Source organism: Lycium ferocissimum, chromosome 11, assembly GCF_029784015.1.
Source record: "Lycium ferocissimum isolate CSIRO_LF1 chromosome 11, AGI_CSIRO_Lferr_CH_V1, whole genome shotgun sequence".
Classification (NCBI taxonomy): Eukaryota; Viridiplantae; Streptophyta; class Magnoliopsida; order Solanales; family Solanaceae; genus Lycium; species Lycium ferocissimum.
In genome coordinates this window covers 15834083-15978261 of record NC_081352.1, presented here as the reverse complement: position 1 = coordinate 15978261, position 144179 = coordinate 15834083, and the positions used below count along the sequence as shown (strand labels likewise).

At 38.0% G+C, this 144179-nt stretch overlaps 2 protein-coding genes across 5 annotated transcripts; both read left to right on the top strand.

The window, feature by feature from the left end:
* The first annotated feature begins 1253 nt into the window (after window positions 1–1253).
* Window positions 1254–1868, top strand: LOC132038065 (uncharacterized). The gene has a single exon (XM_059428791.1). It carries the CDS (start codon window positions 1254–1256, stop codon window positions 1866–1868), a length of 615 nt encoding a protein of 204 aa, XP_059284774.1.
* Window positions 1869–38027: 36159 nt separating this feature from the next.
* On the top strand, window positions 38028–139188 carry LOC132036890 (stress-induced protein KIN2-like). Of its 4 annotated transcripts, none has more exons than XM_059427297.1 (6): window positions 38028–38272; window positions 71129–71197; window positions 71409–71465; window positions 137172–137240; window positions 137443–137499; window positions 138879–139188. In XM_059427297.1, exons 1-6 carry the CDS (start codon window positions 38219–38221, stop codon window positions 138951–138953), a joined length of 381 nt encoding a protein of 126 aa, XP_059283280.1. In that variant the 5' UTR covers window positions 38028–38218; the 3' UTR covers window positions 138954–139188. The 4 variants fall into 4 exon arrangements, with proteins under 4 accessions (XP_059283280.1, XP_059283279.1, XP_059283282.1 ...); XM_059427296.1 differs by lacking the exon at window positions 38028–38272 and adding an exon at window positions 70143–70294; XM_059427299.1 differs by lacking the exons at window positions 38028–38272; window positions 137172–137240; window positions 137443–137499 and adding exons at window positions 70143–70294; window positions 138593–138661.
* The last annotated feature ends 4991 nt before the right edge of the window (window positions 139189–144179 follow it).

Sequence of the window (144179 nt, the reverse complement as noted above, 5' to 3'; positions counted from 1 at the left end):
TGATAAGGTTTGAGAAAATATGGAAATATAAATTCTAATCTAGAAAGCAAGTAAATTGATCAATGGCCACAAGTAAGGAATTAAGGAATCTATTTCTCGAAGTAACGATCCAATCTATTTCACGAATTATAAATAATAGCAAGTTTATGTTAATTAGCCTCGGATAATGACTCTAAATTAACTTCTCCCGAAGATTAACTAGACTACCCAATTGAAGATCCCTCAAGCAATTAGGAGCATTAAGAACACCTGAATATGGCTACAAGTGGTATCGCCTATTCCTAGGTCAATTTCCATTAGATGAGGGTTAGCGCCCCAAATTCATGTTAATTATTCTATCCCAACCCCGTTCTTCCTCTTCCGAGTTTCAAACAAAGTAAATGGGCAAGTCCTAGGGTTAGCTACTCCCTTGAGAAACGTTGAAAAATAAGAATAGTTAAAATAACAAGAACTTACTTGATTAAAAATAATATCGATGAATAAATAAGCATAATAAGAGTATCAATCTTAATTGTCACCAAGAAATTCCCATAAACAAGGATTAAATAAAAGAAAGAAAATATACATAGGAACCCTAGCCTCCACACTTGTGTTTTATGCCAAAAATGTCTAGGAATTGTGGCTTATGAAATATTTATAGGTGTAGGAAAAAGCCCAAATAAAATAAGCGAGTCCAAAACAAAAAGGGAATAATTTTAATTAGGAAGTATGGCTCGTGAAGGAGAAAACAAATTAAGCCAAGCCAATAATCTTGTATGCTTATTTGCTACCACGTAGAATGACTTAAATTCAATTTGCATATTGTGAATTTGAAATATTCTTAGGCTTTTCAATCATTGCCTCAATCACGATGTCCCTTTCTTGTCTCCTCTCTTTTCTCTTTCCGGTAACATTGTCATCCAAATTTGCTCCCCGTTTTGCTAGTAATTAGGCTTTTCCTTATTTTTTTTTTCTCTTGCTTCAAAGGCTCTAAACATAATTCTTGAAGTAAGCCTTCCCACGTAAATTCTTTTCTCTTCTCAATCTCCGTCTTTTTATCCAATTTTCTTTAGATTTCATCTCCATGTACCTACAAAGTACAAATATACTATTAAGCACAAATCACTATATTTAGTACCCAAATGACTATTAAAAGTATTAAAACGTGAGGCAAATAATGAGTAAATATATGCATTTTTGGCCGAACATCAGATACCAACAAGCAAGTTGGATAGAAAGAGCCTCAACATGTGATCCACATGATTATTGGGGGAATGGACATTCCTCAAGGGCCAATAATGAAGCGCACCAAAGTTTCCATCACTAGAGAAAAACTTACACGGAGTTATGACCCCGAGAGTCCTATCTCGTTCAGCGACGAGCATATAGGAGGCATCATTCAGCCCCACAACGATGCACTGGTAATATCTGTCCTTGTTAATAAATTTAGAGTTAAACGTGTTTTGATTGATCTAGGTAGCTCAGCTAATATCATCCGATGGATAGTCATCGAGCAGCTGGGACTACCAGACCAGATCGTGCCAGCAGTCCGAGTCCTCAACGGGTTCAACGTGGCCTATGAAATGACGAAGGGAGAAATCAACTTACCTATCAACACAGCTGGAACTATACAACAGACCAAGTTGTACGTGATAGAAGGTGACATAGGATACAATGCATTATTTGGAAGACCATGGATTCACAACATGAGAGTGGTGCCCTCAACTCTACACCAAACATTAAAGTTCCTGACCCTAGAAGGGATCAAAACCGTTCATGGAGAGCAACAAGCTGCAAAAGAAATGTTTGCGGTCGAGGAAGCGATTTCTGCAGCTAAGGTTCCGGTGTTGAAGGACGGGAAGTCGAACAAAGGGGAAGATGCCAAATAGCAATCACAGGCCCCGATCCCGGTGTCCTTGGAAGATCGGGAAAGGAACGCACCAGATGAAGAAATCGACTTTGGGATCCCGAGATCCTTCGTGGTACCCGATGATTCAGACGCCACTAAGTCAACAGTCGAGGAACTTGAGCAAATCATACTGTTCGTTCATCTACCGGACAGGAAGGTATACCTGGGCACGGGGTTAACCTTCGAGCTCAGGAAATTTTTTATTGAATTTCTTAAAAATAACTCCGATTGCTTTGCCTGGTCTCATTTAGACATGACAGGTATCCCACCGGAGGTGACAACTCACATGCTGAGTCTGGATCCAAGTTTCCCTCCAGTCAAACAAAAAAGAAGGCCACAGCCCGAGGTCAAGTATGTGTTCATCAAAGGCGGTATCTAAACTCCTTAAAATAGGACCCATTCGGGAAGTTAAGTACACGGATTGGTTAGCTAATATTGTAGTAGTACCTAAAAAGGGAAACAAGTTTAGAATGTGCATAGACTATAAAGATTTAAATAAGGCACGCTCGAAGGATTCATTTCCTTTGCCCGAAGATCGATAGTATGATCGACGCTACGGCAGGCCACGAGATACTGATTTCCTCGAAGCCTACTCCGAGTACAATCAAATATAGATGGACCTGGGGGACCGAGAAAAAACTTCTTTTATGAGTAGGTTTGGCACATATTGTTATAATGTAATGCCTTTGGGCTTGAAAAATGCCGGTGCCACCTATTAGCAGCTAGTCAACCGCATGTTCGAACACCAATTAGGAAAATTAATAGAAGTTTATATAGATGACATGGTTGTTAAGTCCCTGCGAGCAGAGGACCATTTAAAGTATTTGCAGGAAACTTTTGACATATTAAGGAAATACAACATGAAGCTGAACCCGAGGGATTGAGATCAACCCGGACAAGATAAAGGAAATGGAAGACATCACCGTGATTGATGACATCAAAGGGGTGCAAAGGTTGACCGGGCGAATAGGTGCATTAAGTCGTTTCATCTCTAGATCCTTGGATCAAAGTCATCGATTTTTCTCATTGCTGAAGAAAAAGACTAACTTTGCCTGGACCCCCGAGTGTCAGAAGGCTTTAACAGAACTCAAAAGGTATTTATCGAGCCCACCTTTGCTACACACACCAAAGGCAAACGAGCAGTTGTACCTGTACTTGGCGGTATCCGAGATAGCGGTAAGTGGCGTCCTGGTTCGAGAAGAAGAAGGTACGCAATACCCAGTTTATTATGTGAGCAGAACTGTCACACCCTAACAATGGTAGGGCATGACGGGCACCCGACTCTCATCAGAGTCGAGCGAACCCTTAGACATTCGCTGTATCAAAACCTGTCATTTCAAAAACTTTTAAAAACATGAAACTTTTCTAAATAGAAATCATTATCTTTATGACGATTATGAAAAATTTCAATCAAATAAGTACTTTAAACCAATTGAAATAATTTAAAATACGTACTCTTTTAAAATCCACAAATGACTCAACTGACATCACTTTGTCGACATCTCGACAAATATACCATAGGACACTTTGTCTGCGAAGTCTCTAAGAAGTGAAGCTAATATTATGAGTCGGGGACGGGGCCATGACATACCCATAATTATGCATCTCTATATATGACTCGACATGACTCCCGAATGAGGTGGAACTTGCCAATCCCGGTGACGTCCAAGCATTCTAGCTATACACTTAACTGCCAAACAATGCGGGGGCTGGGCATGAACGCGGCGTCCCCGGCAAAAGGACGTCGGTATGGACAATGTCCGAGTATGCAAGGTGGTAACAAATCATAATCATAATTTGATTTAGGAGAGAAGAAATCACAATCTAACTCAATACCTGCAGCCTTTCGCTGGAAGAAACAAAAATGTGTACACGAAGTCTCAAAATAATCTTTAAGTAAATAATGCAATCCAACACAAATGCCGCTTCGACATGTTAACGAATGGTCCGCCGGACAGCGAAAACCGCTTAGGCTAGTATCACAATAGTCCCTTCGGACCGGCCACTTCCGCATAATAATAATGGCCCTTCGGGCGGCCGCTTCGGCTTAATATCACAATCATGTCAACACAAACTCAATCCACAAGTATCAATTTCAATTCATATCATAAGTCACTAATCAATTCATCACAATCCAGCTTATTACCCTTAGTTTTTCATAAGAAGTTATCAAATTTGTATCTCACTAGACTCGGAGGACATACTTCGAGTTTGAGGGTAGAATTGTTATGAAATTCTTACTACCTATATTCTACTCAATTTCATCTTATGGCCTTACCCAAAGAATAAATGATCATGTCAATACAAAGGGATGATACTATGGAATGTAAACATAAATCGTAAATGAAATGAAGTAGTAAAATCTCGCACCCCCTTCGGAGTGGTTTTGAAAATCAAACTTTGTGTTTTCTTTAGTATAAAACTCGTTTCCTCGAAATCATTAGTAAAACCATATACACAACTCAACGTGGCACTTTATGGGTGTTTCCTTGAACGAATAGGAGTACAATATCGATAAGGCATCACAAGAAACATTTAGACCTTACTCGTCTAAGAATGGAATCATATGGAGTACATATAGAACGAATAATAACAAGAATCATGCCAAAAGAAGAAAGGTTTGCCTTACATACCTTGTCGCTTACGTGATTAGCTTAACTTATGCTTCCAAACACTAGACAATATACAATCAAGGTAAAGGAAACCGTAGACAACTTGAAAGAGGTTCATATACTTCTCTAAGCTCGTAATTAACTTCCGTAAATTCGGGCGGATTTTCCCCCGAAATCTTCGTTTCCCTCTAATTCCAATTCAATTTAACAACACAATCAGCAACCAACAACAACAACAACCATCTCATATAAGCCTCTTTAAACTCAAAATATCAACTTCCAAAGATATACACCAAAACGAAATTTCAAGATACGCTTTGTATACGATATCTACATTCACTTTATTCTCCCAAATTCAAGAACACCAACTTATCAACAACATCAACAACAATATCAACAATCATTTTATATCAATATCCAACTAATTCTATCCATTTAATCATACCAAAACAGCCCCCAAGTCATTTGATATCCAAAAATTATAACCGAACTTTCAACGTCATTTTCTCTATTCTAACCCGTCAAATCCATCAATGATCATGGTAAGAACATCATTAACATCTTAAACATACCTTATATGAGCAGCCACCACGAAACCAACATCCCCCAAGTTCAACTTTTAGCTTAAAACGACGACGACAACTCGTACTACACTTTATCCTTCACGAGCCTCGGGATTCGGGGCCTCGAACTTGATCGATTCTCCACTTTCTCTCTCTAACTCTCCTCTCTCCCTCTCTAAAAGTTTGTGGACTGCTTGATGTATAAATGAATGAATTTTTATGACTTTATCCCTTATATATGGGTCTTGGGTCGGTTCCCACCGACCTTGAGTCGGGTTGGGCCGAGCCCACTGCCCAAAGATTACCTTTCTGTCTTAAAACGTCCATAACTTTTTATCCTTATGTCACATGCAGGCCCACGAATTATGGTTGGAAAGGTATTTCAATTATCTGCAACTTTCATTTTTGGAGTTTTCCCAAATTCTCAAATAATGATGGGGTTATGGCCTCCGAAGTCGATCCCGAAAACGTAACTTAAAAACATCTTTTTGGAGGGCTTCCACTTGGATTTGGCTCAAGGATCCTTCTTGAGTTGTGTTTAACTTCACATATATTATCCATATAACTTGTCATATGTCCTTTATAAAATCTCGACATGTGGACCCCACCTCAGCTTACGATTACGAGGGCTATATATCTTTTAACGTATCATTCCAATCATCTTACGAATTCCAAATATCATACTCATGCTATCCTCATGCTAATACAGTAGAATTTCATCCTTTATACTTGTAATATTTGCTCCTCCTTGAGCTCACATTAAGCCGTCTGCAGCCTTAGTAACGCGAAATTTTCTGGGGTGTAACAAGAGCTTTCTGAACCAGGTAGTGACACTTAGAAAAGTCAGCACTTGCTTTATTGAGTGCATCAAGGAAATTAAAACCTTACTTCCAGTGTCATCCCATATGTGTCGTAACGTCATACCCCTTAAGGAATGTTATGCATATACCCGAACTCTCAGGCCAGTTAGAAAAATGGGCTGTGAGATTAGCGGGTACGATATTGAATATAAACCCCAAACTGCTATCAAATCCCAAATACTAGCGAACTTCGTGGTCGACTTTACGCCGGCCATGATCCCCGAGGTCGATAAAGAATTACTCCTTACCTCGGGGACTAGTTCGGGGGTTTGGACCTTATTCACAGACGGTGCTTCCAATGTGAAAGGGTCCGGGTTGGGGATCGTTCTCAAACCACCCACTGGTGATGTAATAAGTCAATCTATTAGATTTGTTAATTTGAATAACAATGAAGCCGAATACGAGGCTATGATTGCAGGTTTAGAACTGGCCAAAAGCTTGGGCGCTGAGATCATTGAGGCCAAGTGCGATTCCCTCCTAATGTTCAATCAAGTAAACGGCCATTCGAAGTCAAGGACGACCGGATGTGGAGATACTTAGAAAAACTATAGGTGATACTACATCGATTCAAAGAGTGGACGCTAGGGCACGTGCCTCGGGATCACAATAATGAGGCCGACGTCCTGGCAAACTTGGGCTCATCGGTAGAATCAGAAGGATTCAATTCCAGAGCAGTGGTGCAGTGGATGAGTTCAGTCATCGAGACCAGCCATGCTGAGATAAATTCGACCAGCTTCACTTGGAATTGGAGAAACAAATACGTTGACTATCTTGAAACAGGGAAACTGCCATCCGATACCAAAGAATCGAGGGCCCTTCGAGCTAAAGAAGCTAGATTTTGCCTGGTCGATGGCCAGTTATACCGAAGGTCATTTTACGGTCCCCTGGCAAGGTGTTTGGGGCCAGGAGAAACCGACTATGCTATGAGGGAAATTCACGAGGGGACTTGTGAAAATCACTCGGGAGCCGATTCACTGGTGCGCAAGCTGATCAGGGCTGGTTACTACTGGAACGAGATGGAGAAGGACGCAAAAGCCTTCGTCCAAAAATGCAACGAGTGCCAAAGACACGCTCCATCGATATATCAACCGGGAGAGGAACTTTACCCGGTCCTTTCCCCATGGCCATTCATGAAATAGGGAATGGACATAGTAGGGCCTTTGCCCTGGGCTCCAGGTAAGACAGGCCTTTGCCCTGGGCTCCAGGTAAGACACATTTTATTTTACTTATGACTGACTATTTCCCTAAGTGGGTTGAAGGACAGGCATTCGAGAAGGTTAGAGAAAAAAAAGTAATCGACTTTATATATGACCACATAATCTGTCAATTCGGGATACTCGCGGAAATTGCATGTGACAACGGGAAGCAGTTCATAGGCAGCAAAGTCAGCAAGTTCTTTGAAGAATACAAGATCAAAAAGATCTTGTCGACCCCGTATCATCCAAGTGCAAATGGTCAAGCTGAATCGACAAATAATATCATACTACAAAACTTAAAGAAAAGGTTGGTCGGGTCTATGCACAGGTGGAAGGAGATTTTACCAGAGGTTTTATGGGCATATCGTACAACGGTAAGATCGAGTACTAGCAAAATACCGTTCTCCCTAATATACAGAATCGAGGCACTAATACCCATCGAGGTTGGTGAGCCAAGCTTAAGATTTCAGCATGCTACAGAGGCATCGAACCGCGAAGCAATGACTACTAGTCTAAATCTAGTAGATGAAAAGAGGGAAGCTGCCTATGTCCGGTTAGCAGCTCAAAAGCAAAGGATGCAAAGATACTATAACCGAAGGGCCAATCTTAGGCATTTTCAGATTGGGGACTTGGTCCTGAGGAAAGTCACACTCCACACTAAGAATCCCAATGAAGGGAAATTGGGCCCGAATTGGGAAGGACCATACAGAGTCACCGGCATTACCGGGAAAGGTTCCTATCAGCTCGAAACTGAAAATGGAAAACAACTTCCAAACAACTGGAATGTGGCGCACCTAAAATGGTACTATTGCTAAGGTATGAATAACTTTTACTTTTCTGTTCTTTCAAGCCTAACCATGCAGGCATACATCGAAGTGGACATCGGAAGCAGCATAATGTAAGTAGAGAAGTCATAAACTTAGGACTGAAAGCACGTGCTACACTCTTTTTTTCTTCAATCGATTTTGTCCCGAGGTGGGTTTTCCGGAAAGGTTTTTAATGAGGCAGCGCCATACGGCGTGCTACTAAAATTAAGAAGACCGGTCAAGAACTGGGGACTGCCCACGTCGGATCAATAGTACTCGAGCCCTCACACTTCGGACTCCAGTACTAGGGGACTATCATACCCTGGGCAAATCGATACCTATTTAAAACCAAGGCTTGAATGATAAGATTTTTTGTAAGGGCCAAACGATCGATTGAATCATACCCGACTAGTTTACTCTTGCCACGGCAACTATTGTAATCACGTCTCCCGGTTCTATCAATAAACGTGAAATTTTGAAGAAATATCGTTTTGGCTAACACAATTCCTTTGCATTAATATTACATTATATCGGACCCCCGAGTATCCAAAATGTGCAAACTAAAGGGCTATGGTCTAAATTGTTAAAGACTACGGTCTAAAAACCCGAAGACTACAACCCAGCTTGTTTAGTCGACTACGGTCAAAATGAGGTCCGAAATCATTGAGATTCTGATCCGATCACAGAATATGACTCAGAGACGTCTAATTTCGCAAACAGAAAAATGTGGCATGCTTCATTAACTTGTTAACGGTTAACAAATAACCTCGGTATCGTCTGAAATTCGTACTAAGGCAATATCGTGTCGGTAACACTTGAGACTGAGTCACTACCACCTTAAATTTTATTTTTTGCTAAGGCAATAATGCATACTAAGGCAATAGTGCATATCGGACAAGTACTAAAACCAAGTCAATGATTATTCTAATCTTTAAGCACAGAAGATAAGGAATATAATGCAATAAAAGACGGTGATTAAAACCGAGCAAAAACTTTGTTATATATATGTCAAAATTTATAAAGGCTCAGATAACGGCCATGAGTTTCAAAAAGCAAAAAGAAATCTAAGGTTCATGAGCCTAATCTTCATCTGAGCCCTCGGCTTCACCCTCATCCGAGTCAAGGTCACTGTCCGACCCCTTGGGATCATACTTGGCCTTCGCCTCTACCTCGATCCTCTTAGCCTCTTCGATCTGGCCCAATAAGTCTATCCCGGTGGCATAAATTTCTTCTAAGGTCTCTCTTTGGGATAGACACCGCATATACTTGGCCCGAGTATCGCTCTTTCTCTCAGCCGCGGTTACATCAGCTTGGTACTGAGCCCACATCCCATTAAAACTCGAGATTTGGCCCAGGGCTCCATTATATTTAGCCCGCGGATCGATATTATCGCGGCCAAAGTTGTCCTGCTCTAACTCGGCCAAGGCAAGTTTCGATCGAAGTTCAGCAGTTAGCTTCGACCTCTCATCAGCCTTCTTCGTCATCACACAGAGCTGATCCTTAGCTAATGCCAAGTCCTCCTTAAGAGCATCTCACTCGGAGGCAACTCTATCCATTTTTCCTTTGAAGGCCTCGAGCTCGGGCTTAATCTCGTCGAGCTCAAACCGAAGCTGGTCGATCTGGGTGACATACTCCCGGGCCTGAGAAGGAGTGGCGTTAGCATCAGCTATTAACTGCTTATTATGAACTTCAAAAGCCCTTACTTTCTCTGCTAGGAGGTCATGCTCCCGTTTGACCTCGATAGCCTCATTTCGGGCCTTCTCCAATTCGGACTGAAGAGTGAAGGGGTCGGGTAAGCTCGAGATAAACTCTAAGTTTTGCTCATAAAGCTTCCCGAGCGATTCCATCTCTCGAGTTTGCTTCTCGAGCTGAGCATTAAGATGGTCCACCTCCATCCTTAGTCGATGGAGGCTTTCATGATGAAGCACGGTGTACCCGGTTTAAGGCCTGCTGGGCCTCGTTAAAAAGGCAGGAGGCGTTGACTACACTCATCTTCTTTTGATCCTCCACGGTCAAAAGAGGGAACAGATAGTGTCACGACCCAACCCCGTAGGCCGTGACTAGTGCCCGAGCCGGACACTCGTATACACTCGTTAACTATAATCGCTCCACAACTAGCATGATAACGAACTTATATATATATATATATATATATATATATATATATATATATATATAAGGCAAGACGTCGTCTCAAAAACCTCCGCATATATACACACATCACGAACCCGTCTCCCGAGGAGTTACAACTGTCACAGATAACATCACACATAAGCCGGCAAGGCTATCATAATATAGGGGAACGTCCCAGCCATACACGAGCCGACAAGGCTACCATAACACACACAACTTCCAATACATATATATATACATACGCAAGCCGACAAGGCTGCCACTACACACAACATCCCAAAACATATATACTCGCAAGCCGACAAGGCTGGCACCACGAATGGGAACGCCCCAAAACATAAGTCATACGTACACAACCGAACGCAAACTATATACAACCCACACATATGTCTACGGACCTCTAAGAGTAACAACAAGAATATGACGGGACAGGGCCCCGCCGTACCCCTGAATAAACATATACATATATCAGGAGATCTGTGCCAAAAGTCTAGACTTCGGAACAACGAGCACTCCAAGACAGCTGAGTAGAAATCCTAAGCTGAAGGGTCACCAAAGCGAGCATCTGTACCTGCGGGCATGAAACGCAAATTTCCCCGAAGAAAGGAGGTCGGTAGAGAGATATGTACCGAGTATATAAAGCATGAAATACATTAAGAAAAATCATAACTGAAGTAGAGATTTCAGGAGACAAGTATAATAGCCAAGAAGTCATTGTACCTGTGCCTTATAAAACAAGTCATGCATATCATTATCATATACCGTACCCGGCCCATCGTGGGACTCGGTGAATAGTCATATCATCATATTATCATATACCGTACCCGGCCCATTATGGGACTCGGTGGACATCATATATCGTACCCGGCCCATTATGGGACTCGGTGAATAATCATATCATTATATCATCATGTCATCATATCATCATATCATCATATAGCGTACCCGGCCCTCTAGTGAGGGACTCGGTGGATAATGTAGTAAAATGTACGTGATAACATACCCGGACCGGGACTCGGTGAAAGATGTAACAACCATATGCACGAGCAAAGTAGTGAGTAACAATATACAACTAGATCACCATCTGAGACTCAATCGACAAGTAGATTAACTAACACTCAAGTATCAGACGATAGTCATATTAAGGAAAGTCTCAGGAACCATAGATATGTATCAAATCAATACGAGACAAACTTTATGAAAGTTAAGGACATTACTTATTCTGACGTAATCCTTTAGGAATAGGAACCTCTCTATATCCTTTACTATCCAATCATATAGAAGACTCGAGGCGTGGCTCGACCACTCTAAGAATTCTAACATCAAGAAGTGAATAAGAATCATAAATCATGCTCGAAACTTATGAATAGAATTGCCCCGAAGCTCATATCATATCTTACTTACGTCTAGGACATGCCAAAAGAAAGAAGGGATAGGCTTTACATACCTGTTAGCGACTATCCGTAAATCCGTTCGCCTCGTCGCTCTTTTAGCCTATTTAATATAAGAGTAACGTTATCGTTAGTAGCTACACTTTCTAGTTCACTAATCTATAGCCCATTGTTTATAGGACTTATCCTTTAGCTCACACATTCTCGTTTTAGGGTTTTCCTATTAGTTACAGACTTAACGAAAATTGGGCAGCACTTCCCCTATATATTCGCCTATCCCGAATTCCCAATTACCCTCCCGCTAAATACGAAAACACCAACCACAACATATGAATATAATCATACCTTCAACTCTTGCAATTCAATAAGAATAACAACATGTTCATATCAACACAACTTCAACCTTAACTTTCTAATTCTTTCATTCCTTCACCATATAGTCCATGATAACAACAACTATAATGCAACTTAAACTTAATTCTCCTTGCCTAATTAGAACAGCCCCCTACACGGCTCAATTTATTTTTCACATCAACATTTATAACTCCTTATATTCATCACACAACTACCAATTTATACAAACTTAAATTGTCTCCAAAATGTGTATAAAAAGAGGTCAAATCTTACCTTAATCAACTTGACTCCAAGGATCAATTCACGTTGCAATCCTTGAATGTGTATAACACCTTGAAACCTTAATTTTTCTCCTTCACTTTCTCAACGCTCGGCCAAAGCATTCATGGCCGAGAGCTTTTTTTTTTTTTTTTTTTTTTTCAATTCTTTCTTTTTCTTTGTTCTTGATTCAACTAAGGTATGAATGGTGATTAAATGAGTCATTTGATGATACATATATATATATATATATATATATATATATATATATATATATATATATATATATATATATATATATATATATATATATAGTCTCCCAAGCCCTACATGTGCCCCCCCCCCCATGACATCTTTTCTCTTTTTAAAAAAAAAAACAAATCGGGTGGGGCCTACTTTATTAATTAATCTTAATTAATTTAATTAATCACTAATTTTTACTTAGTAATCTAATCACAATTAATTAATCCCTAACCTCCAATAATATTTCTATGCCAAATAAAATTTATAAGCACTTGTGCATTAAAACAAAATCGGAGGTTAAAAGTCTCTACCTCGTATCCCAAAATAGTCTTGTCCTTAACTTATCGCGATTAGCTTAAAATATCCCAATGTACAAAGATATGGGATATAACAGATAGCTAGCCACCCCGTTCGGCCTGGACAGCATGTTCATATCAGCTGGTACCATAAACGAGTCTCGCCTTTTTCGGTTCGGTCTACACTCTGGGCTGAAATTTTTTTCTCTAATCGAGGACCGGAGTTAACCCCAAATCTATTGGCTACAGGAATGGGTAGATGGCCAAACCCTGAATCGTCCTTGGCCATGGCAGCATCCTTCTCGGTCATTTGCCTTTGATTTTTTAGCTCTCAGATTGGGCGGCCATTGATCGAGGCGGAGAGTCTTGTATGCAAATAATGGTCTCAGTCGAAGCCACAGCTTGTATGGGAAGGACGGAACCTATACCATATAAAGGTGGAATGCAAGGTACCTTTGAGATCGAGGCAGTGATGTTCGGCAAAAAATGCATATATTTAGCCATTGTTGGCGTAGCTCTCGATCTGGCAGCTGCAGCTATCTCCTTCCTCGTTCCTTGACTGAATGAAGGCTCGGTGATAGCCTCCTCTAGTACCCCCGCTCCAGACCCGATGGTTTCCAAACCCACCAGTTTCGGGGCACCATTTTTCGAGCCTGACAGCTCTCGGTTTGTACTTTCCACCAATGGTGGAATGGTTTCTATCGAGCTTTTCAGCTCTTTGTTGGTGTTTTTCTCAAAAGGCTGGTGCCTGACTAACACGACGCCTTCATCATCAGAGTGATTCTTGAGTTAGTCAATGACCTCGGGGTCTAGAACCAGGGCCCCAATATCTCCTTTTGAAGCCTCATTAAGGGTAAACTTCAGCTTCTTTCTACCCTCGAAAGGAGCACCAGAAGATTCGGAGGGCTGTCTTTTTTTCTCACTCCTCTCTTCCTCGGTGGCCTTGACCCAGAATTGCGAAAGGGTAGGGGGCTTAGAATATTGCCCCTCACCGGTGGCCTCAACATCGGCTTCATCTCTCGAAGCCTCTTCCTCATCCTGCCCTTGGACCCTGGTGGCTTTTGAAATGCATGAAAGTAGAAAGAACGAAATAATTAAATGAATTATGGCATAATATGAAAGGAGGTAGAACAACACCTCGGTCAGAGACTCACCATAATTCTCAGCCTCCCATCTGCCTTTGGATAATAAACGCCAGTTACGTTCAACGTAAGTAAGCTGATTGCAATTTTTCCCGATCCATTCCTCCAAGTTAGCGACCGCGTTGAGGGTTCAGGGAATTGCTGCAAACATATAAACAAAGATAAAATCATCACAGATGGAATATTAGAGGTGCCATTTAGCTGTTTAAAAATATAATTCACTTACGGTGCGGGTTCCACTTCTCGGGAAACAGCATCCTATCGGTAGGGATGAGATCCTCGGTCCTCACCCGGATGAATTTTCCCTGCCAGCCTCGCTCCCTATCCTCATCAAGGCTAGAGAAGGGAGCCTTCCTTTCTCATCGGGTGAGCTTAATCATACCACCCCGAAATACTCGAGGACTATACAACTAGAGGAGGTCATTGACCGTGAAAAGCTCGTTCACGTTATTCGCAAAATAACGGAGGAGCGTAACGATCCTCTAAAATGAGGGGTGGATCCGACCGAGACAGATCTCGTACCTCTCACAAAAGTCCACGATCACCAAATTGAGTGGACCAAATGTGAAGGGATATGTGTAGACACTCAGATACCCCTTCACGTGGGTCGTGATGGCTTTAGCATGCTCGGGAATAACGACCTCTTTGTCTTCCAAACCACAGTCCTTCCTGACCTGCTCTAGTTTATTCAGGAGAATTGTGCAAATGTAGTCTGATACTTTAGCACCCCGATCCCCTTGCTGAGAAGGCCTCTTGACCTTGAAATCCTTGGTCGTAACGTAGTCACATGGGACATAATCTGACAATTTCGGTTCCGATTTTGGAGCCGAGGAAGTCTCACCGGTTTTGGCTTTCGAGGATTTAGTCATTGTTCTAAAAATAGCAAGGTTTGAAGGTTTGGTTTAAAGGTTTGAAGATCTGGGAAGATTTGTTGAATATATGATGTTTGGAGTATGAATGTATGCGTATTCAAAGGCACGATGGTAATTTTTTAGAGTGAAAATTCTAAAAGTAAAAAATGAAAGGGAAAGCTTGACTTTTATAGGGAGAGGCCGAGACAGTTGAAATTTTAACCGACGCCTCACCCAACCAGGTCATGACGCGTGGTTGGTGTCAGAGCGATATGACAGATGGGACGCTTGATCTTATCCACTTATCATGAAACTTACAGGGGAAGAAACCGGATCTACTTCCACTTCCCGTCGCTTCGAGCTATCTACACACATATATACAGGTGAGATCGAAGCCAAAGCTGCCCTCGATTTCTCGTCGTGTTAAGTAAAAATTCGCACCAAAGGTCCCATAGTCGAGATTTCAACATGGTCAAGGATAAGTATGGACATTGATACAACCGAGATCGGAGGCGGTTGAGTAGACCAAGTATCGATCATGACCGATTGCGTCCCGAGCGGACTAAGAAGACCAAGATGGAATGAGAAGCAGATGAACATTGGGGTCGTTGATAAGATGTTTGATTTTTCATGCATTACTTTAAAACTTGCAGGTCAAGGTAACCTTGAGTCCGACACAACGAACACATAAACGAAGGTAAAGTTCAAACGGAGGTTAGAAGCCAAATGCATTCAATAAAAACTGGTATAAGGCCAGTCGACAATTTCTACTAATTTTCTTCATATAACGAATTCCCGATTTCCTCGGTTACATCAGTTCAACAAAACAAAAGGACTAACTTATATCCCTAAACTAGAACAAAAGGGAATCCCAAATCGGTATAGTAAACCGAAGGTTAAGAACTTCGGCATATACCCTAGGGTGCTAATACAATATAAAGCATCGGCTAAATAATCCCAGGACTATCCTCGGGAGCAACCGAACCAGCACTGTTTGGGCCCGGCAGATCTTTCTCGTCAAGAACGATCATCGAGGGTGGTCCATGACGAGGTGTTTCCCGTCGAGTATCCATAATATGGTGTGTTCTGACCCGAGAGCCTATCCCAGAGGGAATGGTCGAAGTGCTTGTACAGACTCGTCTACTGGACATTCTCATCGACGCAGAAGTAGTTGTTCTTCCCCTAACAGCGGCACCCTCTTCGACAATGTTTTTTCCTTTTAAAGATCTTTTTATCCGGGGCCCTAAAAATTGAAGAGTCGAGGTTAAAATATGAAATGAAAAAACTAAAGAATTCCACAAACAGATTTAACATTACCATGGTTTTTGCCTTTCCACCCTTTGGATGCCATGTTCTTCCAAGAACGGCCTACATTGCGGGAAGCGCCTAAAAGAGCAGCCACCCATTCAAAAATAGTGATTATGAGCTCAGGCTCGATCGGATTTGGGTTCGATTCCATATCTCTGGAAAATCTACGGATAGGGGATGGTGGAGTTGGACTGTACGAATCATTATGTACCGATGTAGCCATCCCCGATCATAGTCGTCTTTCAGATCTATGAGAGCTCGAGTTCCACAAGGAAGCAGATGGACTATGCCCCCTCGGATTACCTAGGGTACATATATGTGTATCAGATGGTCGAGGGTAAAAGAAGCCCCGGCTATGTTGGATAAAATTTTGAGACAATACACGAGCCTCCAAATCTGTAGAGCAATTTGGCCAATACAAACGTGGTATCGACGACAAAGGTCCTCAATCACTTGAGGAATGGGAAGAGAAAACCCGATGGAAAAGGGGTAGGTATAGGTCATCGAATAACCAATAACATGATGATTGATCCTTACCCCAGTCTCAACAGGGTGGACGTCGACATCCATACTAAGGTTGCAATCATTCCGAACCACGGGGATTGTAGCATCGTCGATAAAGGATTCAAATTTCTCCACAAAATAGAGATGAGAAGATATTTTGCAATCATTTTCATATTTGAAACCGGCAGGGAGAATGTCCGCAGCAAGAAACTCTAACTCCTTCTTGGGTTCGGTTGCTCCTATCGCTAACAGCGGGGGTGATAAAGAATGGTCTGCACTTTGGATTAGCAACGGTTGAGAAGTCATGATCAAGATTAAAAATGTTGTGCCAAGGAGTGAAGAATAATGGTTTAAGAAAAGCTCTAAACTCAAAAGAGAATTTAGAATTTGTAAGCAAAGGTTTTTTAAAAAGATGAGGTTTAGAGTTTTAGTTCAAAGTGCATGGCAAGAAGGAAATATATGGGCTTTATATAATGGGGAGTGCACAAGGTTTTTCAAGGAGTTAAGCACTCTAACAAGGGGCGGGTTCCCAAGAATGATTAGGCCGCTGAAGTAATTATGAACTGGCATCGGGCAGAGTGTAAGGATTTGATGGGAACGTCTTTTCCAAGGCGGTTAGGTACGGCCTACTCGATTTTATCCAGATCCATTTCCCAAAGTTGTCGCTCCCCTCTAAAAAATGGGGAGACTATCTGTATACGGGTAAAATTGAGGACAATATATCCTCGGTTTCCCGATAAGGAAATTAAAGATCATGATGATCATTGCTGGATCAGATGAGTCCCAATCGGGGTCAAAGTCAAGTGTTGGATCCTAGCCGAACCGACCACATCTGGTCCCGGGTTGTTGAGTTCGGTTAGAGCCAGATATCGAGATAGGATGGTAAGGCGGTTGATCATGATAAGTGAGGGATCGAAATATCCTCCATCAGCCGGATATTTTGGCACCGATCTCGCTCGTTAGTTACTAAAAGATTATGTACCTTATTTAGACTTGTACCACGGTTAGGACTCCTCTACTATATAAAGAGGAGGCCCCCCTTTACTTTAGGCAGTTCTTTTCCACACGCATAAACCTGAGAAGCAATACAATTGTTAGCAAGTGTTCATCCATTTCATCCATTTTTCTAAGTGTTCTATCATTGTTCATTGTTCATTCTACAACCACTATAGCACGATCTCGATTCCCAGAACCCGAGGCCAACCATTGCTTTAATGTGGTTTGATCGTTTCTTACTCGCATTATATTATTATTTATTGTTCATAGTCATTTGTATTAAATTAAACCGCATATCCTTAGCACCGCGTACAAATTTAATTGTTATCCATTTTAAGGGTAAACAGGTAGTATATATTTGGAAAAGATTAAGAAACATATATGACAAAAAAAAGTGTAGTAGATAGCAAAATTGACTTCATTTTGCACGTTACTCGCTTAAATGCTGTATTTAGTGGATGTGTCGTTGGTCAGTTGTTGTACACATGAAATTGTAGTGTCCACGTAAGGAAAATGAAAAAACGAGAATGATGTGTACCATTTGAGTGGAGAGCAATTGGTATTCTAACTTATGAGAGTGTGATGTGTGAGGTGTTTGTGTGTGTGTTAAGTGCTGTCAATTTTGTGGAGAGTGTCGTGTTGTGTGTGTATTGACAGTTTGTCATGGTGATTATAAGGGATATTGCACAGTAAAGACGCAAAGAGTTGCCTCTAAAGATGTGGCTTAACGGTGTAGGATGAACACCATGAGGTTTCGGTTCAATTTCCAGCAGAGATAAAAATACTAAGTAATTTCTTTTCATCTGTTTTAGTCTTGGTAAATAGAGTTACTTGGGGGAGTTGACCAAAAGGCCATTTTGAAAAGTTATTTTGCCAAAAGGCCATAAGTGTTTAGAAATTGGTGCTTTGGCCACCATTTATGACGTCAGCACGTCAGAGAACTGCTGTGTCAAATCCCAGCCCCAAAGTTTTGAAAAATACACTTTGGCCCCCTCAGCCCCAACATTTTTATTACCTAGAATAGAAATAAAAAACAAAATATTTCAATCCAAAAGCTCCCGTTTTTTGCTTATTTCTGACCTTTTTTTTTTGTGAAAAATTCTGGCTTTTCACCAAATAATCGGTCCCCAACGACGGCAAGCTTCCATAGTTCAACCATTGTTAGTAAAATCTGGTAGAAATCGTTGAGAAGGAGCTTTCCTCATTGTTGTAAAAGCTCATTTTTCTGGCGAAAATTTTGGCCTCATTCTGACATTCCGTCACTTCTCCATTCAAATACCTCGCTCGTAGAACCAAGAGCTTTATCCTCGCTTCTTTTGGTTCTCAGATATGGTACATGCCTCTCCGGTCAATAATAGACCACAATCAAAGAGTCGTCGACTGCATAGACCAAAGTCATAGTTTATTATATATTTTATTATGGCGTCAATTGCAGAATATATTATAGTAGGTGGTGATTACATGGGTGAATGGGAGGAGACCCTAAAATGTTGGAATTGAAATTTTGTGAGCAAGGTGACAATGCCGATTGCCGTGCGTCGCAATGGTAGGTATAATGACTTGGTCACGAGCGTAATGGAAAGCGGACAGTTAAATTGTGAGCCTAACGACTTGCGCATTAGTTATATGATTAATGCTTTCCCCACTAGGGGAAAAACCCATCCTTATTTCACAACGAATGATAGGCAGGTGGTATTGTACATGTTTGATGTTGATGTTGGTGATTCTAGGCCTGTTTTAAGAATAAATGTTGTTGAAACGTCTCAAGTCAGTTCTACATCAATGCCCCCCCCCCCCCACAATGCACCCACCACCGGCAATGACAACACGAGGGTTTGGGGTGATCATTTTATGGATATGGATGATCCTGATAGTGATAACGAAGAGTATGATGGGGGTGATGGGCAGTCACCAAGTGGTTCACAAAGCAACTACAACTTCAAAGGATGGAACTGGTTTTTACTGTGGGCAAACATTTGAGAACAAAGAGTATTTACAGGTTTTAATGAAGAAAGTTGCAATAAAGACCCCGTTTTGTTTTAAACCAAACAAGAGTAGCAATAATTATTATAAGGTGGAATGCACCTCTCTTGGTTGTGGTTGGATATTGCGGGCCAATAAGTACGACAACTTGGATAGGTTACAAGTACATTGGTAATTACACTTGCCGGGTTGAACACGTTACGAGCACTCACAAGCATGCCTCAACAGCTGTCCTTGCATCAGTCTTGATGAATGATTATATTGACAACAAAGGGATAACGACAAAGGAAATTTAGAGGACGGCTTTTAGGGAGTTCCATTGTAAACCAAGATATTGGAAGTGTTGGAAGGCAGGTGTAAGGGCTAAGAACATGGTTAGGGGGATACCGGTGTCACGACCCAACCGGAGGGCCATGACGGGTACTCGGAGCGGATCTACCGAACACCTCTTAACATACTTCTCATGTACATATCTAAGTGGACCTCAAAAGATAACTTGAAAATATCATAATCTATAAGGGCATGAGTTCAAAGATACAACATATCTATACAACACATCTATATAATCGCCAACAACTGTGCTCATATATACGAACTGACAAAGCTACCAAAAATGATATACAAAAATATGAACCGATGAGGTTACAGAACATCTAACTATATACATCTGCCTACGAGCCTCTACAAGGAGTACAAAACATCATAAGGAGGGGACAGGACCGGACCCCGCTATGCCCATATGTACACAAAAGAATAATACCGGCTAAACTGTAGCTCCAGGACAAATGGAGCGCTCCTGTGCAAACGCTGATGAAGCAGCCTAAGGGTCCGGTCCGTCTCCCTGTCTACCTGCGGGCATGAACGCAGCGCCCATAAACAAAAGGACGTCAATACGAGTAATGTACTGAGTATGTAAGGCATGAATAATAACATAATAAAAGTATGAAAGAAGCATGAGATAGGAGAAATAACTTGTACATTTGATTGCCTCTCAAGGCGGATATCATGCATGCTTAGCTTTAAAAAAATATTTTTCATACATATATAATATAAGTGGGAAAAATACATCAAAACACCCCTAAACTATACCCAAAATGTCGATATCACACTTAAACTATCATGTCGTCCCATTACACACCTTATGTACAAACTGATATTTTTTACTCCCTCAGAGCTGATGTGGCATAAAAAATATTATAATTAAAAAATGGGAGAGTGAAATGTAATTTTAATAATAAAAAAAAACTAATTTTAAAATTTTAATATTAAAATGAAAAATTATAATTTTTTTAAAGAAATTAGAGACATAATTTTTTTTTTAAAATCATTCCTTCTCCATTTCAAACCCCAACCCCCCCCCCCCCCCCCCCCCCCCCCCCCCCCCCCTCAAAACCCACCCCAAACCCTTCATCTTCATCTTCATAAGCACCACTCCCACCCCCTCCCCTTTCTCCACCTCCACGCCACCCCACCTCCTCCCCGCCCTCCACCTCCACGCCACCCCACCTCAACGCCCCAAACCCTTCTTCTTCTTCATTTCAAAGCCACAAATAAAAATTCAAAAAAATCCAAAATTAAATGAGCTTCTTCATTTTCCGATCTTCTTCATTTTCCGGTCACCAAATTTGCATCTAATCTACCTATAAAATAATAATGAGCTTCAATATTTTCCGGTGAGCTTCCATTTTTTCCGATCACCAAATTTGCATCTAATCTACCTATAAAATAATAATGAGCTTCAATATTTTCCGGTGAGCTTCCATTTTTTCCGATCTTCTTACATTGCACGAACTGCCCTTCAAATGGGCAATGAAGAAATTGCACGAACTGCCCATTGGCAATGAAGACATTGCACGGCTGCCCTTCAAATGGGCAATGAAAAATTGCAGGAATTGCCCATTGCAATGAAGACATTGCACTATGCTTCAAATGGGCAATGAAAAATTGCACGAGCTGCCCTTCAAATGAAGACATTGCACGGCTGCCCTTCAAATGGCAATGAAAAATTGCACGAGCTGCCCTTCAAATGAAGACATTGCACGGTCGCCTTCAAACGGGCAATGAAAAATTGCACGAGTCGCCTTCAAATGGGCAACAATTAAGAAATTGCACGAACTGCCCTTTGGGGGGTGGTGGGAAGGTGGTGAAATGGGTGGTGGCAAATTTGGTGGTGGCGGATATGGTTGTGTGAAATTGGTGGTGGGAGTGGTGGGTTTTGTAATGAGTGTAGAAGAAAAGGAAAAAGAAAATAGTGCAAATCAAAAAGAAAAAAAGAAAAAGTACTGAAAATAATAAAATTTATTTTATTTCCACATGGCGCTGACGTGGCATGCGAGTGTGGAACACCACACGCTGTGAAAGTGGTATAATACTTTGCAGGGGGGAATTAAATTCACTTTTAAGATGTTAAGGTGTGTAATAGGTCGCTCGTATAGTTTAAGTGTGATATCGACATTTTGGGTATAGTTTAGGGGTGTTTTGATGTATTTTGCCAATATAAGTGTTAGTGCTACAGAACGTGCTGCCCGATCCATATATCATATCATCCCGCGTTCGGGGCATCCTGCGTCCGGGGTAACATCATAATCTTCCTACTGCAGTGATGCGCACATCTAAGTGCCTGCCCGGCACTATAGTGAGGCCCAAATAAAAGTCAAAAACCTATCGGAGTGACATAAGGTCGGTAACCTCTGATGTGACATTATGGAGTCATTATCATCGCTATATCTCACCTTGAAGGAAAAACTACCATAAGATGAGATCAACAAAGAATGAACAAGATCAAAATCATGAAACAAAGATCAATAATATCCCAAGAACATCAAGAACTATAAGCTTTGAAATCTCTAGAAATGGAATCATCACCATGTAAGACATTTATCAACATTATCATAAGAATCTTAAGAATCATAAGCTTCTAGCATTTTTAGGAATAAGGATATTATGGATATTGTGTGTAGGTTCACCATAAAGGAATCATGCCTTAAGAAAGAAAGGTTAGCCTTAACATACCTTTGTGTCTCCTTAACTACTTAACGTTCTCCTCCCGAGCTCGCAAATCTATATTCAAGAGGATTTATACTAAGATTAAGTCTTGGAAACACTCATAATTTAAAACTAGAGTAACTAATGGACTAACGGAATTTGGGCAACACTTCCTCTATTCCATCTACTTCTTCCAAATTCCAAATCAACTCCCAACACCAATAACAACATTGACAATTCCATATTTAAGAGATTAGATACAATTTACACCTAAAACAATCCAAAACATCCTTCCAAATTTCATTCACAACCAACACAATTTCCTTCATTTTTTTATGACTTACTAATCCCCAAATCAACTCAATATAAGAAAGAAAGAGAGAATATACCTTAATCTTGAAGAACCCTAACTCACCTGACCTTGTTCCGAACCGAAACCACCATAAACTCAACTAAGAGCAAGGATTATCATCATCTATAAATTAGCTTGGTGTTTTCAAAGCTTGATTTCCACTTGATTTGTCTTAGGATGTATATGGATGAGTAGAGAGAGCTTGAAAGGACTGGAAATTTCTTATTTTGGGTGTAACTAATGGTCCAAGTCGTGGCCCTTTTAACATATAGGAGGGAGAAAATTTCCAAAGCCTGCAGTTCGACAGCAGGGTCGATGGTCCGTCATCCAGTAGACAGTCCATCGACCAGTCGAAGGTTCATCGACTTGCAACCGTCGAACAGCGGCAGCCCCTGATTCTCGCAGAGTTTTTTGACGGGCAGGTTGACGATCCGTCGACTAGTTGATGGCCCGTCGACTTGACCGTCGAGTTACTCTACTGCAATACTCAGATTTTCTGGTTTATTTCGCCTCCAATCTTCCGATACTTGTTGTTAGCAACTTAAAAACCTGCATGTGTGGAATAATCATGTAGAATCTCTTATAACCTTGATGATAACCTCACTTACTAGCTTCACATCGGCTATCTTACGGCGAAACTCAAAGATATAAAATACAGGGTATAAAAATCGGATCACGGGTATGCTTGCTTACCGGCTTATTCGTACATGGTTGAAAATTCAAATCCAGGTTCCAGAATTTGCATTAGTCCTGATGATGCGGACAGGTTCAAATATTACTTCATAGCTTATGGAGCTTGCATTCGAGGATATAAACACATGCAAAAGGTTATTGCTGTTGACGGCACATATTTGTACGGCAAGTATGAGGGTGTGTTGTTGTCCGCCGTCGCACAGGATACTAAGAACCATATCTATCCAATTGATTTTTGCGTGGTGGACAAGAAGTGTGATGAATCCTGGACCTACTTCTTCGAGCAGCTAAGGTACATAATCGCCGATGAACCAGACTTGTGTATCATCTCTGATAGGCACAAGAGCATAGCGAACGGCGTTTCCAGAATTTTTGAGCATGCTCATCATGGACTATGCATGAAGCATCTTGGTGATAACCTTCAAAAAAATTTCCAATATGGAGATTATTTTCATGTGTACTATGATGCAGCAAAGGCATATGGTTACCAAGAGTTCAATAAACATTTTCAAAGAATCAAAGGATAAATGTCCCGAAGCTACTAATCGCCTCGAGTTTGATATTGGATTTGACAAGTGAAGCAGGACATATTTTCCAGCAAATAGGTACGATGTGCTGACCACAAACATTACGGAGTCGCTAAACTCAATGTTGAGGGATGAAAGAGAGTACCCTGTGACTGCCTTATTCACTTCCATTCTAGGAGGTTTGCTGAAATTTTCAGGCAGAGACGTGCAGATATCAGCAGTTTAATCAATTTATTTGTGCCTTCGGCTGAAAAGGCGCTAAGGGAAAAGATGAATGAGGGTGACTGCTTGTTTTTCAATAATATAAACAGGGATGCCAACGAGTTCACCGTAGTCAGCAGTGGCCTAATTGTCAAGTCAATCTACTGAACAAAACATGTACTTGTAGAGAGTACGACTTGGTGAAATTACCGTGCGCTCACGCGATGGCAGCCTTGAGATTGAAGTACGGACCTGATTATGGTTCAAGCATCTACGAGTATTCCTCGCCCATGTATAAAGTTCAGTCTTACATTCTTGTATTTGGTGAAACTATTAATGTAGTCCCTACGGAGTCAGAATGCTAAGTCCCAGAGAAGTACGCAAACATGTATATTCCTCTACCCCCTTACGACCCTAAACTTGGAAGGAAGAGAGTGAAGCATATTCCTAGCGTCGCGAAATCTTTCAAGTCCAAGGAAAGTAGCAAAGGGACGAGAAACAAGTGCTCGATTTGCAAGGGGGCTGGTCACAAGAAAACAACGTGTCAATATTTGAAGGAGCATCCCACTTGATTTTTTTAATTTTAATGTATTTTTATTGTATTAGTTCAATATGAATCAACTTTGTTTTAGTCTATCATAGACTCTATGCGTGTTTATAATAAACCAATCCGTTGGTCTATAATAGTTCATAGTTAGGAAATTAATCTTCCTTTAGGAGATCTATATTCCCCAATTAAAACCCTTATCATGCGGAACTGAGTAGCGTGATGATTACATTTTCAGAACACTGGCGTTTCATGTCTAATCACACTGATAAAATATAAATTTACACGACACCTCTATGCCCATAGCCACGTGTCTCTTAGCCATTGGGTGACGGTTCACTTAGCCGATGCAAACAGTCTTCATATCTTCCCCATTCCTTATTTCCTCCATTTCCATAGAAATTCCAGATCATTCATCTCCAAAATGCCCAGAAGACTCCGCCTTCCTAGGCACCCAAGGCTACAAACTCCATCATCAGACGTTCTTCTACTACGAAATGACTTCGAACGACTCTTTAGAGGGCTGGGAGAGGACAAGTAGAGATTGACAAGGTCTCCTAGCAGGATTGAGAGATTTCTGCGTGTCCTCTTGTAGGAGAAGAATATCGACCCAGATGCCCTCATAACCCCCCCCCCTCCCGCAACCCCCCTGCAAATCCCTAGACTAGTTTAGTTATGTAGTTTTAGTTTTTATGTATATTTTCATTTTGTTGTAAGTTTTTTGCAAAGCTTTCGTTGGTGAAAGTTGTAGATGGAAGCGATGGGCTTTCATGTATGAAAGCTTTTAGATGTTTTTGCTGTTATGGTTGGGGGTTGCAATGAAATGAAATGTATGGTTGATGTTCATATTTCTTGTGTTGTGTTTTATTTATGTCCTTTTCTGTTTGTTGCATTTGTTTTCTAACCGTCGAAATAAAGCTAAGTGTTACTGGGTCTATTAATAAACATAACTATAGTAAAGAGCCATGATCAATAATTACTCATTGAGACGGTCTATGATGGACCTTCAAGGTTGATTATAAACTACGGGAATAAAGGTTTTTATTGGAACGAAAAGCTTGCTAAATTTGCACAAGTCCAACAGACCAAAAAAAAAAAAAAATGAAACCCCAAATCTAAAAAAGCCAGAAATAAATAAAATAAAATAAATAAAAAGACTTGATACTATTTAAACATTATAATAACACTTTAATACATCATATGAGAGTCCCCATCCATTAGACGCATGATCAAAATAGTTTTAGGACACCTAATGGTCCTTAAATCACTAATATTAGTCTAAAAAAGCCAAAAATAAATAAAAAGACTTGATACTATTTAAACATTATAATAACACTTTAATAAATCATATGAGATTCCCCACCAATTAGACAGATGATCAAAATAGCTTAAGCACAAGTAATGGTAATCGTATCACTTCTATCCAATTAGTCTGACAATAAGTTGTCGTTCTCAAAGCACAACCTTGTTCTAAGGACAACATTACTTGTGCTTAAGGTCTTTTGAACATGTGTCTAATTGGTGGAGACTCTCATATGATGTATTAAAGTATTATTATAATGTTTAAATAGCATCAAGTTTTTTTATATTTTATTTTTGGCTTTTTTAGACTAATATTAGTGATTTAAGGACCATTAGGTGTCCTAAAACTATTTTGATCATGTGTCGAATGGATGGGGACTTTCATATGATGTATTCAAGTGTCATTATAATGTTTAAATAGTATCAAATCTTTTTATTTTATTTTATTTATTTAGTGCTTTTTTTAGATTTGGGGTTTGGGGTTCTTTTTTTTTTTTTTTTTTTGGTCCGTTGGAGTTGTGCAAAATTAGCAGGCTTCTCGTTCCAATAAAAACATTTATTCCCATGGTTTATAATAAACCTTGAAGGTCCATCATAGACCGTCTCAATGAGTAATTATAAATCATAGTCGTTTACTATAGTTATGTTTATTAATAGACCCAGCACACTTAGCTTTATTTCGACGGTTAGAAAACGTATTTATTACAACGGTAATAAAATAAAATATTCTTAAATTTACAACGGTAACAATACACCCTTCCCTATATAAAATCGACTCAAAATTCAAACACCTTCATTGTCTCTTTTGTTGATCAAACACCTCCATAGTCTCTTTTCTTGATCAAACTCCACCATTATCTTTTTTCTTGATCAAAACACCCAAAATGTCTCAGCTATCCGAAACATCTCAACCACAAGATCCCGACATTTGTTTCTGCGGTGAATACACTGTCTTGAAGACATCACGCACCCCAAAGAACCTAGGTCGCAGATTCTTTAATTGTGCAGTTGGAACTGTAAGTTTCTAATTCAAAATGTATGCGTTTTTATATGGTTTCAGGACAAAAAACTCTAATTGATTGCTGTTTGTTTCAGGATTATGGTGGCTGTGACTATTTCAGGTTTATTAACCCATACCCCAACAAAACACCAAAAAAATTTCAAATGAGCCCAGGACCTAATAGGAGCCCAGGTGGACCTGAGACACCAACATCAAAAGGCTTAACCAAATATGAACTGCAAAATAGGCTCAGAGAATCTTTAAAGAACGAGGAATTACTTCAGTCGTTGTTTAGAGAATCTAAAGAAAAGAAGAATCACTTGAAAGTTATGTTGGGAGTTCCCAGTTAAATTGAGAGGGATGAAGTAAAACAGAGGTTGATGGTGGCTAAAGAGAAAGAGAATAGACTAACGATGCTTTTGTATAGTTTATTAGTGGTGTTTAGTATATGGAAATATGTAATAGGGCTGTAGTGGGACTGGGTATTTCATTTTGGCGTATGAAGAATTTTGGACAATATGAAGCGGGTTTTATTTATATGAAAAATATATGTGTTTGTCCTCAAGCGTTATAACATCTCTATTGAGTTTGTGTATAAACTTTATTCATAGTCGATAATAGTATATATAAACTCACAATTGATGATCAACAATCATCGTAGCGGATAATAAGATTTCATGTCGTCGATAGATAATTATATTAAGAACTGACCACTACTTGTAAAAACAGTCATATTTGAAGACATACAGGTTCACAATGAAACAACACACTTAGATACACAATAGTCAAATTAATTGTTTGTTAAAACAATCATAGTTGAAAACATCCAAAATATTTATGCGCATCCAAATTTAAAAGGCAACAACACAATTATATAGAAAGGTTTCAATGATCTCACCTTCACATAAATTAATCCAAAACAGTCAAAATTAATTATTTGTTAAAACTGTCAGACATTAGTACTTATTGTTTGTCATCATCCACCACACACATTCAACAAAAACTTAATTGTTTGTTACAACCCAAATAACCAAATTAGTTTTCTGAAGAACCATTAATCTGGGCGAGGACGCCCGACACTGCTTTTTCAGAGTCAAACTCAACATCAACTTGACTTGCCTCACTAGCATTCTTCTCATTAACCTTAGCAGGGACATCTGCTTCTTTTTCAGCTTGAGCAGCTGGCATAGGGAACTTAACCTTCTCAACCTTCTCAAGTTTCTCGACTTCAGAAGCTGGTCTAGGGATCTCAACCTTTTCAAGATCAACACTAGTATTCTTCTCATTAATACGGGCGATTGGCACGTAAACATCTTGTTCAACCTTCTTAGTCTGGTCTAGGGAGCTCAACAGTTGGCTCAGCACCTACATTCAACTTATTGATAGCAGATGGTTCCACAGGTGCTTGTGCTGCATTTTTTGGACATAATTAAAAAGAATGCAAATCGTATACAACACAATTACAACAAAAAAAATTCAAAAAGTTCACCTTTCTCTTTGACAGTCTCCTGATTCTTCTTCTTTGCCTTCTCGCTCCTTCTAAATTTTTCTGCCTCCACATAAGCGAGAACAACATTCAGAGACTCCTCCATCTTCACCAAACGCTGTTGCAGTTCTACATGCTCTATCGGCTTTGATGGGCACCCACTTGGTGCGGCACGACCCCGAAGTCCCAATGCCAGCATTACCATCAAAATCTTCTAATTGAATATCTTCCACATCATATGAGGGCTTCTTGGACTCCTTTTCGAACCTACTACGACGCTTCGAGGAGTATCCTCATCAGAATTCTCCTTGGGCTCCTTTCTCAACCTACGAGGAGCCTTCGAGCCATTCTTTGATGTAACCAATATGGTCAAGCCTTCTAATCAATCTTCAATTTATCTATGATGGGATCATCAACCTCATCATCAAATGCCAAGAAGTCTTTCATGTAATCCTGCTCCATCTCACGCATTGTGGGATGATGTAAGGGTGCACAACCTATAAATACGCAAACCATTAGCATTTAGTTTATATTTTTGCAAAAACCTTGATAATAGACTCCAAATTTATACCTGTGAAATTCTCCCTCCAATACTAAATGGATCACCTTCAGTAAATCGCTCTATTTTTGTGGTGTGCCACCTAAGAATTCTAGGAATAGGCATAGGAACCTCATCTGATTTGCCAGCATGTAGTACAAGTGTGGGGAAAGCTTCATAAGTACAGACCTCTAATAACACAAATAATCACTGAGTGTAAAAATAAATAACACATAGTCTATAATCTACTACACCAAAGGGTTCATAACATGTACCATGAGTGCCCAGGGGAAGCGGTAGAGAGCATATGATGGTGTCTTCTTATCAAGGTGGGTTTGGTAGTGCCTGCGAATGTCTACCTTGTCCATCAAGTATTCCAAGGTGAGTTCAAAGGATTCCTTTCCCCAAGGATAGCTCTGGAAGAATTCCAAATCGTCATCCATTTTAAACCAATCAGCATCCACACCCCTGGACACATCTTTGGCCATCAAAATTATATGGAGGCACACAAGACAACATTTTAGCTTTTTTTCTTTATTTAATCTAGGTCCTCTTATCACCGATAATAGCTTGCCTGATGTAATCTTCTTCTTTCGAGTAACCTTTGCGTAGAATTCTGCCGCTTTCTTAATTGCCCTGCCTTCTCTAGATTAGGAGGGATAAGATCCACAATTTAAACCGGTGATCAACGCAAACTCCTTCAAGCCAAAACACGCAGGCTTATCGTTCACGAGGAACCACATTTCACGCTTCTTTTTCTGGACCACATGACGAAGAAGCATATAGTGGATCATCGGTCCGTTGAAATTGATGAAGATTTTTGACAGCTTTCTAAAGTGACCAAAACAGGAACGCTTCCACTTTTTCCTTAGTTTTTGATCTCTTAACACATTGTTCAATTCAACAAACAACGACAGCCTACTCCTAACAGAAACTTTTGTTGCGAAACATTTATAATCATCCAGCCAATTGATCAAGCCATACTTTTCAACGTTAATTGTCTTTGCACAATATGTCAAGGACAAAGGGTCAACATCTTCAGCAGCACTAGAGTGTTTTGAACCATGCTCAGATACACTCTTAACTCTACTATCAGCTCTATCTCCATCAACACTCCCTCATCAATGGGGTCTGAGTGGGACGCACTCTCAACTTCTGCACTTCTTTTTCTTTTTCTATCTCGGCTAAGTTCTTTACCTCTTCTATTTTTATCCTTACGATTCGCATTAGAACGAGTTTCAACCATAGCATAAGAACGGGGAAGTATTTTTCCTCCTCTGCCTCTACACCTAGGCATTTATACGATTTATCTACAAACAATAGAGACGTTGATCAACCACGATATAACAATAATCGACCAAAAGTTTATTAATAGACCATATATAATTTCAAAAAGCAAAAACAGAAAAACAAAGACCGAAACAAGCAAAATAAGTATAAATAACACACATTTTGATGAAAAAACACGCAAAACAACAAAGGTTTTGAAAAAGAGCAGATCTTTATGAACACTAGTTTTTTATCAAGATCGAAAAAAAAAAAAAAAAATCAGGGCAATATGGAGCTCAAAATGCTCCGACGGAGTTGCAGAGTTAAAGAAATTACCTGTTTACGACGATCAAGGCGTATTGGAACTTGGGAGAGAGGTGGAAGTTTGAGAGTTCCAAGCTAGAAAGAGAAATAATGAAGAGAAAGGGACGGATGAGAGAGGGGGGGGGGGTGTTTGTGTATGTTATTAGAAGTCAACTGGACTTAAGTGTATAACTTAAAACTTTCAATCTTTTTAAAATTATGAAAAGTACCCATACCTATTTTTCTAAACCCTAATACCGAAAAATAATTGAAAAAGAAAATGAGTGGCCGTATTCCCAATTATAACTTAGAAGTGGCCTTCTATACAAATCTTCTCGAGTTACTTGGTATTTGTTGCTGGTGGGAGGTGGTAGGCATCCCCTGAAATTATTCGAGGTACGCGTAAAATGGTCCGGACATCATGAATATAAAAAAGCTCTTTTTAATTTCTTTATTAACTAATTAATTTTAGATTAAACAAATTAATAGTTATACTGAATTTATATATCATTAAAAAAAATATTAAAGTTACTAACTTATTTATAAGAATTTAAATTAAAGAATATACTTTAATTTTCCTCCTTAAAATAAAGACAAAATTGTTATTTTAGAATACGACTCTTTTTTGTTTTAATTTTCTCAGATCAAACCTACCTATAAAATAAAATTAAAAATATATATTAAAATAAGACCTAAAAGGTATCTAAATAATAAAAAAAAATATATGAAACAATGAAGGCCGAAGGGAGGGTCAAAAGCTAAATTACATCAATTGTCATATGCCAACGTTCAACTATCACCGTGTACTTAGAACAGGATATGTTGAATACTCCCTCCCATCCATTTTACTTGTCATTTTCTTTTACACGTTCTTTAAAAAAATTGTAATTAAAAAAATAATTTGACTAAAAATTTCTTATCACTTTAATATCTCTCTAGCTTCCAAGCTATATAAAACATAGTCAGCAGAGGTCAGTCTATCTGGCCTTTCCTCGTGTAAAGGACTACTTTTGCATCGGCTCTCTCTCGTTATATAATTACCGAGGTGAAAGCTGCTCTCTCAGAAGTCAATTTCCTCACCACCTTAGTGGGACTAGTCTAAAAATCTTTCCTAAGAACTGTCAAGACCCGTCTATTCTTTTATCACAATTTTAACACTACACTTTTTATCACCACATTAATCTTTCTCCACATTTATGAAACAAGCGTAAAACTAGAAAGTAATAATTAATATTATGTTGATTTTCTGAAGTGAACTATTTTGAACCTGTTATTTTTTATAAGAACGACAACCAAACTGGACACGAGGGAATATCAACTAAGATTCACATAATATCTCCATTCATGCGAGTTCGGAACCTAAATGACCTAATAAATGAGCAAAGTAACAAAAGTATCTCAAGTTACAGAAGCACCTTTAACGCACGATTGTTATGCGTTATACAATGACTAGGCTAACCCTATTAAGACCCGTTACCCGAGCTTTAAAAAAAAAGTTAAAAATAAAATAAAAATCTTTCAATAACGCACTAAAAAGATGCGTCATACTAGCGCCAATTTTTTTTTGTTTTAATCCATCAACAAGTCAATATGAATTCATTTCAACGGCGAAGCGGGCACAAATTTTGCATTTGGACTCAGCTGTTTTAGAAGGAAAAGACAAAACGTTTGACAACAGTATGTGTTGTTAAATAAACAATATTTCTAATTTAAATACATTTATCCATTTTACTAGAAATTAAAATATTACCATTGTTGAAAGGTGAGAGCCAACTTTGAAACGGTTCTTTGTAATTGCTTAACGGTTCTTTGTATTGCTTTTTACAAAGTGTTATATATATATATATATATATATATATAGTTTTACAAAGTGTTATATATATATATATATATATATATATATATATACTTATGTTATGTGACACACATGCTTCCCGACCCAAACTCAAGATATAAAAGTAGATATTTTAACTAAAGAAATATAATTTGTGTTAGTACAAGTGTACAACAACAACCATATACCCATCAGAAGTCAAGTGAGTAGTTATATGAAAGCAAAATTTTCATTCCACTCCTTTAATATTTTAACTTCCATTTTGATGAAATTATTTAATTCAAATCAAATTTGGAACCCGAATTTGACATTATAACTTATGTATCCTAATTTTCTGAAGTTATTTAGTTCTAAATAAATAATCTATACATAGTTAATGAACTTTTAAGACAAATACATAATTTAACTTGTGCAGCAGATGGAGCTACTCCTCTCTTAATCGTGGGATTAGGGGTTCGAACATGGATATGGAAAAAAATCTTTGGAGGAAGCGCTCCCCCGAATAGGCGCGATGCAAAGGCGAATTATCCGGATTAATTGGGCTCAAATGCGGATATCGAGCACCAATCAGAAAATCAAAGAACGTGAAAAATGAGGTAGGAGGTTCGATAGCTTTTGAAAAGTAGACTTTAAAAATAAAAATAAAAAAATTGACTTAAATAAATAAGATTAAGACCTAAAAGTAACTAATTAAAAAGTTTTAAAAAAAATTGAAAATTATTGTGAGGACTACAAAAGTCCCCAGGCTCGATAGCTTTTGAAAAGTAGACTTTAAAAACAAAAAACAAAAAAATTGACTTAAATAAATAAGATTAGGACATAAAAGTAATTAATTAAAAAAAATTTTAAAAATTGGGAAATTATTGTGAGGACTACAAAAGTCCTCACATTTGCTCTTATATAATATAGTAATATAATACAGCTCAGCTAAAGCAAATTTATATCATTCTCCATCCCTTTGTCGTTAATAAATAATGAGACAACGGTTCTTTGTAATTGCTTTTTACAAAGTGTTATATAACTATTATATATAAGTGGCTAAGGAGGACCAACACAGCATCACCAACTTGTACCAAAAGCTTTACAAATTGTGCACGCAATGAATGCTTGGACCATAAGCTATATAACTTGTACACTTTACCTAACTATTTTTTTTATCCCGCGTGAACATATGTCATAGTACTTAATATTTATTCCCTTCTCATGTATAGACGTATGCACTTTAATTTTAATTCTCCGACACATTTAATTTCCTCTGTACACTTTTACTTATTCACTTTTGACTTTTCACGCTCTTGCTGAATATTTATTCTCTTCGCATTTATAGACGTATGCAGTTCAATTTTAATTCTCTTACACAAATTTATTTCTTCGGTGCACTTTTACTTGTTCACTTTTACCTTTTCATGTTCTTTAAGAATTAATAAATCTCACGTGGATATATGTCATAATACTGAATATTTATTTTCTTCTCATGTATACACGTATGCACTTCAATTTTAATTCTCCGACACATATTTATTTCCTCCGTGCACTTTTATTTGTTCACTTTTAACTTTTCACGTTCTTGCTGAATATTTATTCTTTTCTCATGTATACATGTATGCACTTCAATTTTAATTCTCCGACACATATTTATTTTCTCCGTGCACTTTTACTTATTCACTTTTGACTTTTCACGTTATTTAAGAATTAATAAATGAAGTACCCCCTTCGTCCCATATTCCTTGGCCACATTACTTGACTTTTCACGTTCTTTAAGAATTAATAAATGAAGTACTCCCTTCGTTTCATATTACTTGGCCACATTACTATACTTGACTTTTCAGGTTCTTTAAGAATTAATAAAAATGAAGTACTCCCTTCGTCCCATATTACTTGGCCACATTACTAAAAATATATATTTATTTTTCTATTCTATATTTTTCTTCTTCTTATATATAAACGCCCAAGGTAGACGAACACAACAACAATAAGTTGTACAAAAAGCAACTGAAATTGTATTTACAAGACTAACATGCCAGTACATTTCGTGTTGAACATTAATTCTACCTCTTGGGTGTTTTACTTTTTAAGTCCCCACAGGTCCAAGAATGTCTTAATTGTCCTTTCATTTCCTTCATTTGGCACGTACTCCCTCTGTCTCAATTTAAGTGTCTACGTTTGATTAGACATAGAGTTTAAGAAATAAAGAAAGACTTTCAAATATTGTGGTTCTAAATTAAAAATGTGTATAATATAATAAAATATCCTTTGAATCTTGTGATTATAAACTTAACATATAGGATATTTGAATTGTCAACTTATTAAATATAAAAAGAGGCGGACATAATCAAAATAAGATAATTTTTATTTTATTTTTTAACAACAAACATCCAAGTGGACGAACACAACAACAATAGTTTGTACAAAAAGCAACTGAAATTGTACTCTAAGCCAGGACTAACATGTTTACATTTCAGAAATTTAACATTGATGTTACCTCTTGTGTGTTTACTTTTTAAGTCCCCACGTATCCGCAGTATCTCAATTGTCCTTTTATTTCCTTCATTTGGCATATACTCCCTCTATGTCAATTTAAGTGTCAACGTTTGACTAGACACGGAGTTTAAGAAATAAAGATAGACTATCTTGTGATCCTAAATTAAAAATGTGTACAATATAATAAATATCCTTTCAATCTTGTGATTATAAACTTGACATATAGAATATTTGAATTGCCAACTTACTAAATATAAAAAGAGGCAGATATAATCAAAATAAGATAAATTTTAACAATAATTGAGAAATTAAGGGGAAAAATAAGACAAAAAGGAAAAAATATGAGACTACTAAGGAGATAATCGCGTATCCTTTGCAAAATACAAACCATAAAGACTAACTAAATTGAGAACTAAATGAATCATGTATTGGGCTCCTTGCTAGTTATATATATATATATATATATATATATATATATATGCGCTTAGTACAGCTAAGCTAAAACAAATTTATATCATTCTTCATCCCTTTGTCGTTAATAAATAATGAGAATAGCCATAAATTTCCCCCTAAACTTGTCTCCAAAACTCACTTTAGTAGGGATCTAGTAGCTCAGTTAGTTGACTACCTGAGCTTTCACCTTATTGGCGAGAGTTCAAATCTCCACGTTGTAATCCCACCCCCATTTCTCCTTCCCCTACCCCTATATAATAAAAATATTTTAAAAAAAAAACTCTCTTTAGCAATTTAATCTTATCGGTGTTTATATACACCCGTAAACAACTTTCAAGTAAATTAAATATCACCTTATATACGCAATACTAGTTTCATGATTAAGAGGTTATATACACGCGCTACATAAGTGTCATCTCAACGACACGTCAGGTAATTACTAAATTCAATTTCCAATTGTTTTTTCTTACCCCACGTCATTTTTTTCTTAGACATCGTCATCCCCTCCGTTTTACCCATTGTCTCCGGCGATATCTCCGGCGAGTTCTACTTCGCCAAGGTTCTTCAAGCAGCTGTTTCCTCCGCTGTCTCTCGCCAAACACCACGACCACCACGCTCCACAAGTTCTCCTTCCCTGTTCTCTGAGCTCCAATCAACACCCACAACAACCCCAGCTAGTTTGCTTTCCTTCATCACTGACAGGCCTCGTCGGAGACGCCATCTCCGACGAAATTCAACCATTAACGAAGCCAGCAACCACAATTTTGTTCCTCTTTGCGGGATCTACCAGATCTGAACGGAAAAAATGACTCCGGCGAAGATTTGGCCCTTGGTCACGGCCCTCTTTTCACTTTTACTCCATTTGCTCTCCGATCAATACCCACATGCAATTAATTCCATCCCCTAAACAACATAGGGACTCAATCTTTTTTCAAACATTAATCAATCATTTTCCAGAACGAGGAATTTGGTGTTTGAATTTAAATCTACTTCATCGGACTTTGAATTAATTAATGTTTGAAGTAATTTAGCTTCTTGTTCTGGTTCACCATAGATGGTGGATGATCTGTTCTTTGGATTTTCTTTGCCAGAATTTTGTGGTGAATAAGGGATGGAACAAAGAACACGAAGTGGGGCCCAATTATTTTTTCTCCTCAATTTTGTGCTATTTACTCGCTGGGGTTTTTTTTATGTGCCCCGTCAGCCATTAAGGTTGTATTTAATTCATTTGAATGTTGTTTAGGAGTGTATATAAATACCGATAAAATTAAATTGCTAAAGTAAATTTTGAAGACAAGTTAAGGGGAAATTTATGTCTTTTCTCATAAATAATTAACATTATGGTGACTATATTTTAAAATCAGTGCTATCCTTGTGAAAGTATAACTAGAACTATTCATAGCAATTAGCAAACATAAATAAAGTATACACAACTCACAGTTGATGGAAAATAAAGCTTAGATTTCAAAATAGCGATACCTCATTTAGGCGACTTTAATATGATAACACATCACTAATTGATCACTTGGTAATGATTTAATATATACATTAAACGTTTATTTTATTTATATGTCATTTTCATTAATCACAAAATTTTATTGAGGATAAAATGAGAAAAAAATAATTAATTGTACCTTGAACTTCTAAAACGATAAATAATTGAGACAATCATTTTTAATAATCACGATAAATAATTTGAGATGGAAAAAGTAATATCTAGGAATAGTCTACTCCCATTAAGTAGCTCCAGGACGAGTTAGCTCATTTATTACAAGTGGAACATTAATTAGGGAGTACTCCATCCGTCTCAAATTATTGTCGTAGTTATTAAAAATAGTTATCTCAAATTATTTATCGTTCTAGTAGTTCAAGGCACAATTATTTATTTTTCTCCACTTTACCCTTAGTAGAATTTTGTCATTAATATAGATGACACATAAATAGAGAATATTTAATGGAGAGAGATTATAATTTAAACATAAATAAGAGTAAATTTAGTCAAATATCTTTTTTAATTAATATTTCTTAAGAGACGTGTAAAACAAGAAAACGATAAATAATTTGAGACAGAGGGAGTAATTAAGACCATGGGACATGACATGATTTGATTGAAACAGAAAAAAAGATACTTGAAATAAAAATTGAAATAGGACATTTAGAATGTAATGTACATTTTTTTTAAAGTTAGCTTTACCTTTCAACAATGGTAATAATTTTAATTTGTTGTAAAATGGATAAATGTATTTAAATGAGAAATGTTGTTTATTTAACAACACATTCTGTTGTCAATCGTTTTTTTTTTTTCCTTCTAAAACTATTGAGTCCAAATGTAAATTTGTGCCCGCTTGGCCATTGAAATGAATTCATAATGACTTGTTGATAGATAAAAAGATTTTTGGTGGTTGTATAGCGCATCTTTTTAGTGCGTTATTGAACATTTTTATTTATTTTTTAAGAAAATTCTAAAGCTTAGATAACGGATTTTAACGGAGGCCGTTAGTCTAGTCATCGTATAACGCATAAAAATAGTGTTTTATCGGTACTCATGTAACTTTATTTTTATGGGGTACTTTTATTACTTTGTTCATTTGTTGGGTCATTTAGGCTCCGGACTCCCATTAATGCACTCATCTCATGTGTCGGTCACGGGTTCTCAATCTCAACGTCCTCCTACTCTTGTGGCCAAGAACGTATGTTACCACTTACCTTTACAGACGTCGGCATTGGATGAGCTTACATATCTATAAAAATACAGAGTCTTTGCAAAACAATTACACACATTCATAAGCAATTAGTTGTAAGATCTGCTGGAATTTCAGTTAATTGTGCCCACTATTAATTATTCCAAGTACAAACACAAATCATGGATACTTCGAAAATAGCCCACCAAGTTGGTCAAGCTCAGGGCCAAACCCAGGTCTGCATTACTCAATACGATTTTCATTTTTCTTCAACTTCTAGTAATAGGAGAGTGTGTGTGTGTGTTGATCCATTGCCCAGTGGTAGTTTTATAGATATCCTTCCTAACGAGGTAGAAGTTTAATAATCACCTTTAGTATTTTTCTTCACATAAGAAATTAAAAAAAGTTATTTTGGTCTTGTGTATGTTATACATTATTTCAGCTACTAAGTTGTTTGGCAGGAACTAGAACGTTTATGTTTAAGTTGTTGGTTATATAATTTCTTGTTAAGGAATATTTTACCTCTCTCATGAGTGGACCTATCTGGCACAAATTTATATTAGCTGTGTTAGTAAATTTTTATACACCGAACGCGTAAAAAAAGATCAAATATTTTTTCGTACAACCGACATACGTAGGGGTTAAAAATGATTTTAGCTACTACTTCCTATTTCATAGATAACACTTGTGAAAATGATTTTAGCTACTACTTCCTATTTCATAGATAACACTCGTGATACTGTTATGCATCAGGAAAGGGTAGTCAATTGATGGAGAAGGCTGGGAATGCTGTGCAGTCTACCAAGGAAACAACGCAAGAGGTTCAGACATTCTTAATTATTATTTGTATCGATCAGACATGATCAAATTGTAATTTTAACTAGAGAGTCTAAGTTAATGAGTTAAAAGTAACGGATTCAATTGAACCTACATAAATTGGTCTTATATATATTAGCCATTACAATAATTATCATTCTACTAAACTAATTTATGTACTGATATCTTTTCTATTTGGTGATCTTGATTTAGATGGTGCCGCAAGCAAAGGAAAACTACCACGCTGGGAAAGCCCGGGGCCAAGCCCAAGTCTGCATTGCTTATGCGATTTCGGGTCATTTGCACTTTTTCCCCTATTTTGTGTTGTTTTTTAATATTTGACGCTCAAGCCAAACAACTTTTTCGAGGGGTATAAGTTAATATTTTCACATCATAATATCACACCACATTTTTGTGCTGATTGCCCTTCTTTTGGGGTGGTCTTTAATTTTTGCCCCTCAAATTGGTGGTCTTTAATTTTTGCCCTTCGCTTAATACCCCGAGGTTCTAGGTTTGAATCCCAGCTCAGTAAGAAAAAGAACGAATTTTGCAAGGCAGAGATTTGGATTCGCAAGGCATAATTTTGCCTGAAGGTAAGGCAGAGTTTTGCCCAAAACACTGCCTTAAGGTAGAGTTTGCTAAGGCATAGTTTGCCTGCAGAACTCTACCTTAAGGCATAGTTTTAGAAGAAACTCGCCTCCATCAGTATAATTTGCTCGCAAACTCTGCCTTAAGGCAGAGTTTTGCAAGCAAACTATGCCCGATGGGGCAAAGTTTGTAGGCATCCTCTGCTTAGCGAATTTTTTTTTAATTTTTGCCTGAGCAGGGGTTCGAACCCGGAATCCTGAGGTTTTAGACGAAAGACAAAAGTTAAATACTTTTATTTTGATGAGCAAAAATTAAAGACCACCCCAAAATAAGGGCATTACTGTGAAGCCTTTAATAAATTTAGGGAAAAAGACATACAATGGCCAACAGGCCAAAATAATCCCACATTTGGCCCACATTTGGGCCTAATACTGTGAGCTAGCCAGCCGGCCCAAACTCTTCCCAAGCGTTGGCTGGCCCAGCAGCCCAAACGCCTTTAAAAAAAAAAAAAACACACTTAAGTTGCCACTAAAAGTCCGCCGCAAAAAAAGGACTAGTTGTGGCGACTAAAAGTCGCCACTAAAGATCAATTTTTTTTTTTTAAGTTGCAATTAAAAAAGTCTCCACTAAAGGTTAAAATTCATATTGAGCCTTCAACAAATGTTTCAAAACATGTATAATATGTGTAATCTTATATAGTGATTGAACTTTCAAAAAATATTCCAAAACATGTAGAATATGTGTATATTTATACGTTGATTGAGCCTTCAAGAAATATCTCAAAACATGTATAATAATACTTATGATACATTTTCTATACATATACAGTAGGAATACATATTCTATATAATAATGATACATTTTATATACTTATGATACATTTTCTATATATATATACAATAGGGATACATATTCTATACAACAATGAAACATTTTCTATACGTATGATACGTTTTCTATACTTATGATACATTTTCTATCATTTTCGATACATATTTGAATCATTAGTGTATAATCAATGTATAATGTACATATTAATGTATAATATATGTATGATTAGCAAGTATACGTTGATGATACATATTATGTATGGAATATGTATAATATGTGAATATGATACATATTATTTATGGAATATTTTCTATACTTATACATTAATGATACATATTTTATACAACAATGATACAGTTTCTATACCTATGATACATTTTCTATACATATACTTCAGGGATACATATTCTATACGATAATAATACAATTTATATACGTGTGATACATTTTTCTATACATATACAATAGTGATATATATTATATATACATATGATACAGTTTCTATACATATAATACATTTTATATACATATATAGTAGGGATACATATTATATACACATATGATATAGTTTCTATACATATGATACATTAGTTCATATATTATACATACTAAAGAAAAGACATAATTTCCCCCCTAAACTTGGCCTCACAACTCACTTCAGCAATTAAATTTAACTGGCAATTATTTACCCCCCCCCCCCCCCCACTAAACAACTTATACGTGAATTATTTTGAACCTTACGTGGCCCATACCAGTTGAGAGGTGGGTGTTGTTCACCACTCGCCTTGTGATAGGTCCAAGACATTAAATATATTTTTTAATTATTTTTATTTATTTATTTATTTGGTTTTTCTCTTCCTTCTTCATTCTTTCCCTACTTTCTTCTCCAAACCCATAGCTATAAGCTGCACATCCATGGCATAATTTATTTTTTCAATTATCAAATTCACTACACACACAGCGCCCATAATTCAAAGGGCTTCCCAACAAGATAGTTTATAGAAGAGGTAGACAATCGTATAGAGGAAAGAAAAGTTACCGGAATTTGATTTTCCGGTCAAAGTGGGACGATTTCAAACTCTATTGACGCCGCCATGGCAGCCGACACCAATTTGCTATGTCAAAGCCGTAACAGGGTCGCCCTTCCAAGATACGGGTTGGATTTTCTCAATGCCATGATTGAACATAGCCCAGAAAGGAAGCAACCAATCATCACAACCCCTTTACAACAACATCGTGAAGAACAACAACACAAAAATGAAGAAATTGCACAGTTTGTCCTTCAAATGGTATGGTCTTTAATTTTGAGGAAGAGCAAGAAGTGTATTTGGATGAAGTTTTTTCAATTTTTTTTCCTTTTTGTTTATTTCAAAGGGCCGTTGGTCATCAAATCAATTGCAAGGTAGAGATGGGCAACCACCCTTTAAAGGAAATCCCAATTTCTCTGATGCCTTATTCTTCAGAGCTAAAATTCAACGCAAACCCGTAATGGGTTATCCACTGGGTATGTTGTTGTTGTGATGGGTTATTGAGGGCTCAGATTTGTTGTATTAGAACAATGCAAGAGAGAAGAGCAAAACCGCCGGCGAGGATACTGGTGAGGAGATCGATTGAAGAACTTGGTTGGAGAGATTTGTGGCAATGGAGTAGACAATAAATAAAGAGGAGAGAAACAAAAAACTTAAAAGAAAAAGTGGGACCCACATATTTTATTTGTCTCAAAATAAAAAATTCATATAATTAAGAACAAGTACTAATATATCAAGAAAAAAATATTAAGAGTATTAATTATGTGTTGACCATTAAAAAGATGACATGTGTATTATTTTATCAGTTTTTTAATTTTTTTTTCCGTTTCACTTGCTTCCAGGAAGGTGAGTCCACTTTCTCTACTTGGGGGGATATTTAATACACTATCAACAAGAATAGGGGGTAAATAATTGTCAGTAAAGTTTAGTTGCTAAAGTGAGTTGTGCGGCCAAGTTTAAGAGTGAAATGATGTCTTTTCTCTACATACTAATGTATAATATATGTATGATTAGTAAGTATACATTGATAATACATATTATGTATGGAATATGTATAATATGTGAATCATTAGTGTATAATCAATGTATAATGTACATACTAATGCATAATATATGTATGATTAGTGAGTATACGTTGAAGATACATTTATTACACACAAATTACACAACAATTATTAAAACCTATGATACATTTTCTCTACATATACGGTAGGGATACATATTTTATACAAGAATGATACATTTTTTATACGTATGATACACTTTCTCTAGAGGTGTAAGTGCTGGTTTGCTTCCCCCTGGCCCTAGCTCAGACACTAGCTCTAAAGCATGCTTCACCTGGCACATGTGTATACCCTTCTCTAACCTAGAGATTCAATACCAAGAAAGTATTCCAACTCTCCTAGGTCTGTCATCTTAAACTTGTTCTGCGGATCTAGTCTCAATTTTTGAATGAGTGATAGACTACTTCCAATTACCAACTAGTCATCAGCATAGACTAATACCAGGACAATATCAATGCTAATTGTCCGAGTGAACAAGGAATAGTCATAGTGAGACTGCTTAAAACCAAGATCCAACAATGCTTGAGTGAGTTTAAGATTCCACTGTCCAGAGGCTTGCTTGAGCCCATATAAAGACTTGTGAAGTTTACATACTAGTCTACACTCCCCTTGGCTTGAAAAGCCATCAAGAATATGCATGTAAACTTCCTCTAATAGATCACCTTGAAGAAAGGCATTGTGGACATCCATTTGAAATATGAACCACTGAGAAGCTGCAGCCAAGGCCACCACTGATCTTACTGTGACCATCTTTGCAACTAGACTGAAAGTTTCCTTGTAATCCAAGCCTTCTTGTTGAGAGTATCCTTTTGCAACCAACCCGGCTTTGTATCTTTTGACTTCACCAGAAGACCTATATTTGACTCTGTAAACCCATTTGCACGCAATAGCAGTTTTGTCAGCATGAAATTCAACCAGAAACCAAGTGTGATTTTCTTTAAGAGCAGACAATTCAGCCTTCATGGCATCAACCCAATGTGGACCTTTGCATGCCTCTACATAGGATCCTGAATGGCTGAGTAGGCAGCTAAAGAGATCCTATTGGCAGGAGAGATATATAACACACAAAATGGGACATGGTATAAATATCAAAATTTTATGGGACTCTACAAGATGAGTCCAATCCATCTTCAAACTCTAAGGACTGTTAGAGTTTTCTGGAGACTACCTTAACCTAAACCCTAGCTCACGCCTACATAATGGGAACATATTCCCTTAAAAATACATCTCAACAGTTTCAGATTTTTTTTTAATCATGGAACATTCACAAAGGGATCATCTCAAATATCCTATAAACACTTGGATATTCACAAAGAGATTATTACTCATCTCAAAAATCCCATATACTTCTCGGGATATTGACAATGAGATCAATTTGTGGCTGGACTCTTCTTGACAATCAAATACTTCAAGAAGATCTACAAAATCCTTTCATGGAGATTAAATAAATCCCTAGAAAGTCCACACATATCCAAATCATCTTACATTCGAGAAATACGCTACTAACGGCCCTCGAATTACGAGAAAATTTAGAAAAGAAGAATCGGGGAAATAAACAAATTTGTACCCATAATATTTATCAATAAAATCTATGTTCAGATGTTGTAGTTTATTTTCACCATATTAAAAATTTTGTTGCAAATAAATTGGCACGCCCGTGGATTTGCCCTTCATATCTTCTCTCACAAATTAGATATGTCACATCTGGAGCCACAAAACTTGTAACGACCCGTTAGGTCACTTTGGATATTATGACTATTTTACCCCTGCTGACCCTTCCCTTAGCTTCATTAGAGTATATTCGACTTGTGGGGATGCGTGGCGCGATTCTCGAGCTATTCAGATGTGATTTGGGTGAGAAAATGGGATTTTTGGAATATCTTAAGTGTTTGGTTGACCAAAGTCAACATCGGGGGTAAATGATTTTTTTTTTGGAAGTTTCGTCGATTCCATTAGGTCCAAAATGTTGGTAAATTTTGACATTATTCTTGGTATGAGTCGGTTGTCCCCTTATCATGCGATCTTAGACTGTCATGCCAAGATGGTTACCTTCGCTATGCCGGGAGTCCCTAGGTTGGAGTGGAAGGATGATAATAGTCATGCGCCGGAGAGAGTGATATTATACCGTAAGACTAGTCGGATAGTTGAGAAGGGGTGTTTAGCATATTTGGCCTATGTTAGGGATACGAGCGCCGATACTCGTCCACTTAAGTTGGTGCCAGTAGTGAAGGAGTTTCTCGAGCTATTTTCGACAGATTTACCGGGTATTTCATGGATCGTGACATTGAATTTTGTATTGACTTGGAGCCGGGCACCAAGCCCATTTCTATTCTGCCATATCGCATGGCACCAATAGAGTTGAAGGAGTTGAAAAAATACTTGCAAGATATGTTGAGTAAGGGGTTTATTAGACCTAGTGTTTCCCTTTGGGGTGCTCTAGTGTTGTTGTGAAGAAGAAGGATGGGTCTATGCATATGTGTATCGACTATCAACTTTGAACAAGGTTACCATCAAGAACAAGTACCCCATTCCTCGGATTGATGATTTGTTTGATCAGCTTTAGGGTGTATCAATCTTCTCCAAGATCGATTTGAGGTCTAGTTATCACCAGTTGAAGATTAGGGCGGAGGATATCCCTAAGACAGCCTTCAAGACCCGTTATGGTCACTATGAGTTCCTAGTTATGTCTTTTGGGCTGATCAATGCCCAACAGCCTTTATGGATTTGGTGAATGATGTTTTTATATCATACTTGGATTCCTTCATGATTGTTTTCATCGATGATATCTTGATATACTCTCGTAGTATAGCGGAGCATGAGCAACATTTGAGGATTGTGCTTAGGATTCTGAAGGAGAACCAATTATATGCTATGTTCTTGAAGTGCGAGTTTTTGCTCGAATATGTGGCTTTTCTAGGTCATGTGGTGACCAAGGATGGGATTATGGTGGATCCTAAGAATATCGACGCAGTCCGTGATTGGATCAGGCCTACTTCAGTTATCGAGATTCGGAGTTTCTTTGGCCTCGCTAGTTACTATTAGCGTTTTGTAGAGGGATTTTCATCTATTGCATCCCCTTTGACCATATTGACTCAGAAGAATGTACCCTTTCAGTGATCGGATGAGCTTTCAAAAGCTCAAGACTTTATTGATTACAACTCTGATTTTGACTCTTCACGTGGAAGGAGAGGGATTTACTGTGTATTGTGATGCTTCATGGATTGGACTTAGTTGTGTTTTGATGCAGAAAAGGAAGTAATATCTTATGCTTCAAGACAGTTGAAGGTGCACGAGAAGAGCTACCCTACTCATGATTTGGAGTTGGCGGCGGTAGTATTTGCATTGAAGATTTGGAGGCACTACTTGTATGATGTGCATTGTGAGGTGTTTACTGATCATAAGAGTCTTCAACATATTTTCAATCAGGGGGATCTTAATTTGAGGCATCGAAGGTGGCTAGAGATGCTCAAGGACTATGATATGTCAGTTTTTTATCATCCAGGCAAGGACAATGTAGTAGCAGCCGCCTTGAGTCGCAAGGGGTGATTATGGGTATGTCACGACCCAATCCATCATGACTGGCACCCACACTAACTCCTAGTGGGCGAACCAATACGCTTAACCATCGACTCATTCAAAATCCATTTTTACTTAGTCAATTCATCTAGTTCACAATAAATTAAACGCAAGATTAAGTTAAAAGTGGTCATGCCATAAAACAATAATGTAAATGCGGAAGTCCTAAAAATTACAACCCCAAAATTCGAAAGTCACCGTACAAGGACTATAATCCAAAACATGTCTAAGGAATCCATAATCTTTTCGAAATAAATAAACATCAATGTACGGAATGGAAATAGACATTAAATAAAGGAAGGTCTTCGGGCGGCACAGCACGGATAGAAGCTCACCCAATCAATCGTCGGCAAATGGCCTCGAAGCTAAATATGAGGTCGAGTAGCATTCTGCGGGTCTGATACGCACTAAAAAAGAATGCAACAAGGTAGTATCAGTACAAACATTATGTACCGGTAGATATCATAGGCCGACTAAGATTAGTATTATGCATGAATCATAAAATCAATAAAATAGACAGACCAGTCAACAACGCATACTCAGATAGCCAACACCAAGTCAACCAATGATATTAACAATCAAGTCAAACGAAGCAAGCAATGGAATAAACCTCACAACAACATTCTCACTTATGCAGTCACTGATCACTCGTGTACATACATGTTAATTGGTGAAGTCTAGTGTTCAATCCTTTCACAAAGCGTCTGATCCTCTCCATCTCAGTAGGAAGCAACAGCATATCGGGACAAAGAATGAAAACGGGACTCATAAACAGCAACAGACGAGTTCCCTTGATCAATATTACCAAACTCATCCTTCTTCCTGTCCCTCAAAGTACACGGAACATACTTCTCCAAAAATACTGAATAGAACTGAACCCAAGTCAACGGAGGTGATCCAGCTGGCCTGCACTCCACATATGCCCTCCACCACAACTTGGCATTACCCAAGAACTGAAAAGTCACAAACTCAACACCATACTTGTCCACCGCCCCCATTTTATAGAGCCTCTCATGACAATCTATAATGAACTTATATGCATCCTCTGACTCAGTACCATAGAAAACCGAAGGCTTCATCTTAATGAACCTCTAAAATAAATCATGCTCCTCATCGGTCATCACCGGCCCTGCAACTGGCCTCGAAAATGCCTCAAAACCCGAAACTTCATCCAAGCGAGGAGCCATGGCTGCTGCATGTGAACTCTCAGAGCCTGAACTCTGTACGAAATTGGGGCTGCTATCCCTGCACCCCTACCTGCTGGAACGGCCAGTATCGCTCCGGTCTGTGCCAATTCGTGTAGCTAGTTCAGCACCTGAGCTATCGTATCTGGTAAACCTGGAGCAACTGCAACCCCTGGTGGAGCTGGCATTGCTGCTGGCTGAGCTGGTGCGGCTGCAATTCCCACAGCCTCATTAGAGGCCACTGGAGGCATACGATAAGCTGCTGGAACCCCGCCCCCAAGCGACGCTGCTCCTCTACCTCCACCTCTACCTCTGGCTGCTGCCGCGCGTGTTCTCACCATTTGTGAGAGAACAAAGGATATTCAGATACCAATTTGAATCATCCAGATACCAATTGGAATTAAGTAGCACGAAAGAAAGAAAGGAAGGGAATTTTCCTAGTGTCCGGTAGCCTTCTGAATATAAGTACAAACGTCTGTGTACCAATCCGCAAGAATCTACTAGACATGTCCTTGTACGATGAGATCGATGAACCTAATGCTCTGATACCAACTCTGTCACGATCCAACCCGCCATGACTGGCACCCACACTAACTCCTAGTGGGCTAACCAATACGCTTAACCATCTACTCATTCAAAGTCTATTTTTACTTAGTCAATTCATTCAGTTCACAATGAATTAAATGCAAGATTAAGTCAAAAGTGGTCATGCCATAAAACAATAATGTAAATGCAGAATTTCTAACTATTACAACCCCAAAATCCGAAAGTCACCGTACAAGGACTCTAATCCAAAACATGTCTAAGGAATCCATATTGTCTGAAATAAATAAACATCAATGTCTGGAATGGAAATAGACATTAAATAAAGAAAGATCTTTGGGCGGCCTGGCACAGATAGAAGCTCACCCTCAATCTGTCAGAAAATGGCCTCAAGCTAAATATGAGGTCAAGTAGAAGTCTCTGGGTCACAATCTGCACTAAAAAAGAATGCAGCAAGGTAGTATCAGTACAAACACTATGTACCGGTAGATATCATAACCGACTAAGATTAATATTATGCATGAATCATAAAATCAATAAAATAGACTGACTAGTCAACATCGCATACTCAGATAGCCAACACCAAGTCAATCAATGATATTAACAATCAAGTCTACCGAAGCAAGCAATGGAATAAACCTCACAACAACATTCTCACTTACTCAGTCACTGATCACTCGTGTACATACATGCTAATTGGTGTCTTTGCCCAGTAGATATGACCTGCAGGGGGCCCATGGTGTCCACGTACCACTCACTCCGGAACTAACCTCGGATCACGATCCCCTAATCTAGGTCACATCCTCACCCCTGTCAAATAGGCCCATAATCTAGGTCACATTCTCACCTCTTGTCAAATGTGCCTTTTCATATATATATATATATATATATATATATATATATATATATATATATATATATATATATATATATATATATATATTTATTGTCACATCACTTTCAATGATCGATTATCAAGCAGTATCTCATTTTCATCAAGAAGATCATATTAACTTCTCATCACAATTATCATCAAATTATAGATCACAACACATCGAATAATGGCATTAAGCCCACATTATCACTCAATCAATAGCGTATAGGAATTCTAACCACACATTATGCCCGAAGACTAGACATGCTTTCTTCTATCAATCTCATAACACATACAATCAACTAATCAAAGTCTAACTCAAGTAAGCCGTAACCTACCTCAATTACAGAGCTGGAACAATGTGAATCACTCCGCTATAGCCTTTCCCTTCCTTAATGCCTCGAAACACTCAAAATCTAGAATACATAAGGCTAAGTAAACAATTGTTCATCTAATCATTAACAATGTCAACTTTAGGGAAGAAACCCCACCAATTCCACCCTCTTTCAATGGAGAATCTAACTCTAGGTATGAATGTGCCCTAGTATTGATTACCACAAGTCACAATACGTTAATTCATGGTCTTTCTATTCATTTAAACCCTTTATCATCAATTTCCATGCTAAAGTTGTCACTTTTACGAAACCCTAAGTCCCAATTCACTATTAATAAGTATCTAGATATTGAATTCTCAAGTAAGAAGTAATAATTCATGCTTTTAAATGATAACCAATCAATAATACTCATAACCCACCAACTATTAAAGGTCTATTAAGTTCTAGGATTACTAGTCCTCAACTCACCGTTGTAGACCTATTAGAATGATGACAATCTTAGAGATAATTGCGTAATGAAGGAAGGAAGGGTTGAGACTTACCTCTTACAAATATTCTTGCCCTAACCTTAGAATTTCACCTTAGGTGCTCCTTGGAAACTGTTTTGGAGTTTTATGAATAAAGAATTTGGACGAAGTGCTTAAAAATTGGGATTACGCGATCGGCTGCAAATGGCGATCTCTCCGTCCGCGGCGAGTCTCGCTATAGCGGGCTGAGACCCGCTATAGCGGACACCCAACTCTTCCCATCTCTCACCATGGCGATCACAGGCTCGCCATGGCACAAGCGCTATAGAGGTCCAGGGTCCGCCATAGCGGACACCTCATTTCCTATAAGCCCACGGCGACAAAGAGTATGCCGCTACAGCGGCCCTACCACAGTGGTACTCCCTCCGTTGCAGCGGTGCCACTGAACCAGTGAGGTCTCTAATTGCACTAGTTTTGTACTTTACTCCCCCAAATTCATCCGAGGCTTCACAAATACAAACAAAATATGCACATCAATGTAGAAACACCATACGGGCTCACCCGTAGCCTCGAAATCCCCAACGGAGTTCTAATTTCCTACGTCGCCCCCCAATGGACTCAATACAACCAAGCAATGATCACAAATAAACCTAGTTTTTAGTTCTTAGGCTTTCACATTTGAGTTTCTATTGGCTCGTTCTACCCTTGAAAAGATTCTATTGGGAGGGTGATCCTGGACTTTCCATAGCGACCAGGAAGGTCATTACAGGGTAGGCTAGCATGTTTACAGGTTTGGGAGCGGCCGTTGGCTATGGATTTTCAGGCGTTGGTTAATAGCATGGTTAGGCTTGATATTTCAAAACCTGGCAAGGTTCTGGCTTGTGTGGAAGCACGGTCTTCCTTATTGGAGGAAATTAGAGCACGACAGTTCGATGATGCAAAGTTGTGCAAAATTTGAGATAAGGTGTTGAAAGGAAAGGCAAGAGAGGAAATTCTTGATGATGAGGGGGTTTTGAGGATCGTGGGTCGCATATGTGTCCCCCCAGGTGGGTGATTTGACTAGATTGATCATGGAGGAGACTCACATTTCAAGGTATTCTATTCATCTGGAAGCTTCAAAGATGTATAGGGATTTGAAGCAACATTATTGGTTGTGTAGTATGGAAAGGGATATCGCAGGATTTGTGGCTAAGTGTTTGACTTATCAACAAATGAAGTATGAACACCAAAAATCAGGCGGAATGACTCAGACGATGCCTATACTTGAGTGCAAATGGGAGAGGATGTTATACCCCGCATTTTCGGAGTATGAGCGTGACATGTGCTTCCTCAAAATTGACAATCATGTTGTTGCTACGTAATTTAAACTCTCGTTGATAGTATCGTATCCGTACTTTTGTATCTTGGACTATTCGTAAGTTGAAATGGGGCCCACACATTGAGATTTTTTTTGGAACATCTGAAAAGTCACATGAATCGCATACGTGGAGTTAAACACAACTCATGAAGGACCCTTGGGCCAAATCAAAGTGGAAGCCCTCCAAACGAATATTTTTAAGAAAACGTTTTCGGGTGACCTGACTTTGAGGGGTAAAAACGGTATTATAAGTTTGGAATTTGGGAAAACCCCCAGAAATACAAGTTGTAGATAATTGAATTATCTTTCCAATGGTAGGTCGTGGGTCTACAGGTGACATCGGGATAAGGAGGTATGAACGTTTTAAGGCAGAAGGGTCGAGTTGAACAGTAAATCCGGCCCAACCCGAATCCAATTCGGGTCAGGCCCATTACCCATGCTTTTTAATTACAATTTTCGGTATCTCTCTCTAATTTTCAGACCAAGAGAACCTAGAAAACTCTAGAGAAAAAGATGAGGAGATCTAGAAAGAAAATCAATTTTTGACCAAAATCGGAACCCCGAATCCCGAAGCCCATGAAGAGGAAAGTGTTCTACGTTGCGTTGCCTTCGATTTGAGCTAAAAATCAACTAAAGAGAAGAGGGTGGACGTGGTGGCTGCACACTTGAGGTAATATTAAGGTTCCTTTTCATTGCTAACAAGTTTATTTAAAGTTTTAACGGATTAGAACGGGAAAAATAGCGATATAAATTCGTCCGTTGGCATTGTGAATTATGGAATGAGATTTGAAGAGAATTTTGGATTAAAATAAATGTAGTTAACTTGTAGAATGTGGAGGATGTTGCTATTGATGTTGTTAGTATTAATTTCGACTTCGTTACGGAAATAAAAATTATGAAATAGTTATATCGCGAATTGGTTGGTTGGAAAATTTGGAAAATAATGTGTGGGCTATTCTATGGAATATTTTGGAGCTGGAAATATTATGAATAATTGTTGGTGTTTTTGTGATCCTTATGATGTAATGAAGGTTAAATGGTTTAAGTTGGCATTGAAATTGATTGTAGATGATTATGTCATTTTAGAATGATTTTATGATATTATGGAAATGAAGTTGTTAAAGTGTGGATTGTTGTTGTTGATTATGAATTGGTAAGTAGAAAATGTATGGTGATGGTTTTGTTGCATATGTAGGAATTTCGGGTGGAATATGGAATTGATGGAATTGTTGAATATTGGATATATGGCTTGGAATATTCTTGGCCTATGTTTGAATGATCTTAAATTAGTGTATGAATATGGAAATGTTGATATTGATTTGAAAGCGTAAAGTTGGATTGGGAGTTGTTGTCTTATTTGGAAAAGGAGATAATTCATATTAGAATGCGTTCAAATCGATCGTTGATGATTATTGTTATTGTTGTTTGGTATGGTTGTTGATATTTGATTAAATCTCGGGGATGTTGTATATATAGGGGAGATGCGCCCAAATTTTTATAGACAAGTATTGGTTAAGATTGAAATTTTAAGCCTTATGAATAGTCAATTGGTAAATGTGACCATTTGTAGGTTTTGGACGAAACGGGATTTGGATTTTGGCAAGCGTAAAGGACAAGAAAGGTATGTAAAGCTCTCCCATTATTTCTCTTGGCATGTCTTAGATATTTTAGGCTTGAATTTGGACCTCGGGGACAACTCTACTCCTCGGAATCCACGTTCAAAAACGCCCTTTTCCATCCGAGAATTGAATTGAAGAGTGTGTGAATAATTATAAAAATTGTCTAACCCCCTCAGAACTTGTGCAAATGAAATCCGATCACCTTAAAATCCCCATAGATGACGTTATGAAGTTTAACATACGTAGTTTACATACGCCACCTCATTTGGTCGAGGTGGGCTCACTTTGTCCGAATTTTTCCTAATATCCTATTTAAACTACCTTTAAATGGAAACTGAGGAAAAACTTCTAACTACCTTTCTAATTTCTAAAGAATAAGCGCTATAATTATTTTATTGAGTCTTATGGCCTACTTTGGAATTAAAAGCTGCTTGGAAAGACTATTCGACACGAACCACTCGATATCCGAAAGACTTATGTTTTAGTTATTGTCAAATGTTCGCTATAAGGTACGCCATTTGAGTTATGCTATCGAGTTTTACGTATATGTTTTATATTTTGATATACACAAATGACCCTGAAGTTCTATTTTGACAAGAATCCTCCGCGGTCTTTAAAAGGTATGTGCTATGCCTTGTCGGACCCTTTTTCATGTTATGTCATTTGATTATTCCGTCCGATCTCTGTATATGCTTTACATTTTATATATTGCATTTAGTTTCTCACTACTCCGCTCGTGGATGCCTCGATGCTTCCTTCACCGAGCCGGGCAGGGATACCGTTATCACGCGTATTCCGCGCATTGTTCGCGGGTGCCTCGGTGTGAGGGCGGTATATATGTACATGGGTTGTGGTGTATGATGTGCCATGTACACACTACGATATGATATGATATGGCCATACGATATGTTATGATATGTGCACATTTCGATACGATATGATATGTTGTGGCGCCGGCGTCGGGGGCGACCACTTTCGTTTGCTTAGAGTCTCTGCGGGAGCCGGCTATGGCATGTTTTACACTATGCATTTGCTTAGGTTTTATGAGTAAGCATTTACGATACTCGGTTATTACATTCATGTTACGTATCCTCTGTTCGGTTATGATTGTTTATCGTATTTTATGCTTTACATACTCGGGTACATATTCGTGCGACCCCACGTTCTTCGGGGGGGGCGTTTCATGCGCGCGGTACACCCGGATGAGTGCGGGCTTTGTAGGAGATGATCCGGCGGCGTTGGCAAGCTCCGTTTGCTCTGGAGTCTTCTTAGGAGTCGGACCATGCATGTTATGTGTTACGATTATCGGTAGAGACTTTGCGAACGAGTTGTGGGTTACGAATGTCAGTTGTGAGCGGCTCCATCAGCCGACGTGTCATTACGTATTTTGCATTAGATTTCATATGATTACGGATTCGTCGATTTGTAAACTACAAACGATGTTTCCAAAATATTTGTTGTACTTATCATTTTTGTCTGATTAAGAGTCCAAGAGTTTATGTATGTAATAAGAGTCAGTGGGTTCGCTCTACTCCGAATGTGGGGTCAGGTGCCCATCACACCCTAGTAAAATCAGGGTGTGACAAAGGATTTCTATGGACTTTGTGGTAGGATTACCACGAACTTTGGGGAAATTTGCTGCTATTTGCGTCATTATGGACCGTTTGACTAAGTCGGCTCATTTCGTACCTGTTCTGATGGTCGATACAGAAAGAGTTGGGTACACGAGGGGAGCTTAGTACAACATTTCACCCTTGGACTGACGGTCAGTCCAAGCCTACTATTAAAGTCCTTGAGGATATGTTGCGGGCCTGTGTGATTGATTTTGGTGATCATTAGGACCTGTTTTTGCCTTTAGCTGAGTTTTCTTGTATCAACAATTATCACTCGAGCATTTAGATGGCACCATTCGAGGCATTGTATTGTAGAATGTGTCGTTCTCTGGTTAGTTGGTTTGATGCATTTTGGGTAAGGCCTTGGCATATGGACTTGTTGCGGGATTCTTTGGACAAGGTCAAGTTGATTCAAGAGAGACTTCTTACAGTTCAGAGCAAGCAAAAGAGTTATGCGGATCGAAAGGTTTGTGACTTAGAGTTCATGGTTGGTAAGCGGGTTTCGCTGAAGGTTTCACCCATGAAGGGTGTGATGAGGTTTGGGAAAAAGGGCAAGTTGAGCCCTAGATACATTGGTCCATTCGAGATCGTTCAACGTATTGGTGAGGTAGCCTATGAGTTAGCTTTGCCTCTTGAGTTATCGGGTGTTCACCCTGTGTTTCATATTTCTATTCTCAATAGAACCATTCTGATGGTTCCCATGTGATTCAGTGGGATTCGGTGTTGCTTTATCAGAACTTGACTTTCGAGGAAGAGCTAATTGCTATTTTGGATAGACAGATCCAGAAGTTGAGGTCCAAAAAGATTGCTTCAGTAAAAGTTCAGTAGAGGCATTGTCGGGTTAAGGAGGCTACCTAGGAGACCGAATCAGATATGCAGATTAGATAACCCTAGCTTTTCAGTGATTCAGGTAGTTCGAGGACGAACATGTGAAGTGGTGGATGATGTAATGATCCGTTAGGTCATTTTGGCTATCTCAGCTATTTTAGTCCTATTGACCCTTCCCCTAGCTTCATTAGAGTATATTCGACTTGTGGGGATGGGTGATGCAATTTTCGAGGCATTCAAATATGATTTGGGTGATAAAACGGGATTTTTGGAAACACTTAAGTGTTTGGTTGACCAAAGTCAACATCGGGGGTAAATGGGTCTTTTTGGAAGTTTTGTCAATTTCATTAGGTCCGGAATGTCGATTATGACTTAGTTGAGTAGTTGTTCGGTTCTCGAGGGACTCGGGGGCATTTTGGTCTTTGGTTGGAAATCTAGTTTCAAGGTTTTTTGTGTTGACCGATTCAACATGACCTCGTTTGGAAATTCCTAGGGTGCAAGTGAGTTCGTAGCGTGTTTTAGGAGTGGTATGCATATTTGGTTCATGTCTGGGAGGTCTCAGATGAGTTTCGGGTGTCGAATCGAAGTTTGGGTATTTCATCATTTTGCTGGTTTTAGTGTTTTCGCACCAGTGAGTCTAGACTCACACCTGGGAGTGGTTGGCCTTAGGCCGCACCTGTGGCCTAGGGGGATTTAAGTGGACCTTGCACCTGCGAGGTTTGGGCCGTCGATGCGGACCTGCAGGAGCGAGGGAAGTTGCGTAGATGCGCTTTTTGCTAAACAGATTTAGATATTTATTCCCCATTTCATGATTAGACCTCTCATTCACATATTTGACATTTGGGAGCTCCGTTTAAGGGGATTCTAGAAGATTTTGCAGGATTCATCCATTGGGTAAGTTCCTAATTTTCGTATTTCGATTAAATCACAGATTATTAAGGATTTTCATGCTAGAAATCATGATTAGGATTGGGGAAATTTGGGGTTTATGAACCCTACACTTGAACTAAGATTTTCTTTAATTGAGCATGAAATTGATTTTGGATTTGTTTGATTTTTGAGATATAGACTCTATAAATCATGGGTAAACTATTTATGGAACAAATTTTCCATTTTGCCTTTTGTGGCTCAGAGTCCTATTTTGGGTGACTTTTTGGGTTCGGATTTAACATATACTAATATGAGTATCATTGGATTCGTATGACCTCCTAGAATAATAATTTGACCTTATTGAACCCGATTTTCCTATGAAATTACGATTTTCACCTTCAAAGTTGTGGGTTGACTTTTTAGACCCGAATTTTTTATAGGGTAATATGGGTATCGATTGACTCGTATTCTTATGCATAATCCGTGTTTGAACGGATTGGGACCGTTCGGAGGCTCTACGAAAGGGCAATGCCTTATTGTGATTCTCGGACTCCTACTCCAGACATGTTGACACCATAAAACTTACTTAAGCATCATGGTTGGTTAAAATTGGACTAATAAGAGGGGACAATGGGGTAACAAAAGGGGGTTCTGATACTTGTGAGGTGACGAGCACTTGTATCGGTTACAGTGTCATGATAAGGGTATTTGCGTAATTTTCATTGTATAGTCTAGTCTGAATGCCACTCTTTGGGCACTAGTTGATAGCATGGATTGATTTGTGTCTGTGATTGGGATACGAGGTCCCTTATTTGCTGCTTCTATGCTTATTACCTGTCTCATTGTGATTATGTTTTCTCATTATTCTTAAATACTCGTTTAAAAGTAGAAAAGAGCTAAAGATTGAGTCTTTATTGCATAGCTTGATGGCTTATTGTGTAGCATGTCATATTCATGCTTATTACAGCATCTCATGTGCATTTTCAGGATACTTGTGAAAGGTCCGATGGGTAATATTCCAGACGGAGTGATGATGGTATTTTGCGCTAGATTCGTTATATGACAAGTAATGTGGGCCCAAGGACCGAGTATCGTGATTGGAAGCTTAAAATGGCTGAGACTCGATGTGATCTGGGAGATTTAAGAATGCTGTGTTAGTATATGGACCTCACGAGTCCTCCATGGGTCACGATTCGTTAATGTTCGAACGTGTGTGTACCGGGAGATGGAAAAGGCCTTGCATTGCATTGCATTTCATATCATTGCATGTCATACTATCTCATTGATTCCTTGGTTGTGATTTGTTGAGTTGTTTCCTAAATTACCTTAAATGACTACTTGGGAGCTTGATGGACTTGTGGATTAGAAGCTTCACTTAAGCTTATAACCCGATATTATTACGCTGGACTAATAGCGGTTAAATTGTAGAAGTGGTAATCTTAGGCCGACCCTCGTCTCCATTTTTGTTAGGGTCGGTCGACGATGTTGCTGAGTACCCGTTGTTCTTTGTACTCACTCTACACATGTTGCACTCTTTTTGATGTGTAGATTTTGTAGCTGGTACGAGCTCCGCTTGAGACTTCGCCGGTTGTTGAGAAGGTCATTTCGAGACTTCAGGGTGGGGTACTAGCTCTTCTGTAGCAACAGACTCTCATTTATCATTTATTTCCTGCCTTTCATTTTCGGACAGTTTTGTATTTTCGAGTTGTATTCCCAGACTTGTATTCCTTTTTAGTTCGTTCTTGTACTAGTGACACCAGATTCGGTGATGATTGTACCTTTAATTCCACACTTTTATGATGATAAGACCTTAAAGACTTAAAAGTTGACTTGTATGTTTATTCTGCAATATTTGTTACTTTATTTGTTTGAGATTTGAGTTGGGGGTGACTTACTAACTCGAGGGATTTAGTGCCTTCAAGGCTCTTTAAATTGGGTCGTGACAAAACTGCACAAATGGAAGCTCCATTTTTATGGGCACTTCAAGTCTTGTCTTTGAGTTTCTCCAAGTGTACACTCTGACTAAACTTGAAGTAGGGGGCATTTGTAGATATCAAAATTTTATAGGACTCTACAAGACGAGTCCAATCTATCTTCAAACTCTAAGGTCCGTTAGAGTTTCTTGGAGACTACCCTAAACCCTAGCTTACGCCTATATAAAGGGACACATATTCCCTTAAAAAGGCATCTCAAAAGTTCCAGACTCATGGAACATTCACAAAGGGATCATATCAAATATCCTATAAACACTTGGATATTCACAAAGAGATCAAAACACATCTCGAAAATCCCATATACTTCCCAGGATATTGACAATGAGATCAATATGTGGTCGGATCCTTCTTGACAATCAAATACTTCAAGAAGATCTACAAAATCCTTTCATGGAGATCAAATAAATTTCTAGAAAGTCCACACATATCCAAATCATCCTATGTTCAAGAAATATGCTATTTACGGCCCTCTGATTAGGAGAAAATATAGGAGAGAAGAATCAAGGGAATAAATAGATCTGTACCCGCAATATTCATCAATAAAATCTCTGTTTCTTCATATGTTGTAGTTTATTTTCCGCATGTTAATAATTTGTTGCAAACAATGGGATATAAATAGGAAGATGTGTTTTGCTTGGACAATGTAATCATTCATCCAAATAGGAGGTCTAGAATGTCTAGTGGATTTTCTTACATCAGTAAGAGGCGCAGGAGGAATCATAAGGACAACTGGTGCAGCTGGAAGAATTGGTTAATCAAGAGGAGGCTCAGGTAAAATAGCATCATGTGGTACTTCAACAACATGCTCAGGAGAAGGTAATACAGGAGGACTAGAAATAAATGTAGGAATTTCTGAGTCAATGAAATCTAGAACTGGAAGAGAGGGGACCAATCAGAGGACTTGTCTTTAAAGGGAAAGATATGCTCTTTGAAAGCAACGTCTCTATTGACAAAGAACATTTTAGAGATGAGATCATAGAGGACATAGCCCTTCTGAGAAGAAGCATAACCAAGGTGAACAACAGGAATAGCTCTATGATAGAATTTATCAACTTTCTTGACATTAGTAGCATAATACAAGCTTCCAAACACTCTTAGATGAAGAAGAGAGATGGAGTTCTATCAAATAGCATCTCAAAGGGAGATTTACCCTTTAGTAATGCAGACGGCAACCCATTGAGAATGTATACTGTTATTGATACACATTCACTCCAAAACTGTAAGGGTACACAAGCCTGGAATCTAAAGCTTTTGCCATGTCAAGAATGTGTCTGCGTCTCCTCTCAACAACCCCATTTTGTTGGGCGTGTAAACACAAGAACTTTAATGTAATACTCCTAGTTCCTTCAACATATTGATAACTTGATCATTTAGAAATTCAGTACCATTGTTAGTCCTAAGAAATTCAATGGTACATGCAAATTGATTCTTGACAAACATAAAGAAATGTCTGAGCACTACTATAGAATCTGCCTTAGTGTGCATAAAAAAATCCATGTGTACCTAGAGTAACAATCCACCAATGTCATAAATTATCCTTTTCGATTATGAGAGGCTACCCTATAAGGACCCCACACATCGACATGCATTAGATCAAATGAATGAGAAGAGCAGGTAGTACTAAGAGAGAATGGCAATCTTGTTTGTTGAGCAAGATGACAGACCGTAGAAACATGATCCTTTAAGGAGGGACTTTGAATACCACTTATTTTCTTAAATACAAATAAAGGAGCATGTCCTAGTCTCCTATGCCAAATGAAACTGTCATTGTAAGATTTGATTTCAACAGAATTACAAACTATATTTTTAGAATTAACAGTAGTAGAGTTCAACAATGTAATAGCAGTAGCTGCTAATTTATTCAAAGAGCATGCTATAGGACCATTTTTGAGTGTGTACAGCCCATGATCCTCTCTACCAATCCCTATCACCTTTACACATGAGAGTTCATGAAATACACAGAAATCATGAAAGAATCCAACAAAGCACTGCCATACCGTTGTGATCTGAGAAATTGATAATAAATTGAACTTGATGTCTGGAATGTACAAAACATTCTGCACATACCTATTCTCAAAAACTGAAGCTACGCCTTTATGACTGATAGAGACTTGTCCTCCATTAGGTAGATTAACTTGGTTTTTATGCATACTTGTTAGTTCTTCCCATTTACTTAACAAGTTCAGATTATGCACCATATGATTAGATGCTCCAAAGATCTACTATACAATCACACTCAACTGACTTGGACATACAAGCAACAATATTACCTCATCCACTAACACTAGATGAGTTTGCAAAAGGATCTACTCCTTTTCCTTTGTTGAGCATCTGAAGAATTTTGTTGTACTGATCCTGAGTGAAGAAAGGTGTTTTAGGAAAGATGGTAGAGGATGAACTTGCCTTAGAATTGCCCTGCAAATCAAGTGATTGACCTCCTACATCAGTCATATTAATAGCATATGAATTAGAAGTAGGCATTCCTTTCTTCCTATACTTAAAATTTGCTGGATAGCCATGAAGCTTGTAGCAATTGTCCTTAGTATGTCTCTTGTAGTTGCAAAATTCTCAAACAAGAGTGGATTTGTTCACATAGTGCTAATTCCCTGTGTCTAGGTCTGAAATCACTACTTGTTCCACTACTTGTTGTTACGGTTGGCTTTTACGCGGTTTTGAGGCAAAGTTACTACGAGGTTGTTGGTGCTCTAATTGAATTTTAGTATTTTTTTTTTAGAGTCGCTACCTAATTTATTAAAGGAAAATAGGAAAGATTTTTCAAGCAAGGGAGAAATCATTTGGTACCAAAGTTCGAGGTAAGGGTTCTGGTGATCCCCTAGGGAAGGTTTTACGCACCCTAGTATTAAAGATCTATAGAATACGGTTGACCTACGAGCTTCAATGTGTGGTTAATGTACTTATTTGTTTACAGATGTTTAATTTTCGGCAAAAATTTCATTCATTTTCATATCATAATTTCAAGGAAAAATTTGGCAAAAATCCCCTTATAAAAGGGGTTTTTGGGTTTAAAAATCTATGTAAGTGTTCAACTCACTTTATTGCTGGACTAGGACACACTCGAAATTTCTCCAGAGTAGAGTCGCTACTATTCTAGCCCTAATAAGATGAGTTTAGTTCTTATAGGTTTTTATTATTTTATAAGAAAGTATGGAGTATTATCTCTATATTTATACATGTACATATGTAAGAAACAGTAAAGTTTTATTGAGTCCAAATTTTATTACTTTTGAAGCCCATAAGGTCAAACCATATTCCAAGCCCAAAGTCCATCACACCTCAATCTTAGTCCAAGTATATTTCTCTTTATTTTCAGTCCATTTGTTTTTGGGCTTCCAGGCCCAAATCAGTCACTATTTTTATCAGATTTTTGTTAAGTTCAAAACCTATTTACATCTTCAAAAATGTGCGATTCTTTATCTTTCAGTACATCGAACCCAGATTCAAAATGGTTCCTTGAGTTTACAATTTTTTTTTTTATTTCAACACAGTTTCAAGAAAATATCAAACAACTTGACTTTTATAATCACGAATGATAGCCCAGAATTTCATTACTTAGCCATTTTGAAGAACCATTAGATGTTGCTCCCCTTTTTTTTGAACTTAACCAAAATCCCATTTTTTATCACTAACCGTGTCATTAAGCCAATTTGAAAAAAAATAAAAATCAAGCTAAGTTTTGATTTGTCACGCAAAAATTGATTGTTATCCCAGTTTTTTTAAAATAAAAAAATAAAAAAAAAGTTTTAGCGACTTCCTAAAACACTAAACGTTGATTTCCTAAGTTCTACACATGCATAGGGTTTCAATATTTTTTGCAAGAGTTTTTACAAGTACATATACATAAACAGATATAGAGGAAAAATAAAGGAGGAAAGTTCAGGCTGGTGGGCCTACCCAAGCCCACAAGTAGGCTATTTTCACCCATAGTTGGACCTTCAAATAATTTAGCTTTCCTTTCCATTTTTCTGACGGACTCGATCACGAAAGAGTTATTGGGCCTTCAGCCCAATGGGTTTATGCAAATAGAAATTGCCCAAGCAATGATATTTCATGAAAGCAAAATGAAGGGGATATGGATTAGGACATGTTTAAACTGAGATTTAAAATAAAAGAAGACTTGTGTAATAAATACATATAAGGCATGTAACTCTAAAATGTACATCATTCAATGGAATAGGAACTCGACTAGACATACGTATACATATAGATTGGGGACAAGAGGAAATAGGCCCAAAATTGCAAGTAACTAAAGCCTTGCAACTTTGAAGCCCATATAAATCAAGACAGCATGGAAACAGACCCAACACCAAAAATAAAAAGAAAAGCCATCAAGGTCATTTTCTTGAACAAAAAATAGGCAATGCCATACAAACAAAAATATACAACTACCAGCCAATAGACCATGGGTACACACACACACATGTAGATACTAAAATAGCCCCAAAAGGAAAGCTTTCACCCTCTTGTTCCTGATGCCGCATAAGATCCAAGGGGTTTTTGTGAAACCCTGTGCATGCGTACACTGGGAAGGCTTGCCTAATCCTAAAGTGCTATTTGGCATCTCCATTTATGTGTTAAGCTTATGGTATATAGGAGAGGGAGTGTTCAATATTTGTATACAAAGCTTACAATAAGAAACTAGCTATACCTATCCACACACATAGTATACAATCAGTCGAATGTATGACACAATTAAGAATGTAACACTTTTTAGGAGACAGTCAGGCCTAAGTCAAATAATAATGAAGAAGAATTTCAAGCCCAAATAGTATCACTTAACAGAAATAAACAAACTGAGCCAACTATGAATCATACGTAGTATATAAGAGGAGGCCCAACAATTAACATGAAAGAAACTGGCCCCAAAATCCCAAACTAGTACAACATCAATTAATACCAATAGGTTTATAGGAGTGATATACATCATATGTACTGAATATACTAACTTCTATACACTTGTGAGGTGTATAGAATTTGGGTATACCTTGTATATCTGGGTATATCCTTTCATACATCATTGAGAAACAATCATACAAAGCAGATGGTAAGAAAACATGATAGGACTTTAAATGTTAGAGTTTTCAACTAGGCAAAGTAAAGAAGAATCAAGGAAGGGAGGAACATGCAAGGCAAACAACAATAGAATATATAATTACACAGATTTCTACTCTTTTTTTTTTTTTAAATACTCAGAGGGCCCCATGGGATGTAAGTTCATATGAGGGAACCCCAGCAGTCTAGAACAAAGGAGATTAGGCTGAGTTTGACTAGAAACTCAAAGCTTCATCACTCTTATTCCTGACCCTAGGTAAGTCACACCCATAGTTACTCAACATTAAGTGACAGCCTCTTACCAACTTAGTCTTTCAAATTCATGATCACATACTCACTATACACTACACTTGAGCCCATTTTCTGCAAACAGTTCTTTACTCAGACATAGACAGAGAGAAAAGGGTATGCAGAGTTGCAAGGCAAAGGCATAGACAGGCAGGATAATAGGCTTTAAAGTCATTTTAAACCAAGTAATATGTGATAGTGTTATAGTTGTTGCAAATAAAGACATACATTATACAGGACTGATTCATAAGACACTTTGTGAACAATCATCAACATATCATTTTTTCATCACATCTTACCAACAAAGGACTCTGAACAATCATCATAAGCCTCACATATCATGAATGTAGACCTAAAGATACTGAATCTGAATTCCAATACTTAAAACACATTCTGGGATCTTTTAACATGGAACTAATCAATAAACCTAGTGGCTTAAGCCTCATACCATAAATAATAGTTATCCAAGGGGATTGGTCACCATTAGACATGTCATTTTAGTCTTGGGAGATGCAACTTTAGTTTAGCCAAAACCCCCAAATAGGCTCATATGCAGTTTAGCTTTAAAGTTTATTAAGAGCGATATGCAGGCAGTTTCAAGTCATGCAAAGAAATAGACAAGTGTCATTATCAATTAAGCAAGAGACTCCCAATCTCAGACAAGGTGCAAAGATTAATCGGTATATTTCTTTACAGTCATTTAGCTAAAACAAGAAACAAGCATGATATTTCAAAACATCAGATCAAATAGAGACAGCCACAGGATAGGGGTTTCAGATTTGGACATGATTTAACTTAATAGGATCAAAAACATGGCTCAGATAGGATTTCCCATACTTAATATTTCTACAGTGTTACCTACCACACATGAGACATTAGGCTAACAGAACCAAACCTACTTAGACAGATGATAGAAAAGAACCAAGCTAACACTTAATCTTAAAGCATATTTAAGCCAACAATATCTAACCAACATTTAACTAACTCCTAACAGGATAGCAGTACACACATGATTAACTAACACAGTACATGTTTGACATGAGTAAACCTAAACTGAAATAAATTAAAGGGGGCATATTTGACCACATAGGTTTGATTAAAAAGGTTTATGCTTAACTAAGTCAAGATAAGCTATAATAGCACATAACATGATTTGACTAATCCTTTGTGTGCAGCATTTGATCGAGATTCGAACTTGGAGACCTTTTGCTCCTTTCACCTCACATTTAGCCACCGAATAAAGAAAAGAGATTTAAAATTTTAACTTAAGACTTGAAATCAAAGTTTCAAAGCAAAAAATTGCCAAAACTTGAGAGAATCGAGTTCTTTTTCAGTGAATATATGTATATCCCTTCAAAAGTCTCCCAAATAATGAGAAATAAGGTTCCTTATATAGAACCCTAGATCTGAAAAAAACCCAATCTCAACTCGATGTGGGACTTTGAAATTCTGAGAATTGTTTACTTTGAAAACCACACTCAAAGGCTGAGATTTAACTTTAAGAATTCACAAACTGTTGGATTCGACCAACAATGGGTCAATCCTCATGGTTTATCATGAACCAATAGGAATTTAGTATTCAAACTAAGTGCAAAAAAAAAAAAAAAAAAATTAAAGTTTTTCAGCCATAAGACCGTTGTAAAGGAGAAAGGTGAAGAAAAAGGAGAGATTATACCTTACTAAGGTTGCGTTTGGTGAGTTTGGAGACGGAGCATTAAATGTTTGTTCGATCCGGCCATGCAAGGCCTGAAAAGGTGTTGTACACCTGCTACTTTGCCAAATATGGCGAAGATGATGCAGGAGAGAGAAGGGACACATTGTGGAGTGCAGTTTTGGATGAAACCTTTGAAGAAAAACAAATGACCCGTTAAGGGGTCTGTTTGGCTGAGGACACGCCCTAAATCCTTAGGGCTTTGTGGGCCGGGTCTGGCCCTGTATTGGGCTGGGCTCGGCCAATTTAAGAGGGAAATAAAATAATCCGCCTATATATATATATATATATATATATATATATATATATATATATATATATATATATATATATATATATATATGTATAGGCGGGTGAGTATGCAAAAATTCAACAAATAGCCCAAATTTAAGACGATGTCCACTAATTGAATATTTAAAAAGTATGACCCCATTTAAAACTAATTGGTCAGATTTTAAAAGAGATAATAATAATCATAATAAATAACTAATTTTTTTGTCAAAAGACCTTAATTAAATTTGGCTAGTTGCCATAATTGGCTAATAACTAATTATTTTAATTAAAGCCGCTTAATGGCAATTTTCAAAAATCGATCACAACCACAACTTAATTAATTATGATAAAAAGCCAAATTTTATTAAATAAGAAATCAGGGGTTAAAATGATCAATTTACTTAATTAATCAATTTTCCTTGAATTAAATAGAGTAAAATACTTTGCAAATTGCTATTTTAACAATTTAGACAATTAAGTGAATAATCATGGAAAATTATCACTCTCTTTTTGGTTAATTTAACAAAAGTATACTAATTGTGAAAATACTTAAATTAATTTATAATATTACAGAAATTATTTTATCAAACAAAATTGGCAAAATATAGTCTAAATAAATTTTAGAAAATTATTTTGTCTTAAAAAAAAAACATATTTCCCTCCGTTTATTATTCAAGGACTCTGGGTAATTAAAGTAAGTTATGGGAGGTCAAAAATTAGGTGTCAACACTTGTTCTTCTGTTGTTCATATAAGCAAAAGGAGGCATTGTTCTCGCTCACTCATCAAAGCAACAGGTCACTTCTCTGAACCGACATCGATGAACCACTACATTTATTTCTCCTTTGGCTCTCAACATTGACAATCATAGATCTCAACATTGACAATCATAGAATAAGCTTGATTCACATTAGGCACGGAACAGTCATTAGCACTTGACTCTTGGCATGGTCATAGGACTCATTTAAGCTCATAAGAAACTGCCAAAGCTTTTGCAAGTGAAAGTGATCTTTGTACTGTTTTGACTCAGGATATGGACATGAAGGAGGTGGAATTAGGGCTTGAAATTCATCCCACAATTCTCTTAGCTTAGATAAGTATACAGAAACAGATGAGGTGCCTTGAGTTAATTTATGCAAGTAAAAGGCCCTAGAAACATTCACCCTGTCAAACCTTTCCCTAAAATCTTCCCACAACTTGTGAGCATCAGATACATGAATCACAGTGCTAACTAGGTCCTTGGTCACTGTGTTCATTATCCAAGCTAAAACTATAGCATTGCATCTATCCCACAATTCATGAAAATTAGGTTCATAAATTTCCTTTTTGCAACTTCCTAACACAAAATCTAATTTGTTTTTACCACGTAACACAATCATCAAGGATTTGCTCCTAGAGAGTAGTTTTGAGTACCTTGAAGTTAAACAGGGATGAGCATCGAACCTTAAATATCAGAAGGATGAACGTAAAACTAATCTTTGTGACAAAATTCCTCAACCTGCTGTGAGTTAGCATTCGAAGTTGCAAAAGTTGTTGCATTTATGACATTGTCACCATTGAGAGGTGTTTCTTCTACATTCGACATTATTGCGATCAATCAAGTTGTATCAGTTAGAATTTGCAGAAAGAAATGATCGATTCCTAGAGTTTAATCTCCAAATTTGAAATTCAATCCCAAATTTTGAAGGATTGCTTTGAATTTCACTAATCGTTGAAGAACAGATTCGATCGATCGAAATTTTTTCCAGAAAATTGAAAAATGGAGAAATCTCAAATAGCGATTTGCACAAACTCAATTCTCTGTGTTTTCCTCTTAGCTAAACTGATCTAATCTAGCCGAGAAACTCTGATACCATGTTAAAGAGCTCAGCCATGGAAATCAAAGAAGAAAAGAAGTAGAAACAAGGAAGGAGAAGAAGAGAGAATGGGAGCTTTGCTTTATTCATACACATAACAGAAAATATCTCAAATATACAAAGCTAACTGAGATTAAGAGATTACATGTATATATACTGCACTAACTGACTTGTAGCTAATCATCACTTAATTAATTAACTCACTAATTGACTGATAAGTAACTCCGAAAAAACTCAACTAACTAATGATTAAGTTATGTCCACCTTGGATCCACTGGGTCCCACTTCTTCAAATACACCCTATATATCATGTCAACACAAAAGGGTGTAATAATATCACTTCAAACTTTTTAAGGGCCATGAAATCTAGGGGTGGACGTTCGGTTCTTTGGTTCGGTTTTATCAAACTTCGGTTTGACTATTTCGGTTTCGATTTTTTGAAGGTGGACACCGAACATCGAACACCGAACCCAACTAGTTCGGTTCGGTTCTTTCGGTTTAGGTTTTTTGAAGTTTGGTTCGGTTCGGTTTGGGTTTTTTCAATTTGGTTTTTTTTTATATGATATTAGAAGCGATTCCATTTACACTAATTCATATTCTCAAAAGCAACAAAACATAAAACTAACAAATCAAAAATCAAATCAAAACAAAACGGATACACAGAACAAAACCATAACCATAATATAGGATTACTAGGTATTATATACATACAGTAAGAATAATTAAGAAAACACATAAAGGACATACATTAATCCTAAAGATACATCCTAGTCACCTTTCTTTATTAAGGATATTTGATTTTCTCAACTGATGTGGAAAATTAGGGATACAAAAGCAAAAGAGAGCTTATTACAATCATTTTTTTGCGCGGATTGCCCTTCTTTTGGGGTGGTCTTTAAATTTTTCCCTTCATATTTGTGGTCTTTAAATTATGCCCCTCATATTGCTGATCTTTAATTTTTGCCCTTCGCTTGCAACTCTGAGCGTTCATGTAGAAATCATAAGGTTCTGAGTTCGAACCCCGTAACATAAATTAAAAAAAATTGCAAGCCAAGGTTTGGGTCGCGTGTATGCGGACCCGTACACTTGTTAAGGAATTACCACCCCAGCGGACGGATCTCATGCGCATGGTAGAACATGGTATACATGCCGGTCCGTATAACTTTGGTAATTCCGTAACAAGTTTATGTGGGGGGCATCTTTATAGGCAAACTTTTAATGGGCAAACTTTATGCCGGACCGGCAGATAAACTTTTGAAGGAATTACCAAAGTTATCTTGGACCCCAGACATTATGCCAAATCGTATGTAGCATATATAAGTATGCGAGTCCGTATGCGCTTTGATAATTTCTTCACAAGTGTATGCCGGTGTGGGCATAGCAAAATTTAAACTCTGTCTTGCGATTTTTTTTTAAAATTTTGGTATCGGGCGTGTGAAGGTACGAACATAGAACCCATGGGTTTTTTAGCCGAAGAGCACCGAAAGATTTAATACGAGGCAAATTTAAAGACCACCCCAAAAGAAGGGCTATTACAATTGAGTTTTTTTTTTGGGGCTTAAACATAATGGGTCTGGACTATTTTAATTTTTTTGTGTAATGTATAAATTTCGGTTCTTCGGTTCGGTTCGGCTATTTCGGTTTCGTTTTTTTGAAGGTGAACATGACAAACCCAAGGCAAGTGTTCGGTTGTTTCTTTCGGTTTCGATTCCTTGAAGTTCGGTTTGATTTTTCGATTTTCGATATTTATGTCCAGTCCTAATAAAATCCCAAAAATTTACCTGCTTACATTAGAGAGTGCTTGTGTGTGTAATCAGTGGATGTGTCGTGGGCCAGGTGTTGTACATATGAAATTGTAGTGTCCACGTGGCGAAAATGATAAAGTGAGAATGATGTGTGCCAATTGAATGGAGAGAAATTTGCATTGTGACTTGTGAAAGGGTGATGTGTGAGGTGTCTGTGCCGCTTTGTGTATGTCAAATACAGTCAATTTTGTGGAGAGTGTGTATTGTGTGTGTATTGACAGTTTGTCACAGTGATAAGAAGGGATTTTGCCACAATAAAAATGCATTGGTTAGGTATGGTTTAGTGGTCAATGAAGTAGGTTAAGCAACGTAAAATTTCAGGTTCAATTTACAGAATAGCTAAAAACACTAGGTGATTTTTTCTTATCCGTTTTACTCTTGATAGATAGAGTTACCTAGTACCTATTGCTGGTGGGAGGTGACAGGTATCCTGTGGAATTAGTCGATGTGCGTGCAAGCTGGTTCGAATACCATGGTTAGCTCAAAAAAAAAAAAAAGAGACGCATTGGTTCTCTTTTATTTCTTTATTAACTAATTATTTTAGATTAAGAAATTAATATTTATACTAAACTTAAATATCATTAAGGAAAAGGATCAAAGTTTCTAACTTATTATAAGACTTTAAATTAGAAAATATATTTTAATTCTCCTCCTTAGATAAAGACAAAATTGATATTTTATGCTCAAACCAAACTACTTATAAAATAAAATTTAAAAGAAATATAAAAATAAGACCAAAAAGAGGTATTTTAACAATAAAAAAATATGAAACAATGAAGAGTGGGTCAAAACATAAACTACATCAATTGTACAAAATATCTTTATTTTTCAATATAAGATACGACGTTCAGCTCTCTCAGTCGACTTGAACATGATATTTTGAATACTCCCTCGATCCATTTTACTTGTCATTTTTTTCTTTTACATGCCATGCCCTTAAAAAAAATTAATTAAATGAATGATTTGACTGAATTTTTCTTACTTATTTTTTTTTTTATCACAAATTAATACTATTCTTTTTTCACATATTAATCTTTCTCCACATTTATTGAGTAAGCAAACTAATACTCCCTCCGTCCCAAAAAACGACTGTCTTATTTACTATTTGAACAATGAAATGATATTTTCTTTGACTATATTTTTTTCAAATACTCTCTAAGTTAACTATCGTGACTTATAGTACTTTTTATGCAGTTTCTAAATATGCAATTTTTATTTCAAAATATTACAGATTTTGTGTCCGAATTCACACCAAACATCGTTAGTTTGGCTCTCGTAATCCGAATCAAGACAGTCTTTTTGGGACGGAGGGAGTAATTAATATTATCTTGATTTTCTAAAGCAACAACTATTTTGAACCAGTTTTTTTTTCATAAGCACGACAACTAAAATGGACCGAAGGAGTATCAACTAAGATTCCCATAATATCTCCATAAAGGACATGGTCACGGGTCCTAGCCTTGCGGCCAAGAATGTGTGTTACCCCTTGCCTTTATAGACGTCGGCATTGGATGAGCTTACATATCTATAAATACAGAGTCTTTACAAGACAATACACACATCCATAAGCAATTCAAAGCAATTGTACACTATTATTCCAAGTTCAAAAGCAAATCATGGATACTTCGAAGATAGCCCACCAAGTTGGCCAAGCTCAGGGCCAAGCGCAGGTCTGCCTTGCTCATGTGATTTCCCTTTTTCTTAACGTCTACTAATAAAAATTAAGGACAGGCGAAGTCTGTAGCTAAACCAGTGGCGGAGCCACATAGAGCCGAGGGTGTTCATCCGAACCCCCTCGGCGGAAAAAAATACTGTTTTTACAATGTTAAAATTATTTTTTATGTATATATAGTAGATGTTGAACCCCCTTAGGCTTCTTCGTATGTTTACTTTTTTATATTTTGAACCCCTCGGCGGAAATCCTGGCTCCGTCACTGAACTAAACAGCAAAATTCATCACTAGTCCTACTTACAGCGGATTAGCGACGAAGTTAATTGCTAATTTCAATTTTTATTTATTAGTGTGTGTGAATGTATATATGTGTGTGTGTGTTGGACCTAGTCTTAGTTTTATAAATATCCTTCCTAACGAGTCAGAAGCTAAATAATCACCTTTAGCATTTTTCATGACATGAAGATTTTTTTTTTTTTTTTTTTTTTAAAAAAAAAAAAAACTGGTTTGATCTTCTGTATGTTATACGTTGTTTCGGCTACTAAGTTGTGTGGTAGGATGGCTAAGATCCCTTCATTCTTAACTTGAACCTTTATGTTTTAGTTGTTGGATTAGATAATTTCTTGTTAAGGAATGTTTACCTCTCTCAGTGGACCTATATGACACAAATTTAAATTTGCTGGGTCTCTAAATTTTGTATACCGAACGCGTAAAACATTAATAAAAAAGATCAAATATTCTATTGCCCAACCAACGTACTTAAGGGCTGAAAATGATTTTAGCTACTACTTCCTATATCATAGATAACACTTGTGATATTGTTATGCATCAGGAAAAGGGTAGTCAATTGATGGAGAAGGTTGGAAATGCCGCACAGTCTACCAAGGAAACAGTGCAAGAGGTTTGGATATTCTTAATTATTATTTGTATCGATCAAACATGATCAAATTTTAATTTTAATTAGAAGATTTAGATCAGCGAGTTAAACTCAGGGGATTCCGTTGAAACTATATAAACTGGTCCTATATTTATTATCCATTGCAATAATTCTCATTCTTCTAACCTAATTTATGTACTAATAAGATCTTTTCTATTTGGTGATATTGATTTAGATGACGCCGCAAGCGAAGGAAAACTACCAAGCTGGCCAAGCCCAGGGCCAAGCCCAGGTCTGCATGGATTATGCGATCCATTTTCTTTAACTTCTAGTAATAGGAGTGTATATATGATGGTCCCAATCTTAGTTTCATAGATATCCTTCCTAATGAGTTAGAAGCTAAATAATCACCTTTAGCATTTTTCTTGACATCAGAAATTAAAAAAACTCTTCGGATCTTCTGTAATTATTTTGGCTACTAAGTTGTGTAGTAGGAATATGGTTAAGATTCCTTCATTCTTATCTAGAACTTTTAATAGAACTTTTATATTTGAGTTGTTAGGTTAGATAATTTTTTGTTAAGGAATGTTTTACCCCTGTCAATACAGACCTATTTGGCACAAATTTAAATGAGTTGTGTCAGAAAATTTTGTATGCCGAATGCATAAAAAAAATAAATTAAAAGTTCAAATGTTCTTTCGTGCAACCGACGTACATAAATAAGGGTTAAAAATTATTTTAGCTACTACTTCTTTATCATAGATAACACTTGTGATATTGTTATGCATCAGGAAAAGACTAGTCAGTTGATGGAGAAGGCTGGGAACGCTGCACAGTCTACCAAGGAAACCGTGCAACAGGTTTGAACATTCTTAATTATTATTCGTATCAATGAAACATGATCAAATTTTAATTAGAGGGTCTAGGTGAACGAGCTGAAATCAATGGATTCAGTTGAACCTACATAAACTAGTTCTACATATGATATTCATCGCAATAATTCTCATTCTTCTAAATTTTATTTACAAATAATAATGATCTTTTCTATTTTTGTGATATTGATTTAGATGGCGCAGCAAGTGAAGGACACAACACTAGGAGCAGGTGATGCAGTTAAAAATGCCACTGGCATCAACAAATGAACCATGTTAATTTCTACCATGTTATGAAGATCGTATTTCTTCTACTTTAGGCTATGTCCAACTATGTTGCTTAGGTTTGAACTCTTGTTTGAGTCTGAATCAATAATATTGTAATATGTTTCTTATAATTAAGTAGGTTCCCTACTTACATTTGAGCACTTTTGCAGTATATACATGAGCCAACTCCACTTGGAAGTACCGGCTTAATCTGATATTCTAATTACTTTCTACTGCCTTTTAAGTTTTAAGATAAGACCATGATCTAATTAACTATTACAGAATTTTTATAACTTTTTGCCAAATTATTCATAACGATAACCTGAAGGAACAATAATTTATGTCAGTAATAATATTTCTTTATCTGTTATGAAACTAGAAGTTTTCTAGTACATGATAGTTTGATGTATATGTTAAATACTATTCAGCGCAAAAAATAAATTATTGGTTGAATGCATATGCGATCCCTTAAACTTGATTGAGTTTTCCATGTAAACACTTTAATTAAGGATATGTCTATCTAACACCTGAAAAACTGTGTCTATTAAACCCTTTCAAAAACAACCATTCAAAAAGACAAAAAGTCAAAAGTATACACGCTGTTGATGTGGCTATAAACGAATAAGATAAAGACACTTGTAAAAAAGAGGAAAAGGAACCAAAAAAACATTGTATTACCCAAAAATATGCATTGTGAGGAGCTGTAAAAGAAACAAAAGCTTTTCCACCTGTACCACCGTCAAGCTTGCTATTTAAAGCATCTCTTATTTGATTATTGGGTAAAAGCTTTTCTCACCAAATCAATGCTTTAAAATTTTAACCGAATCTTCGACAATGAGAAAGAAATCCAATTTATTTTATTGCTCCTTTTAAGTGAGTGGTTTAGGGAAAATCCACTTCGGTTCTAGTTTAAATTTTGCCATTTAACCTCTAAAGCAAGCCTCTATTCGTGAATGAGGAGAAGAAAAATTGTCTAATTACAATAATGAGTCCGAATGAAATGGAAGATGGAGGCGATCATTGAGCTCAACTGTTATGTTAGAAAGTGAATGAATCTTGAATTTCTTTTCTTGGCTCAAATATTTTTGGAGTTTGACCTGAGAGTTTATTCAATCTAACAATTGGATTTTGTTTTAGTGGTTGAGAGTGTTCATTTGACCGGAAAGAATGACTTTCCGGTCAAAGCCAGAGAGATTGGGTGGAAAGGGAGAGAGCCAAGACAATGAGCCCGTTTGGATTAGCTGGAAAAAAGTGGGTTTTAAGCGTAAGTGTTTAAAGTACTTTTTAAGTGCCGAAAGTTATTTTATAAATAAGCAATTACGTGTTTTGATAAAAGTACTTAAAGGGTATTTAGAAGTACGGGTAGTATTAGAATTAACAGAAAATATAAGGAATAAAAGGGTAAAATTATTGGTCAAACCAAAATGGCTTTTAAGCTAAAAAAAATAAGTTGGGGTTGAGCAACTTCTTGGTTTTGACTTATTTTAAGCACTTTTTAACTTAATTTAAGCTGTTTTTTTTATTTTATCAAATACCCAAATAAGTTAAAAAATGGCTTATAAGCTGATTTGACTGACTTATAAGCCAATCCAAACGGGCTCAATGTCTTGTTAACAGAAAGAAAATAAACAAATACATACACCTATCACCAAGTTAGTCGTTTGTTAAAGCAATTTTTTCGTTTCAATAGTGACGATGCATAGACTGGGAAAATAAAAAACTAACCCTAGGCTCTGGTACCCATGAAGAATTAAATAAACACATAATTTGTAGAAGGATTATTGAATTCGTTTCACTAGTCATACAGTCTAATCATACATAATGGACCGTATAAATTTCATAGTCTAAAATGGTACCTGAGTTATAGAATTAATTGCTCCAACGAAAATAACGATTCCACAAAGGTTCTTCACCAAAGGAGAGAGAATTTTTCTTTGTCAGGGTTGGAAAGAGGAAAGCGTTAGGAGGAGAAGAAGTTAACAGAAAATTAACGTGAGGTTTCTTCTAATAAAAACCTATTTAAAATTCTTTACGTGACACAACCATTCAGAAACTTTCCCAATAGTTTTAACTCTTTTCCTTTCTTTACTACAACAATAACAACATATCCAGTGTAATCCCACGAGTGGGGTCTGATGAAGGTAGAGTGTACGCAGACCTTACCCATACCTTGAGAGGTAGAGAGGTTGTTTCCGATAGACACTCGGCTCAAGAAAAAACATATCAAAGCAGATCGGAAAAAGAAATAACTGCAGTGAAGCAATCATGGCAAAGAACTATAGAAAACAAGACAAAACATTCAGGAAAAGGAACAATAACTACAACAAATAATATGGTCATCGAATAACAAGAAACAATAGATAGTAACTGAAACCAAATGACAATAAGATATAGGGAAATACTATGACCCCTAGTATAAATGAACCCACTAATCGAATCTCTAATACCTACTAACCTTCTACCTTAATTCGTATCCTCCACAACTTCATATCTAAGGTCATGTCTTCGGTCAGCTGCAACTACACCGTGTCCTATCTAGTCACCTCTCCCCAATACTTTTTCGCCTTTCTCTAGCTCTCCTGAAACCATCCAAAGCCAATCTCTCACTCCTCTGCATTGAGGCATCCGTGCATCTCCTCTACACATGCCCGAACCATCTCAGTCTTGCTTCCCTCATCTTGTCCTCCACCGAGGCCACCCCCATCTTTTCCTAGATCTCTTCATTTTTATTCCTATCTTTCCGCGTATGCCCACACATCCATCGCAACATCCTTATCTCCGCGACTCTCATCTTCTGAACATGAGAGTTCTTGGCAGCCCAACACTCCGCCCCATATAACCTAGTAGGTCTAACCACCACTTTATAAAACTTGCCTTTAAGTTCTTTACCATTAATATTATATGATAATAAATATATAAGTCATACATAATTAGACATGGATCTGGATTGATCCACATGGGTGACCCAAATTTAATTTCCAACACCGATTTAAATATGAATCTGCCAGTAGCATAGGCAACATTTCGGGGGGGGGAGGCGGTTAAGTACGCACATGAAAAACAATTTAAAAAAAGAAGGAACAGAATAAACATAGGGTGGAGGTTAGCCTTAGCCTGGATCCTGATAAACCTATTGCGTTAGGGAAACAAACCCTATGACGGAAGGTTTACTTTCATGTGACACCAAAGATCGCAAAAATATAGAAAAAATGGTCCTTGTCTGTTTGTTTACCTTTTTGTTTTCCTTCTAGCTCCAGTTTTGTGCGTTATATGCAAGATACATATAAAGCCTGTTTGGATGGGCTTAAAAAAAGCAGCTTATAAGCAAAAAAAAAAAAAAAAAAAATGGGGTAGCCCAACTTACTTTTTTGGGCTTATAAGCTGTTTTCAACTTATAAACTGCTTTAGATAAGTTAAGCCAAACGGGCTCAATTAATTTTTTTGGACTTATTTTAAGCACAAAATGCTTTAAAATTTGTTTACCCAAACACTAAAAAAAAAGGCTTTGAAAACAGCTTATAGGCAACTTATAAGCCAATCCAAAGGGGCTCATAATATAACCCTACTTTTAAAGGCTTCCTAGAACTACTGTAAGAAATGATATTTTAAATTTCAAAGTGAATATCTTCAATATTTACGTTGTTTATTTTATTACTTACATTGTAAAGTTTCTATCACTTCTAATATAGGTTGTAGTCCTAATGACTTTGATTAAATATCATTAAGGTAAAAAATCAAAGTTACTACCAACTTATTTATAAGAATTTAATTTAAAATAATATTTTTATTTCCTTCCTTAAAACAAAGACAAAAATGTTATTCTAAAAATATGACTCTGTTATGAAATAATAACAAAAGTATAAGACAACAAAAGATATAGCTAAAGAAGACGGGGAAGTGGGTGGGGGGGGGGGGTATCTTGTTCTCTTTCAGACTGATTTACCAATGAATTGGATCGACTTCCTATTTATAGAAGAACTGAAGCTGCTTTGTAAGCTACTAGCAAGCTACTTTAACAAAGTTGCTGTGTAAGCTGCTTGTAAGCTTCTTCCAGAAGCTGGTCACTCAGCTACTTGTAAGCTACAGGAATAATAAATGGACATCCACAATTAAGTATATTCATAACAGCCTCGTTAAAATCTTACCAGGAAAAACCTAGTGCAAAAATTCTAGAAGGAAAAAGAGTACACATATCTAGTAATAAGCATTTCTAGCTACCTCATTAAAAACCTTACCAGGAATTTCACTTGGGACAGAACCTTCGCTAAGGAAAAAAAGAGTACAACGTGTATTTTGCTCCCCCTGATGAAACCACCAGTTAATTCTTGAACATGACGTAGTCCTATCTTGTATACCATCTTATCATATATTGAGGTTGGTAGTGCCTTTGTGATTTGATATGTCAAATTGTCACTTTCCGGGCGAATTCGAAACCTATGCTAAATGGTTAGCCACCCGACCCTTAGCCTTTTCCATTAGCTTCTTGGGACTTATGGTATTTCCTAAAGATTGGTCTTTAGCCATAGATACTCGAGTTATCGCAGTCAGACATGCCATCTTCTATGGCATAACCTGTCAAGAAGACACCAAATATTTTGACCTAACCACCATCATCCTAGCTGATATGTACCGAGCCCTAAGCCTTTGTAGAAACTACTATAAATACTTTCAAGGATGCAACCTACTCCTACAATGGTGGATCCTCAAACACATGATCAAAGTCGGGGGTAACCAATACTTAAGTAAGCCGGCAGAAAATGATGGCCTCTTTAATTCTGTCCGAGTTTTGGGAATCAGACCAAGCGAAGTTGGACCTTCACTTTTTCCAGACTTAGGGAAGGAAGTGTTCATTGGATCTTGATGACTTCACAGTTATAGTCAAGGGTAGAAAGTGTCTGTTCTTGCCACTTATGGGAATTCGAAGGATTCGCCCTTATGCACCTTCTAGAGTCTTGAGGCAATTTGGGAGGACCCAAATCATACCCCAAGTTGGGAATATGGGGGATTTCATCATTGACTATGATGGGGATAGGACTACGAGAGCCGGGGACTGTATGCGTGAGTGGAATGGTTGCATGACTTGGGGTCCCGATACCTTAGCTCCCGATAGGTTTCATTCGGGTTGCGAAGCGGAATATAAAGATTGACTAAGGGCCGAATTACAGGGCACTCTCCCTCCTAGGCCTTTCTTTTATAGTCGTGTGCAAGACAAAGACTCCAATGCCGAGATCCGAGCCCGTCTAATTCAGAGGAGAGCCGATGATAGGAATGCTAAGTATTTGGAAATAATCGAGCAAGATCAAGCTACCAATGACGGGAGTTGGAATTCACCCATGACTATTTGATTGAGCTCGATGACCGGATGAACAAGACCTTGGATGACATTTCCCTAATGAGCTTCACACACAAGGGTTTCTTGATGGATGCCGCATTGAATCGGCCCACCTCCACATCTAGACTAGCCTCCGAAAGGCCAAGAAGGCAAGTACCGATAGGCTTCATCATCAGCTACTGGAGGACATTTCTCTTGATTTATTTTTCTGTCTTTATTTATCTTTTTGTACCCTTTCGGGGAAGAATATTATTAATGAAATACATGATTATGGGGCAATGGTTTGGTACAAATGGCACATTTATGTTTCAAGCGATTAGAAACCTTAGGAACGAGTAGTCTATGTTTTAATATGTGCTTTGTTTGTTTCATATGCTTCGTTTGAATGCTTGATTGATCTCGGGTACCGACCACTACCCAAAGAAAAATAAAGAAAAACACCAAAATAGTTACAAACCCGTACTAACCTTAGTTACATTTCCCCAAAAGGTCGGAATGGATGCCACGAACAGCCAGGAACATTTTGCCATCAAAAGAAAGATTCAAGACTTGGAAAGGAAAAATCTGGGCGGTTAGGGCCAAGATCAAAGAGGCCGATGAGTTGATGGACTCGACGGAGAGCCCGCTTAAAGAGACTACTGAGATAAATCGTCAACTTAAAAACGTCTCGGACAAAGACAAAGGAATACCGCTTAGGTATGTACCCCTATTCGAAGGACAATGAGACGAAGATCATGAAGCGGAATCTGACCCACTAGAACCCACTTGGCCATCAAGAGAGGCTGCCTCCGTTGACTCCCCAAATCAAGAGGGAGAACCTAAGGTACAAATAGAGTTTGTTCACCCGGCATCGGCAACTTAGTGGGCAATTGCACTCAAGGCCGTCGCTTTCCCTTACCGCATCTCACCGAGACGTGACGAGCGAAGGAATCTTTGACAAGCTCAAGAGTGTGGGAGCCTCCTACATTAATCGCAAGAAGTTGCCCCTTGTGTCTCGATCTTCGTACACAAAAGGTGCTTGTTCCACCAAGAAAAATCAGGCCATACTTTGTGATGAATGTTTGGCCTTCAGAAAGAGAATCATAACATTGATCGATGAAAAGACCATCCCGAAGCTGTAGGGACTTCATTCTTGTTGGTCCACGACACTGTTTCCCCAAATGAAGGACTCACGCTGAACACCCATATTTGGCGTTATGACTTCACTATCTTTAAGGACTCGTACACAAGTATCTTCTAGAAACTGGAAAGTACAGGAAAGGTCCAGTTAATCAGGGCCGCACAGAAGGCCTCGTATGTGGGAACAAGTCAAAGAAAGATTTGTCTTTTTCACTCTGGAGCCCCAGGGCATGACATTAAAGATTGCGAGGCCTTCAAGTTTGAGTTGGAGTGTTTGGTCCAAACAGGAGAGATTTGGGTAGTACTCCCATCTCAGTATTAGGAATTAGGGCCTTTGGCCTAAAACAGGTTGAAAGGACAAACAACCCTTTCCGATCTCAAAGAGAGGTCACCTTTTGAGTAGATACTTAAGGGGTCCTCTTTTGTATTTTTGAATAGATTTGTTCCCCCCCCCCCCTTCCCCCCAAGAGGAACTACGCTGACCTGATGTCCCAGGGAGGGATACATAGGAAGTCCTTATCGGGCCTGGTCTTGGGGAAGGTTTTAAAGTAGGAGAGTCTTCATTTTATGTACACCAAACTGCGAAAGGGCCTGATTTCATGCGGAGAGATATGTAGGTAGTCTACGTAAGACTCGGTCCCTATATTATAAATATGTATTCCCCCCACCTAGTTCAAAGAGCCAAAATACCCCAAACCCCGGTACAAGGGATCAATCAAGCATTTGAATCAAACATATGATTATTTATATGCTACGTGCTTTACCGGCCAACTCTCTGTGATAGCTTATTTATTTATTGTTGCCTAACGAACTAACATCGTTTGCCCTTGAGTTGTTCCTTTCTTATAGAATGAGAAAGTTGATCCATGTTCACACTGGCATACTTTACAAGATCGAAAGCTTCAATAGCATCTCTATCTCAACAAGATCGAGGCAAAGAAAAAATGACCGGTACTTCGAAAGATGAGCAAAATCGGACTAAACTCGCCATTAGGGAGTCGCCCACACCGGAATTGCAAGAATCCTCGCCTTCTGAGGACGTTCTTAAGATGTTGTTTGAGAAAGTTGCTGACCTCCAAGAAAAGGCCACGAGAATGAAAACGACCAATGCTGCCAAAGAGGCGCCCACTGAGGCAAGGAGGCCCCCACCCCCTTTTCCATCTTTAAGCTCACAACTACTGGTCACTTCCCCATCTACCCCACTGGGAACCACAATACCGTTCACCACAAACCCACCAAGCAGATGGACACCCACCACCTCCCAATGCTGTCCGAATTCTCAGAACTACTCATTCAGTTCCCTCCTACCCAACACAGCAAGACGCCCACCCTAGCTTTACTATATGCCCAGGCATCCTTCCTCTACAAACTGGAAAAGACACCCCGTACACCCAACAGTTTCTTTCCGCACACCTATCACCTCACATCAAAAGATTGATCACTATGAAGAGATGGAAAAGGCGTGGAGAGCCAAACAAGACAAGCGCGATAAGGAATTAGAGTGCAAAATGTCTGAAATGTTGGAGCAATCCACAAGGGTTGCTCGAAAAGCTACTGGATTAAGCTAAGATGATATGTTCATACACCAGTCCTAAACTTACCCGAAGGCTTCAATGTGCCAAAGTTTGAACTATTCAATGGAACGAGCAACCCGAAGGTCCATTTCCCGAGCCTATTGTGACTAGTTGGTCGTTGTCTGAGACAATCAGGCACTCATTATAAGGTTGTTTAGCCGAAGCTTGGCTGGAGAGGCTTCTGAATGATTCACGGCACAAGACATACATTATTGGACCACATGGGAAGATCTAGCTGCAGCCTTTATGGAAAGGTTCCGCTTCAACATGGAAACAGTACCAGATAGGTACTACTTGGAAAAGATAAAGCAAAAATCCACCGAGAACTATCGCGAGTATGCAAGTAGGTGGAGAACTGAAGCTGCTCGAGTACAACCGCCAATGGGCGAAGAAGAATTAGTCTCAATCTTTATTCGTTCCCAAGAGACGGATTTCTACGACCGAATGCTGTCAATGGCGGGAAGGCCATTTTCTGAACTTGTCAAAATGGGGGAGGCCATAGAAGATGGTCTCAAATCAGGACGAATCATAAGTGTAGCCGGTAAGGCTGCTGGATCAAGCTCAACGGGCTTTGTCATAAAGAAGAAAGAGGACGTGGCGAACATTTCCCATACTCCCAGCCCTAGACCTAAAATAAAGGAAGAATTACAGCCTCCGATGGAAGCATACGCTTCACCACCCCTAAATACCTATATACCTACCCCATACAACCCGGTGCCTGTATATTACCTGCAGCCAACCTTTGAAACACCACCCCTTAACTACCAAGCTCCACAAAATACCTTCCAAACTCCACCCCCGAACTACTAAACTCCACCTCTAAGCTACCAAACTCCATAATCAAACTACCAAACTCTCGCGCCTACCTACAGACCTCCACAGATCAACCCATCCACAAATTACCAAAACTAACTACCACTAAATGCCTATAATGCGCCACGTCAGAACTTTGAAAAGAAGCCTGCCCACACATTCACCCCATTGATGGAGACTTAAACTGAACTGTTCAAAATGTTAAGTGCCGCTGGAATGATCCAAACACTTCCCCCGAAGGTCGTTGACCCGAAGAACCGATCCTATCGGGCGGATCAAACATGTGCCTACCATTCTAACGGAGTAGGGCACAGTTCTGAGGATTGTATCAATCTAAAGTACAAAATAAAAGACATGATTGATAGGAAGGAGATTGTTTTGCAAACCGCTGCGCCCAATGTAAACATCAACTCTTTGCCTAACCATGGCAACAATGTGATTTATATGATTGAAAAGGGAAAAGATTGGGTCGCAGGCCTCTAATTTCGAGACTCCATGAAATAACTCGAGCGTACAGTGGTGTCACTTTCTATACAGGATTGCCCACAGTTTAAAGTGTTGATTCCTGCGCCAGTTATTGCGCACGTAGCTCAAGTAGCGATAGCACCTCCCAGAAAAGAATTTGTGGTGCAAATAGCTGCGGCTCATGAAGTGATGAGGTCGGGAAGATGTTATACCCTCGAACATTTGTCCCAAGAGGCACCTCAAAAAGAAGGGAATAAAAAAAGGGCAATTACTGTAGGCGAAGAAAAAGACTTCTGGCGCTGAATGTAGCCGAAAGAATACTCTATTATTGAGCATTTGAAGAAAACACCGGTTAGATATATGTGCTAGCGCTCCTACTAAGTTCACCCCAGCACCGTTTGGCTTTAATGAAGGTGTTGGAAGAAGCCCACGTCATGGCCAGAACAATCAGTGAGAATTTGACAGAAATAGTTTCCCATGTCATAGAGGAACACCAGATTGCCTTCACCCAAAAAGAGTTTCCCAAAGAAGGCACAAATTACAACAAAGCACTACGTATCACTGTTATGTGCCGCAACAAAATAGTCACTCGGGTTTTAGTCGACAGTGGGGCTGGGCTCAAAATTTTGCGCCGAATCCACTCTGGTTCAATTGGGTTATGACCTCGCAAAAGTTCGTCAGAGCCATACCAACATACAGGCATTTGACGGAGGTCGGTGTGATGCCACCAGAGAAGTTGACCTTAACATTCAAATAGGGCCAGCAGAGTTTGTCACCGAGTTCCAAGTCATGGAAATACCCGCAAATTATAACTTGCTACTGGGAAGGCCATGGATCCACATAGCAGGAGCTGTGCCATCTTCCCTCCATCAATCTTTAAATTTTTTCTGGGATGGTCACGAGGTGGTGATCCACGGAGAAGGTAGCATTCATAACTACCCGGACAATTCTATACCTGTCATTGAAATAGTGCCACAAGTAACTAATTTTCGTGTGACATAATTGGTGGGAGCTGCCCACAAAATAAACTCCACAGAGGTACCCATGCCCATAGGATATAAGATGCTCGCATCAACTATGCTCCAGAATGGATTCAAACCTGCGAAAGGTTTGGGAAAGAACTTACATGGCATCACAAAGCAAATTCCCGTTCCCCGGGATAATTTTTTCTTCGGGCTCGGTTATGTCCCAACTGATGATGAGGTAACTACTAAGAAAAAAAGAGGTGTTGCGGAGCTCCGTAAGCCTATTCCAGATCTGTACCAGTCATTTTCGAACAGAATGCCTATGCCAAAAGATACAGACGTAGAAGAAGGGATAGGGATGCTATTCCAAGAGGAAGACTGCTCAATGATACTGGAAGAATGTGCAAAAGCGCCCACTATCCGAGAGCCTGATCCGAGCGAGCAGCTGTCCTACTGGACCTCTACCCCGCTTTTGGGTCTTCGGTACAAAAATGATGAAATTATTTTAAAACGGAGAGGATCGGTCGAGGCCCGATTACTCATCTTTTGCACTTTATTTACCTCGTAATATTTTCAAAAATGGAAATGGCTCGACATTGATCCAAACCAGGACCACAGTTTGTACCCGAGTGACTATTTCGGACTTTGTTTTAAAAGAGTCGCTAGCTAATTTTTAGGAAATTAGGAAAACCAAGGGTGAAGGGTTTATTCAAATACAATGAAAAATCCTTCGTAATCCAGAGTTCTAGGTAAGGGTTCTGATGATCCCCTGGGAAATGTGTTACGCACCTCAGTATTAAGGATCCGTACTATGCGGTTGACGTTTGAATTCTAATGTATGAGTATTTGCATGAACTGTTTATTCCCGTATTTAAAATCTGTAATTTGCATATCATTTGGTTTTAAAAAGAATTGAATATATCCCCTTTATATATAGGGTACTTAGGTACGGATTTATAATATCCGAATACAAATAGTTTTCCTTTATATATAAGGATAATATGTTGTTTTCTAAAAGATATAAGAGTTGTTTATTAGTAGGTTGGTGTAATTTTGTTCATGCTTAATGTTATATTTGGCTCGGGTCAGTCCGTTTAATATATTTGAAACGCCTTTCCTAATACCTTTATAATTACGAATGTAGCTCATATAAAAGCTTTTGCTATTTTATTATTGCACATATGTATGAAAAACTGATTTTACCCTATGCATTTGGGCTTTAAAAACATGACCATTTATACTTAAAAACATCTACGGTTTGGGCTTGGCCCAGTGTTGTAATTTTTTTTCCAAAACTCAATTGGGTTTTAGGCCCAAAGTATCTTTGTTCCTATATCGGGCTTTGGTCCAAAATCTTCCTCTATTATGGGATATGGCCCAAATCACTTTAGCTCAATTCTTTGTTTTGATCCAGAAAAACTTAGTCCAATTTACAAAGAATGCACCCTTTAGCTTTGAAACTAATATGGTTTTGCTTTTAAAAGAAGTTGCAGTGTTTTGACTTTGAAATTCCTTTTATTCCTTTATTTTAACTCGTGTCAAAGTAATTTTACTACTTATCCATTTAATCTTGAAAAGCCGTTATGCTAAATCCGAGTTTTGAAAATCGTTTAGGGGGACTTAAAGTCAATCTAAACGGCATAGGCACCGTTATCCTAAGACGACTAGTTCACACAATAAGGATTCCACTATATGTATATGAGTTTTTACAAGGAATTTCAAATACAAATACAATGAATTATACACATAAAAAAAGTTGACAAGAAATAAAATAAAGCGAGAAGGGAAGGCTAGGGGCGTACCAAACCCCTAGTTAGCCATTTTTACCCATGGCTGGGCCTTCCACGCGTCCGCATATTGCTTCCCATTTCATGGACTCAATGTCTTCAAAAAAATTTTAAAAAAAATTCTATTTGGCCCAATAGGTAGGCTGTATCTTGACCCGAATGGTCATGCAGTGAGGAGGGAGAAAAGAAAAAGGGACCCGGTCAGTTTATATTTACTGAACTTATCACATTTACCATCATATACATGTATATATACCAAGTTCTTAAGTCATGTTCCTTAAGAATTCATACATGTACTATCGGGCTCGATTAGTAGGAGTTTAGATAGTAAAAGAGGGGAAAAAGTCGTCACCCCCGTATTCCTGATGCCGCACAAGTTCCAAGGGGTTTCGTCAACCCCAGGCATGGCTGGACATGGGGGGAATGCCTAAGACCAGGACCCCCAGATTGCTCCCAATTTCCCAACTAGTGTTGCCATAATAGAACACAGAATTCTCCATTTTACACATAGGTTGAGTACAAACAGACGTGGCTATATGCATACAGTCATAGTATTTGGAGGAAACAAATAAGTATTAGTATACTATGGACAAAGGGTGAATCCAAAGACATATGGACATGGAGCAACCAAAAAGTAGATCGCAGATGTAAGATAACTAGAAACACGGACGGAAATATACATCCATAGGTGATAGAAGTAAACTGCAACATATAGGTGTGGGATACACAAAACAGTAGCAAAGTGCATAGTCCTGGATAGACAAAATAAATGGCAATACACGGATAAGGAGGCAGACAGGGACAAAAACTAACACATAATCATGGAGGTGAGCCTGTAGGCTTATGTCATTCAAGTGTGACAAATGAAAGGCACAGAACCAACACACAGTTAATGAAGAATGAACGAAGACAAGCTACCACATGTAGGTATATGAACAAGGGTAAGAATCAACATATAGCTTATGAAGAGTAAACCAAGACAAGCTGCATTATGTATGTATGATAGGCAGAAGCAAGGACCAAAATATAATTTATAAAATGAACCAAGACAAGCTGCAACATGCAAGTATGGTAGACAGGAGCAATAACCAACGCATAGTTTATAAAATGAACCACAACAAACTGTAGATGAGGAAAACAACAGCAAGAACCAATATATAGTCATGAAATATGAACAAAGGCAGTTGTGGATATGAGATTGGTAGGAAGCATGTACAAAACCAAACTCATAGTCTTAGAATGAATAAGAACAACTTCAACTGTAGATGTGGCTTATACAGAGACAAGTTACAAATGCATGGCCATGGAGATAATGCACAGCAAAACGGAGATCATATATATAACATGGACAAGAGCCAATGAAGTTATAGATATAACACCCATTATAACACAAAGATGAATCCAACAGTGATCATAATATAGGCAAGGATGCATATAATTTATATCTAGTCAAGACAAGATCACACAAGCTCATTACAACATTCCTTGATAGTTGAATAACCATCATACAACAAACAACTGATGTATAGAAGAGTGTCACTTATGTTTTAAGTGGATACAATAAGAAATTAGATGCATAGAGATGGTAGGAGAAGTGACTCTCCTAGTTAAACTTGACAACAACACATGGATTATAGGTAGAACTCACAAGAACCAAACACCAGGGAAAGATAAGCAAAGAAACAGGAGCAGCCTGAGGGTGTCAACACCAGTGAGTTTTTTTCTAAAAATGTTGCAAGGAATACAAACAGCTTAGGTGCTTTTCATGATCCACATTTTAGCTAAGGCAGGTATCATGATCCTAATTTTAGGTGTTCTACCCCAACAACTATCAGTCACATAATCTCTTAAATGATGCAGTAGATCAGGCAAGTTTAAATAATGGCATTAGGTCATGTGATTCAGATTGTCCCAGACCCAGAATAACAAATATACATATGACCATTATAAAAGGGCAAAGAGAAAGTGTGAGATGATTACGGTTTCACTGCTACCAATCATGCTTCTAACTCAGCCTCTCATGGAAGGACATGGGCATGCATGGAGGAATAGAATGCAAAGCAAGCAAGACAAAGAAAGGGGCACTGGGAAAAGGAGGGCAGGATAACCATAGAAATGAACTGATCATGCTTTGTCTTAGTCTCTAAATCACATATAAAATAATTTATGACAGATCAAAACTCTTGACAAGACATATATCAAGCTGCATGTCAACTTATCACCCTTAAGTGTCGGACTGAAACTTCATTCAAACAACTATACATTTTTAGATGCATTCATGGCAACATTATACTGAAACTGTCATAGAACTCCACATGCTATCCATTCTAGGCATACAAATAATGTTCAAGCAAGGGAGCCAATTTTGAGTGAATTAGGTCATTTGAGTATCTGGTTAAGCAGGGTATATATTCATGTAATGAACAAGATTGGGGAGGGGTCTCATGCATGCTGTCATACAAGGAAGAGATCAGAAGGACCAGATAGAAGCAACAAGATCAAAACATGCAACACTGAAGCATGGTCTCAAACTTTCAGAAAAAATTCAAACCATCCTCAGTATCTTCTAGGCAAATATGCAAGTAATCAATTAACAATATAAGAATGAGGCAAGTTTGGTCATATATATATATATACACAGGATGGCATTTATAGTCTAACTTATGGGAAGAAGATACAAGCATAGTGTCACGGATGATCAAAATGTACACAGGACTCATTCCTTACTTCAAATGGGCATCACGGTGGTTTAAAGTACCGAAAATTAGATTCAGATAAAACGTTCATGGCTATCATAGATATTTTAGGACATCACTGGTCATTACAAATCAAATGAGGACATTAGATAGGCATACAGACAAGTTTATAGTCCTTATTATAGTTAACACACATCTACACTGTGTTTGGGGTCAAACAAATATCAAGACAAGTGAGGGATATTTATTTAAAGACTGATTCAAACTATGTAAGCATCCACAGAAGGCAATTCAAGCAAGCCTGGTCAAGGGTAAGTGAAGGCATGCTCAAAAGGACCATTCTAGTCAATTTCCAAACATTCCAATTTTGTTTTAACATATGGGGTTCTAACAACAGAATTTACCTCATGCTTTGGCCATATCACATGCTACTAGCTCTAGATACCAATACTGAGATGCTATAACTATCATGGACACATCACCGAATGAGACAAAGTGACAAATGCACAAATACGTACAAGTATTTTGACAAAGAAAAGTGGCTAACAAAGTTTAAGTATCGACTCATACCGTCATTTTCTTGAACACAAAGATTAATCCTAATGAAAGTACTAAGAGCTTTGAGAAGGAACATGACACCAATCACATATTTGCAAAGCATGTAGTCCAATCTTGTGTTATGTAATCAAGATGACATTCCGATTAATGATTCCTGGATCTCTAATAGAGCACAATAACTATTATGATGATTAATTGCACTAACAACCTACATTTAGATCATTCTTTCATGCTTAGAAAAGATAAACGGATTTGCCAAGTTCACCAATCACTAGTGACTAATAGCTAAATGATGCAGATAGGAACATGTCAACAAATCAAGCCCAGGGCTTATCAAACAATGAGCAATATGCAAATATTACTAGAATTAGGCTAGACTAGCATGTAAAGACCATTAATTATTAGACTAAGTTCACTAAACATACATAAACACATAAATACTATTAAATCATTCAAACTAAGATAAAACTGAATTTAAAACTAACTAAAGAAGAATTATTTACCTTCTTCGAGTACAGCCGATATCAAGAATCGAACAAGGATCCTCCTTGTTTCCAAATCTCAGACTCAAACCACACAGAAAAGAAAACACAAAAAAATAAGATTTTGAAACTGGAAAAAGAATTTTAAAACAAAATTATACTTAGTTGAAGCTTAGGTTTTGAGTAAACTCAAGATTAAAGCCTCTATATCGGTTTTTCCACACTTTCTTTGAGAAATATGGGGTTCTATTTATAGAACCCCAAAATTCTACTAAACTTAAACTCGCCGATGTGGGACTTGTGAGTTTTCTCACAAGTTCCACTTAGATTCAACCTTATACGGTCCAGATCTAAAGGGAAAAGAAATCAACGACTCGTTTTCATCTTAAACAACTGTAAATCAACGAAAATAAAAGAACATACAAGGATTGTACCTTAAGGGAGCGTTAGGATGAATTTGTGAAGAAAAAATATGGAAAAGGACGAAGCCATTAATGCTTCGTCCTCTCCTCTGATTTTCCATGCTTTACAACCCATTTTATGATGGGATGTGATGAGGTGGGGAGGGGGGGGGGGGGCAGTAGTGGAGGCGGTGCTAGGGTTTTTTCCTAGCCGCCTCATCTTTCTCTCTTTTACTTAGAGACCCCTAGGGTCTAAGTGTTTAAGAAAATGAGGAGAATAAGGGGTTGCCCCTCTTTAATTGCTACGTGGGTCGGGTCTGGTCCTGTATTTGGACTGGGCTTGGCCACTTAATTAATAAAAAGGGGGGCTATTTTTGCATATTGTATACCCTTATAAGCGTATATTAAGTGTATACATACACGTAGGGGTAAGACGGGCATTTTATAAAAATAGAAAAATACTCAAAATGACTAAGTATTGGTCGTAGTTAATCAAATCATGGTCAAAATAGGGCGTAATTAATTAAAAATACGTCTATTAATTTCATTTTTGCAAACATGGCCTCAATTGGCTTTAAAACTAAATGATTGTTGCAATTATATGCTTTTATATAGCTAATCGCAAAAATATCCTTGACTAATCTTAATCCGATTAATTATTTCAAATATGGCCTTATTTTGTCCTAATTAACCAATTAAAACTAATTTTGTGCTAATGTCCTCAATTGAATTGCCAATGGATTTGGTCATCTCAATTAAAGCCACTAGAAGGCTAAATTTGCAAAAATGACCCCAATCGTCTTAAACCATGAGTTGGCTAATTCGAATGTGGTCACATATGTAAATAATTAAGACCAATTTGCAATAATGACTCTCCAATCAACTAATTAACCAAATTAATAATTATTAATTTCAAACAATTATGCAAACACACAGAATTAAAGATTGAGGGGGTAAAATGGTCAATTTATTTAATTATTAAAATACATTGGATAAAATAGAATAAATTATTTGCTAATTAGACTTTTCCCTGATTTAACAATTAAGTAAATGATTATTCAAAATTGCTTTGTTTTTGATTAATTCTAATAAAATATCCCACGAATGTCATAAAATCAATAAATTTCTTAATAATTTATATCGTCATGAAAATCTTTTTTATCAATTTAAAAGAGTAAAACATTGACCTAAACAATTTTATAAAGATCTATTTAGACCCTTTAAGATGCACAACTTATTTTATTATCAAGGACTCTGAGTAATTAAAATAAATTATGGGAGGTCAAAAATTAGGTGTCAACACTCAGCATCCGCATTAAGGACGAGGTGGAGAAACAAATCAAATCAGGAGTGGTAGAAGTAACCTCGTACCCTACATGGTTGGCTAACATAGTGCCGGTACCCAAGAAGGATGGAAAGATACGGATGTGTGGATTACCGGGACCTCAACCGAGCTAGTCCCAAAGATAACTTTCCACTCCGAAACATCCATATACTCATAGACAACTATGCCTAGCACGAGCTACAGTCGTTTGTGGATTGTTTTGCTGGATATCACCAAATCCTAATGGACAAAGAGGATGCAGAAAAGACAACTTTCAACACTCCATGGGGAGTGTACCACTACAGAGTAATGCAATTCGGTCTCAAAAATGCTGGTGCGACTTACATTAGAGCTATGACTACATCTTCCATGACATGATCCACAAGAAAATTGAAGTATACGTGGACGATGTCATCATCAAGTCGAGAGAAAGTTCGGAGCATAACGCACATTTAAGGAAATTCTTTGATAGACTCCGAAAGTTTAATCTGAAACTGAACCTGGCTAAATACGCATTCGGAGTGCCCGCTAGAAATTACTCGGATTCATAGTCAGTCGAAGGGGCATAGAATTAGATCCGGCTAAGATCAAAGCAATCCAAGAGTTACATCCTCCCAAAACTAAGAAGGAAGTCATGAGCTTCCTAGGAAGATTAAATTATGTTAGACGATTCACAGCCCAGTCTACCATCATTGTGGAGCCCATACTTAAGCTCCTGAAGAAAGACGCACTTACAAAATGGACAGAGGAGTGCCAAGAAGCTTTCGATACCATCAAGAGGTATCTGTCCAATCCACTGGTTTTTGGTACCTTCACGGCCTAGGAGTCCACTTTTGCTGTACTTGTCAGTTTCAAAAAATGCCTCCGGATGCGTGTTAGGATAGCACGACTAAACAGGGAAAAAGGAGCGCGCCATATACTATCTGAGTAAGAAATTCATTACCTGCGAGGCGAGATATACACTGGTGGAAAGGACTTGTTGCACCTTAACATGGGTGGCCCATAAGTTAAGGCATTACTTGTCATCATACACCACCTACTTCATATCCAGGATGGACCCATTGAAGTATATCTTCCGCCAGCCTATGCCCATCGGGAAGTTGGCCAAGTGGAAAATGTTACTAAGTGAAAATATGACATTGTATACATAGCACAGAAGGCTGTCAACGGACAATCCTTGGCCGACCTATTAGCTAAAATCCCGTGGATAAGGACCTCGAACCCCTTCGACCTTATTTCCCGGATGAAGGAGTATTAGCCATAGAAGAAGAAACGGTAAAGCCTTACACAGGATGGAGATTGTTCTTTGATGAAGCTGTCAACTACAAAGGTTTTGGGATTGGAGCAGTTTTGATATCAAAAATCGGGCAACACTACCCAATGGCTGCAAAGCTCAAATTCCACTGTACCAACAACTTGGCCGAATACGAGGCTTGAATCCTAGGCTTCCGAATGGCATTGGACATGGATATCAATGAATTACTGGTCATAGGAGACTTTGACTTGTTAATCCATCAAGTGCAGGGCGAGTGGGCCACAAAGAACGACAAATCCTGTTGTATGTAAACTTGGCACAAAGGTTGTGTAAAAAGTTAAAAAAAGATTGAATTCGGGCGTACTCCAAGAGCTCAGAATGAGTTTGCCGATGCGTTGGCCACCCTAGCATCAATGATTCAAAGATCCCGAAAGCATGAACATTGACCCTCTAGAGATTAGCCTAAGAGAAGAGCATGCCTACTATTCCGACATGGAAGTAGAGCCAGACGGCAAGCCATGGTACAACAACATCAAGATGTATTTGGAGAAACGGGGGTATCCGAAGGTATCACGAGCGGTCAAAAGAAAACTATCAGGAGAATGGCCGATGGTTTCATCCTAAAAAAGAAAATATTGAACAAACGGATGCCGAATTTGGGTTTTGTCGATGTGTGGATGTCGTTGAAGCCACAAAACTCTTGGAGAAGGTACATGCTGGGACCTGTGGGCCCCATATGAACAAATTCGTGCTAACCAACGAAATACTCCATGCAGGATAATAGTGGATGACAATGGAAAGTAATTGCTGTAAGTTTGTACAGAAATTCCATTAACGTCAAATCCATGGCAATTTAATCAAAGTCCCGCAAAGCGAGCTCAATGCTATGAGTTCACCCTGGCCCTTCGTCGCTTGAGGTATGGATGTCATTGGACCCATCGAGTCTGACACTTCAAATAGGCATCGATTCATCTTGGTTGCCATTGACTACTTCACTAAATGGGTAGAGGCAATGTCACACAAATTAGTGATAAAGAAAGTAGTAGCCAACTTTGTGCGAAACAACATCATATGCCGCTTTGGCATACCCAAGTCCATCATAACGGATAACGGGGTGAATCTGAACAGCCACTTGATGAAGGATATTTGTGAGAAATTCAAGATTACTCATCGAAACTTGACGGCCTACCGGCCACAGATGAATGGGGCTGTAGAAGCAGCCAACAAGAACATCAAGAGGATATTGAGGAAAATGACAAATAATTACAAAGAATAGCTAGAATAGCTGCCGTATGCTTTATTGGGATATCGCACCACAACCCGAACTTCGACAGGGGCAACTCTTTACCTGCTTGTTTATGGTACTAAAGCAGTCATGCCTGCCGAGGTTGAGATACCGTCGCTAAGAATCATTCAAGAGGCATAATTAGATAATGCAGAATGGGTCCGAGCTCGATATGAGCAGTTGGCTTTAATTGATGAAAAGAGGATAGTTACCGTACGCCATGGTCAATTGTACCGACAGAGGATGGTGTGAGCCTTCAATAAACGAGTCAGAGTTCGACTTTTTCAAATAGGGAAAATGGTGCTCAAAAGAATTTTTCCACACCAGGACGAGTACAAAGGGAAGTTTTCTCCTAACTGGCAAGGCTCCTACGTAGTCCGCAAAGTACTCTCAGGAGGAGCGGTAGTACTAGCAGAGATGGATGGGCAAGAGTGGCCCAATCCAATCAACTCATACGCAATCCAGTGGTATTATGCATGAAGACACACCCTTTTATTGTAATAGTATTTATTTACTTGTAATATTCATTTTATTTGCTTGTAATAGTTATTCCTTTGCTTGTAATCATTTGTAATAGATTAAAAAACAAAAAAAACAAACGACTTCCTTGTAATATGAACTACGCAATGACCTGACTTCCCCATAGTGAGATACGTAGGCAGTCCATTTAGGACCCGATCGCATTATTATAAAAATAAAAACTCAATTACTTTTACTCTAAACTACGTTCGACCTGATTCCTGCTGCGTCAGGATACGTAGGCGCTCTTTGAGCTCAATCGTACCAAAAGGAAAAACTAAGAAAGCCCTAGGAAGCCTCAGTGATAGGACTTGGCGGGGATGCAGACCTTGCTTGAAGAGATTTCCACACATACTTAACTAGGGCAGAATTTTTGAGGGGCCTAAAAAACTCACGCCACCAGCCCGTCACAAGAATCAACCAACCCAGAGTGTCAAACTAGGGCAGAAATTTTGAGAGGATGCTAAACTTTCGCAACCTTAACCAGTTCAACACCCTAAACTGGGGTAGAAATTTTGAGGAGACTTCAAAATTTCCTACATTTAGAGATTCGGCACGAGAGTTCACCATACAAGATAGATCTAAACTGGGGCAGAATTTTTAAGAGGATCTCAAAAATTCCGCACGAGGAAAAACAAGGAACCTCGACCATCAAAGCAGCAGAGAAAGGAATATTTTCTCATTCGAAAGCGCATGTCATGACATTTACCCATAGAATTTTAAAAAAATGATGCATTTGTTTTCATAAGTAACTAACTCTTGCTAACACTGACAAAATGATTTTTCTTGCATGATTGAAATAAATTCATCTTTCAAATATTGAATTCAAGGGAATTTGGGTCCAAGAAAGTCGGCGAGGCCAAAGATGCAGCCAGGGTCAGCAAAACATATCAACTTTAATAGGAAACTAATCCTTTGCTGATACAAGACCCCATGTCGTCAGGTGGATGACGCATTTTTCTATCTTTGTTTCATGTGCAGGTAAAAACAATTCACTAGGAAAGGTCGAAGTCGCCGCCCGAGAAAGGGTTTGAAAAGTATCCGGCCACAAGGGCTATAAGAGGACTGAAACGCCATAAGGGCAAGCATCTAACCACGAGGACTGTAAAAGAACCTTAATACCATAAGGGAAAATATCTAGACACGAGGGCTATAAAAGACCTGAACGCCATAAGGGCAAATATCTGGCCACAAGGGCCACTGAATGACCAAAATACCACAAGGGAAAATATCCGGCCAAAAAGGGTCACAACAAAGCAAAATGGAACATCTAACCACGAGGGTCACAACCAACATAAAGGACGACATAAAGATGATTTAGCCGAAGGGGCCATATTTGTCATTTGCATGCCATGAGGGCCATTCATGCATTCTTTTCATTTGCCGAGAGGGCCATTCATACTGTCACGACCCGACTAGGGGTCCATGATGGGTACCTGGAGCTGAATATCGAGCACCACTCATTACGCTAATCATCATACCCATCTTGGACACACATAATCTCCAAGGCAATACATAAATATACATAAGCCTTCACGGCTGCAAAGATGATATACAAAATATACACTGATGTATCCATGTAACAACTACTACCCACGCATATGTATCTACGAGCCTCTACTAGAATACCAAGACATAAGGACGGGACAGGACCCCGTCGTACCCAAATATGTACACAAAAGAATGTATCGACAAATGGCATATCCGGAGTAGTGGAGTGCTCCTGTGAATCTGCTGAGTAGCTCCTAAGAATCTGGGCCACCTCCCTGCCTCCCTGTGGGCATGAACACAGCTTCCATAGAGAGAAAAGGACATTAGTACAAATAATGTACTGAGTATGTAAGGCATACACAAAAACATGATAAAGAGATGCAAGAATATAAGGTAACGGGGTAACACAGAATCGATTGCCTCTTAAGGCGGAGTCATGCATGCTAACTCATATAATAAACAACATCATATCATGTAAGCATATGTATATAACTGCCCGACCATATAGTTACAGCGTGATTATCATTAGCCCGCGTCCGGGCCTCCCGCATCCGAGGTAAACATCTCATGCCACCTACTAGTGGTGTCTGCCCATGTCATCTAGACATGGTTTATATGCCGCCCGCCTTAGCGGTGTCTGCCCGGCCATCTAGGCATGGTGTATACTCATCATCATATACTCATCATGAAACATGCATAAGAACTCAAGTAAAAGCTACAACTCTATCGGGGTGACGTAAGGTCGAAAACCCCCGATTCCATTATGGAGTAGTCATGGTCATCATATCTCACCAAGGAACTAGCATTATAAGGTGAGCTTAACAACAATGAATAACATCAAGGAATCATATAAGGATCATTAGCTTCATAAGACTACCATATCATAAGCTTTAGAATCTCTAGACATAAATTCATCATCATCTTTATCATATTCATAACACATCTCTTATCTTTATCTCATGAGAAGCTCTTAATAATCATAAACTTATAGTTTACGGAATATAAGAGAGTCATGGAAAGATAAAGCAAGTCATGTTGTAGGAATCATGCCTTAGAGAAGAAGGGACTAGCCTTACATACCTTTATGTCTCTCTAACTTTGCGGACTAAACGCTTCCCTCCAAGTTCACGATTCTACATTCAAGAGAGTTCGTACTAAAATTAGATAACCGGAAACATACTTGAAGCTAAACTAAGGCGACTAAGGGCTAACGAAAGTTGGGCAGCACTTCCTTTGTTTCTACAGATTTCTCCGTATAATATAACAACTCCCAAACATCAACAACAACATCCGCAATATCATGATCAATAAACTTGCTAAGCTAGATATTAGTCAATTCTCAAAATTCCCTCTTCAAGTCATCCCTAACCATGGTTATCACCCAACGTCATATTCATTCACATATAATGCTTCTTCAACACTTTTAATATCATTCATGACAAGATTATACTCATAACATGTCAAGAACTATGATTCAAATCAAATTACCACTCAAAAATTCTACTATTCGTATATTTGTACTCCATTTTCTACTTCCTTTCATAATCCCAGTATTCCAACCATTCAATACTCTTAATAGCATGAAATGAACATAAGACTCACCTTTTATTGTGTAGAAATGGGTTTTGGATGGAAATGCTTCACTTGGAGAAAACCCTAGCTTCAATTCCAAAGAAATTTCCAGCTTCCATCAACCCTAGTTAGCATTCTTGCACTTGATTCTACTAGTTTTTGGTATTTGATCTTTGTTTTCCCTTGAATTTGTGTTAATAGTAGGTATAGAAGTTCTAGAGGTTTCAACAAGTGAGGAGGAGGTGAGAAATGAAAATAATAACTTTGGGTCTTAAATTTATAAAATGGACAAAGCTGCCCGACGTGAATTATACGGACACTTATACGGTCCGTATAATTTTATACGGTCCGCATAAGTGACCGTATAATGCTTCCAGTGATCACCCCTCATTGTGACTATTATACGGACCATTATACGGACCGTATAAAGTTATACGGACCGTATAATGGGTCGTATAACTCACCTTTTTTCCGAACTTGCTCTCGTCATTTCGTTTGATCTCCAATCCTTATGGAATCTTCTTAGCACTTGTTTAATACTTCATTAACAATCTACGGAGCATTATAGATCTTCCTCAAGACATTATTAAATCTACATTAACTCGGTACTTTGCAAATCCCTTCTAAAACACGACTCATACCTTGCCTTCCTCAACAAACTTCTTTCTCTTGCCTCAAATATCTTTGGAATCTTAATTAGAATCGCTAAGTACCCTTTCTTACTTTTAGGGACATCATATATATCTCACCCTGCATTAGTCTATCTACCACATGACGACATGAAATTTTCTGAGGTGTAACACATACAAACAATGCCGAGAGGGCCATTCATACAAATATTGCCGAGAGTACCATTCATACAAACATTGTTGAGAGGACCATTCATACAAACATTTTACGAGAGGGTCATTCATACAAGCATTGACGAGAGGGCCATTCATACAAACATTGCCGAGAGGGCCATTTATACAAACATTTGTCGAGAGGGCCATTTCATTCAAACACTGCCGTAAAGGCCATGAATTCATACAAACATTGCTGAGAGAGTCATTCACACAAACATTGCCAAGAGGGCCATTTATTCAATCATTTGCCGAGAGGGTCATTTAATTCAAACACTGTTGTAAAGACCATGCATTCATACAAATTATCGGACGTAATCAAAGGGCTACGGTGATGTAAATCGTTCGAACGATCGCAGTTTTCGCTTTGAAGGTCAAAGCGATGCAAATCCAGTCAGATGACTGCAGTTTTCGCTCCGAGGATCAAAAAGATGTAAATTTGGCCGGATGGCCACAATATTCATTTTCAAAACCAACCATAGCGTTACTTAGTAGATGAAAGCTGATTGCCAGCCGCCAAATGGAGCAGGCTGATCACATCAGATCCAGATGCATACGGAGCAAACATGGAACCTTTTCTTACGCAGCCGGTTGAGATAGGGTGCCTATGAGAGTCAAGCTCTCCGGCCTGGACTTGGAAGATTGCTCCGCTCCATGCTCAGCCACACAAAATTACTTACTTGCTTATTCGCTTTATCCACTTTTCTTTAAATTTTCCCACGAACGGTTAGGCATATACTAGCACACACAAAGGTATTCCGCATAATGGATATCCTTTTCCTCTTATCGAGTCGAACTGCAGAGTGACTTGATTCCCAATACTAGGGATACGTAGGCAGACTCAATACCAAAGAGTCAGTCACACTCCAACCAATCACTCCGGACCTCCCGGCTTTGACAGTCAGGAAATTCAGGATTTGTTTAAATTTGCATTTAGAAGTTTAATTGAGTCGAACTACAAGTGGCCTGAATTCTCATGTAACCTGAAATATGTAGGAAATATAGAAAATAGGGTCCGGCCATATATTTGAAAATTGCATAAATTGAGAAGTAGTTTGGAGTTGGGTCAGTCAAAAATCAGGGTTCGTCAAATTTCGCTGCTCAGGGATGGTCCCGCCATCCCTGAACACCAAACGGGCAATTGTTGACACCTAATTTTTGACCTCTCATAATTTATTTTAATTACCCAGAGTCCTTGGATATCAAACGTAGCGAAATGTGTATTTTTACAAGTCAAAATTATTCCGATAATATTTTTGCCATTTCATTTGGCAAGATGGCTTCAATGACATTATAAATCATTTAGAAATTAATATACACATTTTTATAATTAATATGGAGCATCCGCTAAATTCAATCAAGAAGGTAATAAAACAATTATTCATTTAATTGTTAAAATTTCCAGAAAATAAATTAGCTAGCACTTTACTCCGTTAAATTCAAGAAATCTGATTAATTAAATGATTTAATCATTTAATTACCTCAATTCTTAATTTTGCATATTTAATTAGCATTTGTGCAATTTCTTGAATTGATCACAATTAATCAAGTACTTAATTATGGTTAATTTCATAAATTTCTCACTCAATGATTAATTGGGGCCACAATTGAAATTATCAATTGTTGATTAATTTTGGCTTTAATTGAAATAGCCAAATTCATGGCTTAAGTTAATTGAGGTCATTATTGCAAAACTAGTCTTTAATTGTTTGATTGGGCTAATTATGCCATAATTGAAATAACCAATTTCATGGTTTAAAGTAAATTAAGGCTATATTGCAACTTAAGTCCATTTGCATAATTAAGGATGCTTGTTAGTTTGTTCAAATGGTTAATTAATTATGTTTTGACCGTAATTAAGTGGTTTAAATTAATTGACATTCTTAATTGCGGCCATTTATTTTAATAATGTCAAGTCCCTCCTATATACACACACATAAATACATGTGTATACATGTATAACACGTATATATATTCCCCCTCTTTCTTTCATTTAAAATAGCCAGGCCAGGTCTAATAAGGACCTGACCCGGCCCAATGTTAAGGCTAAAGGGGGTAAGACCCCTTTTCTTTTCCTATTTTTCAGCAAACAAATGACCGCTTAAGAGAGAGGAAGGGTTGTATGTGTTGAAACCCTAGCTGCCGCAGGGTCACCCCTCTCTACTCTCTCCTTGTTGACGTCATCTTGCCGATAATGGCAAAGTGACAGAGGTAGCAATAGTCTTCAGGCTTTGCATAGCCGGTAGAGGAAACGCATTAATTGCAACCACTGATTCTTCACCAAACACAACCTCAACACGATAATTTCTTGCTTTTTCTTTTATTTCTTATTGTGTTACGGGTCAACGAGACAAATCCCTCAAAGGAATTTGTCTTAAAGCGAATTCAAATCTTTGATCCTCATTGATTCGTATGAGACCAACAAGGATCCGTTGGAAATCGCTTGAATCTGACCCTCTATTTGTTTGTTCATCTCAATATCGACCATTGAATGTGGAGCTATGGGCTTCATGCCCAAAAATTTGTAAAGTCCCACATCGAAATCGGCATTAGGGTTTTGAGGTTTTGGAGTTCTATAAATATGAACCCCTATTTCTACCATTGGAAATGGACAGAGAGAATATTACATAAATTCACGAAAAAACTTGAATTACTTAGGGTTTTAGGATATTGCCGAGACCTTTAATTATTCAAGTTAAGTCTAAAATTTCAAATATTTTTCTTTTTGTTTTTTTAGCTGAGTTTGAGATTAAGGAGCAAGGAGGTCTTCCAAGTTCGTTCTCGACAAAGACTGCATTTAGGAAAGGTAATATTTTACCATTTTAGTTTTCTTTTTAATCTTAATCTGTTTTAGTTGATATTGAGCATTAGTTTAGCTATGTTTTTAGCCTGTTGTTGATGTCTTCTATTAATTGTGATTAGTATATAAGAATGTTTAGTTGATAGTTAAGCAGTAGTTTAGTTATATTGTTAGCCTATTGTTTATGCTTGCTATTATTGATTAGTTTGTAGGCATGTTTGGTCAATTTTATGCTTTGTTTAGTTGATATTAAGCAATAGTTTAGTTATGATTTTGTTGTTATTAGCCTGTTGTTTATGCTTGCTATTAATTGTGATTAGTTTGTAAGCATGTTTAGTCAATTGTATGCTTTATTTTAGAAAGAAATAATAGCTTATGTATCGTGTGTTAGGTTGGATAAGGTCACACTAATTATAGACTTCTTGTTTGAACCAAGGATGAAGTTAATGGTCAGTACAAATGCTATGTTAGCATGTTTAGAATAAATTTGATTTGTGATAGTATGCATACCTGTTAAACACATGAGGTAAAACATCATATTGTCCTTCCCATGATAGCAACATTGGTTGATTTTAATTCCTCTATGATCAAATAGTAGCATGGGTCATTCTTTTAATATGTCAAGTCCCTCTTTGCTGTCAAAAAAATGCATGTTCATATTAGTGCCTTGTTTTATGCTATTCTGGATTTGGAAGTATCTCTATTGTGTCTTAGTTGGTCTCATTCATTAAATAGCATAATAGGGTCATGTTGGAGATTTAAATTGAAGTTTAACTAACCACATAGGTATTTAAATCTTAACTTTTGGCTAGTTTGAGCTTCTATAATGACCGGTTAGGTCGTTTTGAGCGTTTTGACTATTTTAGCCGTGTTGACCCTTTTACTAGCTTTGTTTGAGTATGTTTGATTAGCGGGATTGGTCGGTACGGTTTCCCGAGGCAGTTGGAATGCGTTTGGGTTGAGGAGATGAGGTTTTTGAAAACTCTTAAGTGTTTGGTTGACTAAAGTCAACATCGGGGGTAAACGCGTCTTTTTAAGAATTCTGTTGATTCCATTAGCTTTGGAATGTCGGTTATAGGCTAGTGCTGTATTCGGTTCGGTTCTCGAGGGTTTCGGGGGCATTTTGGTCATTTGATTGGAAAGTTGGTTTTTGACTGTTCGGGGTTCACTTGGTCAACGAGACCACTTTTGAGGAATTCCAAGAGAGTGAGTGAGTTCGTACCATATTTTTACATGTGTTTGCATATTTGGTTTGTTCGGCGAGGTTCCGGGAAAGTCTCGGGATTTTTCATAATGAGAGTCAAAAACTAGATTTTTTTGGTTTTTGGTGTTGTGCGTAGGTGCGAGGGAATTTTTCCCCTGCGGACACGCTCCAGCGAGTGGAGGCTCGCAGGAACGGGATTCAGTGAAATTAGGCCCGGTCTGCCCCTACGATGATTTTCCCGCAGGAGCGCGTACGCCCCAGCGAGCTTGGTTCCACTAGTGTGGAGCCAAGATATTTGTAAGGACTTTGCTGGGGTGAGGAATTGTCCGCCGGTGCATGTGAAATGAAGCGAACTTAAGTTAGCAGGAGCGCTAATCACTATTCAGAATGTGAGTTTTATTGTGTTCTTTCCTTAAAAACCCCATTCTAAAGCCTAAAGTGTTGAGAGCGTTTTTGGAGAAGAATTGGGAGACTTTCGAAAGAGAATTAAGTGGGTAAGTCCTCTAACCTCAAATTATGATTATACATGAGATTAGTTTATGAAATTCAAGCTTAGAATGTTGATTTGAAGAGATGAAATTGGAGGGTTTTGAACCCTAGCTCTTAATTTTGGGATTTTGGAAATTGAACTCGAATTAGTGGATAAAGATGGGTGATTCTTGGTATATGACCTGATTTAGACTGAAGATTATGATTCTGGGTTAAATTACTATTTTTCCCTTTTGGTTTCAGAATCCTAATTTGGGGCTTTATTTCGAAGTTTTGATTTTATATAGCAATATGGGTACCAATAGGCTTGTGTTCGAACGTATAACTCATATTTGACCAGCTTGGTATCTGATACGCTCAAATTACACCTTTTAATGGCATAACGCGGACGTTGTCAAATATAGTAACCCAACAAGGTTGGAGTCGAATCCCACAGAGAACAATATGTAGGCTTTTAAGCAGATTAAGAATTATCACCAACAACAGCTAGGACGAACGCATCAGTGGTGGTTTTTAGATATGGTATTGATAAAATACGAAAATATAAAATCTAATCTAGAAAGCAATTAAATTGATCAATGGCCACAAGAATGGAATAAAGGAAACTACTTCTCAAGTAACCATCCAATATATTTCACGAATTGCAGATAATAGTAATATTATGTTAATTAGCCTCGGATAATGACTCTAAATTAACTTCTCCCGAAGATTAACTAGACTACCTAATTGAATATCCCTACAGCAATTAGGAGCATTAAGAACACCCGACTATGGCTACAAGTGGTATCGCCTACTCCTAGGTCAATTTCCATTAGATGAAGGTTAACGCCCCCAAATTCATGTTAATTATTCTATCCCAACCCCGTTTTTTCTCTTCCGAGTTTTAAACAAAGTAAATAGGCGAGTCCTAGGGTTAGCTACTCCCTTGAGAAACGTTGAAGAACAAGAATAATTAAAATAACCATAACTTACTTGATTAAAAATAATGCCGATCAATAAATAAGCACAACAAGAGTTTCAATCTCAATTGTCATCAAGAAATTCCCATAAAACAAGGTTCAAATAAAAGAAAGACAATATACGTAGGAACCCTAGCCTCCAAACTTGTGTTTTATGCCAAAGATGTTTAAGAATTGTGGCTTATGAAATATTTATAGGTGTAGGAAAAAGCTCAAATAAAATAACTGAGTCCAAAACAAATTGGGAAGGGTTGAATTTCGGACCGCCCTTTGGTGTATCGCGTCTGGCAAAGCATATCAGGAAATAAACTTCAGAGGCCTCTTTTCCATGCCATAGCTGTGCGACGCGTGCGGTCAGCACGCACTGAAAGTCTGAAACCTCCAATTTTGTTGAACTTTGCTGCCACCAATTCCACTCCAATTTTAGTCTCTTTAACTTTATTTTCATTCTCCCATCTACTTTGCACTTCAATCATTACCATCATCATCACCTAATCATTAGCCATTCAATTATGTTATTAATTTCAACGTGAGTTCCATCCATTTCGCAACTTTCCACTTTTAATTCAATTTTGCTGCAAATCTCTTAAATTTCACACCGCTTTATTCCTACATAGTAAAAATATAATATTAATCATAACTCATTATAATTAATACTCAAAAGACAATTAAAAGTACTAAAATGTGAGGCAAACAATGAATAAATATATGTATTTTAGGCTGAACATCAGTATCGTTCGGAGGTTTTGAAGAAGGAAGAAGGTCGCATAGAGATCGTTGAACTTTGGGCTTCTACTTTTCTGGCATGTTGAGACCTTGCACTCTTTTTAGAACGTTGTGTTTAGTTAAAATGAACCTAAATAAGTGGGTGACGGGGTTACTAAGGGGTTCAGATACATGTGAGGTGAGGAGAACCTGTATCGACTATCGGGTTCATGTTTGTGGGTACTTGCGTAATTTTAATTGTATAGTTGGTCTGAATGCCATGCTTTGGGCACTAGTTGATAGAGTAGTACGATCTTATGGATATGTGATTGGGGTCTGATACCCGTACTTTATGTCTCTTATCATTATTACTTGTCTGTCTTGTCTATTCGTGTGCATATCACTCATACATATATCCTCGTTGAAATGAAAAGAAGTAAAAAGGTGAAGCCTTTATGGTATTATGAACATGAGAATGAATTCCATGCTTTTATACTAGTTCTTGACTTGATACATGCCATATTCATGCTTTACATGTATTCATGCATACGATTTGAGGATATGATTGTGAGTCCAATGGGATCTTGTTCCGGACGAGTGATGATGTTGGCACATTATATTGGCACTTGAGCCCGATTGGCTATGAGACAGGTTATTGAGATATGATATGATTGAGGCCATGATCCGAGGAAACTACTGGAGCTACGATATATACGGGCCTCATGAGCCCCTCATGGGTCACGATTCGTTAATATTCGAATGTGTGTATATCGGGAAGTGAAAACAAAGGCCTTGCATTGCATTGCATGGCATTGCATTGCATACATTCTTCATTGTTTGATTTATGTTGATGACTGATATTGATTGCTGATTTCGAATGTTGTTGATTATTCGCCTCTTATGATTATCGTCATGTTCATCACTCATACATGCATTTCATTATATATTTTTCGTGACATCGTGATATGATTCTAATGGAAAGATTGATGGAAATCCGAGGTCTTTCTCGGATTTGTGATTATCTTGATGATAAGATTAATGGAAAAATTAACGGAAATCGAGGTCTTTCCTGGATTTGTGATTATCTTGATGGTAAGATTAATGGAAAGATTGATGGAAATCCAAGGTCTTTGCCGGATTTGTGATTATCTTGATGGAAAGATTAATGATAATGACTGTGGAAACATATGATGAGGAAGTAAAAGAAAGAAGTCAGCTCTGGCTATGTGCGGGGTGGCTAATAATGCATATCATATCATACCATTGATTCTTTGATTTTGATTTACTTGAGTTATTGTTTGATTTACGCTTAAGTGCAAATTTATATTATGTGACGGATAGAAGAGTTATATGCTCATAGGCTAATTGAGGCACTTGTGGATTTGAAGCTCTCATATAGGCTTATAACTTGAGGTTAAGATGATTTATTTGATTAATATTACTATGGACTAATGGCGGTTAAGTGTGGTGATGGAAATTCGTAGACTAGTCCTCGTCTCCATTATGGATCGTGTCGGTCGACGATGCATGCTGAGTACCGTTGATATTGTAATCACGCTACACTTGCTACACCTTTTTGTGTGCAAGTTCGGTATCCGTGCTGACGGGCTTTAAGGATGCTCAACCAGCCGAGGCAGAGAATATTTCGGAGAGTCTGGAAGAGCTGCACGCAGATCTATAGCATCAGATTCTCTTCTATTTTGTATTTTTGTCTTTTCTATTCGGACAGTGTATATTATGTTACTTTAGACTTGTATCGAAACTTAAAAGTTCTTGTACTAGTGACACCAGGTTTTGGGAGTTATATTACTTATTCACTTTTTCATGATTGTAAAGGCTTAAATTCGTATAAATCGATTCGTATGCTTATTTCCTCGCTTAATACTTATTTACCTGCTTTAAATGGGGTTTGTGGATGGCTTACTGACTCGGGGGAGTTAGTGCCTTCACGGCTTGTAAATTGGGTCATGACAGTTTCCTGTTAAATGCCTTTTTTCAATGTAAGCATGTCACCCTATGCTCACACTGCCTGAATTCTGTTTTACTCTAAGTGCAAAGGTTTGGTCTTCTGTTGATTCATTAATTAACCATAGTCCAAATGGGAATTAAATATTAGTCTCACTAGTCTCCAGATTCCCTATATGTTAAAATAGATTTAAAGTAACTCGTTATGTTTGCCTCCCCTCTTGCTTGTATTAATTTGTGTATGTGAACTTTGAAGTCTCCAGTTGATCATGTACCTTCTCTTATGTGAAAACTGAACCTGTTTGCTTGAATTTATATAAGAAATTTCAAGTGATGATAAGTCTTCTCCCAGAACTAAAAATGATCCTAATACTTTGATAAGTTGTCTTATTTGAACTCTGTTTACCCTACAAAAGTCCTATGTGTCAGTCTTGAGTGTACATCATCTTGTTGCATCTAAAATGATTTTCTTCAAGTAGTTAATAGGCCTGACATCATGCCTCACCTAGTTAGCTTAAGAACAGCCTCTAGGTTGCTTTTTGTTGAATTGATGAACCTTCATTCTTTAGGGAACACACTACCTTCTCATGATCAATTTGAATTCTTACGATTGCATGATATCAATAATGGTCTAGGATCCTTAAACTTTTTCTATGTGCTCGTTTTAAACTGTCTTACCCCTCTTTGGATTAATCTGAGACTAAGGACCTGCACCCATGATAATGTGTCAAGTTTGAGCCTTGGGATCCTTAAAACTACGAACTGATCTGTTTTTTGAATGAATTTAGATTAGAGTCATGAAAGGTGTAAAAATAGAGAATAATGACATGTATGATCTGGGTATATACATGGCATAAATGTTATAAGCCAAACCTATTTTTCTTTTAGTATTTTCTTCTTACTTGTTGGGTAAAAATGGAGGGATATACACAAGGTGTACAGTGTATGTGGGGCTTCTATACACTTAGTAATATATGAGGGGAGTATAGTTTGCCTTTCACTGAACTGGGCTTGCCCACCCTTTTAGCAGATTGCATGTCATTTTCGATATTGGGCCTTCGTTTTTGCATGTCATACAATTTGGGCATGTCTCCGTTTTCCTTTCATTTTATTCACTTGGGTTTGTGTCCCTTCTATTTAATTAAAAAGTATACTTGTTGTATATACACTTGCGTATAATTTATATGCATTACATACTTATGTTTATTTTAAATTAGTGATTAAATTTAGATACCCTCTAACCATAATTTTTTGTGTTTGCATGGGACTTCATCACGGGTCACTTGGGCCATCTTCTCCATTTGAAACCTGTTGGGCTTGAGTCCCAACTTCATTAATTCAATCGAGTCCGTTTTGAAGACAAACTGTTGAAGGCCCAACCATGGGTGAAAATGGCAACTGGTGGGCTTAGGTAGGCCTCCCAGCCCAACTCTCCTCTTCTTTATATATACATATTCATATACTTTCTTTGTATAATAGTTGTATATATAAACAACATATATGTTATTATTGAAACCCGAATGCGATTAGATCTGAGAAATTCGTGTAGTTGTAAATAATTTCTCAAATGATTTTCAAAACTGGACATTCTTACTATAAGCATGACATTGGTCACTTTAGATTTTACAAATCTTTCAAATATGAAACTGGAAAATTGATAACATGGCTTATAAATGGATTTTAAACTTGACTGATTTGGGCCATATGCCCGTTTGTAAAATGCTGGGAATAAAAGCGTTAAATTTTGGACTACAAATTGACTACAAATTGGGTTGATTTTTGAAGCAAGTCGAAAACAGAAAACTCAGATTTTCAGACAAGTACAAGTGGACCTTTTCTAAATTCATTTGGACATAAGGAAATTTCAAACATTTAGCCTAAAGCCCAAACCTTAAGACAATAAAACAAGGAGAAATATACTTGGGCTACAGTTTTGAGGATTAAGATGGCTTTGGAGTAGCATACGATTGAATAATGAGCTTCAATGGATCAATAAGTAATAAGTAAACTCTTTTCTTTACTTGTATTTATCAAAACCTATACTATTATTATAGAGGAGATATACTCCGATTATTTTCTATATAATAGTAAAATTTATAAGGACTAAAATCATATCATTTGGACTAAGTTATTAACAACTCTACTTGGGAGAAATCTTGAGTACGTTTTGTTCTAGAAATGAAGTGGTTTGAACCCTTATAAATATTTTAAACCAAATCTTCTTCCCAAATGACATTTTTTCCAAAAAGTGGAATTTATGATTAGCATGACAAGTTTTGCAAGAAAGAAATATTTTAGCAAATAATCACGTTGATCACACATTGAAGCTCGCAGGTCAACCGTATTATACGGATCCTTAATACTAGGGAGCTTAAAACCTTCCCTAGGGGATCACCAGAACCTTTATCTCGAACTGTGGTTTTAAAGGATTTTTTCTTGTTTGAATAAACCCTTTTACCCAATTTTCCTAATTTCCCTTAATAAATTAGATGGAGACTCTAAAAAAACTAAAATTCATTTAGAGCACCAACAACCTTAGTAGCTTTTATGCACCCGCGTAAAAGTGAACCGTAACACCTGGGATGTATGATCGATCTTAGGAGAGAATTCTTTGATAATTTTTCCTGCGGTAGAACACTGGCACGCCTTAGCCGTGAGAATTAAGTATTGATTCGGAACAAAAGAATAACAAAGTATGCTAATTATAGAGGCTGAATTACATAAATGAGTGTAAGAAATTGTATTTCGATTCCCTTTACAGTGGGCTTTTAGGCTGCTTTTATAGTACAATACCTCAGCTTTGAGCTGCTAACTCGACTTAATTAGGAGCAACAATAACCAATAAATTATTCTTTTAATGTAAAAACGTAACGTATGCTTTGAATCTGGACCAGTTATATAACGTTAACTTCTCGTAAATGACCCGTACCAACTGCTTCGTAATACTTGATCCGGATCTCACGATATCCTTTCTCCCGGACAAATTAATCGTCATAGAACTGCATGAATCCATCCGCCACATGTTCGACTTTCATTTTGCCATGTGTCAAGCTTTATTTTTTTCATGTATACAGATAGTCCCCCCACTTCCCGGTGGAAAAAGTGAGACCGGGGAGTGAATTTGAAACGTTTGTCAAAAACATCCCTTCGTTATGGCGGGAAAACGAATCGTCCCGATGGTTCATTCAAAAAGGCAACCGTCAAATATGAATTCAATGCTACTACTGCGAAACACCGGCAACCTTTCACTCATAATGATTGACATAAAGCTTCCGTTCATAGAAAAATGTGTCCCTTAGAATATCAATCAATTCATCTTCCACTGTTGTGTCTAAATAAGGCAAGTGATCAAACCCAAATTCAATCAAATCTTTTCTTTCCATATACGAAAAAACTCCTTTGAACCCTTCCTTGTTTTCATATTTTCCTTCATCGTTTTTCTTTGCAAAGATCCTACAATGTCTTCTTCCTTATCTGCCAATCGTTCTTCTCACAATGCCACTCCATCCCCTGAACATCATTCTAGGAAAGCCTCAATCTCACCAACAAGTCAAGAAATTGATCTCAATTTCCACGACCTAGATATTCTCCCTACTGGGTTCAAGTATCATGAGGATTTTAGCGCCGTTGATCACAACAATCAGTGGAAGAGATTGATTCATTCATAACTGCTGACATTATCCCCAGGGTTCGTGAGGTTTGTAACTTCACACCCAAAGTTGAAATTGCCGTAGTTAACACTGAAGCCAGGATGAACCATCACTTTTACGGATTCTTCATGGTTTACACCTATCCTTTTGTTGTAGGTTTCAAGCTCCTAGCTCCAAAGATCATTGAAGACTTCTACCATCGATACCGAATTTGTATCGGTCAGGTTGCTCCTCAAATTTGGTGCCTGGTCTACTACATTCAACTTTTGGCTGACCAGGCTGGAGTTGCATTTTCTCTTGATCATATAATGCACTTGTATGCTCTCCGGGTTTTCTGAAGAAGGTTAGTTCATCTATTTTCTCATGGAAGACGCTGCCTGATCAACCCGGAGAATGAATTTGATAGGGGATGGCTTCATAGGTTCGTGATGATTCGGACCAGCCAGCTTTATCGTTCCACACCTGAGCCATTTCCGAATGCGTGGAATAATACTTGTAAGCCCTTCACAGGAGTTCCTTTTATTATTATTATTATTATTATTATTATTATTATTATTATTATTATTATTATTATCCCATTCCTTATTTTACTCATTATTATTATTATTATCCCATTCCTTATTTTACTCAAACATTTTTTCGTATTCTTTCTATTTTCCAGCGGTTCCTGTTGAGCCGGAATGTTTAGTCGAGATTTTAGAATGGGTTGTTGCACTACTGCTGCCACTCCCATTGTGACCTGATCTTGGAGAAGCATGACCTCCGATTCGTGGAGGGGAAAAATCACGGTAAGCCAAGCTCAATTTTGTTAGTTGCATACGGCTTCATGTCTCTTCTTTCTTTCTCTTTTTTTTTTTTTTTACTCACCCTCTCTTTGTAGGCCTCCCTGTGAGAAAGTCTACTTCCTAGAAAGTCCCCACTCAAAAAACAGCCTTGTCAAACATTGTTAATGCCGCTTCCTCCAGCCAAAAATGTAAGCCAAAGGATATGTCTACTTTCTCGGCAGGAATTGGTTCTAGAGTTCGGACCCGACGTTGGCTTATAGAAGCGTGGGGAAAAACACAATAGGATGCTCAATACGGGGTGGTTTTTATATACGACGATGAGTAGTAACAGGTTGGTGGTCCCAAGGATTCCTTGCCTGATGGTTCCAGCAAAGCATCCAGGGAACCCAAGGTTTCTCCCACCGGATTATGCCCGGAAAACCCTGCTGCCCCAGTTTGCAAACCATCGCAAATGAGCTTTATTCCACCGGTCGAAGCTAGAACTTCAAGCTAATCTCCACGCTCCAAACTCCGGTTGCCAGTTTGAAATCTTCACTGGCTCATCTGGCCAACTTTATTCTGCCTCCCTATAAATGTCTTTGTAAGTCCTAGTGTTCTTGGTTGATCCTTTAACTATCCTGCTTTCAGGGTCACGTGGTTGCTACCTCCACTGCCAAACTTGCATGGTCCATTGCTCCCTCCCGTGGTGAATTCAAACTCCGAGAGGACAACGACTGCCTAAGGATTGAAGTAGAGAGGCTCTAAGCTAAAATTCGAGACTCTGATTCTCTCTAGGACTCTTTGAGAATGCGCTTGGAAGATCCGGCTAACTCACTAAGAGACTGGGAGAATTCTCTTCAAATTCAGACTTCCACATACGTAGGTCTTCAAAATAAAGCAGCTAGGCTTGAGGATGATTTGAATAATGCCCCAGGCTAACTTTTCAGTGTTGATGTTTCTCGGGATCTCCTTCGACGCTGATGTAAAAAATTATGACTCTGTCGTGATTTATCCATTCTAAAAACCCGAAGAGATATGCTCAAAGAGGCAAGTTCCCCTGATTTGGACCTTCATACGTCACTGCTTAAGGTGGAAATTGACTTGGAAGCTGCAGAGATAGCTCTCGAAGATATTCAGGAACCTGAGGAGAATGGACCGAGGAGAGAGGATTCTGACTCACCACTTGCTGCTGGAGTTGCTCCAAATACTTAGCCATCGTACTTGCTCTTAAATTTTATAATAGAATTGTTGTTTTAATCCCTCCCCTCCCCCCCTCCCCCACTCTTTTTTATTTCGGACAATAGTTGGTTTTTATGGAATTTTCCATGTTTTGAATTTAAATCCGGGTAGACCATGGGACTGAACTTGCCGGTCCCTTTCACGGGTTTGTAGTATGGCTAGATCGGTTTCTCCGATCCTTGAGTGTATCCTTAGTTTCTAATGACTAACATAACTTTGCATCAGTGGTTTTCATCAACCATGTAATCACTCTGCTTTTGTGCTTGTGTGATCATCTTTTTTTCTTTACTTTAGCTACATTCAGTCCCATAGGCACTTCTTGTATCAACCTCAATGAAAATTGAAGGCAAAGTTACTACCTCAATGAAAATTGAAGGCAAAGTTACTGGGTAGCAGCCAAAGAAGAGAACGTTTAAGAAGTTCAGTTTCAGAGGTTTGATCTTGATGGTCTTCTTGGTATCTCTACTGATGGACTTGCCAAGTTCCTCCCTGCTTATCCTTGCGGAATATTCTAGAGGGGTTTGAAGAAGAAACCCATAGTTTAATTCCACCGCAATCACTTAGGAGGAGTTTTTATAATTACTGCAATTTTGATGAGAACAGTGGATGCTCTGAATGGTGATTTGTTTGAGACTAGTAACTTGCTGATACATTGCAACCCTTTTAGTTTTTGAACTTATATAACGCCTTTTGTTGTACCTTTTGACCTTTTCCAAAAAGTGTATTCCTAACTTCTAACTGTTTTGCAATTATGGATTTTCTGAATCATTTTGCTTTTTTTATTGCAAAAACACAATGCTTGATAGAACACACTTTTTTTTTCTTTTTAAATCTTTATCACTCTGGTAGCTATCTTCTACCTTAATGTAAAACAAAATAAAAAGATGAAAACATATAAAATTTACCTAGATGCCTTGTTTCTGAAGACAAGTTAGTTCTTCTGACTTCTGCATACCAGGATGCCTTGTTTCCGAAGACAAGTGATTTTTTCTGACTCTTATTTATTTATTTATTTATTTTTGAAAACGACTTCTGATCTTTGTTTATTCTAGGATGAAGGAACCCTAATCCTATACTTTTTGATAAACATATGTGTCTTCATATATAAATCTTTGCTACATTTGGTGAATAGTTTTCGCATGTTCATTTCGAATAATGTTACTTGGGTTATATTATTCCTAATTCATGAATATTATCATTCAGGTTAAATTCTTCCAAATGGATAATAATTTTCATGGGTTTAGATACAACTAATTTTTCTTATTTGCTATATTGGTCGGGAATGATCCTTTCGACTTAATTTTCTTCTCATGAATAAGGCCTTATAGTTATGCTGATGAATTAGACGTCTCTAATTCATTTGGAAATTCTTTGCTTAAGTATATCTTATAAATTGTGTATAATTCAAGTATATATACAACTCTCAATCACAGTTTTACTTGAAGAGAAAAAAGTCTACTCGACTGATAAATTCCTCTTTTGTTGTACATTGAACTACAGGGAATAAGTCCACCAAACTAATATAGTTTTTTGATTAACCAACTTAAAGCATGGGCAACAGTCCCCAGTTCTACAATATTAAACTTAAGAAAAATGCACTAGCTTCTTGATTTGAAAGCTTTGGCGCCAAATGACCCTTTCTCCGTCAGTCCCCAGTATCTTGCTGTGGCTCATCTTCTCGACTGAAAGTTTATTGAACCATTCCTGACACCTTGCTACCTTTGAAAATGGACTTCCAATTCATTATTCACAGTAACATGTTTTATGTTGCTGCCTTATTAAAAACCTTGCCGGAAATACTTTATTTCTTTTTGGGAATAAAAACCGGTCGAAGAAAAAAAGAGCGGAGCAGGTGTTTTCAAAATTCTCTGGGTAATCTCCATGTGCTTTCCCTTACTTTAATTCCTTCATTGGTAACCAACTTTTATCTGCATCAAAATGTAAGAACTTAAAGAAAACTTACATGACATTATAATTGTAATGACCTGTTTGGTTGTTTAGGCGATTTTACCATTTTACCCTTGTTAATCCTTCCCCTAGCCTCATTAGAGTGATTTTGACCTGCAGGGACAATGGTATGGTTCATGAGGTAGTCGGGGTAGTCGTGATGAAATTCGAAGAATTTAGATGCTCTTAAGTTGAATAAATGAAAAACCTTTGACTAATAGTTGACTTTTGGGTAAACAAATCTTTTTGGGAATTTCGTCGATTCCGTGAGGTTCTGAGAGTCCTTTATAACTTGGTGGGCTGGTTGGTTCTGTCCCGAAGGCTCTCAGGAGCATTTTCGGTCCTTGGTTGGAAAAATGTTTTTGTGATTTTGGGGGTTGAACGAGTCAAGATGACCTCCATTGGGAATTCCGAGGGCATGGGTGAGTTCATAGCGTGTTGTAGTATTGGTATGCATGTCTGGTTTGTATCCGAGAGGTCCCGGATGAAAGTTAGAATTTTGGGTGAACTTGGTGGAAACTAGATCTTTTCTGGTTTTCTGATGTGTCGAGTTTGCTACTGTTTGGCCTCGTCTGCGGGCCCACCCAGGCGAGGCCTAGTCAGCAGATGCGTGTACTTGTTGAGTCGTCTATTCAAAGACTTCCGAAGTCATTCTTGCAGTCGCGTTATCGCGCTTGCGAGCATTCTCTACATCGACGGAGATGCTAAATCATTAATGAAATCCGCCTTAGCAGACGAGTATCTGCTGAGGCGAAGTCGCGTAGGCGGACAATGCTCTACGTAAGCGGAAATCGTTGAATCAGAAAACCTTTATATTCATTATGTCGAACCCATTTCTTCCATACATGAAATTGAAAACCTAGAGCAATAATTAGGCGATTTGAGGAATGCTTGGCTTGAGGATTCATTGGGTAAGTCAACTTCAATTTAATTTGTGTTTATTTATGATCTAAGTTGGGTTCTATGGTGGAAATAAAGAGGGATAGTTGGTGAAGAAGGGTTTTAAACCCTAGTTTTGGATTGATAAATTTTGTGCTATCTAATTTGGGGTTTATGAGTAAGTTTACTAGTTTTAACTTCTAATCAATGGGTAACTAGTCCCCAGGCTTGAATCTTCCTTTTTCTTCAAGAATCTAAGTCACGGAAATTGGGGTTCTTTAAATTGGGATTTTGACTAAATGAGAAAACTGATGATAAATTGAGTTTGAATTAGTGATTGGGGATGGAATTGGACTCTATAAATGTTGGGTAACCGTTTTACTTGAAATTCCTATTTTGCCCGTGTGGGCCCGGGTTCCCTTTTAAAGGTGGTTTTTCGATTCGAATCGTATTGTAGCAATATGGGTATTGTTAGTCTCCGTTTCTAATGTAGATTAACTCGTTAAGTAGACTTCGATTTTTTGGAAGCTCTTCGCAAAGGAAAGACTCTCGTTGGATAGTTCGTGGCACTTGCTCGGCTTTGAGGTAGGTTATGGTTTACCTTTCGGTTAGACTTCAATTACTGAAGCATATGTAGGAGTTAGATATTGACAGGGAAATAATGATAGGTCTTTGGACATAGTGTGGAGTTGTGATCCAATTAGGTTGGTATGCATTCTGATTATGTGGGCTTGTCGTCGCTATTTATGCATTGATTGACATGTGGTGTATTTGAATACGTGATTTTGGTGATGTGGGTTGTGCTAGATGTATTGTGGTAATTGGAATTGAATATTTGATACGTTTCCATGATTGTTTGATAATTCATGCAAGAATTGAGTTGGCTTATGGTGCTTTGTGATCTCCGTAGCATATTCTTTTTTTTTATTTTTCTTTACTTTTTATCTCCATAGCATATTCATTAGCATTGATTGCATTGGAATTGAATTGGGTTATGGTGATTTGTGATCGCCATAGCATATTCATTGGCATTGGTTTCATTTGATTTCTCATTCTTGCATTCATACATTCATTCATGATGAAAGTGTTGTGGAAACAATTTGATGAGAAAGTTATGATAACGTTTTGAAAAGGAAAGAAAGAGAAAGATGAAAGTAACATGATTATTGCTATAGTCCGAGATCAGTATCGGATATAGTGGCAGAGTCATGATCTGAGATTCGCTCTGGAGTGGCTAATTTGATAAAAGTAACATTGTTATTGCTATCGATCTGAGGTATGTGGGGACGCTGTGGCAGAGTCACGATCCGAGGTACGTGCGGAGTGGCTAGTACCCAAACACCGTAAGTCCCTTATGGGTCATGACTGTTGAAGCGACAAATGCTTACAACATGTGTGTACAGGTTTGAGTTATTGGCCATTGCATTGCACAACATTCATGTCATTTGCATTGCATTCCTCATCATCACATCAGACATTGATTTATTGGATTCGTTGGTTGTACTCATGTTGTGACTTACTTTGAGGAATTACTGAATACTTGGCATATTTGTAGTATAGAAGCTTAACCTTAGGTTGTGACTTGGTTTTTTGATATTTGTAACACTTGATGGATTTGATGGATTAGAGGCTTTCGCCTAGGTTATGATTGTAGACCATTGAGATCTAGTATGGTTCCTATTACTGTGAGTCTTACTTGAATATACTAAGTGATTGCCATTGATTGCTTACAAGTCTACTTGTGGATTTCTTTCTTCATATATGTGAACTAATTATTTTCGGCCTATGATACCTACCAGTACTAGTTGTTTGTACTGATACTACCTTGCTGTACTCTTTTTAGTGTAGAGTTCGTCAGAGGAACCACATCAGCACTCATGAGTGATTCTCGAGGCTTCTTACTTAAGTTTCCAGGACGAGCCATGTTCTAGATCCGTAGACCGAAAAACTCTTCTCTTGTGATACCCTTCTTTCTGTTTCGAGACAGTAGTTCAAACACTTACATATTTTCTATATTCAGACTTATGTAGTTTTTTAGTGGCTCTTGTACTATGACTTGACCATATTCTTGGGAATTCGTTTGTACTTTCGTACTTTAGATATTTGGGATATGATTTGAGACTGCTTGTATTAATTAATCTTCCGCATGTTAATTCTAATAATGGTAGAGTAAGGGAAGGGTTCGCCTACCACGGGGGTTAGTGTGGGTGCCCTCACGATTCATGAATTGGGTCGTGACAATAACTTACCTTGGACCAACTTGCTTTCTGCAACATGATGTTAGGTCGGCAAGACTTCCACAAGCTTTTTCTGGACCCTATTACCGCCTTTTTCCTTGGGGGTTTTCAAATTTTTATTCTAACCACTCGCATTATCCGATCAAATAACTCAAACAGCTCCTGTTTTTTTTTTTTTGACTTTCTCAACTACGTTTTCTCCGAACCTCAACTCCATCCGATGTTCAGAACTCCAGCTGCTTAGGCGAAGCTGTGAGCACCGCGTTCGTAGCTTGAATCCACGACCTTCCCAATATAACCTTGCATTCCATGCTCCCATTTACTACGTGGAACCTTGTATTCTTCTCCATACCCCCTGTGACAACTAACAATTCTATAACTCTTTTTGCTTCTTTATCCGATCCAACCAATTCTCCGGTTATCTTAATAGATGTCTCCAGTTCTCCCATTATTGTCAGTTATTTGATGAACCCCCATTGAGTGACGTTGAATGAACTGCCAGGATCTACCACAACATCAGTAATCCTACACTGATTGATCATAACAACAACTACTAAAGCCTCGAAGCGCGGTGAGACTCCACTCGTTTGTTCTTCAGGAATTGGCAACACATAGTTCCGCTCAAGCCACCGATCTCTTCTGCCATTTTCCCCTGATAATTAACCCTTGGATTCATCGATTATCATTTTAACCACATGACCTGGTTCAACCTGAACCTATTGCTTGACCGGGTCACTACTCCTTCTATAATTATCTTTAACCCTGTCACTCAATAATTCTCTTAAATGACCATTCTTTAACAACTGTGCAACCTCATCCCTGAGATGTCTGAAGTCAGCGGTCCGGTGCCTACAAGTTCCATGATAATCGCAAAATAAACTCATATCTCTGTGACTAGGATCCGATTGCATTTGTCGCGACCCCAACTTACAGGCCGTGCGGGCACCTACCATATTACTAACTAGTAGGCGAACCCTTACCAACCAACTCAATATTCAGCCAGTTTATAATTAACAATTTCTTAAGGATCATAATATTTAAAAATAAATGCTCCTACAGACTCTGTTATTGATACAAGAAAACTGAAAACTCTCGGGATCTAGTCTAGACAGGTACAAGAGCTCCTATTACACAAGGATAAACAAAAATAAATGACCCAGCCTCTGCCTGGAATGAGATGAGCAAGACTGTAGGAGGATGCATGGTAATCCACACGAAGAAACTTCAACTTAAACCTGCAACATATCTACACCCAAAGAGGATGTAGCAAGAGTAGTATCTGTACACTACACGTACTGGTAAGCATCATAGGTCGACTAAGATTAGTTCGCTCACACGATATATAGTCAATAAGATAAGCAGATAAGTCAACGACCCTCAAGACTCCCAACATAGGGTGTTACACCGTCACGAACTTACCTTTCTACTTCTAGTTATTCGCTTCTCTTATCCCCATAGAAAAACCGGTTATCTGACTAGTCATTGAAGTTCCATTCCATATTCCCTTAAGCTAATTAATTAAGTCTCCTCTCCTCATTTACACTAACATCTAATTCCTAGCTTTTAGCCGTAGAGCTTTTCTATCCCGTTCACTTACTAAGATAGGATGCACCCATGGGACAAACTCACCACTTAGAAATTCGTTCTTACACTTACCTTCATAATAATCACCATCTCACACAACTTCAACAACTCATAAGAGATGCACAATGCAATAGAACAAACTGATAGCACACAAACATAAGGACATAGCATTATGATATGATGCAATGCAGATGTGATGCAAGGGACCAATTATGTTGTACATACATGCTAACTGATGTCATTGCTCCGTAGTCATGACCTGCAGGGGACCCATGATGTCCATGTACCACTCGTTTCGGATACTCATCGGACCCGAGATATAAAATCTCCTCCGAAAATATTCTCGGACGCGGATCCACATTATATAGTTATACTTACCTTTACATTACTGCCAATGATTGGCTATCAAATAGTACCTCATATTCAACCCAACTCGGCCATACGACTGGATAACACAACTGGCACGTACTCAAACTTTCTGCTCCATGTATTCATAACCACATGCAATGTATGCAATGATGCCAATAAATGAAAACAATGTCATGAATTATGCCCTTGATGGGCATAGCACCATTATGTCTTCCTCCAATCCTCCCAATGCAATACTCTTTGTTAACAAGAATGACAATCATATGAAAATTTTGATATACTTGAAAATACATACAGAAATCAAATATACCTAGGATTACATATTATGAACAACGAAATACCCCCTTTTAACCATGACAACTAATCACTTCCTATTCTGTAACGCATACACATCAACGATAGTAGCACTCAGTACCCAATTAACCAGTCGTTGTTATCCTAGTTACTATTAACACAGAATCTTTATTAAATCACGAATATATCCATCCAAACTCCGTGTCCGAAGACCTAATCATACAATCTCCCGTCAACTCTAAATGTATTTATGATTCACTAATCAAAATCTAACTCAAGTAAACCGTAACCTACCTCGATGACGAATAGCTATTTGAATTTCCATGAATTACTCGCCCTCCTAGCCCTTATCCGAATCCATGAGAGATGATAGTTGTAGGGAAAGATGTGGAGAATGTTGGAAAAGCCTTTTCTCTTGGTGTCAAGGGTTTTTTCTTCTTGTGAAAACCTAATAGCAGCCTTGGAGGGTATTTTACTAAAAAGGAGGGTGAAATATAAACTGAGTATCGAAAACGCGCCTACTAGCCTGTCACGTCCGTTGCGGCGGACGTAGTCTAGCTATAGCGGAACCGCTGCGGCGGTCCCTTGGCCGCTATAGCGGACCATTTCCTGCCCTGAGCCCATGACTTTTAACTCTTCCCGAAACTGATTTTTCCCACTATTAAACCTCTAAACACCCCATGGGGCTTACTATATATGATCATAGACCTAAATTGGGCATGGGTTCATGAAGTATTAAATAACGATCGGACGGATCGTTACAACATTGGTCTGGGTCGTTTCGAACCTTCGTCTTATCTATAGCCACGACTAACCTGGCTAAGTCTATGTTGAAATTATATTCCGACAGCCTCAGAATTTTAATATTGCTTATGACAAAATCAACTATCACAGATTTGGATTGCAACCGCACCTACCTTGGGTCAGATAACCTTTTTTGTTAAGACTCGGTCTCTCAAACTGACTGTTTTGACCCCATTCTTGTCTTGTTCAAAACTTCTCTTGCTGTCCGTATGGGTTATAGCTCTCTTACCCAAATCTGGAATCAGATTCGATATTCCTTTCGGGCCTATCATGATTTTGGCTCCGGCTATTTGACCTGGCCGGTAATCCGAACTGATCATCCTTCATTTGGATTCTCCAATAGGTTTTCCTTCAACTTTAATGAGGCACTCGAACTTTTAGGGTTTAATCCCTTGGTAAATGCCTTTACTGCCCATTCATTCGGGATAGCTGGTAGCAGCATTCGTTCCTTTTGGAACCTTATGACAAACTCCCACAAAGAACTCCATGTCACCTTGAGCTATCTTAAAAATATAAGCTTTTCTTGCGGACACTTTGTTTGATCCAGCGTGTGCCTTGATAAAGGCGTACGCCATCATTTCAAAGGAATGAATAGAATGCTCCGAAAGTAGCGAATACCATGTCATCGCTCCTTTGGACAGCATTTCACCGGACTTCTTGAGTAAAATGGACTCAATCTCATCCGGCTCCATATCATTTCCTTTCGCAACACATGTATATGAAGTCACGTGCTCTTGAGGATCTATGGTCCCGTCATTTTGAATCTTTTCGGGATCAATTTGGGCGCTGCACTTGGTGGAAATGGTAATTGAATGTACCTTTTTGCATCTGGCCCCTTTAGTTCCGATGGTGCCTCTGGAATTTGATCTATCTGGGAATTGAATACTTTAAACTCTTTTTTTGTTATAGCCCGTATTTTGCACGTCTGGATATTTCAAAGTCGTCATGGAAAGTTAAGGGCGAGACCATTTCAAAAATTATTTTAATGCACAAGTGGTTATGAATGTTGCTTATGAACATTACTAATATGGAAATATTAGGAAAGGCCAAGGGTAAAAAGTGGAATTTGCAAAATGGCCCATGGAAATAATGTGGAGAAGCTTAAGAAGCAGAAAAGGTATGTAAGGCTTACCCTTTCTTTCTCTTGGCATGTCTTAGATGTGATAGGTTATGATTGGAACCTCGGAGATGATTCTACTCTTAGAAATCCGAGCTTAAATTTGGTCCTTTTTCATTCAATGGAATTGAATTAGATACTTTATGTTTTGTTGGAAAAATAACTTAAACATTTTTAACTTTCACAAATGGAACCAAACTACTTTAAGACCTTCACAGGTGGTTCCATAAAGCTTAACGTCCGTAATTTCGTACGCCACCTCGACGTGATCCGAGGTGGGCCCACAATTCCCGAGACCTAATCGTATTGCTCTATTTGGCCGATTTTCGTACAATAATTAAGGGTAAACTTTTGGCTATCATTCCGAGTTTGTTATGATTCGTATGTATTCTCTCGGTATAAGTATCCGGAAATTTCCGATACAAGTTGTTTTGTTTACCATATCTTGGATACGAATATTCCGATATAAGTATTTTGATATAAGCATTCCGACGTAAGTATTTTGATATAAGTATTCTGACATTAGCATTCTGACATGAATATTCCGATATAAGTATTCGGGTAAAAGTATTTTGATCTGGATATGTAATCTGATATAAGGCTCCTGATGTGAGTAATCTGTTATGAATAATTTGCTACGAACATTCCGATAGGAATATTTTCTCGTAACTCGATGTTTTGGTTGTCGACGATTGTGAGTATGATTGTTCTATTGAGTCTTCGATGTTGGTGTGTGTGTGCGCGTCTGCTGTCCGGATACGCGTGCATATGGTTTCGGATTTTGGTATGTGTGCATATGGTTTCTCACGACTCGCTCGCGCAAGTCCGAGTATGTCTCCTTTCACCGAGTCCCGGGCCGTGACATGTTCGTGCGCATTCCACCGCATTGTTCACCGAGACCCACCCAAGAGGGCCGGGACATGTTATACGATGATGGCGCCAGCATCCGACCGGATCCCTCGACCGAGTCCCTTATTGAAGGGCCGGACACGTTATCCACCGAGTCCCCCACCGGCGGGTCGGACATGTTACATGCATACATGACGGTTGATGTTGGCATATATGATTATATTCACCGAGTCCCTCACTCGAGGGCCGGGACACGTTATGCATATGTGACATATTCACCGAGTCCCTCACTCGAGGGTCGGACACGTTATTTCGTATACGTGATGTATTCATGGATCGGCCGCACGTTCCGCAATGTTCTACGAGTATGCATGCACGAGTCCGTTATACGCATACGTGATACATGATATTGGCATACGCAACGATTCCGTCTACCGCGTCCCTCACTGTGCAAAGGGTCGGGATCCGTTACGTGTATATGTATACGACGACGTATGATACGTCGGCACGCACGGTCCGTATATTGGAAAGTAAGTATTCTGGCACTCGATGACTTATCTATTTTCTCGTACTTTTCCCTCGTCCTATGACACCCGTATACTTACATATGATCCGTGTCGGATAAGTAAGTATTTTGGTATTCGGATGTTGTACCCAGCTCCGCACTTTTGTTCCCGTTACGATTCTCGTCGTATTTCATGCCTTACATACTCGCACATATTCCGTATCGACCCCTCTCTCTTCTCCGGGGGTCGCGTTTCATGCCGCGTGTGTACTCCTGCATGATTAGGGCCAGCATGGTCACAGAAGATGTTCCAGTAGCCGGGTTGGCGCTCCATTTGCTCCCGGAGTGTTGCCGAGTCGAGTTTGTATGATATGCTTTCCGGATGGATGTTAGAGACTTTGCAGCATGCCGTCGTGGTGTTGGTTGTCAGTCTGTAAGCGGATCCGTCAGCCGATATGTCGGTCTGTGTTATGTATTGAGTTTTGTATGGTTATAGGTTTGTTCGGTTTGGAAGCTACGAGAAAGAGTATTTCTGAGGAAAAAATTTTACTATGTATTTCATCTTATTTGATTTAAAAAGTTTGACGCGATTTTGTACGTGGTAAGAGTCTGAGGGTTCGCTCGGCTCTAGGTGGTCGGTGTGCCCATCACACCCTAATAAGGTTGTGGTGTGACAAAGTGGCATCGAGTGTCCGTGCTGGGGGTTGTTCGCAGTCGTGTCCGGCAGTGAGTCCGTTTATGGTGCGAAGCGCGCCACATTTATAAACGGAGGCTACGGGCATCTAGGATTGTTGACCTTCTTTTCTCGTCATAGATCGTGCGACAGAGCCAAGACATAGGAAAATTAAATTCCATATGTAAGCCTTACATACGACGAAAGAAGGCAAGCGACGACCGAGAGCCATAAAGAGTACGTCCGGATATATTTGTTCTCATACTCCGAAATGGGTAGTAGAAAGTGGATGGCCGGGATGTGATGTATAGCCGTATGCTCGTAAGGTATTGTGGTATTTGTCGCGTACGTATTTTGAATAATAAGAATTTGTGAAGGATATGGAAGACCGAAAAGGGCAAAACGGTTATTGACAAGAATGGACGTGTTACGAATATGTCCCGGAATCTGTAAAACCTGATTTGCTCCAGATTACGTGGTAAAGGACATACGAGGAAGTGGACGTGATTATACCAAAGATTAAGGCAACAAATTCCACCAAGGTTTCGAGGTTAAGCGTGCTCAAAGCGGGAGCAATTTCGTGACGGTGACCCCCCGGGAAGTATGCAAGAAATTTCAAAGATTTAGTTGTGAGAGACAATGAAAAATTAGAATAGCCCAAGTGAAATTAGGATATACGAGATGGTTGAGGCCATAAAGGCCACGTAGCACGCGATGTGCCGTACTAGAGAAGAGATTAAAGTATGCTGCCTTTGAATTAGACAAAGCTTGAACGACGTTTTGGAGGTATTGTGTGGGCTAGTTGATAATAACTGTGTATATACATACGAATGCGTATGATGCCTCATTTGTGGTTGTATTAGTGGACACGTATGTCCTAACGACCGGCGCTACAAACAAGACCTCGCCGAGTAAAGGATACCGAAACCTCGAGTGGTGGTAAGAAAATAAATGGTGCAAGTGATAGAAGATGAGCCGTTATTTTCGTTACAGGCCAAAGATAGGAAAGTCTTAATACTCTGATGTTTGAAAAAGAAAGTAAGTGAGTGGATGGTAAAGAAAGAGGTCAAAGTGTTAGAAAAAGGTGAAGAGGGGAACCTCTGTAAGTGAAACCCCGAACGAAACTATCGGTAAAGTACGAGACTATTGGGGTAAGAACTCAAGGATAGGCACGTGAAAAGAATAAAGTGTGGTAATACAGAGAGCGGGAGAAGAATATGGAGACTCAAGAACCGATTTCAATAAGTGGGCTTAAAGTAATAGTGATTATGACAAGGGATGCGAAGCGAGCAAACGAATGATTAAGTCTTGTGATGACATACACAAAGGGGAAAGAAAGATTTACTAAAAAAATTTCGATACATTATGCGCCGAGTCGAGAGACGAGGGTACCAAGGACCGTCGATTAATGATAAGAATCTCCTTTATAAAAGGGGGGAGAGACCATATTATATTAGAAAGGAATCACAACATCTTCAAATGTTAAGAAAGGAATTTATTAGCTCTGGCCGGAGTTTAAAACATATCGACGTATCAGAAGAATATATGAAAGGAGTAGAATGAATTGATAATGAAGGTACCGTGAGAATGGACATGGAAGGAAGAATGACTATAAAGGAACCCCACCCGAAGTGCTACAAAACCCCATAAAAGCCGGAACATTCGAGGACGAATGTTCTAAAGGAGAGGGATGTTATAGCCGTATTTTGCACGTCCGGATATTTCAAAGTCGTCATGGAAAGTTAAGGGCGAGACCATTTTCAAAAATTATTTTAATGCACAAGTGGTTATGGAACGTGCTTTTGAACATTACTAGTATGGAAATATTAGAAAGGCCAAGGGTAAAAAGTGGAATTTGCAAATGGCCCATGAAATAATGTGGAGAAAGCAAGAAGCGAAAAGGTATGTAAGGCTTACCCTTTCTTTCTCTTGGCATGTCCTAGACGTGATAGGTTATGATTGGAACCTCGAGATGATTCTACTCTTAGAACCGAGCTTAAATTTGTCCTTTTTCATTCAATGGAATTGAATTAGATACTTTATGTTTTGTGAAAAATAACTTAAACATCTTTAACTTTCACAAATGGAACCAAACTACTTTAAGACCTTCACAGTGGTTCCATAAAGCTTAACGTCCGTAATTTCCGTACGCCACCTCGACGTGATCCGAGGTGGGCCCACAATTCCCGAGACCCAACTATTGCTCTATTTGGCCGATTTTCGTACAATAATTAAGGGTAAACTTTTGGCTATCATTCCGAGTTTGTTATGATTCGTATGTATTCTCTGGTATAAGTATCTGGAAATTCTGATACAAGTGTTTTGCTTTGACCATTCGGATATGAATATTCCGATATAAGTATTTTGATATAAGCATTCTGACGTAAGTATTTTGATATAAGTATTCTGACATTAGCATTCTGACATGAATATTCCGATATAAGTATTCTAGTAAAAGTATTTTGATCTGGATATGTAATCTGATATAAGGCTCCTGATGTGAGTAATCTGTTATGAATAATTTGCTACGAACATTCTGATAGGAATATTTTCTCAAACTCGATGTTTTGGTTGTCGACTACGAGTATGATTGTTCTATCGAGTCTTCGCATGTTGGTAAGTGTGTGTGTGCTTCCGTCGGTCCGGATACGTGTGCATATGGTTTCGGATTTTGGTATGTGCGCATATGGTTTCTCACGACCGTCGCAAGTCCGAGTATGTCTCCTTTCACCGAGTCCCGGCCGTGACATGTTCTCGTGCGCATTCCACCGCATTGTTCACCGAGGACCCACCGGTAGAGGGCTGGACATGTTATATGATACGGCGCCGCATCCGGGACCGGATCCCCTACCAAGTCCCTTATTGGGGCGGGACACGTTATCCACCGAGTCCCCTCACTCGGGCGGACATGTTACACGCACATACGACGGTTGATGTTGGCATATATGATTATATTCACCGAGTCCCTCACTCGAGGGCGGACACGTTATGCATATGTGACATATTCACCGAGTCCCTCACCGAGGGCCGGGACACGTTATTTGTACATGTGATGTATTCATGGATCTGGTCGCACGTTCCGCAATGTTCTACGAGTATGCATGTACGCAGTCCGTTATACGCATATGTGATACATGATATTGGCATACGCAACGATTCTCGCCTACCGCGTCCCTCACTAAAAGGCCGGGATCTCACATGTGTATATGTATATGATGACGTACGATGTCGGCACGCGCACGTCCGTATATTGGAAAGTAAGTATTCGCACTGGATGACTTATCTATTTTTTGTACTTTTTCCGTCCTATGACACCCGTATACTTACATAAGGATCCGTGTTCGGATAAGTAAGTATTTTGGTAATACCGACGTTGTACCAGCTCGTACTTTTGTTCCGAAGTATTTATCTATTTTTTTGTATTTCATGCCTTACATACTCGCACATATTCCGTCATCGACCCCTCTTTCTCCGGGGCCGCGTTTAATGCCGCGTTGTGTACTCCCCGGGATGATTAGCAGCACTCATTACGAGAAGATGTTCCACCGGGGTTGGCCCCACTCGCTCCCGAGTGTTCGTCGAGTCGAGTTCTTGATGATATGCTTTCCGGATGGATGTTAGAGACTTTGCGACAGCGTCGTGGGTGTTGGTTGTCCGTAAGTTGGCTCGTCGGACCGATATGTCGATCGCCGTGTTTATGTATTGAGTTTTGTACGGTTATAGATTTGTTCTTTGGAAGCTACGAAAGAGTATTTCTCAAGGAAAAAATTTTACTATGTATTTTATCTTATTTGATTTAAAAGTTTGACGCGATTTTGTACGTGGTAAAGAGTCGAGGGTTCGCTCGGCTCAGGTAAGGTTTGCCATCACACCCTAATAAGGTTAGTGGTGTGACATTTTTTCTCAAATGCCATTAATCGCTTTTTCACATTCTTTTCTAACCGATTAGAAAGGGCCTCCAAATACTGCATAACGTCCTGTGTGGTACTGCCACCTCGATCGTTGATGCTACCATATCCATGATTTGTAGTCGGATTCATCAAATTTGCTCCCGCATTACTACTACCTGCTTGTAGATCAACAATGGCATTTTGCTGTTTTTCCAACAAGTCAAGGATTTTTGCCAACCCCGGATCAGCAGTTCTTACTTCTTCCTCCACGTCATCGTTGTCATTGGGAGTCAAGTCATTTCCCGTGTGTTTAGATCCCTGAGGAGCAGTCAAGGTATGATCATTCCTTGCTTTGAATCTCCTGTTGCTAGATCTTCCCCTTGCATATTGGCATTATTCAACACACCATCAACTTGATTCCCGTTACGTGCATCAGTATTGTTTAACACATCGTCACCTTGATTTCTGTTATTTTCTATAATCTAGATTTCCTGATTTAACAGAATTGAAAGTGGTTACTAAGGCAGTCTTAGAGCAATAAAACATGATTACAATTATCCTTAGCCCCACGGTGGGCGCCAAACTGTTTACCCCTAAAAAGGTACAGTTAAACTTGTTAGTTGTGTAAAGGATACGTGAGTTGATTTGTTATTAATAAACAAATAATAGTGACAATATGACAATGAAAATGCAAATATGGCAATAAGAAAGCGGTAATGAAATAATTAAGCTTGGGCTGTATGATCCTCGGAGAGAATTCTTTGATAAGTTTTTCTGCGGTCGAACACTTGCACGCCTTAGCCTTGAGAAATAAGTATTGATTCAGAGTAACAAAGTATGCTAATTATTGAGGCTGAATTATATAAATGAGTGTAAGAAATTGTATTTCGATGCCCTTTGATGGGCTTTTAGGCTCCTTTTATAGTACAAAACCTCGGCCTTGAGCTACTAACTCGACTTAATTAGGAACAATAATCATCAATAAATTATGCTTTTAATGTAAAAACGTAACATCTGCTTTGAATCTGGACCGGTTATATAACGTTAACTTCTCTTAAATTACCCATACCAACTGCTTCGTAATACTTGATCCGAGACCTCACGAGATCCTTTCTCCTCGACAAATTAATCGACACAGCACTGTATGACTCCATCCTCTACATTCACATCTTACCTAAAACGCTCTCTTCTCTCTCCTCAAATTTCATGCAAACCCTAATACTACAAACCCTAACCTAGCCGTAACATAGCCATTCCGGCCACTGGTCAGCCGTCGTCAGCGGCTGACCAGCCTCTCCCTCTAAACTCCTCAATCATATTTCCACCCCTACCTCAATCCAACCTGCCCCCTTCATCTTCATCTCAACCAAACCCTAATTCTTCAAACCCTAACATAAACCCTTCTACATACCCTACTTCTTCAAAAAGCTTTGTCAATACCTTAACGGGTAGAGAGGAAGTCTGTACAGCAATAAAGCAGAATGTGAGCCTATACCTAGGAAGAATCTAACGTATATTGATGGTATTCCAATGGTGAAGTGGACCGAGGCTCAAATCAAAAGAATGGAGATATTGGAAGACCTTCAACATGCAAAAGAATAGGCAAGTTTTCTCATGGATGGTTGGAGTTGGAAGAACTACGCAACATTATACCATCACAATGTGGCTTAAAAGGAGACTATAAGGTTGGTTTATTTAGGCCAAGACATGTATTGATCAGATGCTCACTAATGGAAGATTTTATCAACCTTACGTCTAAAGGTACATATTATTTGAAGGCTAAAGATGGTTTTACTTATCAGATGAGGCCCCTTATCTATGATTCTAAGTTTAAAGTAGATGAAGAAACATCTCAGGCAATGGCGTGGATTTCTTTTCCAAACTTATTACCTACTTTCTTTGTCAAAGAATCTTTGTTTACTATGGCTTCGCCGTTGGAAAGCTTTACAAGGACTTGGCAACCATAAACAGGACTTGGCAACCATAAGCAAGACTCGGCCTACTTTCTTGTCAATACCTTAACGAGTCAAGGTCCAAATAGATTGATCTATACCTAGGAAGAATCTAACGTATATTATTCCTAAGTTTCCGAGGCTCAAATCAAAAGAAGGAGATATTGGAAGACCTTCAACATGGATACAAAGGACATTATACCATTACAATGTGGCTTAAAAGGAAGACTATAAAGGTTTATTTAGGCCAAGACAAAATTCAATAATGGATTTTATCAACCTTACGTCTAAAATATTATTAAGGCTAAAGATGGTTTTACTTATCCACACACAGGCCCTTATCTATGATTCTAAGTTTAAATTGAAGAAACATCTCAAATGGCCTTTTCCAAACTTATTACCTACTTTCTTTGTCAAAGAATCTTTGTTTACTATGGCTTCTACAAAAAGACTTTATTGTAAACAGAATCCTTCATCCATAAGCAAGAATTGAAGAAAACAATGATGTCGGAATGTAAGATTGAGGCCATTCTAGAGATAGAGGCTTAGATAAAAAGGGGTTGAAAGAATAGAAATACGGAAATCAAGAGGAACAAACTATTCGTGATAAAGGAAAGCATAAGAGCACGTAGATGGTATCATGGCAGAATTATCATATGATGAAAGTTTGTCCCAAAATATAACACTTCGATAAGGTGAATGAAAGCAAATTGAGAATGTCGACGCAAAGAATAATGCTTTGATTCGGCAAAGTACAAGTGATGGTGCAAAACAAATTTGATGTTTTAAACACTGTGGAGGAAGGTGAGATAACAAGTACAAGCACATCCACAGCAGCAGGGGAGAATTCTAATGCAAATGGCAACAAGGATGATCAAAGTAATCGTGGAGACTAGGGCCGAATAATGCGGATATGGAACAAACAATTGTGGATAACACTAATCAAGTTTCCACACAAGGTCAAAATAGATCGGAAGTGATGCCAGCATTACTCGGAAAGGAGGAAGAAATTCATAGCTCATGGGCCGATAAGGTGGAGGAAAAGGAACCGAATACGGGAGAAAGGCAACAGAAGATGGAGAACAAGGTAATACTCGATGGAGAATCTAGTAAAAAGGATAGTGGATGAATCATTTGAAGGAAATCATGCTGGCAACAATACAGCAGAAAAGGGAACTGGTTTGAGGCAAGTAGATGTTCCAGACAAAGAAGAGGTGCAAAAACATGATGTTCATCCTGATCATGATGAACATGTGGTTGTTAATGATACAGGATTAGATGGAGTTAAAGAGGCTACAGAGGGTTCTCCCTCAGTGATAATTCATAGTCCTGTGCAAAGAGAAGGAAAAGTGCAGGAAAATGTGCAATTAATAGAGGCAACAAGTTTATGTAGATGCCAAGTGACAAGATGAAGGAGCAGATGTATGTGGAGCAAGATGCAGATCCACCAGATCATTCTTCCTCAGAAAAGGCAATGGTGATTTCACATACTGAGCATCAACAGGTGACATTTTGTAGAAAGTCTTCCCCAGTCAAAGAGCTACATGACCTGATCTCTCATAATATAGATGTCTTGGAAGTAGAGGAGGATGTTAGAGATCTCCATAAAGAAGACAAGGAGGAGAATATTAAGCAAAATAAGGAAAACATTCTTAAACAATATGGATATATCTCCTAATAGCAAGTCTAACAATAAGGGGTCGGAAGAAGAAAGAAAAAATGCTATTGACAAGCAAATTCCACTCAGGGTGGTCCCAAAGAGGAATGCTACTAAATCTAATGTTAAATTATGTTAAAATCATTCATTTGGAACATTAGGTCAGTGAAGACACAAAAAGCCTTTCATAGGTTACAAATGTTAAACAGACATCACAAATTCTTTTTGATTACTCTCATGGAACCATTTCAACATATCAGGACAATAAACCATTATAGGAGGAGGTTGGGTATGTGCTTAGCTAATGCCAACTGTAATGGTAAAATCTGGTACTTTGTGGCTAATAATATAGATGTAGAATTTCTGATGGATTCCCCTCAGCAGATTACTTTGAAGCTGTTTTTACAAGATTTGAATCAGCATCTTATTACTACTTTAGTATATGCTAAATGTAGTGCTTCTGAAAGGCTAGAGTTGTGGGAGGATATCTATCATCTTTCCAATACCTTATCTTGTTCCTGGTTAATAGGAGGAGATTTCAATGTGGTTCTGAATGATGAAGAAAAGATAGGGGGTATTCCTATTCAACCTCAGGATGTAGAAGACTTTGCTTTTTGCATAAACTCCTGTGATCTTGAAGAGGTAAACTTTAAGGGAAGTCCATTCACTTGGTGGAATGGAAGAGTATATGAAGCATGCATTTTTGAGAGATTGGATAGGATGTTGGTGAATTCACTGCTTCTGAACAACTTTGGAAATATTGAAGTGGAACATCTTGTAAGGACTGGATCAGATCATGCTCCACTTCTGTGTACCTATGGTGATAAGCATCAGAATCAGGTCCGACCTTTTAAATTTCTATCATTTTTGGATAGAACATGCATCTTTCCCCGGATACGATGTTTCGAATTGGTCCACTTGGGAACATGAGGATCCTTTCATAAACTTCAAAAGCAAGATGAAAAAGGAAAATTCAGTGTTATCCAAATGGAGCAACATAGGAAGTGTTTGGGGATATATTCAAGCAAACACACATCATAAGGGAGGAAATAGTGAGATTAAAGGAAGAGTTATTTGAAGAAAATCCAAGCCAAGTAAATAGAATGGTTTTGCAAAAGCTCAGCCGAGACTAAAAGATATTTGCATTATGAAGAAGAGTACCGAGACAAAAATCGAAAAGACCCTGGATTGGTTTGTAGATGGAGACAAAAATACTAGATTTTTCCATAATCTAGTAAAGGGAAGAAGGAAGAAACTGCAGATCAAAAGAATTCAAAATTCAGATGGTTCATGGATTGAGGATGATGGCCAAATGGCAGATGAGGCTGTGCATTTTTATTCTCAACAATTTTCACAAGAAGAATTAATTGGAGATGAAAATTTGTTATCTCACATTCCTGTTTTGATTGATCAAAATAGAAATGATCTACTGTGTCAAATGCCTAGTGTTGAAGAAGTCAAAAAAGCTGTTTTCAACCTTAGTGGATCAAGTGCTAGTGGACCTGATGGTTTTCCTGGAATCTTCTATCAGACATGTTGGGACATTATCAGCTTGGATGTATACAAGATGGTGGTGGCTTTCTTTCAGGGTCATACTCTTCCAAAGTCAGTTACTCACACAAATCTTGTTCTACTACCAAAGAAGGAGTTGGTTCAAAGTTACTCAGACTTAAGGCCTATAAGTTTAAGTAATTTTATCAACAAAGTGATGTCCAGAGTGGTTCATGATAGATTGGAAGCTGTGCTACCAGAGTTGATATCTATTAATCAAGCAGGTTTTGTACAAGGGAGGAGCATTATTGAGAATGTGCTATTGGCACAAGAAATAGTGATAGACATCCGAAAAAGGGGCAAACCAAAGAAATGTAGTGATCAAATTGGACATGGAAAAGGCCTATGATAGAGTATCTTGGTCATATTTGATAAAGGTACACAACAGAATGGGATTTGCTAGCCAATTCATTGACATGATTTGGAGGTTGATTGCAAATAACTGTTATTCCATCCTTTTCAATGGTTAGGCCAAAGGATTTTTCCATTCAATCAGGGGTGTCAAACAAGGTGATCCACTTTCACCGCACTTTCATCTTATCGCAGAGGTGTTATCAAGAGCTCTAAATGCGAGAATTTGACAATGCCGAGTATGTGGGCTATGGCATGCCTAAATGGAGTCAAAATATCAATCATCCGGCTTATGCAGATGATACTATAATATTTGCATCTCCGGCAGGGTGTCATTGAAGAGAATTATGAAGATACCAGGATTATGAGGCAATTTCGTGTCACCGATCAATAAAGGCAAGAGTGCTTTTATATGCATCACAAGATTTCGGTGCACCGTCTTAACAGTGGAGCATATTACAGGCTTTAAAAGGGATCAATTTCCATTAAAATACTTGGGATGCCCTATATTTCATTCAAGGAGGAAAAAGGTATATTACAATGACCTTATCAAGAAGGTGAAAAACAAGCTGCAAAATTGGAAAGGAAAATTGCTCTCTTTTGGTGGAAAAGCAGCTTCTATCAATAGTGTGCTTCGAGTATTCCAATTTACATCTTTGTCACAATGTTGTTCCCACAAAATATACCATTAATGAGCTTCATAAAATCTTTGCAAGGTTTTACTGGAGTACTAAAGAAGAAGGTAAAAGCAGGCATTGGTCCTCTTGGGACAAGGTTTGTTTACCAAAAGAAGAAGGAGGATTAGGATTCAGATCTCTAGATGATGTGTCTAAGGCCCTATTTGCCAAATTATGGTGGAGATTTAGAACATCAAATACATTATGGTCAGCCTTCATGTGGAATAAATATTGCAAGAAAAAGAAGCCTACGAAGTGCGGTGGAAAGGTGGATCACAAGTGTGGAAAAGAATGCTAGAAGCAAGGGATCGTGGATCAACGTATATGGTGGGAACCTAGAAATGGAGCATGTGATGTATGGGAAGATAATTGGACTAAACTTGGTTCACTCAAACAGTAATACCTCCGATTTTCGATTGACACCAAAGATTGAAGAAGTATCATACTTTATGAATGCAAAAGGCTGGGATGTACAAATTGCATAACAAGCTGCCAAGTAATGTGTGTGATCATATCCTACAAGAGTTGAGTATAGTGGAGCATTCAGAGGAGAAAGATAAAGCCTGGTGGATGGCTAGTACTACGGAGATTTCACCGTAGGAGTGCTTGGAATTTGCTCAGAAAAAGGCTCAAACATCACTCACTTTCCAAAATTGTGGTTCAAAGGAGTTCCATTCAAAATATCATTCTTCCTTTGGAGATTGTGGAAGTTCAAAATACCAAAGGGATGATGTACTAAAGAGAATGAATATCGCATTGTATCTAGATGTAGATGTTGTCCGAACCCTCATCGAGGAGACAATTCAACATCTATTCCTAACAAGTGAATTTGCAAAGCAGAAATTTAGCAATATTACAATGTTACGTGGGGATAATTGTTCCAAGGATTCGATTCATCGTACAATAGTGCAATGGTGATATATGCAAGGTCCTACAAAACTCAAGTCGAATTAACGCAGTCGCACCAAAGATTCATATGCCGTGGCAATTATGGAAGAGAAGAAATACTATCATGCATGGGGGTAAGATGAATAAAATAAAGGTGATAAATGGGATCAACTACAATCTTCAACAACTGGTGAAGACATTATATCCTTGGCTGAGAAATATTCTACATGATTGGCCTCACATGGTGAAATATTTGGAGGATTACAGGCCTAGAATAGGATATAAGATGGTGCAATGGAAGTTTCCTGATGCTGGCTAGTTCAAGTGCAATACAGATGAGGCCTCTAGGGGTAATCCAGGGTTGAGTTCAGCTATTTTCTGCATTAGAGATGAGGTTGGAAACCTGATATATGCTGGGGCAAGAAGAATAGCAGATACAACTAACATCACAGCAGAATCTGTAGCTATATTGGATGGAATTGAATTCTGTATTAAAAATGATCTGGTGCCTGTAATGATTGAATCAGATTCTCTGTCCATGATAAACATTATTCAAGGAATATGTGAGATTCCATGTAAGTTAGTAAGATCAACTTTTGGAGGAACAAGGGACAAGTGCAGTTTGCTCATATCCTTAGGGAAGGCAATGCACTTGCTGATTTTTTAACTAACTTGGTTTTTGATTTTGCAGGTACAGTTCATTTTCAGTCATTTGCTGAGTTGCCAACAGGTGCAAAAAAGATTCTCAATAGTGATAAGATGATGATGCCTAACTTTAGAAGCAAGATCTATAGAAATAGAGAACCAGACTGATTTCATATGCGCATTGATCTCTATATACATGCCAACAACTGATGACACATGATTTAGTTTCACAAGGAAGTAAAGGTTCATGATAACAGTTTTATCTGATTGTTGTAGTCTTGGTTGGATGACTAAGGTCACCCTTGTTAGTGTGTGGTATTAACAGAAATGTTCATCCTACTAACAGGATCTCCTTAGTTACCTAATCCAGCTACAAACATTCAACATAACTTCATGTGTAAGATTGATCAGTGATATTGCACAGCAAGGGACAAAGAACCATGAGGAGCTTCATACCACACCTCTTCTTGAAAGATTTTAAGTGAGATTAGATACCATAGCACCTAGTGAGAGCTTGAGGTGACTGATAATGGCATCAATCCAAAAAAGGAGTGTTCTTGTTTGCAATTTCTTCATTGTTACACTTGGCTGTTCAAACAAGGCTTAGACTTTACTTTCATTTTCTAGGATAGAGTAGTATAGTTTTTTTTTTAGATTTCTTTCTTTTTGTTCTGTAAATATCTTTGATTATTTTTTAATAAAATCCAACAGCATCAGGCTGATTGGTTTTGCTTAAAAAAAAAAAGAAAAAAAGAAAAGACTCCATCCGCTACGTGTTCCACTTTCATTTTGCCATGTGTCCAGCTTTACTTTTCCATGTATACAAAAACGTCCTCAAACTTGGCACGGATTATTACTTTTGTCCCCGAACTATGCCTAGTACTAAAAAAAACCCTACACCTGGATAAGTGAGTTTAAGAACACCCCCGAGCTGCCACATGGCTTAGCAAGTGGTCTCAACCTCTATTATGCACGTGAAAACTTAAAAAAAAAAAAAGTGCCACATAAGCAGCCAAAATTTTTACATATTCTTTTATTTTTAATCCCAACCCAAAGGGTAAAAAGGCCCATTCTTCTCCATTTAAGTGTTCCTCCATTAAAACACACCCCAAGTTCTAACTCAAATTTTCTTCTTGACATTTTCCTTTAATTGCTAATTCTTAGACATATTTGTAGGTTTTTGTCTCTATTCTCTTGATGGCTAAATTTAAAATGTGGGTATCGACAATTTAAGAATTTCATTATCAGATGACAATCCCGGAAGGAGATTTTGGGGTTGTAAAAGCTATAATGTATGACTAGCTTATTTTGTTGGGTTGGTTGTATGCATTTTTATTTGTTGATATTTAAAAGGTTTAATTTTAGTATAATTTTTCCGGGTTTGTTCTATGTAATTTTGCTGGGTTTGTTCCATATAATTTTACAAGTATAGCAGCAATACAAAGAAATGAAAATTATCGGTTTGCTAGACTAGAACCCTAAGATTTCTATGTAAATCGAAGAGGAATGGAAGAGGGATTTGAGAGGGAACCGGGAGAATTCGGATAAATTACCGGGTGGGTTTTTCTATTATGGTGTTTTAGTTGATTTCACCATTTTTTTATTTTAATGTTTTAATTAGTGTGTGTATATACAAGAATATAAAATTATTTTAATTAGCCTACGTGGATAACACGTCGGATAAAAAGTCCACCTAGACAACGTGTGAACACACGTTGTTACAGCTTATGAGCTCGGAGGCGTTTTTAAATTCACTTATCCAAGCACAGGGGTGTTTTTAGTACTAGGCATAGTTCGGGGATGAAAGTAATAATTTGCGCCAAGTTTGGGGGTGTTTTAACCACTTCAGTCGTTATTTTTGCAACAAAATCAGCTATGAGGGATGAAATCCTAGTGCAAAAATTGCAATAGAACTAACAAATTTAATTTTATGACTTATAGCTTATGTCATTCTCCATTGGTAAATAATTTCATTTTTCGTTTTATTGGCGTGCTTATGTGGTCACCCAAACATCATGCTATGTGAAAATAGATAGTTGTACTTATGGGGGCTATTTGGTTCACTGATAAGTTAAAATAGATGGATTATAATATTCATTTTTAATATGGTCAAGAGAGCACTGCGTACTTGGTGTTCCAGAAATTGTTTTTGTCAAGCTCAACATTTTTTCAAGTTATGATTATATATATTGGAATATAAGATTCTTGATACTATTTTCTAGATTATAAAAGTCAATTTACGTTTCCTTTTTTTAAAAAAAAAAATTAGCAGGAAGAGAAGGCGAAAGGACATACATAAGCATAAAGACCTCTAATGCTCAATTTTTCAACTTTATCAAATGTAACCTCCGTGAATGGATCATGTCGACAAAGTTACAATATTGATTTCTTTTATTTAATTGATTCATGAAATTAAACTTTGTCCGTAAAATTTTAAAAACTATTCCATCTTAGTAAAATCACTTTTTTTTTTAATTATTCTCATAATCGTGCAAAGCGCGGACAAATTTACTAGTTAAGTATATTCTTTATAACAGACTCTTTTTTGTTTTAATTTTCTCAGATCAAACATACCAATGAAATAAAATTTAAAACAAATATTAAAATAAGACCTAGGGAGGGTCAATAAATGAACTATATCAATTGTACAAAATATCTTTATATTTTCAATATGATACACCTACGTTGAAATATCTTTGTTATGTTTTCCTTTTACACGCCCTTTAAAAAATATTAATTAAAAAGATAATTTGAGTAAACTATTCTTATTTATTCTTTGATCTCAATATAATACTACTCTTTATTTGATCACATTAATCTTTCTCCACATCTATTGAGGAGTGTAAAGGTAGAAACTAATAATTAATATTATCTTGATTTTCTAAAACGACAACTATTTTGAACCAGTTATTTTTTATAAGCACGATAACTAAAATGGACTGGCGGAAGTATCAACTAAGATTCACATAATATCTCATGTGTCGGTCACGGGTTCTCAACCTCGTCCTATTCTTGTGGCCAAGAATGTATGTTACCACTTACCTTTATAGACGTCGGCATTGGTTGAGCTTAAAGATCTCTAAATACAGAGTCTTTGTAAAACAATTACACACATCCATAAGCAATTCAAAGCAATTGTACACTATTATTCCTAGTTCAAGAGCAAATTATGGATACTTCGAAAATAGCCCACCAAGTTGGCAAAGCTCAGGGCCAAGCTCAGGTCTGCATTACTCATACGATTTCCCTTTTTCTTTAATTTCTAGTAATAGGAGTGAGTGTGTGTTATATATGATGGTCCCAATCTTAGTTTTATAGATATCCTTCGCAACGAGTTAGATGCTAAATAATCACCTTTTGCATTTTTCTTGACATTAGAAATTAAAAAGGTCTCTTTTAATCTTCTGTATGTTCTATGTTATTCCATCTCTACTAAGTTGTGATAGAATGGTTAAGCTACCTTCATTCTTAAGTAAAACTTTTATATTTGAGTCGTTGGATTAGATAATTTCTTGTTAAGGAAGGTCTTTCTTGTCTTAGTGGACTTATCTAGCACAAATTTTAATTTGTGCCTGTAAATTTTGTATACCAAACGCGTAAAACATTAAAAAAAAAAAAAAAAAAAAAAATCAAATATTCTATCGGGCAACCGACGTACGTAAGTAAGAGATGAAAATGATTTTAGGTATTACTTTCTTTATCATAGATAACACTGGTGATATTGTTATGCATCAGGAAAAGGGTAGTCAGTTGATGGAAAAAGCAGGGAATACTCTGCAATCTACCAGGGAAACAATACAAGAGGTTCGGACATTCTTAATTATTATTTGTATTGATCAAACATGATCAAATTGTAAATTTAACTAGAGGATCTAGATCAACAAGTTAAAAGTAATGAATTCAATTGAGCCTACACAAATTGGTCTTATATATATTAGCCATTACAATAATTATCTTTCTACTAATTATTTACTAATATCTTTTCTGTTTGGTGATATTGATTTAGATGGTGCCGCAAGCGAAGGAAAACTACCACGCTGGCCAAGCTCAGGGCCAAGCCCAGGTCTGCAGTGCTTATGCGATTTCGGGTCATTTGCACTTTTAGCCTATTTTTGTGCTGGTTTTTAATTTTACCACTCAAGGCAAATAATAACTTTTTCGGGGGCACACGTTAATATTTTCGCATCACCGCGTCCTTAATAAACTCATGTCTTACTGGGCATAAGTTTGATTTTGAAGGACAAAAATTAAAGACCAAACCGTTTGTAGAAAAAAAATTAAAGACCAACCCATTTGAAGGGAAAACCATGAAATTTCTTCTGCGATTCCCCTTTTTCTTTAACTTCTAGTAATAGAAGTCTCTCTCTCTCTCTCTCTATCCTTCCTAACGTGTTAGAAGCTAAATAATCAACTTTAGCATTTTTCTTGACCTAAGAAATTAAAAGAAGCTCTTTTGATCTTCTGTATATTATACGTGATTTCAGCTGCTAAGTTGTGTGGTAGGATGGTTAAGATCCGTTCATTCTTAATTAGAACTTTTATGTTTGAGTTGTTGGATTAGATAATTTCTTGTTAATGAATGTTTTTACCTCTCTCAGTGGAACTAGCTGGCACAAATTTAAATTAGTTGTGTCAGAAAATTTTGTAAACCGTACACATAAAAAAATATCAAATGTTCTTTCGTGCAATTGACTAAGGGTGGTTTACGCCGAGGGGTGTCCCGTGACACTGCTACGTTGATTTTTTATTTTACTATATATATATATATAACGAAAATAGAAGAAGAAATACTTAAATTAAAGGACACTGCTTGTAAACAAAGCTGTGCACTGTCTTGGTGGTCGTGTGAGAGGTTGCGGTTCAAACTCATACACTTATTTTTTCTCTCTTACACTTTCATTTAAATCCTAAAAGAAACGGGCACTTAAATTAAAAACCCCGTGGGAAGTGGGCACAGATCGTTGGAAAGCTTTGACTCATAGCCTCAAAATCCCTATAGTGATTTATTCATTTGCTCACTCCCCTAAATGGTGGCACCACTAGTGAAAATTCTGCATACGCCACTGCAATTGACGCACGTATGTAAGCGATGAAAAATGATTTTTCCTACTACTTCTTATATCATATATAACACTTGTGATATTGTTATGCATCAGGAAAAGGCTAGTCAATTGATAGAGAAGGCTGGGAGTGCTGCGGAGTCTACCAAGGAAACCGTGCAACAGGTTCGGACATTCTGAATTATTATTTGTATCGATCAGACATGATCGAATTTTAATTTTAATTATAGGATCTAGGTTAGCGAGTTGAAAGTAATGGATTCAGTTAAACCAACATAAATTGGTCCTATATATATTATCTATTGCAACAAATTCTCATTCTTCTAAACTTTATTTACTAGTAGTAATGATGATCTTTTGTATTTTGGTGATATTGATTTAGACGGGGCAGCAAGTGAAGGCCACAACTCTAAAAGCAGCTGATGCCGCGAAAAGCGCCACTGGCATGAACAAATGAACCACGTTAATTTCTATCATGTTATGAAGATCATGCTTCTTCTACTTTGGGATATCTCCAACTATGTTGCTTAGGATTTGAACTCTTGTTTGAGACAAAATCAATAATATTGTAATAGTGTTCTTTTAATTAAGTAGGTTTCCTACTTGGATTTGAGCACTTTTGCAGTATATACATGATCCAACTCCACTTGGATATACTGGCTTAATATGTTCTTCTAATTACTTTCGACTGCTTCTTAAGACCATGATCTAATTACCTTTTTACTAGATTAGTTATAACGATAACCTAAAGGAACAATAACTGGTATCAGTAATAATATTCCTTTATCTGTTACGGAACCGGAAATTTTCTAAAGACATGATAGTTTGATATAACATACCTAGTGTAATCCCACAAGTGGGGTAGTACATTATAGTTTGATGCATGTGTCAAATACGTTTCCGCGCCAAAAGTATATTATTGGCTGAATACATATGCGGCTCTTTAAGCTTGATTGGATTTTTCATACAGGCAATTTAACTAAGAATATGATCTATAAAACACCTGAAAACTGTTTCTATTAAACCCTTTGAAAACAACCATTCAATAAGACAAAAACCGTGAAGTATACACGCTGTTGATACGGCTATAAACGAATAAGATAGAGACATGTGTAAAAAAGAGCAAAAGAAAACAAAAAAATTGTATTTTCCGAAAAATGCATTGTGAGGAGCTTTAACAGAAACAAAAGCTCTTGCACCAGTAGACACATGAAAAACAATCACAAAAAGGAGTGGGATAAAGTTAGGCGGAGGCTGGTCTTGGCCTGAATCCTGATAAACCTACTGCGTTTAGGGGTTCCAATTTTATCCAACAACAAATAAACCATACGGTGGGAGGTGTACTTTCATATGACAAGGCCAAATATCGCAAAAATATAGATAAAATGGTCGTTGTATGTGGCTTACATTTTCGTTCTCTTTCTAGCCCGGTTTTCTGCGTTATATATAAGGTACATATAACTCTGCTTTTAAAGGCTTTCCTAGAACTACCATTAGAAATGATATTTTAAGTTTCAAGTGAAGATCTTCAATATTTACGCGTTTAGTTTACTACTTAAATTGTCAAGTTTCTCACTTCTTATATAGGTCGCAGTCCTAATAACTATGATTATTTAACTGTTGCATGTCATTGGATTGATGATAACTGGAATATGAAAAAGCACATTATTTGTTACAAAAACTTTGATGAACGACACACTGACACTTATATCGGTAAAACTGTTCTAGAAACTTTAGAATTTTTTAGTCTTATTAACAAAGTTATTACTATTACATTAGATAATGATTCTGCTAACACTAGTGCAGTGGGAGCATTAAAAGATAGATTGTGTTCCTATTTTAAAGACTGCTTCCATGTTAGATGTGAATGCCATGTTTTAAATTTGGTTGTAAAAGATGGCCTAGATTTATTTGCCGCTTCTCTTGCTAAAATTCAATTTGCAATAGCTTTCATTTTTTTATCACAAAAATAAAGTAGACTTCAAGAGTTTAAAGACTGATGTAGATTTTGTAACCTTAAATATAGGAAGGTTCCAAAAGAAGTTCCAACTAAGTGTGAGATACGAAATGTTAGTTGTTGCTTATACGAAATGGTAGTTGTTGCTTATGATTAGCGATAGCCTATACAAATGGTATTTTATGCGCATAATGATAATCCTATTGATCAAATTGTCGAGGATAATTGAGACCAAATTCATGAACTTGTTACTTTTTTAGAAATTTTTTATTATGCCACTAAATAATTTCTGGTATATCTTATCCTACTATTACACAAATGTTATGGTTTATATGAGGAGTTTCACTTGTATTTTGTTAGTATAAAGAAAAAGTTGAATGTAAAGACACCGTTGAAGAAATAATTACGAAATTTAAAAAATATTTCTTCCTATTCGTACCTTTACTTAATTGCTACTATACTAAACCCATCTTTAAAGTTACATGGTGCAAAAGAACTTGTTTAAACAATTTATCACCTTTAGAAATTTCTTCAACAGAACGACCAACTACCGATGAGTGTGCCGCTAGCATTTGGACAAATGCTAAAGTTATGCATGAATATTAGACAAGAATGGCAAGTTCTGAAATTGAACTTTCTTCTTCATTCAAAAATCTAAAAAACTAACAGGGTTTGGAAATCTTCGAAGTATAATCTGTATTGACTCACACACGGGGACACAAAATAAGCTTAATGTTTATCTTACGTAGGGATTAAAAGATATTGATAATGATGAAGAAAATCCGGAGCTAATTAATTACTGTGGTCGAGGTAGCGCGAAAAGAATTTTTTTGTCCCAATTGACTCGGGATTTACTGACTATTCAAGCATCATAAGTAACTCCGGAGAGCACTTTTAGCGCAACAAGATTTTAAATTGGAGAGCACAAACATTCATTAGCAGAGGACAACTTATAATTTTCATCTTGTTCAGAGATTAGATCAATGGGGAATGAAGAAATTTTGATCACCCAAATTTAACAAAGAAGAAGATGTGGCCTACATTAAAATACTAAACAATGGAAGCGACCACGACATTGAAATCATGGAACAACAACAACAAACGTCAGCTCGAACGGAGCTTCCTCACGACATTTTAAAATTTAGAAAAAACCTTTATAGGATACCGATATTAGGATGGTAATCTATTATTATATAAAATTGTTACAATATACTACATGCAAATTTCAAGTTTAGAAATTAAAGTAAAAAAAAAAAAAAAAATCTTGCAATTGTACAACTTGTGTAAAATCTCAAAGTTCTAATTTATAAATTTAAAAGCATTAAAATTTCTTAACTGTCTTACTTGTTATCTTATATCACACAATCACATTTTAAACTTTTCATTGTTTAAATATTTAAATTAATATGAAATAAAAAATCCACTAAGTCCCCAGCTCGTCCCGTTAAGGCTTGTCCCACTAAGACTGGGTTGTGGGATGTGCCAGGCCTAGCATTTCGTCTCCCTAAGGCCCGGTTCCCCTCAATCTCACCCGGTCCCACTAAAGAAGTCCCGTCCCATTGGACAGCCATAGTAAGTCCATAATTCCACAACTCTACTGTTAAAAAAAAAATATATATATATATATATCACACTGATGTTAATTAAGTTGAGTTCCTTAGTAATCATCAGTGTTTTAAAAGGCGTGGACGTAAGACGAGACATTTTATATATGCTTGCAATGGCAGTAAGCGTCAATAGTATTTCATTTTTAGTATTTTATAGATTAATAAATAAACATATAAATAAAAAATTACATTAAAATTATTTAAAAAAATAGTAGGAAATGTATATATCTAGTAGTAACATGCTAAGATGTGCAGGGCCACTAAAAAAAACGTTGAAAAAAATGAATGGCGTGATTCAGATGCATTACACCAATAAGATGACTATGATGAAACATAATTAGAGTTGTAAAAATAAAAATGATACTCTATCCTAATAATTCAAAGATAAAAATGACAATAATATAAAGTTATTGTTTAAAACCTAAACTAGATAACAAATTAATACTCATTATAATACAAATAGCAAGAATAGAGTCTTCGAAACCAATGTTTTAAAAGGCAGTTTTAGGACTCGCCCCGGGAGGGGGCACTGGCAAAATGTATCGAGACTCGCGTGCGGGGCATAGTATTGGTGAGTCTTATGCCCTAAGTGCCCAATTGTACGCCCTAAGCACGCCTAACGCCCAACACTCGGGGCTCGCTGTCACAACCCAACTCGTGAGTCATGCATGCACCCACACTATCCCCCCTGGTGGGCGAACCCTTTCCTTAACTACATCATTTAAATTAACCTTGCGGAGATAAAGCGGAAATATATTAAAGTCATAAATTGTAATAGAATAACATAAGTGCGGAAGTAAATACAACTACATCCCTAAACCAGGTCTGAACTCGTACAAGAGCTCTAATACAATACAATATCCGAAAACCGAACATAAGTCTCAAAATACAAGGATATAATAACTGTCTAAGGAATCAAATAGACAGATAGCAAAGGGAAGGAAATTCGGGATGCAGGATCCGACAGTGGCTCACCCTGAATCTCCAACAAGAAGGCCTCGAGATCACTCGCGAAGTCGGGAATTGAAACCTGGATGAACTCTGCACTCAACAAAAAGTGCAACAAGCGTAGTATGAGTCTATGCTAGTATTTGTAGGTATCATAGGCTGACAACGATTAGGTCACACATATAAACGGAATGAAATCAACAAATAGAACAGATAAGCATTCAAGTACAGTCATGTAACATGTTCAGTGTATCTAAGATCAGATGAAGTGTATGAAATGTCGAGTAAAGAGTGAAGAATAGATGTAAGAAAGTAGATGCAATGCACTGGCAAACTTCTTATATCCATACACACATGCTATGGGCAATGCCTCAAAGCCATGACCCATGGGGGACCCGCAAAGTCCATGTACCCTCGTTCTGGAAAATGACCTCAGACACGAGCACTCTCGCTCCGGTAAATGACCTCGGATCACGAACACTCCCTCGCTGATAAAGACCTCGGATCACGAGCACTCTCTCTCTTTTACGCTCTCCGGCAAAGACCTCGGAGGCTACACTCTCTCACTTATCATCATTTCAAATCAATATCATATCAAATCACATACGAAATATGGAATGCATACCATGCGTGAATCAACCTCAACAATACCGCATATCATAGGATCCACAGATACTTGCAATGAAATGCAAATCAAAACTCAATTCATTCATATTGTCCTTCCTCTTTCATGAGATAAGTGAAATCAGTGAGATATCAAGAGATAGAGATAATTACATCAAATTCATGAGTATAACAAACATGGTGACAAGCCCATATGACAGATAACGATACCAACCTAATTGGAATTCACCTCCACACCATGCCTGAAGGCCTATCATACTTTCCCCGTCAATAACTACCATCTACATACGTTTTGGTAATCGGAGTCTAAACATAAGTAAGTTGTAACCTACCTCGAAGCCGAACAGGTGCCACAAACTAATCCATTTGAGCCTTTCCTTTCCAAATTGCCTCAGAAGGATCAAAGTCTATCAATTTAGTATTTTACGTTAGTATACGAGTCTAAGGAAACCTATATCAAAATACTTCTAAATTGACTCAAAGAGTGACCTTAGAAAATGACCACAAGCCACAAGAGCAAAATCGGATTTATTAGAAAATTAGTTTA

Bases quoted from the DNA above. Each gene is read 5' to 3' on its own strand.
- LOC132038065 (XM_059428791.1), top strand. From the start codon at position 1,254: ATGGACATTCCTCAAGGGCCAATAATGAAGCGCACCAAAGTTTCCATC.
- LOC132036890 (XM_059427297.1), top strand. From the start codon at position 38,219: ATGGATACTTCGAAAATAGCCCACCAAGTTGGTCAAGCTCAGGGCCAA. The intron at 71,466-137,171 runs GTCTGCATGGAT...GTTATGCATCAG, and splicing joins AAGCCCAGGGCCAAGCCCAG to GAAAAGGGTAGTCAGTTGAT. The intron at 137,500-138,878 runs GTCTGCAGTGCT...ATATTGATTTAG, and splicing joins AAGCTCAGGGCCAAGCCCAG to ACGGGGCAGCAAGTGAAGGC.